The 121,896-nt window shown below is 49.3% G+C and overlaps 12 protein-coding genes and 1 non-coding gene across 19 annotated transcripts; 5 read left to right on the top strand and 8 right to left on the bottom strand.

The window, feature by feature from the left end:
- Positions 1 to 892: 892 nt before the first annotated feature.
- lonrf1 (LON peptidase N-terminal domain and ring finger 1) lies at positions 893 to 12,040 on the top strand. Its single transcript, XM_029258905.1, has 12 exons — positions 893 to 1,687; positions 2,934 to 3,052; positions 3,246 to 3,368; positions 6,665 to 6,799; positions 7,098 to 7,326; positions 8,018 to 8,090; positions 8,211 to 8,325; positions 8,622 to 8,743; positions 9,516 to 9,674; positions 9,775 to 9,937; positions 10,494 to 10,646; positions 10,723 to 12,040. The coding sequence occupies exons 1-12, from the start codon at positions 1,069 to 1,071 to the stop codon at positions 10,879 to 10,881; spliced, it is 2,169 nt and encodes a 722-aa protein (XP_029114738.1). The 5' UTR covers positions 893 to 1,068; the 3' UTR covers positions 10,882 to 12,040.
- A 670-nt stretch (positions 12,041 to 12,710) lies between these two features.
- On the bottom strand, positions 12,711 to 17,792 carry cabp4 (calcium binding protein 4). Its single transcript, XM_018735716.2, has 8 exons — positions 17,747 to 17,792; positions 16,995 to 17,112; positions 16,680 to 16,908; positions 15,659 to 15,689; positions 14,952 to 15,095; positions 14,744 to 14,853; positions 12,851 to 12,998; positions 12,711 to 12,765 (listed from the first exon to the last, which is right to left on the bottom strand). The coding sequence occupies exons 1-8, from the start codon at positions 17,790 to 17,792 to the stop codon at positions 12,737 to 12,739; spliced, it is 855 nt and encodes a 284-aa protein (XP_018591232.1). The 3' UTR covers positions 12,711 to 12,736.
- Positions 17,793 to 20,665: 2,873 nt separating this feature from the next.
- doc2g (double C2-like domains, gamma) lies at positions 20,666 to 31,349 on the top strand. 3 transcript variants are annotated; one of them, XR_001965302.2, is made up of 11 exons: positions 20,666 to 21,149; positions 21,617 to 22,357; positions 23,015 to 23,094; positions 23,292 to 23,366; positions 24,856 to 24,965; positions 25,861 to 25,987; positions 26,825 to 26,881; positions 27,612 to 27,736; positions 28,649 to 28,730; positions 28,915 to 29,030; positions 30,656 to 31,349. XR_001965302.2 is itself a non-coding variant. In XM_018735918.2 (11 exons), exons 2-11 carry the CDS (start codon positions 21,919 to 21,921, stop codon positions 30,784 to 30,786), a joined length of 1,323 nt encoding a protein of 440 aa, XP_018591434.1. In that variant the 5' UTR covers positions 20,675 to 21,149; positions 21,617 to 21,918; the 3' UTR covers positions 30,787 to 31,349. The 3 variants fall into 3 exon arrangements, 2 of the variants coding, with proteins under 2 accessions (XP_018591434.1, XP_018591435.1); XM_018735918.2 differs by having other exon boundaries at positions 20,675 to 21,149; positions 28,934 to 29,030; XM_018735919.2 differs by lacking the exon at positions 20,666 to 21,149 and adding an exon at positions 21,285 to 21,359 and having other exon boundaries at positions 28,934 to 29,030.
- A 1,552-nt stretch (positions 31,350 to 32,901) lies between these two features.
- Positions 32,902 to 39,257, bottom strand: serping1 (serpin peptidase inhibitor, clade G (C1 inhibitor), member 1). Of its 2 annotated transcripts, none has more exons than XM_018735917.2 (10): positions 39,115 to 39,257; positions 37,084 to 37,134; positions 36,583 to 36,865; positions 36,156 to 36,479; positions 35,796 to 36,011; positions 35,297 to 35,440; positions 34,505 to 34,708; positions 34,268 to 34,407; positions 33,660 to 33,882; positions 32,902 to 33,581 (listed from the first exon to the last, which is right to left on the bottom strand). In XM_018735917.2, the coding sequence occupies exons 1-10, from the start codon at positions 39,235 to 39,237 to the stop codon at positions 33,325 to 33,327; spliced, it is 1,965 nt and encodes a 654-aa protein (XP_018591433.1). In that variant the 5' UTR covers positions 39,238 to 39,257; the 3' UTR covers positions 32,902 to 33,324. The 2 variants fall into 2 exon arrangements, with proteins under 2 accessions (XP_018591433.1, XP_018591432.1); XM_018735916.1 differs by lacking the exon at positions 39,115 to 39,257 and adding an exon at positions 37,472 to 37,612.
- Positions 39,198 to 41,976, top strand: tmem134 (transmembrane protein 134). 2 transcript variants are annotated; one of them, XM_018735922.2, is made up of 7 exons: positions 39,198 to 39,406; positions 40,126 to 40,193; positions 40,509 to 40,595; positions 40,825 to 40,901; positions 41,119 to 41,163; positions 41,273 to 41,326; positions 41,684 to 41,976. In XM_018735922.2, the coding sequence occupies exons 1-7, from the start codon at positions 39,218 to 39,220 to the stop codon at positions 41,764 to 41,766; spliced, it is 603 nt and encodes a 200-aa protein (XP_018591438.1). In that variant the 5' UTR covers positions 39,198 to 39,217; the 3' UTR covers positions 41,767 to 41,976. The 2 variants fall into 2 exon arrangements, with proteins under 2 accessions (XP_018591438.1, XP_018591437.1); XM_018735921.2 differs by lacking the exon at positions 41,684 to 41,976 and having other exon boundaries at positions 41,273 to 41,677.
- A 670-nt stretch (positions 41,977 to 42,646) lies between these two features.
- aip (aryl hydrocarbon receptor interacting protein) lies at positions 42,647 to 47,812 on the top strand. The gene is made up of 6 exons (XM_018735930.2): positions 42,647 to 42,785; positions 44,188 to 44,370; positions 44,464 to 44,652; positions 45,520 to 45,696; positions 46,241 to 46,382; positions 46,596 to 47,812. Exons 1-6 carry the CDS (start codon positions 42,687 to 42,689, stop codon positions 46,838 to 46,840), a joined length of 1,035 nt encoding a protein of 344 aa, XP_018591446.1. The 5' UTR covers positions 42,647 to 42,686; the 3' UTR covers positions 46,841 to 47,812.
- Positions 47,813 to 47,878: 66 nt separating this feature from the next.
- Positions 47,879 to 49,838, bottom strand: cdk2ap2 (cyclin dependent kinase 2 associated protein 2). 2 transcript variants are annotated; one of them, XM_018735933.2, is made up of 4 exons: positions 49,682 to 49,838; positions 49,180 to 49,271; positions 48,743 to 48,962; positions 47,879 to 48,130 (listed from the first exon to the last, which is right to left on the bottom strand). In XM_018735933.2, exons 1-3 carry the CDS (start codon positions 49,734 to 49,736, stop codon positions 48,786 to 48,788), a joined length of 324 nt encoding a protein of 107 aa, XP_018591449.1. In that variant the 5' UTR covers positions 49,737 to 49,838; the 3' UTR covers positions 47,879 to 48,130; positions 48,743 to 48,785. The 2 variants fall into 2 exon arrangements, with proteins under 2 accessions (XP_018591449.1, XP_018591448.1); XM_018735932.2 differs by having other exon boundaries at positions 48,842 to 48,962; positions 49,682 to 49,837.
- Positions 49,839 to 52,092: 2,254 nt separating this feature from the next.
- On the bottom strand, positions 52,093 to 52,164 carry trnaw-cca (transfer RNA tryptophan (anticodon CCA)). The gene has a single exon. It is a non-coding gene; the product is annotated as a tRNA-Trp (tRNA).
- A 1,169-nt stretch (positions 52,165 to 53,333) lies between these two features.
- Positions 53,334 to 64,693, bottom strand: LOC108924504 (serine/arginine repetitive matrix protein 1). The gene is made up of 9 exons (XM_018735929.2): positions 64,043 to 64,693; positions 60,563 to 60,669; positions 60,357 to 60,441; positions 58,627 to 58,822; positions 58,246 to 58,314; positions 56,774 to 57,780; positions 55,297 to 56,117; positions 55,006 to 55,206; positions 53,334 to 54,591 (listed from the first exon to the last, which is right to left on the bottom strand). Exons 1-9 carry the CDS (start codon positions 64,132 to 64,134, stop codon positions 54,335 to 54,337), a joined length of 2,835 nt encoding a protein of 944 aa, XP_018591445.1. The 5' UTR covers positions 64,135 to 64,693; the 3' UTR covers positions 53,334 to 54,334.
- A 689-nt stretch (positions 64,694 to 65,382) lies between these two features.
- On the bottom strand, positions 65,383 to 70,230 carry cntf (ciliary neurotrophic factor). Its single transcript, XM_029258804.1, has 3 exons — positions 69,839 to 70,230; positions 66,925 to 67,230; positions 65,383 to 66,485 (listed from the first exon to the last, which is right to left on the bottom strand). The coding sequence occupies exons 1-3, from the start codon at positions 69,998 to 70,000 to the stop codon at positions 66,297 to 66,299; spliced, it is 657 nt and encodes a 218-aa protein (XP_029114637.1). The 5' UTR covers positions 70,001 to 70,230; the 3' UTR covers positions 65,383 to 66,296.
- Positions 70,041 to 75,571, top strand: LOC108924339 (uncharacterized). The gene is made up of 4 exons (XM_018735650.2): positions 70,041 to 70,074; positions 71,180 to 71,214; positions 72,424 to 72,598; positions 73,145 to 75,571. The coding sequence occupies exons 3-4, from the start codon at positions 72,534 to 72,536 to the stop codon at positions 73,776 to 73,778; spliced, it is 699 nt and encodes a 232-aa protein (XP_018591166.2). The 5' UTR covers positions 70,041 to 70,074; positions 71,180 to 71,214; positions 72,424 to 72,533; the 3' UTR covers positions 73,779 to 75,571.
- A 698-nt stretch (positions 75,572 to 76,269) lies between these two features.
- On the bottom strand, positions 76,270 to 84,235 carry LOC108924400 (E3 ubiquitin-protein ligase ZFP91-like). 2 transcript variants are annotated; one of them, XM_029258810.1, is made up of 12 exons: positions 83,187 to 84,235; positions 82,603 to 82,637; positions 82,333 to 82,488; positions 82,218 to 82,254; positions 81,739 to 81,828; positions 81,208 to 81,282; positions 80,954 to 81,118; positions 80,773 to 80,823; positions 79,887 to 79,965; positions 79,675 to 79,789; positions 77,753 to 77,852; positions 76,270 to 77,673 (listed from the first exon to the last, which is right to left on the bottom strand). In XM_029258810.1, exons 1-12 carry the CDS (start codon positions 83,567 to 83,569, stop codon positions 77,043 to 77,045), a joined length of 1,917 nt encoding a protein of 638 aa, XP_029114643.1. In that variant the 5' UTR covers positions 83,570 to 84,235; the 3' UTR covers positions 76,270 to 77,042. The 2 variants fall into 2 exon arrangements, with proteins under 2 accessions (XP_029114643.1, XP_029114644.1); XM_029258811.1 differs by having other exon boundaries at positions 82,348 to 82,488.
- An 11,854-nt stretch (positions 84,236 to 96,089) lies between these two features.
- Positions 96,090 to 102,585, bottom strand: LOC108924347 (mucin-22-like). Its single transcript, XM_029259022.1, has 6 exons — positions 102,521 to 102,585; positions 100,457 to 100,516; positions 98,531 to 99,561; positions 98,245 to 98,306; positions 97,520 to 97,671; positions 96,090 to 97,076 (listed from the first exon to the last, which is right to left on the bottom strand). Exons 2-6 carry the CDS (start codon positions 100,494 to 100,496, stop codon positions 96,991 to 96,993), a joined length of 1,371 nt encoding a protein of 456 aa, XP_029114855.1. The 5' UTR covers positions 100,497 to 100,516; positions 102,521 to 102,585; the 3' UTR covers positions 96,090 to 96,990.
- Positions 102,586 to 121,896: the final 19,311 nt, after the last annotated feature.

Genomic DNA, 121,896 nt, shown 5'->3' with positions numbered 1-121,896 from the left:
GGCTGAGGACAGCAGTGGCGCTAGGAGCGGAGTGGAGCGGAGCGCGAGAGCGAGCTGCGTCTCATCACTGCGCACACTTCAAAGTGCCGCACCGCGTCACCGCTGGAAAATCACACTCAAACACAGTGTCAGTGTGTGTGCTTCGCGCATTACTAGAAATGACATCACTTCATTGGCGACACGTGTGTGACTGTCACACCGAACACACACCCGAGTTACTCTGCTTCTGTGTCGGCTCTTTTTAGCGCGAGGTGAAACTGCGGATGGGAGAGTGGGAGTCGGGGGGGGGTTACTGAGATTTACTGTCCCGAGACACTCCGTAGGCAGCTACCATTCTTATGATGATTAGTAAATTCGTGCAGAAATTATAGCACGTGCTTCCTGACACTTGGGACTGGCCACTGTTTACCGTGTTATGGACCATGGTACTGAAGACTTCTTGTCCAGCTCTGTGTGTGTGTGTGTGTGTGTGTGTGCGCGCGCGAGAGAGAGGGAGAGAGACTCACTGCTGCTGACCGCCCGAACCGAGTCAAGAGTCACACTTACACACCTCTGCTGAAATTGGGGGGGGGGCGCGCGCGCACACACACACACACACACACACACACACAGAAAGGACAGCCCGCCTCGGGCGGTGATGTAACCATTTCGGAGTGTTTAGGTAACCCGCTGTCCGGCGCGCGCCTCACCAAGAAACACACCGCTTCATCGGCGGAGGCAGAATGTTCTCGGGCAGCGAGCCCCTCGGGGGGCAACTTGTCGCCTGCATGGGCCGCTGCGGGTGCGCGTACGGGCCCGCGCTTCGCGCTCCTGTGAGCCAGTTATGAAACTCGCGGACGGCCGTTTTGTAATCGCGCTGCGGCGGCCAATCGGGTGGCGCCGCTGCCGTCACGTGATGCCGTTTTTATATAACAAACTGGCGAGTTCGGAGGAAGCGGCTCAGTGTCGTGTCTTCGCCTCAGTGATGGAATGTGTGTCTTTTCGTGAAATACGTAACGTGAGCGCGTGAGAGCACCGAGGGCGGACAGCGCGCTTTGAGCGTGTGGCAGCGTCTCCGCCGGCACCGGCATGTCAGCGCTTAACTCGGACACGGAGGAGCCCTTCGAGGACCGCGCGCCGTTCTTTGTAGCGCCGGCGCGCGCCGAGCGGGACGAGGGCGCGCTCGCCGAGCACCAGGAGCTCGTGCTGCGCCGCGCGGACGCGCTCGCGGCCCAGAACCGCCTCAAGGAGGCGCTTGACGTGGCGTCGGTGGCGCTGCGCTGCGGCTCCGCGGCGCGAGGCCGCCTGGGCGCGCTCGTGGACTGTCTGCTGCGGAACTTGAGGGAGTCGCGCGGCGAGGCGGAGCGCGAGCGCAGCAGCCGCCGGGCCTGCTGCTGCTCCGCCGTGACCGCCGCGGACCCGTTCAGCTGCCCGGGCTGCCGGGGCTTCCTGGGCGCGCCCGTGACCGCGCCCTGCGGACACTCGTACTGCCGCCGCTGCCTGGAGCGGGAGCGGCTCTCCAGGTGCCGCCTGTGCGGGGACGCGCTGCCGGCGGAGCTGCGCACCGCGGTGCTCCTCGGCGGCCTGCTGCGGAAGTGGTTCCCGGAGGAGGCGGAGCGGGCGCGGCGCGTGGCCGAGCTCGAGCAAGTCTGCGCGAGGAGGGACTTCGAGCAGGCGCTGCGGCTGGCGCACGAGCTCGTGCAGTCCGGTAAGGGTCACTTCCGCTCGTCCCCGTCCCCTTTCTTTCAGCCGCTCCGTTCCACTCCCCTGACCCCGCCCCCCCCCCGCCTTGCATAACGTCGCCGGTCCGCGGGCGCGCGCCCGCGCGCGTTGTGTAAGTCAGGTCTCGACACGACACGCCGTCGACGTTTTGTAACCCGGTGGAGGCGGAGCGGAGGGACACGTTACAGTGTTTTCGGGTCTTTCTGTACTGCGTGCAGGAACCTGCTCGAGCTGCTGAGTAAAAACAAGGTGCGAATCGGCCCGGGGATTGACACATAAGATATGTCGCTTAGAGGAAAAGTGTTCGATCATGTGGTAAATCATGGTAACTCTGCCGGTGCGATGGAGTTACCGGCGACGGGCAGCGTCTCCCACTCACTCATAAACAACAACATCACATCCCTCGTTCTCCTCGCCTGCGGTGACACTGACTGACAGCATCAGTGTTCCTGTGGCGGATTTACTTTGATTTACCATGCCCTGAGGCCCTGGCCTCTCCGCTGTGGCACCGCGCTGCCTGTGCACGTGGTGGCGCTCCGGGGTCCACGAGTGACGGTCGCGACGCTGGTGGTGTGATTGTGAGTGAGTGAGTGAGTGAGTGAGTCAGGGCAGCGAAGATGGAACACTGGCAGCGCAAGTGAGAAACACCAGCATGGTGTGTGTGTGTGTGTGTGTGTGTGTGTGTGTGTGTGTGTGTGTGTCTCAGGAAAGACTCCCACGGCCTTTGCGACCACCACTTCGCTGGGGTCACAGGGCGGCCGATGCTGTGGGCGGAGCTGCCACCTTGCACTGGAAGGACTCGGGTTCAAATCCCGCCTTGCGCTGCGCTACCCTTGAGCAAAGGTTCTTGCCCTGAACTGATACAATTTCAAAATTACCCTGTTGTCAAGACAAAAAGGGTAAATCACTCTAAGTATCGACGTCACATTGCCGTGCTCGTTGGAGAAAAGCGTCAGATGAAGGAATAAGTAAGAATAATAAGACTGACGTAGCAGCTACTTGGGAGAGGTGTCATCGCCGTACCCAGTGTTTCGGAAGGAGGCGCGCGGTCGGCCCGCTTGTCTCGCGTGATGCGCCATCCTCGTTGGGTGTCCGTTACCGTGGCGACGCCGCGGCTCGTACGCCTGGGGATCCCGAGCGTCGGTACGAGTCCCAAGCGCACGTGGAGCCGTGGATTGGTGTGTCGGAGCGGCTTCCGTGTGCTCGGCGCTGAATTCCCCTCCCCCCCGCAGACCCCGGCGATGCCCTGGCGCGAGTGTGCCGGGCCGAAGTGTACGCCGGGCTCAAGCAGTACTCGTCCGCGCTGGCGGACCTGGACGGGTTGTGTCCGAAGTCGACTGGCTGGCCGGAGGTGGGTGACCACAGTTCCCGTGAGTCTCTCGGTCCTTGCAACATGCCGAGTATCTGCTTTACCATGTTTCTTTTCTTTTTTTTTTAAAGAAAACCTTATGACATAGCAGAGTTAGTAAGTAGCGGTTAAGAAAGCTGACGAGCGCTTCGGTCGTTGACGCCCGCGTCACGTGGCCTCGGATGCTTTTTCCCAGGTCTGTTTCCGAAAGGCGAAGGTCCTCCAGGAGATGGGCCAGGTGGACGAGTCCTTGCAGGTGTTTCTTCGGTGTCTCGCCCTGGACGACGACTTTGCTCCTGCCAAGAAGGAGGTGGAAAAGGTAACGTCCGCAGCGCCGTGAGCTGTGCCAGGAGAACCCCGAACTCTGGCGTGTTGTTTTACGCTCTTTCCGCTCCTTTTGTCCCAAACTTAGTTGTACTTTATACAGTTTGACAGAGTCGTCCTGTGGTTGGATCCAGCGAGTCCGTTTTTAAGGTACTTAACTGTGCTTCGATTGTCCGGGATACACACACACACACACATTTTCAGAACCGCTTGTCCCATACGGGGTCGCGGGGAACCGGAGCCTAACCCGGCAACACAGGGCGTAAGGCCTGAGGGGGAAGGGGACACACCCAGGACGGGACGCCAGTCCGTCGCAAGGTACCCCAAGCGGGACTCGAACCCCAGACCCACCGGACAGCAGGACTGCGGTCCAACCCACTGCACCACCGCACCCCCCTCATAAAAAATACATTTTCTCTCAAAGCTGGTAAAAGTGAAGCTCTTACTACAAGCTCAGGGAGGGCAGCACCACCACGTGAGTCTTCACCGCTCATGGAGTGAATGTGATGGATGCGGAACGTGTGTGAAATGTGGGTATTTTACTGGACGTCAACATGTCATCTGTGCCTTATGCTGCTACACTGACTTGGTCGCGTTTCCTTATATACCAGGGGTATGTGAGCGGTTACAAAGCAGGATGTGTGGAGATTGTCATTGCTATTTTGTAAATTAAATTCACTCTACAACTTGAGAATGAAACAGCATTTGACTTTTTTAATGTCAACATAATTTGGATTATGAATAAAAAATGTACAGAGAGAAGCGGTCAGAAGATGTCAGGTTTAAGCCATTTATTGCAATGATCAAGTGCACATTACTGCGCAGTTCACGCATTGCCTCCTTCCCCCTGTGCCGCTGCTGACAACTTCTTATGACTGAGTGACATAAAAGCTAATATACAGCGAATTAATACATCTGTGAAATATGCAGCTGCTGCCCCTCCAAACTTACGCAAACGTATTAAACATGGCCAGGTGCGAGATTACTATGTTTTGTATGCCATTACTTTACCTTGAAAGTACTTGTATGGCTTTAATTGTGTCTCCTTTTGGCTCAGGTCAAATGTAGTGCCGGGGCCGAGTGAAAGCTCACATGGCACTGTGGACGACTTTATCGTACCTTTCTCCGAAGGAAACTCGGATTCCTGACAGCATTTAATTTGATTCTATGTAGCTTGTGGAGCCCAAGGTGCAGAGTTTAGAGTGGCTTGACCACCAACCCCACAGGGTGATGGAGATTAAATTTCTAGTGGTTTACTCAGCCCAGCTCTTCCAAACATGTTGATGGCGCTAAGGACTCCAAGGATCACGATGGCTTCCACTGCAAGGATGATGCTTCCTGGGATACAGACCACCTGTGTCTCTCGTGTCCGGGATACATAATCTGCTTAAATTTTTCATAGTCGGGCAGCTCGAACCTCTCTTATACCTGTCTGATGGACAGGACGGCCAACGAGGTGAAATAGTAAGAAATTTAGTGCTGAATACATCACTCATATTTTAATTTTAAAACTTTGTCTCAGAAGAAATTGACCAAATTCATCAAAAAAAACCACCCGCAATATTTTGGGCGATCACTTTACATTGAAGCCTTTTTCTAAATCTTTTTCATTCAACATGATCACCTGATTGCAACACTTTCACTACAGTTTTCTTTCCAAAACCATTTTTCTCATTAGAAAACCACAGCGCGAGTAGCGCTGCTGTCTCACAGCACTTGGGTGGTGCGAGAGGAAGTGGGTTCGATCCCCACTCGGTCTGTGTGGAGTTTGCATGTTCTCCCTGTGTCAGTGTTGGTGTGCTCTGGTTTCTTCCCATAGTCCAAAGATGTGCTCTTCAGTTTCACCCGTAGTGTTTGTGCTTCCCTGATATATATGGATGAGTGACCCAGTGTAAGTAGTGTATCTAGCAGTGTAAGTCACCGCGGTGAATAAGGTGTGTGGGCTGATAACACTACGTAGAAGTTCACTGGAAGTTGCTTTGGAGAAAAGTGTCTGATAAATAAATGTAAAATAAAAAAATAAATAAAATTGTCAAAAGCTACTTCGTCTTGTAGCGCTTCATTTAAATTCATATTCAGTCATCGAAATTTGTTCTCAGTGAAATTTATTTTTGCATTAAAAAATGTGTTGCAAGGGAATATTTAATTGGTAAACTTATGAAGAGTCAACGCTGTAATTGCCTGTGTGATAAATCGGACAGGTGCAAATTTTGAAAGAACGGGTAAAATGTGACATTTAAAAAAGGGAAAAATCTCAGGCCCTTTTCTGCGGTGACATTTCATGTATGGAAGTCATCAGAATTTGTTTATTTTACTGCGTACCCTTCCCTGTCGCTTGGGTGCCATGAGGACCGAGGGAGAGATTTGTGAATTGCAGCGTCGGCTTTGTGCCGGCAGCACCGCGCGCCGCGCAGGAAGGACCTGACCCCGTTGCCCTTCAGGGGTAGTAGTCTCCACAGATCAACCCTTCAGTCAATCATATCTGACTAGAGCCACAGCGAGGAGGAGGAAACGTGTGGTGTGTGTGTGTGTGTGCGTGTGTGGCATGGTGGTTTGCGGGTTCTTGAAATCGCTCTGCATGCCAGCTCTATTATCGGGTAAATCGGTGTAAACAGTGTAACATTGCACATTGCTTTGGAGAAAGGCGTTCGCAAAATGAGAAAACGGGTGCAGCGGCAATGCGCGGGTTTTTCAAATTCTGCCGCATGCCGTTCGGTTTCGTCGGCGCACCTATCGTCGTATCCCTCAAGGCGAAGCTCTCTGTGTGTCGCATTTGTACCCCCCAAATGTGGAACTGATCAAACACCCGATCAAGTCCTTCAGAGGCTGAAATGAGAGTGTAACTCTGCTCCGGTCCCGCCGTTGACACCAGTGCAGTGTGCGGTGTGGACGCTGTCGATTCCGTCTTTGCTGGAATAGGAGCCGCAGTGAAATTGTGTAAGTGAAAGTCTCTCTCTTGGTTTTGCATTGAGAGAAACTCGCAGGGAAGTGCTGGGTTAGTGTTACAAGACCTGCGCAGTTTTTCCTAGAACGCGCTGCCTTGTTCGTACCTATAAACAGGACTTTTATTTTCTCCAGAGCAACTCACCACGTTTAGCCACGTAGAGTGATTTACCCATTTGTACAGCGTGGTAATTTTAATTGCATCGGTTCAGGGTAAGTACCTAGGTGAAGGGTACCACAGCAGGAGGTGGAATTTGAACCCGGGTTCTTTGAGTCCAAAGGCAGTGGCTCCGACCACGCACTCACACACTCCAGCTTGGCAATATCCTAAATGCTGCTCTGTTACAGATCCTGTGTGACCTGCTGTCACCCGCCAGCGACAGCGTCAAGGTGGGCCTGCGGGAGGCGGCGCTGGGCACCTCTCCTCACCTGCGGGGCAAGACGCAACTAGCCGCCGCCCCAAAACGGCCGGAGCAGCTGAAGGTACAGGTCCGCCGGACGGAGCGCTGCGCAGAACGTCGGTCACGTCTTCACACCCGCACCTTCGCTTGCCTCCTCATTTGCATGATTTAGCCACTGCGTAAAATGAATGTATTCAGGCAGAAGTTATACTGATGTTAATGCTGGCATTTTTCAAAACTTGTCAAGGCCTTCCGTGCGTGAACGTTCAAGTGTCGGGTCTTGATTCCGGTATCTCGTTCGGTTCCTTAACGGCAGCTGCCGGTCCTCTTCCGGGCGTTGCTCAGCACTGTCCTCATTGTTTCCCCGCTCCTCCCCGAAGGACGAGCAGGACGGCGGTCGCTCCGAGAGCCTGGAGCGCTCCAGGCTGAGCCGCACCCAGTCGTTGCGCTCCGGTGGGCCCGGTACCGAGGAGGGGCTGAAGCGGGTTTGCTCGGCCCCGCAGCTCGGTGGCCAGGACAAGGGGACCCTCCTGAAGAGGAAGTTGTCCGCCTCGGAGGTGGGACCCTCGCTTGTTCACAGCGGAGGCAACAAGCACAAGAAGCAAGGAGGTCAGTCCTTCAGCGCTGGTTTCTGAACGAGAACAAAAATACGTCGTTTCCACAAAGTGCCGTTTGGTGCCGGTTGTTGACCGGTTCCTCCCATGAACTCGTTCGGTGTTTCTCGTCTTGTTACTGGTGAGCAGCGCTCAGGAACACCTGACGAGAGCTGTAAACGCTGTGCAAGTGAGTCGAATTAAGGTGGCCCTGCACTTGTGTTTGGATGCTCTTCAGTTCCATCTCTTGCTTCGGTCACATTTGCTCTGCTGCAGACAGAACTTTGGGAACATAGGATTTAAAAGTGAATAAATAAACGGGAAAATGTTGGCATTTTTGAAAATGTGTACGTTGACTGTATGTACACCAGGCCAGTTTACCTCGGATTTAAATCAGGCTCAGTGTCCGTTTTACTTACTGCCCCTCATCGTTTTTTTAATCTTCGAGTCCTGGACCGATTAGGAGACAGTCTGGTCCTGGACAGCAGAGACTGTGACCTGAAAGTCGGTGTGGTTTTTTTTTTCTTTTTTTTTTTTTTTCCCCCCTCTCCCTAGTGAACCTTCTGTGGAATCAAGCAGATTTTTTCTTTACTTTAACCCTGCTAGAAAAGTTAATCTCTAAATGTAGTCAGCATAAAAACAGGAAGTTGTGCTTCCTTCACTTCCTGTGGATGCTGACTTTCTGACCCCCGTCTTTCTCGCCACAGAGGCCGTGGCCTGCAGAACTGTTCCAGCCGACCTGGTGGAGGCGACCGACTTCGAGTGCTCGCTCTGTATGAGGTGAGGGAAGTGCAGAGCAGCTGTCCCACTTGCACCCCAGGGTTCCTGGCATGGGGTTCGACAGTTGTCTGATCTGACTCTCTTGGGTAGGTGATTGTGCCTCTCCTCCCCTTCCCCCAGACTGTTCTTCGAACCGGTGACCACACCTTGCGGACACACATTCTGTAGGAGCTGTCTGGAGCGCTGTCTGGACCACACCCCCCAGTGCCCCCTGTGCAAGAAGAGCTTGAAACAGGTAACGGGTCCTCACCCATCACTTGGTCGCGGTTGACTTCTGTATTCTTTTTCCCATAATCCCACAAGTGTTCCACTTGCATAAATTACCCCAAATGAAATGGAATGATGTCCTTTGGACACCAAAGAGCTCATCCAGAGCAGCGTTTGTAGTTCAGACATTGAAACCGCTTGCGTGTTCCAGTGCTTTGCTCACGGGTGCAACAGCAGGGATACTTCTGAGTTGTGAACCGGCAATCCTTCAAGTGACGGCTGCGCGCAACACCGATGCCCTCCACCCTCTCTCTGTCTCTGCAGTACCTGGCATCCAGGAGATACAAGGTGACGCAGGTTCTGGATGAGGTCATCAAGCGTTACCTGCCCACAGAGCACCTGGAGAGAGAGAGCGCCCACGTGGAGGAGACCAAAGAGCTGTCCGAGTGAGTGATGTCTGACCGCAGCCCCCAAACCGGCGCCGCGCTGGATGCGGTGCCCTTTGCGGGACTGCGAGGCCCTCGTTGTTTGTCGTACTGGTGTTTGGTGCGCTCAGTCATCAAACTGAGGAGCTACTTTAAAGTGCCTGCCAACAGTCTCTATTTCCACAAATGATTCGCTGTTGAAGGGGGTGCGGTGGCGCAGTGGGTTGGACCGGGTCCTACTCTCCGGTGGGTCTGGGGTTCGAGTCCTGCTTGGGGTGCCTTGCGGCGGACTGGCATCCCGTCCTGGGTGCGTCCCCTCCCCCTCCGGCCTTACGCCCTGTGTTGCCGGGTTTGGCTCCGGTTCCCCGCGACCCCAAATGGGACAAGCGGTTCAGAAAATGTGTGTTTGTGTGTGTGTGATTCATTGTTGACCTGTTCATCCCGTAAACGTGTACGACGTTCCTCATCTTGTTACTGATCAGCGACACTGAGGAATGCCGGGCAGGAGCTGGAAACACTGGGGAAGTAAGTTGAATTAAGGTGGTTCCACACTCCTAGTGTGTCCAGGTGCTCTTCACTGCAGTGTGTCGTCGTGGAGGAGAAAACGTATGTTGTGTTTGCTCTGGATACTTCAGGAAACAGGTCAGTGAGCGCAGTGCCGTTAAAAGGAAATAAACAAACCGGAAAAAGACAACTTCGGAGCTGAATGTTTGTGAAGCTGGAGTCGGAGCGCCGCGGGTGGAAAGCGGGTTCAGGGTTTGTCGCCTCACCTCTCCGCTCTGCTCGTCCGCAGCTTGACGAGGAACGTACCCATCTTCGTGTGCACCATGGCGTACCCCACGGTGCCTTGCCCGCTGCACGTGTTCGAGCCACGCTACCGCCTCATGATCCGCCGCTGCATGGAGACCGGGACCCGCCAGTTCGGCATGTGCATCAGCGACTCCCAGAAAGGGTACGTCCACGAGTCGCCGCCGTTCCTGTGCAAGTCACGCTCTGCGTGCGTGCGTGTGCGTGCCAATGCATGTGTCTGAGCTCCTCACCCCGCTCTTCAGCTTCGTGGACTACGGCTGCATGCTGCAAATCCGCAGCGTCCACTTCCTGCCGGACGGACGCTCGGTGGTGGACACGGTGGGCGGCCAGCGGTTCCGGGTGCTCTCGCGAGGCATGAGGGACGGATACTGTATCGCCGACATCGAATACCTGGAGGACGTCAAGGTGAGCGGCGCCCGACGCCCGCGGGTCCGCGCAGCTCGGCTATGGCTCTTCCGCGTACGACCGCGGCGGCGGCAGCAACGCGCGACTACTCGCACGATGACAGTAGCGCACAATTTTTCTGATATGATACCAGTCCTTTTCTACTTAAGGGTTTTAACAGATTTTACAAGATTTTGGAATTTGTACAAATTTAGCAACTCTTAATATGTTGTAATGAATGTTAAACATATATATTTTATTGGTTTGTATTTAATGGCATACTTGCAAATGACTAAAAATATTTGAATGAAAAATTTTTTTTGAACAAATTGTTTCTTTTTGCCCAATAAGATCCATGATCTTGGGGGGGGGGGAGTGCTGATAATATGGCGCTTCCTTCAAATATGTACCAAATAGTATACTTCAGTATGACTGCGACAGGTTGAGAACATTTATTAAAAGTAGTAGCGTGAGGCCATACCCAGTGATGCAGGGCGAGGCGTTTTCGAACGGCGCCCCCTTGCTTCAGGCACCGGGACTGTTGGTCGCCGGCTGACGGAGTGCTGCGTCTCGGCAGGTGAGGGACAGCAGGGAGCTGGCGAGGCTCCAGGAGCTGCACGACCAGGTGTACGATCAGGCCCGAACCTGGTTCCAGAACCTCAAGAGCCGCTTCTGCGGGCAGATCCTTCAGCACTTCGGACCCATGCCGGAGCGCGAGGCGGACATTCAGGTAGGGGGCGGAGAGGGAGCGTCATGCGGCGTCCTAGGTGTCACGACCACGTGTGACGATGCGCTTCGTCCCGCAGGCGACGCCCAACGGACCGGCCTGCTGCTGGTGGCTCCTGGCCGTGCTGCCAGTGGACCCGCGATACCAGCTGTCGGTGCTGTCGCTGCTGTCGCTGCGCGAGCGACTGCTCAAGATCCAGCACATTCTCACCTACTTGCAGAGCGTGCCCAACGACTAGGCGACACTCGAACCCGAGCGCAACCCACAGCCACCGCTGCCGCATGGCCTCTGCACAAGCTCTGCTACGCTCTGCTACGCTCAAGAGTGAGGAAAACGTGTGCGAGGTTTGGAGGGGGAGTGCGTATATACGTGTGTGTGTGTGTGTGCGTGTGTGCGCGTGTGTGTGCGCGCGTGCGCTACCGCCCACACTCACACACCCCACCCTGCAACCCTCCAACACCGCGGCGCTGGTCCAAACCAAACAGTTCTTACTAAATTCATAAGAAGGGGTACAATTTTTTTCATTTCCTGTCATTGAGGAAATGACACGTCAAAGGCAGCAGGTGGCGCAGCGGTTACAGCTGTCACCTTGCAATCTGAAAGCACTCGGTTTGAATCCCATCTCCTGCTGCTGTAGCAGGGAACGAGGTACTTACCCTGACCCAGTGCAGTAAAAGTTACCCTGTTGTGTCGATGGGTAAATCGGTAAAAATCGCTTTGGAGCAAAGAGTGAAATGAATGATGAGGTGGTGACTTTCAGCAGGTGAGAGTGACGCCGTCCTGCACGCAACTCGCACGTCAGTTTGTGCTCATGTTTGAAGGTCCGCTCTGGTCCAAGGTGTGTCTGCCGTCGTGTCTCACAGTAAATTTGCACCCCCCTCCGGGCGTTCTCTGCCGTCGATGTTTCTCTGCAGGTTGGGCTGTGACCGAACTGTTGCCTTACTCCGCTCTTACCCTGTTCGCGCCCGCTGCTGTCCCAACGATGCAGCCGCGTTGGCCCTCTGCGTGTGTACATATGTAATAACGGAGCTCGTTGTATGTAAATCATTTGTACATTTTTTGGGAAGATTCTTGTTGCTCTTTGCTTGAATATTTATCAGTTTTAAATAATAAAATAAAAGCACACCTGTTTGTACCACGCCTGTCTGCGCCCCCCTGTGGACAGTGACTCTGGATTGGGGACGTGCTTCCTTTCTCTGCCTGCAGGTGGCGCTCCTCTACGGAGGGAATGGCTACTCAATGGAAGCAGAAGGCCACACTCCTCAGCGAGACCTCACACTCACTCACTCACTCACTCACTCACTCTCTCTCACTCACTCAAACCTGCCTGCTGTTGGTCATCATGACATGCAAGTTAGGCAGTCATACCCTCCTCAACACTGCCAGCACCGGGTGCGAGTGCAACAATGTGTGAGTGTGGATGCTGCAAGGTGTGTGTGTGCCTGTGGGTCAGAAGGAGGGATGGGAGTGGTGTTTTCGCAGTGTGTGCAAAAGTTGAGCAGAAATAAACAGCTGTGTGTCATGATGAAGAACTGAGTAGAAGGTCACACTTTCATTGAAATACTGAAGATGTCCTTCAACGCACACATTCCTACCTGAGCGCTACATCACAGCATTCAGAAATGGAGATTTCAACACTGAGGGCTCACCTGCGTCACTTTCTCTTAATTGTTGTGTGTCAAAGTAAAAGGGAAACAGGCAACGGATTCCCAAAGATCCCTTTTCCAGATTCCCGTTTTTGTCATATTGCTTCTTTGTTAATCTTTCTTAGGGGTGCCAATAATTTCGGAAGCCACTGCATGTACACTTTGCTCTATGTTCATATTTATTCATTTAGAAGATGCTAAACACATAGATGTTCAAAGCACATGGTGTTGAACTCATTTATGGAGCTGTCAGGAGATCAGGAGACCAAGTGGCTCTCAAAAACATTGGTTCGAGACCCTTTTTGTGTGCTGGCAGGGATTCAGCAGCTGTGAGGGGCAGATGGAGCTCGTTCCACCACATGAAGATGATGTATAGCTATACTTGGGAACATATACTGTGACCTGAAGAAGTGCATGTCTGCAGGATGACTTTGTCCAGGTGCCGCGTTACCGTGACGACAGCATCATGACGAACTCTGGGGACATGAGTATGGGGTGGAAAGCGTCAGTTGCTTGAGGTGTTATGCAAAACTGACCCGCCTGCCCCGCTTCTGTCCTCACCGTTGAAGTCGACAGCGCCATCACCGTTGAGGTCGATGTCCAGCAGAATCTCTTCCACCTCGTCCTCGTGGAGCTTCTCGCCCAGATGAGTCCTGATGGCTTCCTGCAGCTCCGCTCTGGTGATCCGGCCGTCGCCGTCAAGGTCGAACTGCCGAGGGGGCGAGAAGCAGGCGGCCCGGGGAAGAGCGGTGGTAAATGGAAGGGTAAGAGGGACGCTGTCCTCTTAGAACTGCTCTCACTTGCTGAGAACCTCTTTGGGCTGCTGGGCCTGGGCTCACCTTCCGTAGTGAGCGGTCAAGGGTCAAGGGTGACCACAGTGGCATTGGCGACGTGAGCCGAGGGCAGCATCGTTCCCTAGTAACGAGAGCTGTTGTCTTGCGCTCGGAGGACCCGGGTTCGACCCCACCTCCTGCTGCAGGAGCCTGGATCTAAGTACTGTACTTACCTCAAGTGATACAGTAAAAATTACCTTGCTGTACAGGTGCGTCGGTCTTAGTAGGTGAATGTAAGTTCTTTTGGAGAAAAGTGTCACATAAAATAAATGTACAGCTTGTGGATAAAGTGGGAATCGACACAGAAAAGGAGTTTAACTGTGAAGTAACTAAACCACAGTTATAAAGACAGCTGCAGAGGTGACTCATAGTAGGTTTACTGCCAGCTAGCTGTGTGTGTGTGTGTGTGTGTGTGTGTGTGTGTGTGTGTGTGTGTGTGTGTGTGTGTCGCTGACAGCCACCTCTTACAGGATGATGAAAACGCAGAAATCTGTTCAGTGGAATCAAAATGTATAACGTACCCGGACCTCAAGAGCTCTATATATACAGGGGTGGACGAAATAACAGAAACACTAAACGCAGCTGCAGAGATGAGTCATATTAGGTTATTGCCAGTTAGTAGTGTGTGTGTGTGTGTGTGTGTGTGTGTGTGTCGCTATAAAAAAGCTCAACTGACAATTATTGCTTTGATTTGCGAGTTTTCAAAGCAACGTGTGGAAACAGAGTTCCAAGAGGATAAAGAGTCAATGTCCAAATAACAGGTGCGTCAGTCACAAAAACTGCACAATTACCTAATGTGTCACAAGGAACAGTCTCAAAAACAACGGCAGCGTGTGGTAAACGTGGTAACCTGCATCGGCAAAGACGAATAAGGGTCGCGAGGGGAAGCACATCGACAGGGACGGATGGAGGTAAGTTCCTCAATGCCCCAAAATTTCGGCCTCAGAAATTACCACGGTATTACATGAGCGCTTCGGTGACCCGGAGTCAACGAGGACTGCAGCAATTTCCGGCAGGGCTGATTTTCAGAAGCCTCGTAACGTGGTGTAAAACCTGGTAAAAGGAGCACAAACCCTGGAGCCCTGAGCGATGAGAAACGGTAACGGGGTCCGACGAGTCGCCTTCCACCGTTCGCAACATCCGCACCAGTTTAAGTTGGGAGAAAAGCCAAAGATGCCTTCGCCCCGTAGTGTGTGTTTCCAGCTGTGGAACGTGGCGGGGGACCCGTGGTGGCGCGGTCACTGGGTGTGACGACTGCTCTCAATGGTCGTGTCACAGCCAGGGAACGAGGACATTTCAGAGGACCAGGTGCACCCCATGGCGCAAACACCGTTCCCTCGCGATGTTCTCAGATTCCCCGATGATCATGCGCCCACGCACACACGCTGCTAAACGCGTCCAACACGCTCCATGGCCTCCCAGTCCGCAGATCTAAGCATCTAAGAACCTCTAAGGAAAGTTGTGGGTTTGCCTTCTTTTCTGAAGTCCAGTGTTGCCCCTCTTCCTTCTTAGGTCCTTCGTGTTAATGAAGGTGTTTGTTATTTTGTCCGCCCCTAAATGCAGCCACATTCGCGACGTCAGCAACCGCGCGCTGTTGCGGTACGATGGTCGATGCTCTCACCTGTCTGAAGGCGCACCTGAGCTCCCGCAGTCCCAGCATGCCGGCCGTCTCCGCCCTCATCCTGGGTCCCATCAGGTCACAGAAGTCCTCGTAGTCCACCAGCCCCCCCACTGCGACAGGTGGACGGACAGCGGCACGGTCATCGTGCACGCGTCACACAAGCAGTACCGCGAGACGGTCGCCGAGTACTCGCGCGCCTCACACTCACGCCTCATCTTGATCTGCTGGATGATCTCGATGAGCTCCATCTCCGTGGGCATGTAGCCCATGGTCCTCATGCACTGCGCCAGGTCCTTGTAGTGCAGGTAGCCATCCTGGTCGTGGTCAAACTCCCTGAAGGCCTGTTTCAGTTCTGAGGAGGAGCGTGAAACCTGGTGAGCAGCACCCGAACACCGGTCTGGTGAGAAACGTGAACGTTAATGTGCTCGGCAACATCCGAACGCTGCCCTGGTCACCATCATGTGGATCACGGACCTGGTCGTGATCATCTACAAGATTCACCTGCTAGTGATTGTTGAGCGCTGACCTGGTGAGAAACATCTAAACACCGACCTGTTCTCCAGCTTCTAAACGCAACTTTCTCACCAACATGTGACTGCTCTGTCAAACCACCAAACCGACCGCGTTCAGAGGTCCCAGCATCTCCTCCGCTCACGTTCACCTTTCGTCTTGTGTTTGTCTATTTGTCGCACATATTTATCGAGTGTGAATCTTCCTCCATCGTCACGCATTCACATCTAACCGTTCACGCAGCTTTTTCTTACTGCAGCCGCACAGGCTGAGTTCACGTCTCTGCGGTGCGACCGCAGGGTTCCTCACGGGACTGGAACCGCCCTTCCTATCCCAGGTGCGCTTCTCTAGCCGCCACTGTGTGCGGTCGCTGTGCTCGCAAGAAGGGGCCAGAAGACATCTCACCATCCAGCTCCTCCTGAACCAGGTCCCTGTCCTGGGGAGAGAGGAACGTGAGAGAGGAACGTGAGAGAGGAGTTGGAGAACCGCACGCGGTCCTGGGGGGAGGGTTTCGCTGCTCTGACCTCAGCATTTGTAAGCACAACAGTTGTACCTCAGTCTTCCTACCCCACCATTTCTCACCATGTACTTTTGGCCCAGCATGTTCGCCCCAGTCTTCGTAGCCCAGCGTTCCCACCCCGCTGCTCCCGCGGTGGTCTTTCTGGGGGCCGACGGTACAAAGGAAGGAGCACAGCAGCGGGGGAGGAGGGTCTTTGAACTAACGGTCATTTTTTGGCTGATGCCCCGCAGACGCTTCCAAAGGCGTCCGACACACTCCTCACAGGTACTGGTACCGGCGGGAAAGTGTAAACGCGGTAAATCCCAGCATGTTCGCTGAGCTTAACCGGTTTAAATAGCGCAAAATTAGACGGCAAAGAGCGAGCGGAGGAATCCATAGCAATTAGCATGAAAGGCCTTATCAGAGCGCGCGGCGATCATTTCAACGCTGCCATCTAATCGGATTTCCCTCAGAGCCTCACACACCCTCATTAGTACACAACCCAGCTCACAGCAGCGCACGCACGCACACACAGAGAGAGAGAGAGAGAGAGAGAGAGAGAGGAACACACACACTACTGTTCACATAGTTCATTTACATGTATTAGTTTGCAAGACACTTTTCTCCAAAGCGACGCAGGTCTCAGAGAAAATACTATGAGCTCATTACATCCAGGGACATAAAGATTAACACAGTCTAAATTCACACACACACACACACACACACACACACACACGCACACAATGCTTCCACGTGTTTCTGTGTCACACCTCCTCCCCCAGGAGTGTTGAGACTGATGAAGGGAGATGATGAGTCCAGCAGGTTATTAATACATCACTAACACTCCGACTCAGGCCGAACGCTTCACGCTGGACTCGGCGTGTACGGTGTGTGTACGCTGCGTGTAGACCTCGGCCCGGGACTCACGAAGCCGAAGAGGCCGCAGAGGAAGGTGGAGTAGAGCGCGCTGACCGAGCCCTCGCTGGTGCTCTTGCCGGAGCGGGAGGAGTTTGAGGAGAAGCTCCTCTTCAGCCTGTGGTACAGGGACCCGGGGCTGGAAGCGGCGCTGGAGAAAGGGCTGCTGGGTAGGATGCGCTGGAGAGCGGTCCTCAGTGGGGTCAAGTCCCCTGCAGAGCGCAGTGGCGTGGAGGGGCAGCTGGAGGAGCGCAGAGAGAACGCCGTCAGCGTGAGCGTCGTCATCGTCAGCATCGCCGCCATCGCGATCACCTTCTTCACCCTCACCTGCCTGTAGGGGGCACTCTCCTCCCAGAGCCCCTGCCCTTCCCCCGGTGCTCCCTCGTGCCCGAGCCGACCGGAGAGGGCAAACAGCTGGCAGCGTGTCCCGGACCACCGGGGGGCGCTGAGAGCCGAAGAGGCGGATTAGAGAGCGGAAGAAGAGCGGAAGAAGAGCGGAAGAAGAGCAAAAGCGGAGCCTGCAGGAGGCACGCTGTATGGTAAATTACTGACGTTACCGCAGTGCCAGAGCGCGGCTCCTGTATGCATTGCACACGTAACGCAGCCAACACATCGCCACTGCCCCACCTGCCTCTGGACTCAACCGGGGTGAGAAACACAGCGCGTCTGTCGAGTTTCCACCGTGCCGTTATTATTGTGGCTGTTATTATTACTTATCGGAGGTGTTTTAACCCAAAGGCGCTGATCAGAGCATGAAAATCCACCTTCGATGGGTTCTAAGCCCGTTCCTTCGGCCCTTTTCCGACGAGCCTGGATCGCTGCCACCTTGCTCTCAAAGGACACGGGACTGAATCCCACCTCTTGCCGTTGTCCCCTCGATCAGGGTACTTACAGTGAAAGTATATACACCCTGCTGTACAAAGTGTGGTGAATCACTGTAAATAGCTTAACACTGTAAGTGTCCTTGGAGAAAAGTGTGAGATAAATGAAAAAGTGTGAACTCCATTCCACTCAGGTGCGGAAGCAATCAAACACACACACACTCACACACGTGCGGCAGGCTGAGCCGCTCCCCTCACCTGCGAAGCGGCGGCGGCAGCGGGAGGCGACGAGGCCCACGGGCATGGCGGAGCGTGTCCTGTGTGGGACGAGGACAGAGGAGATGTGCAGAGACACGAAGACGAGCCGCTCTCGCGCTCCCGGTGTCACACGCGCCCTCCGCCTGTCAATAAGACCATCAGAGCTGATTATCGCACTGGCTAAATATGTGCAGATTAGGATGTGAATTATGGGCGATGAAGAGGACAGCACCCTGGGGGGTCAGTGTGGGGCTGCGATGGAGCAAACTGTGGACAGGGTGAAGAGGACAGGTTTTGAGGGAGCTGCGGGGTGTTGGGCGTCACACCGCGTGTATGTGTTCGTGCTTCGGCCACACGCCAGTTAAGGTCGGTTTGTGTGCGACGCCACTCCTCCTTCCTGCCGAAGGTCCGCCGTGTCGTTCCGCTCCATCGGAAGCTGCTTATGGTTCCTCTCGCTGCCCATTACCTTTTTAATGAGCGTGAGAAGCCACAGAGAAGACCTTAATTAAAACCGCTGGGATGAAGGAGTCCTTCCGCTGGCGACACTCCCTTTGCGTTACGCTTACATTCTCTCCTCAACGTTTCCTCATTAGGATTCAAAGGCAGTCGACTCACTGCGCTGCTCCACTCCTTACTTTTTACAGGATCTCCATGTACGCATGATAAATATCTCCAAAAGAGCACTGCTAAAGTTAGAGAAAACAGAATAAATACAAACAAGCTATACATTTCAATGTATAACATCCACCTCCAGCCCTCGAAGCAGCTGAATCCCTCTCATACTCAAGAAGGGTCTTGAACCCATCTTATTGAGAGACACTTCTCTCCTGATCTCCTGACGGCTCCATAAATGAGTCCAACATCATCTCCTACAATTATCTATGTATTTGCTATTTGAATGTCACTTCTATTGGAGCTTCTGGAGGGATGTGAACCAACAACACGGTGGTGTCAGATACACAAGCTGTGTGTCCGTAGCCCCGTGTCTGCATCTGAAGCTCTTCGTCTGTTGTTGATGCTCTTCTGTTTACTCTGGATTGTACATTCCTTTGGAGAAAAGTGTGTGACAAATTAATAAATGTAAATCTACACGGACATATTTAACTGATTAACGAGGAATCAGTGAAGTGAAGCTTTTAATTACCCATGATGCTCGCTGCCTCTCTCTCAGTGTGTCTCGTGTCCTGAATGCATGCCGCAGTGTTTATTTCTGGTAAATGCTGATTGGGCCTGGGTTAGAATAACACCTTTGAGAGGGAACACGTCACGTGTGGTTTATTTTGGACCTTCCATTTGTCCCTGAACAGCAAACTTTGATTCATCCATCACAGGGGGCTACAGGACTGCCGCATGGTCTACAGGGGGCAGCAGAACTGGGGCATCAGCGGGCAAAGGAGCTGACTTAGTGCTGAACCACGCCTTAGCGCCGCTCCTAGCCGGTTCCCGCGGGTCCCTAGTCGGCGCCCGCATGCGTCAGAGAGCGGTGCTGTACCAGATTCTGGCACCTTCCCCGCTGGTGCAATGCACCCAGTGCGCTGGAGCCAGAGCCCATGCTGCCTTTCTTTGTTCTCCAACAGCAAGCCCAGGGTCTCCCCCCGTGATCCTCGATTGTCCCCTTTTAGGTGGACGCCTGGAAGGCCACCGGTCTTGACCTGCTTGGCAGGGGGTCCGCAGTCCCTTCTGCCTCCAAGAGATGGGAAACTCCAGCACAGGTGAGCGGGTCAGCAGGTGGTGTTCTCACTTAGCAGAAACCGGCAGGACTGCAGGTTCAAAACCCGAAAGACATTGGCTCTTGCCACTGATTCACACTCACCCCCTGCATCTCCATCTGTTGAGACCTGTAACTGAGCAGAGCTCTAAGTTATGCATGTTGCCCTGGATAAGGACCTGTTCTTCGCAAGTACACAAAGTAAAAAAGTAATGGGCTGGAACCCAGCATTTGTACTCTGAAGGCAGAGCGTTTTGACCCTGAGGTCCAACGTCCGGCTGAGGGGGAGGAGGCTTTTCGCTGCTTGCTGCAGAGGTGTGTTTGACAGGATGCCGGGGTCCTGTTTTTGTGTGTTGTAATCACTGTAATCCGCTTGCGGGGACACTGACGGCCAAATCAGAGGCTTCCAAACATGCCAACGGCTCCGGCACTGCCTGTGCCAAGCCATGGTCGGCTGCTCCTGCGGGCTGACGCAAAAGTGCCGTGGAAGCGTGTCATTTTCGCAGCAAGCACTGAACGCTCGGGCAGCGGAAAGGTCACTCGTCCTGCACAGCGATGTGCGTACATTTTAGCATGACTCTCCTTCATGGACACCTTCTTCTCCGCATCCCCACGCTGGACTCTCGCATTCTAAAACTTATGAACAGGACCCTGCGAGCAGAGGACACCGTGATGGCCAACGGGACTTGCTCCCGTTTCCCAGCACTCCCGGCCGCCTCCCACCACCCTTCCACCCACCGCTGTCCCTACACCCCTGGACCAGAACCCGGACCTAAGGCCTCGACCCTGGAAACTCCTTCGAGGACTCATCCTGACAGCAGTTCCCGAGACGGCGCGCGTGAATCGGTCTCGATGACCTTCGGCTCGAACGCTGCACCGGTGCACATGCCTACTGACTACTGCCCCCATCCCCAACCCCCAGGGGCCACATGACTGAAGCATGACTGAGGCATGTTTGCCAGCAAGGAGCGTTCCACCATGGCAGCATACTTAGAGGCCTCTGGGGATCATTCCCCTTGACACTGATGTAAAGATGAAGCTTGACAGAAGCCAGCGGAGCTAAAGAGAACTGGCTGATATCTTCCATCTGACGTGCTGGATGCGCTTTCTACGTCCCGCTGCTCACATGGCGAGCTGGACCTCGCAGTGCGCAGTGATGGACGGCCAGTCACTTGTGTGCTGACAAGACTCGCCTTTTGGGAGCGATGGTGCTTACAGCAAGCCAACGCTCGGCAAGTCGGCGCTCGGCACTTATTTTAATCTCGCTCAGTGAGCCGTTGCAGGTCCCGCTCGGGTTATTGAGAGAGGGCATCGCTCCGCCTCCTCGATCACACGCAGGAGCGTGTGAATGTGCAGTGTCCTGTGATGCGCTGATGTCATTCCTGTTTCGGCAGAAGACGCGGCTCGGGGCCCCGCTGCCGGCGCTCGGCACTCCGCGCACACGGCTGCTGGAGATGGACCAGGAGAATTCAGAATTTAGCAGGAAACGTCACAAGCAGAGGCAGGGGGAGGGGCAAGAGTGGAGGGGGTAGGGTGGCGGAGGGAGAGAACGAGAGAGAGCGAGCGAGAGAAGGAGAGAGGTGGGGGGTTATATTGACTCAGCTCAGCTTTTGGTCATTCACCAGTGTGTGATCGACACAGAGGACATGCAAGGGGACATGATGGAGCTCAGAAACGGACGAGGACTGTGACTGGGTATGTGTGTGGGTGTGCGTGGGTGTGTGTGTGCACTCGTGCTCACATAAGTGTGCATGTGTCTCAGTGAATTCCCTCTTACCCCTGCCTAGGTGAGATTCCTTTCTGGTAGAAATGTGTCACTGAGATTCGTGTTGCTCTCATCGCGTGGTCGCTCCCCATCTAGGAGGAATGAATGAATGAATGAAACCATGTGATGGACAAACTGTGGTCGGTGTTCGCACACGGCATCCAGTGTGCATGTGTGTGTGTGTGTGTGTGTGTGTGTGTGTGCATGCGTGAGTGAGCGAGCAAGCGTGTCTTTGCGTGCATGTGCTGGTGCACCGTTATGTGAACATATGTGTGCTCCTGTGAGTCATGACTTCTGCACGTCACTTTTATTTTATGACACTTATTATTATTATTATTATTATTATTATTATTATCAGCATGTGCTGTTATTGTAACTCCTGTTTCTTCTCTTCCAGGTCACACACATCTTCACTGTAATGCGGAACACTGGAAAAACAGGACTGTAGGTGCAGTTCACACCTGCGTTGCGCTGAAAACATCTGCGATGTGAGAGAAAGTTATCATTTGACATCTCGAGTGTCTCGATGGACACGACAGTATAGCAGCCCTGCGCTCAGAGGGGCAGCGAGCGCAGCAAAAACGGAGTAGCTGACGAGACGCCGCCGCACTTGGACACGGGAACACTTGAGAGGGAGAGGCGAAGAAAGAGCGCGAGGGTGCGAGGGAGAGCGGGACGCACGCAGGGGGACGGTGGTAGATGACCGTATCCGTGTCCTGCCACCCTGACCCTTGTGCCCCTGTTCTCGGCCTCCTGTCCCCGTGTCTCAGCATGAGCGTGTCGAAGCCCCCCCGGCCTCACTCCCACTTCCTCCCGCACCCGCAGCCCCCCAACCCCTCGGCCCACCTGTCCCTGCCGTCGGGGGGCAGCTCTCTGCCAGCTTCGCCCTCCCCTTCGCCCACCCCCTCGCCCTCGCCCGTCAAGATCTCCATGCAGGAGCACTTTGCCATCAACGTGTGCCCGGGCCCCATCCTGCCCATCCCGCAGATTTCCGACTTCTTCCCGCGCTTCCACGACTTCCCGTGCCCACCGGCGACAGCGCAGCAGCGCGACAAGCAGGCGCAGCGGGACGCTGGGAAGGACCGTCAGCGGGATGCCGAGGACGAGCCGGAGCTCGTGGACTCCGACGATGATGAGAGTAAGCCCTTGATTGGCAGTTCGGTGTGTCTTTGTGTGTCTTTGTCATTGTGGTCTTCGCCGCCCGTGTGTTAAAGACGGTTTCAGATATCGGTCTGTGTGTGTGAGTGTGTGTGTGTGTGTGTGCGTGTGCGTGTGCGTGTGCCCTGGGGGAAATTGCTCCCGCACACTCATGTTTCTGCCAAACGGCTTTAGGGGGTGTTCTTGTGACGGGTTTGGAGGAGCTTCTACTGACATACTGGACTAATGTGAAATACTTTATGTGCATTTGTGTTATTAAGTGACGCACTGCAGCCCTCGCTATAACATGCCAGACGTGTTCGGGTGGCCATTGGGTTGCAGCCCCTACAAGAGTTCAGCTGGTATTGTGCTGGTTAAAGCTGCTGCCTTTGGAGCCAAAGGTTGTGGGATTGAATCCCACCTGGAACTGCAGTACCCTTGAGCAAGGTACTTACCGTAAATTGCTCCAGAAAAATTACCCAGCTGTGTAAATGATCGTAGATACGCTAACAATCTACTGAAAGTACGCAAAACCAGTAACTGTAAATCTCAGGGGTTGTGACCCTGCGATCGCAATGGCCTCGTTCCCCAACGACACACCCAAAGTGCCCGTTCACAATCACCAGCGATAAAGAGAACCTGTGGCGTCATGTTGCAGCCTATCTGGGCACCCTGGAGTTCAGCCTCCTCTTCGACCAGGAGAACAACTGCCTCCACTGCACTGTGCACCGCGCCAAGGTACGTGAGTCACCGAGGACCTGCCGCCACAGCCGCGCACAGTCCACCCGCACCCACGCCATACTGTGACCGTTTACTCGTACAGGAAATCATCTGCTTTTCACATTTACCGCATTACACCTAAAACCTGCGTGCAACACGGCGATGTGACTATGCCCGTCTCACGTGATCTGATTGCATCATTTCCTGTGTCTCAGGGCCTGAAGGCCATGGACTCGAACGGACTGGCCGACCCCTATGTGAAGCTACACCTCCTGCCTGGAGCGAGCAAGGTCAATATGACGCGACGCCTGCTGCATGACCGCGCGGTCGTGTTCACGGTCTCCTCGTCACTTCTGGGCCCCTCGCACCACATTTGGGTTTGGGTGTGAACGGGAGCGCTGTATCTGTGAGATGATCGCCGTTATGGGCTCGCGGGTGAGACAACTGAGCTCAGTGAGAATCGCAAACAGGCGTCAGAATGTGTGGGGGGGGGGGCAGGCAGCGAGCCGACAGACATGCGGAGTTGCGAACACTTGCAGTCAGGTGGAGGTAAATACACACAGACGTACGGAGAGACAGGTAAGGACACAGTAGCTGTAACCCCCTGCCACCCCATTGCCCCCCCACCCCCGTTTGCCCGCCTCCCTTCTCCCCTTCCGTCCCGTCGCTATCGCTCCATTCCTCTTCCACCTGCTTTGACCTTGGTTTGCTTTGGCGGAGGAGAACGGGGGTGTGAGCGAGCAAGGGATGGAAAGAGAGAGTGAGAGAGACCGGCGAAGGCATGACAGCAGCAGGTGGTTGTCATGGAAACAGGGAGGATTGTTACACGGCTCACGTCAATGGCAGAATGAGGATAAGGATGGGGAGAGAGAAGAAGCGTGCACATGGCCAGCGGCCCTCGAACCCGGGCGGGGGTGCCAGACGCAGCGGTCCAGTTACATGGAGGGCAGGCAGAGGGCACCGCGGCCGGGCCTGGGGTCCCGCTCGCGCACCGAAGGTTCTGAAGCCACGGGAGGGAGGAAGGAAGCGTGACGGACCGGGATGGAGATGCGGAGCATGAAATATTCAGGGAAGGGAGCATCGGCGCAGACGAGGCCAGATGACGAAAGCCGCCGGAATTTGCTGACACCATATGTTGTTTTGGGCTAGAACAGACCCAGCGGTGTGGATGGAGACGGGAAGCGGGGTGGGGATGGGGGTGGGGGTGGGGGTGAGCTCGGGTGGCGGGACTCAGGCACACTGAGAGTAAGAGGTGCGACACGTGAGTCACACTCGCAGCCCCGGCTGGATCACACACCCTGATGCGTTTTGTCTAGCCGATGGGCGGAGCCTGTCGACCCTCACCTCCCCATACCCCCTGCAGGTTCCCTCCACACTCACTCCACGCTTGTCCACCGTTACCCTACCGTTCTTATATACTTGCTCTGCCCTTACTCAGTCTTTATTCTGCCTCTTTCCCGGCTCTTGCACCACCCTTGCGCTACCCTTACCCCACCCTTATGCAAGCATAACCCCCGCTGTATTACGGGAGGTCACTCCCTCTAAATGGGCCAATATGCAGCTCCGTGTTCCCAAAATAAAGTCTCTTATTGTAATCATGTTAGCGGCGCGTTCACTGTATTTACTGTCAGCACCCATTTGGGCCGATTCCTCGCGCTTGTTGGCACCGCTCGCACCCGCAGCTGGCTGACCCCCCTCCGTCAAGCAGGTGTATGGAAGTACCAGAGGGGAAGAGATAAATGGGCTTTTCTTTCTTTCTTTCTTCCTTCCTCCCTGCAGGCAAACAAACTGCGCACCAAGACCTTGAAAAACACACTGAACCCCGTGTGGAACGAGACTCTGGTTTACCACGGTATCACCGCAGCCGACATGACCACGAAAACGCTCAGGTACCAACTCGTCTCGCGGTCTCCTGGTCAGCTCCCAGAATGCCCCGCGTGGCGGGTGCTGCAATGGACTCCCCTTCCCCTCTTTGACCGGTGGTGTGCAGACCGCTTATGCTCCGCATGAGTGTGTGTCCCTCGTGCTGCCGGTGCTCTTCTCTCGGACCCTTAGAGCAACACGCAAAAACACGTCTTTTACATGGAAACAAAGGCACACGGAATCCCCTGGGAGCCTCAGCCGACGGCATGAGCATCGAGTGCTCCGTTCCGCAAGTTGGTGTCCGTAGATTGTGTGATGTTGCTGATGACTTTCACATGGGGAGAGACTGGCACATGCCACCCGGCATGAGGACCTGCTGAACTAACCCAGCTAAAGCAACCGCTGCAAACCAGCTAAACCAACTAATCCAGCTCGTAAAAACCAGCTAAACTCCCTCAAGCTGATCTGCTGAGGAAGCTCCTCCGCTTGTGCTTGAACACAGAGGCTCCGTGAAACTTTCCTAGCCATAGGTGTAATGATGGTCACTAGCTGGCTTAGGTGGGCGGAGCCATTGGAAAAGATGGGTGGGGCCATGTTAGATATTGTGGGCGGAGCCATGAACCGCGGCGCTCAAGCAGCGTGGGCTGTCGGATGGAAGGGTCTTGAGCCTGTGTAGCGTGCAACGGAGTTCTCAGAGGCTTCCACCCAAGGCCACGTGCAGCTCCACACACACACACACACACACACACACACACACACACTCGCAGAACCCTGTGATGAAGGAACAGTCTTCGATATGCAGAGTATGAATGAAGGGGAAACGAGCTGCAGCGTGATCTTGTTTTTGACGCTGCTCGTACGCGTGATGATGTCGAGATGGGGATGGGGACGGCGCTCTGAGTCTCTGTGTGTCGCCCGCAGGCTCTGCGTCTGCGACATGGACCGCCTCGGTCGCAACGAGTTCATCGGGGAGGTGAGAGTGGCTCTAAAGAAGCTACACGAGGGGGAGACCAAGAGGTACAACATGGGCCTGGAGAGACAGGCGCAGGTCAGCAGTGTGCGTCCGTGTGTGTTTCAGGGTGATGTGTGTTCGTGTCGTGTGCTGTGTCTCATCTGAGTCTCCTTGTGCACGGGAATTAGTGATGCGTCTCGTGCACGTCTGGATGGTGTGTGTGAAATTCAGTCATTTCTGCAACGACTGACTCGTGTTCGTGAAGTGTTCGCTGGCTCCTGAGTTACATCTTTTTGAGGATAAAAAATTTACAGATCGTTCAAAGATCTGTTTTCTAAAATCCCCTAATTTTAGAATTCTTCTTAGAATTTCTAAAATAAAAGAGTGAGCGTGACCTGCGTTTACCCTCCGAGCCAGTAGGTGTCAGTAAAGAGCAGCAAACGGGAGCGCAGCACCGCCTTCGTTCGACTCACTTTCACGGCGTTCGCAGCTCACGTCTGGGGTTCCTCTTGTGTCCGAGATCAGTGACAAGACAACAAGCGTTTCGTGTGTTTATGGAATGAATTGGCTACCAGCTACTGTCACATAGCACTCTGTAGAAAGAATGTTTTTTTTTTCTGTCATCTTAAGTTTGTTTCAATTTTAGTGAAACTCAGAGTTAGTGCAAAATTCAAGCAAGAAGTCCCACAAGTATTTTTTTTCATAGCTATGTTTGATTTTTACAGAATCAAAGTAACAAAAAAATCCACGGATTTCTGCACTTTACCTTTTAGTGATTGTGACGAAGCCATGAAAGAGACGTTGGAGTTATGAACAAACCGAGTTACGAACACGCCTCTGGTCCCGGCCGTATCTGCAAGGGGCGCGAGGAGCCGCTGGAGGAATAAGTGTGGGTCTGCATACCGTCTTCTTACATGACCCTTTCCTCCTCAGAACAGAGAGGCCCACAATGCCGTGGTGGAACCCGGAACCCTGGTGGCCGAAGAGGAGGCACGTATCACCCCTGCTCATTCCTAGTCTGGCCACACCTATTCGGAGGATTCCCTTCATGTGAAATGCAGCGGAACTGTCCGCGCTGTACTTTCCGCTCTTTGTCACTCTCCTTGGACCATTGTTGTTAGGCCTTTAACGTCCGGCGACGAAGGTAAGAGCGTTACGTTTGCTCCGAATAGCAGCGGGCGCACAGTGAGAACCGTACCATGTGTGCAGCAGTAATCGGTGCCTCGGTAGGTAAACAGAGTTTAGGTAATTACGCGCGCGGTGATTACCCAGCATGCCTCGGGCTGTGACAGACTGCGAACCGGCCGGCTGGTGAGCGCTTCTGTGCCGCTCACTGCGAGATGCCGCCACGTCACCGGGTCTTCGGCGAGAATTTCTCCGACACGTTGGGAACATTGGGTCCCGTCACCGGGGCTGTGACCGCAAGGTCAGTCCTCATCTGACTCCTCCCACCTCGCGTTTGGCTGACTCGGGCAGTTGCTGAGGAACCTGTGGTTCTCAGGTCGAGTTCCCTTGGTCAGGTCCTTGTGCCCTTGTGTAGTTGAGATCCCCTTAGTCCTTGAGATCAGGTCCCTGTGGTCCATGGTTTATGGTTACTTTGGCTTTGCACTTTACTGGGGAGGGACATGCGGCCTCCTCGAGTGGCAATGTGGCGGTACGGGCCGATGAGAGATTCTGATTGGCTGTTTTTCCCCCCATTCCCACCCCACTTGTCCTCCAGAGAGGTCGCATCCTCGTGTCGCTGCTCTACAACCAGGAGAAGAGCTCACTGTTTGTGGGCATCATCCGCTGCGCCCACCTGGCAGCCATGGACTCCAACGGGTACTCGGACCCCTTCGTCAAGATGTGAGTACGGCCCCAGGGACGGGGGGCAAGGTGCCTGCAGCGGGCCAATGTGGACGGGGGACGGAAGTACTCGCAGTATAAAATGGTGTGGCGTCATAGAGGCGTACAGCGAAGGAAGGAAAGTAAACGCTGTACTCTGGAGGCGTGTGTACCGTGGTACCGCGAGCCGGATTCCCCAGCGTGCAGGATGCTGCCGGGTGATGCCGCGGAGGCTCCTTCCGCTGTGTGTGCTCAGCAGCTCGGCAAAGAGAATCGGCTTTAGCTCACAGAGTATCAGCTCTGAGCTGGGGGGGTTGCACTAAGGGGGTGTGTGAGAGAGAGTGTGTGTGTGCCTGTTTGTCTGTGTGTGTCTGTGTGTGTGCGGTCGTGCTAAATGCGTGCGCGTCTGTGTGCGCGCTCTCTCCTGCAGCTCGCTGTGCTCATTCACACTTCCTTCACTCCTCCCCTCCATCTCTTCCTCACTTCTCTCTCTGCGTCTTCAGAGTTCAGGCTGAAGCTGAAGAGAATTTTACTGCTTTCAGCGACATTTCTGTACATATTTCCAGTAACGTGGAGTCAGAACAGCACAGAAATCATACAGACAACTAGTAACAAGTAAACCGACAATGCTCTCCCTTCCCCCTGACTCCGCCTCCCTTTTTGCCCCTCCCTGACTCCGCCCCCAGTCTGCTCCTCCCAGTCCGCTCCTCCCTGGCTCCACCTCCCTTTTGCCACTTCCCTGACTCTGCCTCCCATTCTGCTTTGCCCTGACCCCGCCTCCCTATTTGCCCCCCCGACCCGCCCCTTGTCTGATCCTCCCAGACTCCGCCTCCCAGTCATCTCCTCCCTGACCCCGCCTCCACCTGCCCCGTCCAATCTCTGCCTCCCTGACTCCGCCTCTTTGTCTGAACCTTTTACTTCTTTCCCGTCCAGTGTCCTGCAGCCCGATGTGGGGAAGAAGTCCAAGTACAAGACCTCAGTGAAAAAGAAAACTCTGAACCCGGAGTTCAATGAGGTATGGTACCGCGGTACAGTTGTCCTCCTAAAACACACACACGTCTGATCGCTGTTCCTCAGAGAGATGCAGGGTGGAGGGGCAGTGGGAATGGAGGCGATACGAAGCCTAAAGCATTTAAGTGAGAGCAGTGAGCTGGACGGGCCAGAGGTGGCACTCATGTGACCTTTGACCTGTGACCCAGTGCCCTCCGGTTCCTGCAGGAGTTTGTGTATGAAGTTCCTCATGACCAGCTGGCTAAGAAGACCCTGGAGATCTCGGTGTGGGACTATGACCTGGGGATGAGCAACGATTTCATAGGTGAGCGAGAGAGAGAGGGAGAGAGAGAGAGAGAGAGAGAGAGAGAGAGAGAGAGAGAGAGAGAGTGCGGCAGAGCCGGGCGAGCAAGTGGGGGGGGGTTGGGATGGGGGTGGGGGGCTGTGTGGCTAAGACAGTGACACTCTCCGTTAATCACGCGGTTTTTGTTTATTGAGTCCTGTTCCTGCGATCACTGTCCATCTCTCCGATTCCTCCCATGTGCCATTTTTAGGACCGTTAATCTCCGGTCCAAATATAAAGGGGGTCGTGGGGGGGGGTGGGGGTGTTACCAGAGGTGTCGCGTTTTACTGTCGATGTCTTTGCTGGTTCCTCGCTCTCAAGAAGTCACATGTACTCAGGGGGGCCAGGCCCCTCTCGTGGGGGGGCTAAACCAGTGCTGGAAGTGGGACGGCAAAGCGGGGGGGGGCTGTGGAGACGGTTCGAGAACAGGGCCTCATGGGATAGTTTGAGAAAGCGGCGTGCGGACGTCAACACGGTGAAACATGGTACAGCAGCTAAAACAAACGTACAGTGCGGGACATTTATTACTGGTGCACGGTATTAGTTGGTGTATTATTCAGAATTATTGTGTGTAATATTCAGAATATTAAACAGAAGACTATATAATAATAATAATACTTATTATTATTAATAATTATTATTATTATATTATAATTATTATTATTTGTAGGACACTTTCTGTAAAGTGACTGACACTGTTCAGCATTTTATCATTATTTACCCATTTATACAGCAGGCTAATATTTACTGTATCGGCTGAGAGGCACTAGAGCCGGAGCGACGACTCAAAGCCAGACCTTTGATTTCTTGTAAACAATGAACGTTTAATCATTTAACGAATCAGTCAGTTGTTGTGAGGGTCGACAAGTCGCTGTAGACTCCCGCAGACGTTTCCTCAGCACTCGTGTAAAACCACATGCTGGGCGTCTAGAAGGTGGTCAGCGCAATGTCAACGTCAACGTCAAGTCGTCCGCGCAGTGTCTACGCAGACCCACTTCATCATGACCCACTTGTCTCGTGTCACTAACGGCCGGAAAGTCCAAAGAGACGCGCGTCTATAATGACAGAGGTTCCGGAATTGTCCGCCGCGGTGGTCCCTGAGCCCCGTCCAAGGTGGCCTTCGGAAGTTCCTTTCTCCGCCCAAATCGACTGGACAACGACGCGGTCGAGGGCCTCACGCCTCGTTCCAAAGACAACGAGAAGTAGCTGACATCTGCTCTGTATGCTTTCCGGAAGCTTCCGTGGCCGAGGCAGGAGCTCAGAACTGTCGCTGTGGACGGTGTGGACGGCAGACCCTGGGGTCTCAGGCTCAATAATAATCTTTCAGGCCGTGTCCTACACCGTGTTCCGGTCCGCGGTTTCATCTGTGGGACTTTTTCCATCAGGAATTCAGGTCCTGATCCACTGCTGGGCGGCGGGTTGTGCTCTCCGACCTTACGCCTTGTTCCACCTGTCAGCAACATTACCCATGAGCACCTTTGTATGGTGGGGGGCGGGGGGGTCAGTGACCCTGCACAACAATAACCTAATATCTCTCTCTCTCTCTCTCTCTTTCTCTCTCACACTGATTTGCGCCCCCCCGTGTCCTGTTCCCCGCTGCCGGCCAGGGGGGGTGGAGCTCGGGATCAACGCTAAGGGACAGCGGCTCAAGCACTGGTTCGAGTGCCTGAAATACACGGGGAAAAGGGTGGAGTGCTGGCACACGCTGACGCAGCAGGGGCAGCCCAGCAGTGACTGAAACAAACACACACACACACACACACACACACACACACAGTATCCTAACGCAGGGACCTATGCATGCACATTGACAAAGGCACATCTGTTGATACAGCAAATAAGTAATGTAATAATACCAAAATTAATAATGATACTAATACTACTGCTAATAATAATAATAATAATAATGAATTCATTAATTATCATATCTTTTGTAAACTATTCACTGAACAGTTACTGCAATAATAGGACCAATAACAGGAAAAAGAATCAAGTAATAATAATTGTTGATATTGACTTTTCCGTGTTTATGGATTTACTGAAGATGAGACCTGTAACGTCACCACGGTAACGGTGGAGTTACCCCACACACGTGTCATTTCCTCCTCTGCGTGACCAGAGTTGGTGTGTAACCGTGCTGTGTGTACCCTGGACGCCTGTTTCTCTCTCATCACTCCATCGCCGTGGAGTCACTCCTGCGTCCTCTCTTCTCGTGAGAAAAGCACAAGGCAGCCCCACTCCTGCTGCGGGAGGCCGTGCGTCGTGTTCCGTGTGTGTGTGTGTGTGTGTGTGTGTGTGTGTGTGTGTGTGTGTGTGCGTGTGTGCGCGTGTGCGCGCGCGCGTGTCGCCTGTTGCCCCCAGTTGTCTTTGCGTGTGCGTGGGCCTGTCTCTGTGTCTCTACCTGTTCCCATGTGCATCTGTTCCTGTAACTGTCAGCCGGCCTCCGTCCTCAGGTACAGCAAGGGGGTGGGGGGGGGCGAGAGAAAGGCATGCTGGGAAAGTGGGCTGGGTGCGGTCGGGGCGACACGGCCGTCTGAATGCGGGACCTAGACGGGGCGTGACGGCAGGCGAGGACAACCCCCAAAGAGGCGCGTCTCGGCCGCAGCGCGGAACCGACCTCCAGCAGCAGAGGATGCTGGGATACCTGTGGCGGACTGGTCGGGACGAGGAGTCCCAAGAAGCACACTTAGCGGCGCAGGGAGCGGAGGAAACGAGCGCATTTCCGTGTCTCTCTATGCAGTTTCGCACACGGTGCCCATGTGCAGATGGTGGCGTTTACATCAATAATGTGGTAACGCATCACTCTCCAGCATGAGTGTAACGATGTTGTTACAATGTCCTGTTTTGTAACGTTTTTGTATCTTTAACATCTGTGTGGGAAACCGTGACGTGACCGCCTTCCTGTGGTGAGTCTGTGTAGGTGCAGCCGCAATAAATGGATTATGTGTCCAACCTCTGGAATGCGGTATCTGCGTGGTGGGGTGGGCTCTTCCTTCCTGTCGCCATGGAAACAGATGGATGTGTGTGTGTGTGTGTGTGTCGCATGCTCGCTCTGTTATGCACCCTGTGTGCTGCTGTGACAAGCGGAATTGACGCTCCCACACCGTAACGCTCACATCACTTTCTGACAAACGCATTTCCCTCCGTCCGTCTCTCTCCTCGAAGGAAAATCCACTGCAGCGGAACTGGCGTGAGGCCACAGAACGTGTCGCGACTTCTCTGAAAAGTGGCTCCTCAACTTACAAGCGGCCGAGTTACAACTTTTACAACTTTGGAACATGTTCCAGGTTGTTTATTTTTGTTTTCTAATGTTTCCATTTGAGTGAAAGCGACCAGCGTTTACCTGCCCGCCCAGTAGGTGGCGGTGAAGAGCAGCGAAACAGAGAGAGCAGTAACTTCTGAAGGAGCTCCGTTCAACTCGCCTCCCCGGTGTTTACAGCTCCTGTCTGGTGTCCCCGAGTGCCGGCGATCAATAACAAGATCAACAACGTTGCACACGTTTTTGGGTGAATCGGTCAACGGTGGGCCCTGAACAGGAGATTGTGGACACATGGTTAATTTTTCGGTCATTCTAAATTAATTTTTATCTTAATGTACCTCGCAGTTAGTAAAAATACTACAGTAATTCCTACAAAGCATTTTATTTTATTTTGGAACCTTTATGTGAGGTTTCTACAGAAACTAAAATGCAAATAAATGGAGGAACGCCTTCTTAACACATTATCTACTGTGATTTCGTGGTAAAAGCTAGTAAGGCGAGGAGCCAGTCGACACTTATTTTCCGAGGACGATCACAGTCCGCAACGAGGACATTGTGGCCATTGAAAAAACACCCAGTGAGAGACGGACGTTCTCCAGAGCAAGTTCTGGTTCTTTTATCTTTTACTACATAAAATTAACAGCATTTAATCACAAAATATAGAAGCATTTCAAACATGGGAGTCTCTTGAAAGATAGCAGCTGTTTGCGCCATATAAGCGTCAGTGTGAAAACTCACAACTGCGCTTTTGTTTAAATGAGGAACACTGTATTGTATCGCGAGTTATCACGTCCTTCTATTCTTAAAAAGGGTTCATTTTTCCCTTAAAATGAAACTAGAGGAGTTTTAATTTAGTTTGATTGTTTCCTTCTCTCTTTCCCTCACTGATATGTGTGTAATATTCGGTATCTGCTCGCAAAATTCCCATCGTCAGCAGCTGATGGCTCCCTGTGATTGGTTGCCTGCCTTGCCCCTCCCCCGTGATTGGCTCCCCCTCCTGCACTTTGACTGGCTCCCTCAGGGCTTCATGAACCGCCCCAGGAAGAGCGGGCAGTTCGCCTGGTCGCTCCACAGCATGAACAGGAAGGGGCGGAGCACTGAGAAGGACCGGAAGGAGCGGGATAAGGAGAGCGCGGTGGCGGCACCCGCCTCGACGCCGCTCTCCGTCAGCGACAGGAAGGAGCGGTGCTGGGCGTCCGAGAGCGCCAACGGGAGGTACGTGTCCTCCGCCGACAGGCCGCACAGGTTCGGGGATCCAAAGAGGTCCGACAGACCTGGGAGAAAGAGAGGAGTCCGTGTCAGACACCGGGACGGACACGAGTTGGGACGCGCCTTCACACACCTACTCGTACCCATGTCCTCCAGAAGGCCCATGAGGTCTGTGCTAATGTCCAGCTTCATTATGGGCAGAGTGACCTCCACCGTCTCCGGCGTGACCGACTCCATGCTCTTCACCATCCCCCTGATGTTGCTCTCGTCCATCTTGCTCTCCAGCGCCTCAAGGTCTCTGGAGGACAAGGTGTTGGGGAGCAGCACGAAGAGGCGGGCCTGGCCGGATAGGGGCACTGCCGCCACCTGGTGGCAAGGGGGCAGCATGGCACACCATTCACACACACACAGTATATATGATATATGACATATATTTATATATAAATATTTACACACATAGATATAGAGAGAGAGGATGTGTGAGATATATGACATTTGTTTGTTTAAAGGCACTATTATTTTAATTACAAAGTGATCATTTTAACATGTGCATTGGTGTATGGAGTGTATGAAAATTCGTCACGTTAATTAAACCACTTCATTAAAAACTGAAAATGAATCCGGCTGCGAGCAGACAGGTGACACCAGTGTCCTCGATTCGCTCTGGAGAAGCAACAGGAGTGGAGAGAAAGAGAACAGGTGAAGGAGTGTGTCACACCGACACTTTGCCGGCCGAGATGCGCCGCCACACCTGGGCATCGAGCTCCTTGCTGTAGGACAGCGCCATCTTGTACTTGGAGCTGTAGAGCACAGGGACGGGCACCAGGTCCCCTGAGGACGTGAGAAATTCGGCCAGCTCCTTCCTCTGCTGGAACTTCACCAGCCATTTACCTGCAAAAGTGTCCCTCGGTTGTACATGGATCTCACACACACAAGCGAGTGCAGATCGGTCTCACAAGTGGCGATGACTGAAAGAGGCCTAGCGAACCATTGAAGTAGATGGTGTTGAGGACGACGAGCTGGGCAGAGGATGGCAGGGACTTGACCAGGTGTTTGATCCTCTGGTGCGTCTTGTCGGCCACCCAGGCGTTGATCATGTCCACGTTGCGCTCGCCGTTTTCGCTGAGCCGCTGCGGACGGGAGCCGTACAGCACTTCCGACTGGTTCGCGAACGTCTCCTCCAGCTTGAGCTCTGCGAGGAGTGAAGGAGAGGTGGCACCTCTAACAACATCGACGACACACTGCGAAACGATCCAATCCTCTGAGAAGGATGCCAGCATCCACAGAGACACCGAGACAAACTGCAAAGGGTCTGCTCAGACAGTATCGTGTGTACAGCGTGTCGTTATATTTATTGTCCTCCCTATAAGAATAATAATAACCCCCCATATTGCTGAAATCATCGTTAAAGCAGGGAAACAACAAACAAGCTGAACCAAACGAGTGTCATGTTCAGGCGTTACAAGGTGAGGTTGTTCAATGTTAATGTTCCACTTTGTTTCTACGGTTCACAGTTCAACCGCAACAAAAGCATGTGTAAGACATCTGACCTCTTGGCGCACTCTCTTATCCAAAATACAGCAATCAACAGCCATTTCGTCCCTGAGAAGCTCAGGGTGCGTGTCATGTGGAGCGGGTTTCGACCCAATAACCTTCAGGTCCGTGTCTATAACCACTATGCCACCTGCCATCCCAGGTGACAATGAATAGGTTCAGTATGAGGTGTGAGCAAGAAGGCGCACTGAGACGAACGGGAGCCGTGCAGTACGCCTCGCAGTACCGGCGTGGTAGTAGATCTGCGAGGCGATCTCCACGTTCTCCTTCAGCTCCTGCCGCAGGTTCTTCATCTCGCTGTGGAGGCAGGAGAAGAATGAAGGGAGGTGGAGAGCGCGCTCCAGAGACGTTCTGGTCTGACCCCGGGCCCCTGGTCAAACGAGAGAGAAAGAGGCAGCTGTGATCATACTGTACTGTACCCTGCTGTACCATAGCGCATCAGGTACATGATGACACAGGCATCACGTGCTCCTGAGTCGCAGCCATTCATTTTTGTCCTCTCTAGACGACATACTTCGAGGTGTATCTCAGCTGAGTCCTGATGCACCTTACCTGAAAACCTGTCTTTTGCTCACTCTCGCAGTCAGAAAGATGTTTTACTTTATTTTCGCTTTAAACTACATGCAAATGCGAACATGTGGAGGCCCGGCAAAGGACAGCCAAAGGCCTTTGTCATTCATAGCTGCTTCTCATTCCTTGAAGTCCCGCCCCTCTGGCCTTCATACCCAATAGCAGGTTGGTCAGCACCCCGGCGATGCTGATTGGTGAAAAGAGCAGGTTGGAGGAGGGATTTGATTTGCTGAGCAGAGAGTAGAGGTGCATCGAAAATTCCGTCAGCGACTCGACCAGGATCGCTTTCCCGGATCGGCTGTTTTCGGCCTTGCAGGTTTCCCACGGTGTCGTGTAACCGTGGCAACGGGGAGGAGGCTGCGGGGTGGGTGCTATGACAGCAAGAGGAAAAGTCATTGAAAAACCATGAAAGTAATGAGACAGAAAAACGTCAGTGGCACAAGTGGCCCTGTAATAGAGCAACAACAGCAGCAATGACAGCGACAATAGGAACGAATCATCATCCAGAAACTTGCCTTTCACCACAAGCTCCATGGTGTGATTCTTCAGCACCCCGTGTTCCTGCCAGGAGCAGCGGTACACACCCGAGTCCTCCGCTGTGACGTCGTTTACCTTGATGGCCCATGGTCCCAAGTTGGGAGGAGCCCAGTGTATTCTCCTGCTCCCGTTGGCTCCGCCCTCGCTCTCGAGCCCGAGGTCAAGCTCCTCCTTCCCGCTCTGAACTTCTCTGTGCCAAGTTATCAGGATACTGGAGGATTGCGGGGCGGAGGAGCAGGCAAGCGTAATGCTATCCCCGCGTTCGACGTCCAACAGCTCCTCCTGCTGGAGGTCTGTGCTCTCTGCGGGGAGGTACACCAGGGATGGACACTGAGACATGGCGCCGTAGTGCCAGTAGCACACAAGAGGAGAGCTGGACATGTGCGCGTTGGGCTGAGATCCCACCTGTGATGTGCACAAAGAAAGCAGCCTTGAGCCTCATCTTGCGCTCGTCGCCCCACCTCTGCACCCAGCCCTCGGTCACACACTCATAGAGCCCGGCGTCCTTCGGCCCGATCTTGGAGATGGACAGCGAGCTGCTGTGCAGGGCGGGTGCCAGGGTGTCCTGCAGGGGCACGTGTGTCCACGAGTACCTGGGCTCCCCCACCTCGGTGTAGTTGGGCGGGATACAGTGCAGGACCAGGGTGGAGCCCAGGGTCACGTAGAGGTCAGTGGCGGACAGGGACAGCTGCGGGGGACAGCCAGAGATGGGAAGCATCAAGGGCCGAGTTCCAGAACCAACTCGGTCGAGCGGGTGCGGTCGCTCGGCGCGGACAGCGTGCCCTGCTGATGGTTGTATTTACACGCGCGGTGCTGAGGTCACCCATTAAGGCGACATCGCCGACTGCCCCGGGAACGACCGCATGGCTGCGGCGACCCGATGGGCGATGACACGGTCTCAGTTACCTCAGCAAAGAGCAGCAGGGAGAGAATGCGGAGGGTGGTCGAGGCGCTCATCTGCGGGAGAAACAAACACAGGCGTTTGGTAGAAGGGCGCTCACTTCACACTTACCGCGGTGCTTGTGCACCACAAAGGAGTTGCTTACTGGCGACAATCTGCTCGCTTCCCCTTGATGGGGGCGGACGGGAAGCGCCTCAGACACGTTCGCATTCGTACTCGTGAGTCACTTTCCCGCTGCTGTCGCCTGCAAGGCCGCACGGCGCGAAGGACCGCGGTTGAGGAGCCCCGGCCCACCGTGCTCCTTACTCACGGTCCCTCCATGTGGCTGTTCACGCGCCACAAAATACATGTTCCATCCAGGGCGCCGGAATGATGGGACCCTGCGGTGCTCACCTCGAAGGGTGGCGGTCGCGTGGTGCCTCTTTGCCGTCTGTCCGTCCGTCCGTCAATCCGTTTGTCTGTCTGTCTGTCCGTCCGTCCTCGCCTCGCTCTCCCTGTCCCTCGTCGTGCGACAATCATTAACCTGTTTGCTGTTGACTTTGAACACGTGTTTGTTTACACGCTCCGGCTGCTGGACGCATCCGCGCCGATTTACTGGAAGTGACGCCGTTGCCGTTTGGCAGCCGAACGCTGTTTTTCCCCACCGGTTCCAAAGGTGCCCCAGCGGAGGGAGCGTCGCCCGACATCGACGCTGCTTTTCACAACTTCTTCCTCTCTGTGGCACTTTGTCTCTGCGGCCCAGGCCACCTTCTTGGCCGTAGCTCTGCTCACACATCTCACATATGAAATGATCTCACACAGATACGAGAAAGGGGCAGTTTGCTTCATTACTGAGCGTGGAAAAGAGGCTGACCATGACATGATGATGATGATGATGATGATGATGCTGAGCGGCTTCTTCTATTATATTGCGCCCATGATGATCATGCCATGGCACTTTGATAATAAATAAAACGTGAGAAATTAACCTTGACCTATTCACCACATTAACAAGTTTAGTTTGTCTTGGCAACTTCAGCTAAAAGTAGTTCGCCAGCAGTGCGGCCAAAGCGAAGCTGTACAATTAGTCAGCAACGCTGCTCAACCCCAGAATCGCAAATAGGGAGCGACAAAAAACTATTAAACGAGAGGTAGCGTTTGTTCGATGAGATCGATGGTCGATTGGACTCGTCAACTTCCGGCGACTTTTCGACTTCAGCCCAGACGTGAGCAGTCGCACACCGATCGCAAAACGGAAAGGAAAAGTTTCTAAAAGTTTTCTGAAGGCTTCGCGTTTTAGGCCTTTGGCGACAAAAGACATAAAGGATAAACAAGGACACTCTGAAAATGACAAGAGTCCTATGGTAAACGCGGGTCAGATTTCTCAGGGGCAAGGAAAAGTGAAAGTAAGTATTTAGTAGTAAATTCATTTATGCTCGCTAGCAAATTTGCTAACACAACAACAAGTTGTTCAGCGCCGCCAAACAAGCCACGCCGTGGCACACAAGCAGAATAATAAAAAATATGTAAAGTGATGACCGCGCGTCACAACAAGTGCATTTATTTTATTAGAGTTATATGATTATATGTACACTGACTGAGTATTAAGTTAGATTTAAAAAAAAAAGAGCTAATTCCGAGAACAGAATCATGATGATTCCGCGACTCCGAGTGAGTCCAAAATTATACGCATTTTATTTACAACACACACACCTCGTTTAATGAAATGGAGCGCGTGTTGGAGAAAGGTGTGCGTTTTCGCAGCGCTGACACACACACAGAGACACAGACAGACAGCAGACAGAGGGATGTGTGACGTCACGCGGTCCACACTGAGCTTTACGCGCGAGGACTCAGGAGTCACGGTCTCGTTCGAGGGACACGTTTCTCTTGGATGAAAGTAAAGTCGTCCCTAGTGTCGCCTGCTCTACGACTACGTGACCGTACTGTGAGACTGAAGTACTGTACAATACATTGCTGTGTGTTACTTTACTAGACTAGAGTACAGTGGGCGGCGCGATTGTCCGACCCGTGTGGTGGGTGTGCTCGTCACAAACCAGTGCTGTGAACTGGGTGTTGAATGATGACTGGTCCTGTGCGCTGTTGCAGTGCGTGTCCATCATCACGTCGGCAAGCTCTGACCGGCCATTGCTATAGCCTATGGCGACGGAGTTCAGCATCGACGATGCGTTCGCGCTGGAGGGCGAGGAGGATGAGGTCGGCCAGGAGAAGGAGCGGGAGCCAGGAGACGGCGCCTCCTTGACCTTCGGCCCGCTGTCCTTCTCCAAGCCGCAGGGTCTTCCCTCCGCAGCGGTGGGCTCGTCCGACCACAGCTCCCTCAAGTACCAGGTGGGGCGCTCAAGATACGCAGCTTGTGTTTGTTTGTGCCCGCATGCACGTATGCCTGTGTCTCTCTACACCTGTGGTCACTGACCTCCCTCTTGGTGGCTCACGGATGTGGACTTTTGTTCCGTCCTCCTGGATACAGTCCGGCCTCTTCACCACTTTTTCACAGAAATGTTTAACGCATTTTTAGAGGGCGGCGGCACACTGGCTCTTTGGTTTATGCTTGTGCCTCACAGCTCCTGGACTGCGAGTTTGGATATGGGTTGCAATCCATCTCAGTCTGTGTGAAGTTTGTATGTTCTCCCCATGTCTGTGTGAGTTCATGTCAGGTGCTCTGGTTTCCTCCCACACTTCTAAAACATGTGCTTCAGATGAAGTGGTGGCCCGAAATTGCACTCTGTGTGTGTATGTATTCAAACTGTGGTGGAATGACATGCCATTCTGGGTGTACTCTGCCTCACACCCCATATTTCTGGGATAGGCTTCAGACCACCTCAGCCCTGCTCTGAACAAGCAGCTGTTGACAGTTGCTGAATGAATGGACATATTTTTATAGGCATATAGCTTTTGCACAAGGTTTGAGGCACTTTTTTCTTCATTTGAAGGAAAGCAATGTGCCTATTGCTTTATGCAGTAATGTTCAGATTGACACAAAGCGCTGTGTTTCGCTGATCACCGTTACTTACATGGTGACACTTAGTGCCTCTCTATGTCTCCTGCAGAACCTGGAGAATGAAGAGGCCTTGGGCAACAGTGGAAATTCTTCTTTCAATAATTTCTTCAAGATCAGGTGTGTGTGTATTTTAGGTGAAGAATATGAGTCAGTGTGTTTTTACGATGGCAAATTTTAAAACGGATGCATGTCTGCACTCAGTTACTGTGGTTCCTGCCTGGCGGAGAAATTATTTTGAAATGGAGAAATCTCTATTTCTACAAAAGAGAGAGAAGCCAGTAATAAAAGTTTTATCAGAATATTCTGCATGTCAGCACTGCTCCATTGCTGTGCGTTTTGGCCTTAAAAGTCAGTTGAATTCCTTTGAATGCCGTCTCACACACCTGCCCGAAGGCCCTCACTCTCTTGCCTCCATGTCCCCGTTTCTTTCAGTGACCCTGCGACACTCTCCTACTGCAGCTCCCAGTGGTCCTTCAGCACCCTCAGCTCCGTCACTCAGCTCTCTGCCCACTGCTGCAGGTAACACACGTAGTCACACACTGTGTTGGACATACTGGGGGACCCAGAAGAAGATGCCAGGTTCTTGCAGTGCTACACTTAGGGGTTCTAGTGAAGATCCAGCTGCTCAGATGGGTTTGATGTGCTGTGTACCATTCAGTGGTACAAACTGACAGGAGTACAAGTGCATGCTGGTGAAATAATTGGTGTTCGTCTCCGTTAACACTCGGCCTTGTCATCCGCATCTCAGCTGGACGTCCCACCCCCTTGTAAAGAAGAACAGAAGAGTAGTTCTGGCTTCTTTCCTCCTCTTCATCACTGGACTCGGTGTGTATTTCACTTCTCACGCTGTCTCAGCTGGTCCATTTCCCTGCTGCAAGTGACCTCTTTGTCTCTGAGAACAGCATTAGTGGCACTGTGTTTTGTTGGAGTGGTGTCCAGGTCCTTGCAGCAGTGTAAATAACATCCTGGAGTGTTTAAATGAACATGTGATGAACACCCCGAGTCCTGAGGAATGTGGCTCATCTGGCTCCGTGTCTCTCAGCTTTGATTTTCACAGGTGTCGTAATACAGCTGAATCCGCAGGCAGGTAAGAGGTCAGCGTAACGATGACAGCGGGATGGCGACAGGTACGCAAGTTAGTGGTCATCGCAGTGACCGCAGTGCGCTCACCTCTGGCCTTTGTCCCTTTTCTCAAGGTGTGTCTAGTGCCATTTTTTTTGTGCCTGGATTTCTGCTGTTTATCCCTGGCGGTATGTATTGTGTACCTTTTACACCTGTCTTACACTTCCAGCTTCTCGGACGTCTTTGTGCTTCTCTCCAGGGCCAGGTTGCCAGTAGGCTACATGTTGTAAACACTGAGAAGTGTTACAGGATGATTTTATTTTACCTGAAATAAATTTAATACCCAAACAGTAATGGGGATTGTAGAATCATGAGCTGTATGAATTGTCCAGGGTTTAGTATGTGTAGCAGAATGGCTAGTGAAATGACTTTTGTTGTTGAACTAATTGTAGTAATTGCATAATAGCAATGGATCTGCGCAGCATGTCTTGCATTGTTACGACAGTGGCTGTGTCGTAATGTTCTCTTTCCGCTCTCGTGCTCAGCGTACCATGTGATCTACATCATCTGTGCAGTTCGAGGACACAGAGGATTCAAGTTCTTCTATTTGCCATATTTTGAGAAGTGAAGTTCAGCCTTGTTTGTATCAATTCCAAAGCCAAAAATGTTGGGATTTAGTCAGTTTTGTGTATTTAAATGTTGCCCTTTTTGCATTACTTTGCCACTTTTTTGTAATGACTGACCACTACTAACTCCTGACCACTGGTTTCTATGTTTCTCAGAAGTTTATTGTGCGAGAGAAGGAATTTCTAGTTTTTGTTAAGTGTAATTTACTGTGACACTACAATAAAACTTTAAGTTTAAAACTTGTTGGTTTTCATCACTTCTTTTGAAAAAATCTTTTCTTTCTAGATTTAATTTAGAATTCAGCAGGAAGTGTTATCCCACTTTTGAGTATATGTGAATTGCAGTATATAATCAAACAGCATATCAACACGACGTCCGTGCTAGTATGTTAACGTAAATTATGTTTTCTCGATACTTTGACCCAAAGCAGCTCAGTCACAGCAGTTGACCAGTTTGTGCAACTAGATATTTTACAGGACCAACATTCATACATTTACCAGATGCTTTCTCCAGAGCAACAACAGTACATGGATAACAGACGAAGAGCTGTAGACATGGACACGGGACAGGTGGGATTCCTAAACTTAAGCACAGCTTGCTTGTAGGACACCTTTACAACGTTTTTATTTTTTTTTTCCCCTCAGCCTTCGAAATTGACTATTAACGTGAATATTGACCCGATTTCTGTGAAGATGCTACAGAATTACAGTTCGAGTTCTACAGAAGTGCATAAAAACACACAGTGATGTACAAAATGGGTCGTGGAAACTAGACCTCGGACGCCACAAGGGGGTTCTCCGATTCTGCCCGAGTCAGTCCCGGTCAATGCGACTAAATTCGACGGAATTCGACTAAATTCGGCTGAATTCGCCACGTCCGACTCGCTCCGAGACTCCGCCTCTCACGGCGCCCACAACAAGGATGGAGGAAGTCGCTCGCAAGCTCAGCGCCGAGGGCATCCAGAAACGAGTGCTCAGTGCCGGCAGAGGAGACGCGCCGACCTTTCCAGATGGAACGAAGGTAGGAGGGAGTGCCCTGGCCTGGGTGCTGGAGCCGCGGGCAGGAGTGACGCTAGACGGGCGCACAGGACGGCGACGCCATTTCGCTGCGCGTAGCTCGATTCAGTCTCGAGCTGCCTCAGCCCCACCGCTAGCTAGTCTAGTGGCCGTGTTTTCCGAGACGCCTGTCTGTCCGTCTCAGCGACGCTGTTTGAATTTGAACCGACGCTTGTGAATCGTACCTTCTATTATGACCAACTCCAAATTTAAACGACGGCTTACGAAATTCTGGATGTGTTATTTATTTCATTTTGACCTGTTTATTTAACGCCACTCTTTTGAGCGGGCGGAGCTTCTGCACCGAAGTCGTATTTTTCGCACTGGTGATTGGCGCTGTGCCCCAGGTCGTTTGGCTATTGGCTTACGGCGACGTCACGCAAAAGTTACTCTTCCGTCGTTTCTTTCTGCACGGCTGTTGGTCCAGATAGACGTCAGTCATTATTACTGGGGCTTTGCGATTGGTCGAGCTTCATGACCGATGAGACACCATCAAATCAGAAGACGTCTTATGACAGTACAGCCGTCGTTTCTGCCAACATCCGGTCTCGAATCGCTGCTTGAAAAATAAGGGGAAAAAATGCAATTTAGAATTTATTATTTATAACTCGTTTACCTTTGAGTTATACATTAAAGTTTTCGTGTAGTTCTGTACTTCCCCCCCCATTTTGCTGCTTCCCGACCTCCCTTTTGTCTTGCACGCGTTTGGTAAGTTGAGAGCTAGACGTTTTTAAGCAATAGACGATTCGTGGCCAAATAAGTAGAAAAATGTTAGGGAACCGGAGAGAGAAAGTTATATCTTATTATCTGTCATATATGTTGGTTATTAATGGGCCATACCTGGTAAGGTACACAGAGATTACGACAAGGGCTGTAACAACAGTGTAGCGCCCCACCCTGCAGCTACTGGAGAGGTTCAGGAGAGAGAGAGGATTCCAGGAAAATTCTCTTTGTGGAATACATACCTGTCTTTACAGAGACAATATAAGACTGCATGCTTCACATTAAGGACTTCTCCCAGGTCACTCTGAGACCCTCTGCTCCACACAATGGTTAGGGCGATACCCCTTGAACCCCCCAGAATTCCCCTGTGGCAAACGAAGCATCATCAACATAACAACCAATCAGAGAGGAGCACAGGACTAGTTTCAATCGGGTCAAGGGGCACTAGTCCTTGTCCAAATCGGTTGACATTTTTAATGTAACATTGTAAATCTCTTCGGGATCAATGTCCTTCCTCAATTAATACATAATAATAATAATAATAATAAATGACAAGTAACTGTGACAATGTGCAGCGCTACTGCAGGGCCACCTGTGCAGTTCGAAGCCACAACCACTGTACGTCCATGGGTCCTCTCCCATAGGTGGTGTTCCACTACCGCACGAGCCTGCTGGACGGCACGGTGCTAGATGACTCGCGGACGATGGGAGGTCGCTCCAAGCCTATGGAGCTCATCCTGGGGAAGAAATTCAAGTTGCCCGTATGGGAGCACGTGGTTACCACCATGAGGGAGGGTGAGATCGCCGAGTTCACCTGTGACACCAAGGTAGCATCCCTGGCTCCTCCCCCTCTCCCTGCCTGGTACAATGTAGGCTGTGACCGCTTACCCGGTGACCCCTCCCATCTCTTCCCGACGCAGCACACGGCTCTGTACCCCCTTGTCTCTCAGTCCCTGAGGAACATCAGCGTGGGAAAGGACCCCCTGGAGGGTCAGAGGCACTGCTGTGGTATCGCGCAGATCCATTCGCATCACTCGCTGGGCCATCAGGACCTGGACAGCCTGCAGGCCCACTCTCAGCCGCTGGTCTTCACTCTGGAGCTGCTGCAGGTGATTCGTCTCGTTCGATGTCCTGGACGAGCTGCCGGTGGACGTGGACAGAGCGACGTCTGGCCTTGCTGTCATCCACCAAAGCTGCTTTCGGAAATGTACACAGTGAGGGGTGAAAGCAGGGCGCGGTGACATAGTGGTGTCACAGTACTGGGGGTACTTAGAGCCTTCGCCTTGCACTCAGATGACCTGGGTTAAAAATCCCTCCGTCCTGTTGCAGTTCCCCTGAAACAATACAGTAAGAATTACCCTGCTATGCAAATTGGTGAATGTGTGCTAGCAGCTTAATGCTGTAACTTAGCAGGAAAGCAACAGGAAATTGAATCAATAATAGTAATAGTATTGATTCTGCTTTTTTCAGTTATGATTTTTTGCTTAATTGATTGTAAAAAAAAAAGACTTAATAATAAGCTGTTCACTTGAAAAGCAGGTAAATTATAATTATTGAAAAGACCTGAGCTTTAATTCATTCATTCATTCAATCATTCATTAATTCGTTCAGCTGTTTGCCATAGTTATTCCCCTTTAATAAGTACTCATGTTTTCCTCTGGGAAATGTACAGTGCTGAGGACTTAGTACCGCTCCATTTGTCGTGTAACCAACTGATGGCTCTAGTGTTACCGCAGTATGGAATGACACCTGCCATGTCTGTATTACAGTGGCTTGTAACCATAAGCCATTTTTTCAGCTGCAACTTTTCTGGAAAACCTTGCTGCACTGCGGACGCGGTCCAGTATCTTTTCCTTATTGAACGATATGGGAGGGGCTCCTTGCTCCAGTGATGGTTGGATGGTTGGATGAACTTCGCACTGCCTGTGGACTGACCCCCAGCGGCCTTCTGACTGTCATCTGCGGCTCGTCTCCAGGTGCTGCCTCCCGGCTCCTTCCGGCTGGACACGTGGGCGATGACCGACGAGGAGAAGCTGGAGGCCGTGCCTCAGATGCACGAGGAGGGCAATGTGCTTTACAAAAAAGGTGACATTGCTGCTGCCGCTGAGAAGTACCACAACGCCATTGCCTGTCTGAAGAACATGCAGATGAAGGTGAGCTTGTCTTTGCTGGAGGGGGTGTCTGTACCAAGGGACAGAATTTCACATTTCATTATGTGCTGTGGACCAGTAGGTGGCACAGTGGTTAGAGCTGCTGCCTTCCAATGTAAAGGGTCCAGTTTGCAGCCCCACTCCTGCTGTAGTACCGTTGATCAAGGTTTTTACTCTGAATTGATACCGTAAGAATTACCCTGCTGTATAAATGGGCTTAATCAATGTGGCCTAACAGTGCAACTCCCTTTGGAGAAAAGGAATAATAGATAATATACATTATACATATATAATGTACGGCAGTTTCTTATTGCTGCTGTTTTCATCCAGAAAATGTTCATAACATAACAGTTCCTCCTTAACCACTGTACCAGAGTATTGTTTCCATGTTCAGAGTTCACTTGAAAAGTGTTCATATCTGAGCTTCCATATCCTTGTGGTCCATGTTTTCTCAGGTCAGTCAAGTGTAAATGTGGTAATGAACCACACTGTAGTACAATTGTGTGCATTGAGGGCCCGCCCCTTTTCCACTGCTCTGTCCAATCAGGAGCGACCAGGTGATGAGGGCTGGATCCGTTTGGACCACATGATCACACCGCTGCTCCTCAACTACTGCCAGTGCAAGTTGTTACAGGGCCAGTACTACGAGGTTCTGGACCATTGTTCTTCTATACTCTTCAAATACGAGGGTGAGGCTTCTTTCCGTTTGTTTTTTGTCTGCAGATGAGTTTTGCAACGTGAAATTGAGCTGTTAAACCCGGAGACAGTTAACTGAACAGCTGGGACTTTTATTGTTGAGCTCAATAGTCAATTTGTGGCATCACGTGGTGGTGGAGGATGCTTTGAGCTGTCATCCTGGGGCTCCCTCGGCCGTTCACGCGTGCTCTCCTTCCTCCGTGCAGATAATGTGAAGGCGTACTACAAGCGCGGCAAGGCGCATGCCGCCGTCTGGAACGAGGTGGAAGCGCGAGCCGACTTCACCAAGGTGGCGGAGCTGGATCCGTCGCTGGCGTCCTCGGTGGCGCGGGAGCTGCGTGCCTTGGAGGAGCGCATCCGCGAGAAGCAGAAGGAGGAGAAGAGCCGCTACAAGAACCTGTTTGCCTCGACCCCGACTGCCGCCTCCAGCGTGAGTCCCGCCGCCCGATGACCACGGCACCGGAATGCAGCTGGCCTCCTTTGTGCCTCTTACCACTCTTGTGTATTTTAGCAAGTCCGGTGTGTGTGTGTGTGTGTGTGTCTACAGGCCACATGGACTCCACTGTTGTGTTGCTATGTAGCTTTATTTACCACCGTAACTGTTACTTAGTCTGTATGCATTGGTTTCGCCTGCCTCCTTAGCTGCTCTACCTTCAAGGCGTGCTTTAAAAACAGAGCTGCTGAAACTTGTCTTTCTGTATCTGCAGCTTGAGTGGGTGGTGTAAATGGTGTAAACGTCCGTTGTACTTTCTGCTAACTAGTCTGCGAGGCTTTTAAGCTTCTGCGGCTTCTGTTCGGTCCAGTTCGTGGAGCCGTGTGTCAGGATCATCTTCTGTTTTCTTTCATTCTCCTCTTCTCTCTCAGGGCTGAAAGCAGAGAACTTGTTTCTCATGTGCCAAGAAAAGGGGAGAGGTCTCACACACACACACACACACACACACACCAGAAACACACTACACCTCAGACATAGATGCCCCTTGTCAAGATTTTTACTTTGAAGTTGCTGGCAAGGACACCAAAAAGTTATTAAAAAAAAAAAAAAAGTGCTTTTATAACACCCCCCCCCCCACCACCATTTTCCAGAATATTTATCATATTGTCTTTACACCTGCCCTAGTTATTTATCTTAATTTTTGTATATTCATTGTTATCCTGTATACTCTGTCTTTGTGTTGTTGACTGTATTAATGATGATGCTAGTTTTTGAAAATGTCGGAGACTGGAGAGCTTCACAGCAGAACGAAGATAGAGTGAATTTGGAAGCCTTTTCCTTTCTGTATGTTTCAGTATTAAGGTAAATTTCTGCATAAATGATATCGTATAGCAGCGCCTTTTCTCGTCTGTACCATACCACGTAACCTCTGTGTAGCCCAGCCCTGGTGTGGTGTGACTGTGACACTTCGAATAAAGAGAGCCCATCACCTCACGCAGCCTTCGGTCTCTTACTCTCTGGGGACGGAACACCAACAGACAACATTCTACACAAAAACTTTATTTGGTTCAACTGCAAAAATTACAAATATTCACATCAAAGGGACTCATGTGATGGGTATTGGAAGGACTAAGAAAAGCAGGAATGATTTGTAATGGGGTTCAGAGTTTGTGTCACTGCAGAGGGGGTTGTAATGGGCGGGGCAGCGCGGTGCTGCGTGGGTGTGTGCTTTGGACAGGTTTTATGTGCGAGCACTTCGTTCCGTCTCGGCCAAACACTCTCTGACGAGCGCTCGAGCGTGGATGATGCCTGTTGGGAAATGAAGCAGTTAGCGAATAAGTGTTTGACACAGCATAGCTTCAGACTTGCAGAACTTTTTACACAGTTGGACACAAACAGTAGGAATAAGGGCTACAAAACAAATACTGTACAGGTGGCACTAACTGGAGAGAGAGTCATTCAGCAGGGAGGGCACTGGCTTAAGGGTTTAGACCTGGGCAAAACAACACCTACAAAGTGCAAATTCATTCCTATTTGCAGAAGTGTTTCTAGTGTTTGTCATTTAAGTCTATATGCTTTCTGCTTTATTTACATTTTATAAGCAGTGTGGAACATTTTATGAGTGGGTGGAAAAGACAAAAAATCAGTAGCTGGAGGTCCCTGCTGGGGATGATGTGGTGTGTCAGTGATGAAGGCATTTGACAAAATTAGCTTTACTTCCTGCATTAGGAGGCATTTCCCTTCAGTGGGCTGCAGTGCACTATCTACTGAACTCTACTGCCATTTTTCTTTTGCACAGCACATCCATGTCACTTTTATAGTATTTTTAGTCAGTTCAGAAATATGTTAAAACAGAGCAAACTTAGTACACACTGAGATTTGCTGTCAAAATCACTCTCTTACACACACTCACTCGTTTACCCGTGGGACTGGGCTGCTGAACCATCTGGATCTCCAAAGCAGACTATTTCTGTTTGTGATCAGGGGTGACGCCCCTGCTCTGGCCACAGCGGACAGTACCTCTCTTGAGCCTCTCCATGGCGCTCTTACTGCCGGCGTACGTGGGCCGGATCTCGCGACCCATCTCCTCGATGACAGAGAGCAGCTCACTGTAGGTGGATCCCTGGGACACCTTCACTGGCTAGGAGAGATTCGCACGTCACGACGACGGCCCGGGCAGAGATGCGGGCGAGTGCGCGCACACACGTGGACCTACTGGACTTGTGAATTAAAAAGCCACAAGCTTCGTAGAGACGCCTGCAGTAGTTCAGTAAACACGTGTGATGTGAAAGGGTGTAAGTGGGACACACACTGAGTGACTGACTGAGGCGAAAGCACAGCCCGTCGCCGTGTGTTACCTGCACAAAGCCCATGGACGGGGGGCCAAAGTCACTGAATGCCGGTCGGAAGGTGGAAGAGGACGGTAATGAAGGAGAAGGAACGCTGGACCCTGAGAAAAAGGATAAAATAAAGTTAAATACAGTCAGTGTGTGACCACAGTACACTAGACTAGTTACTACTACTAGTTAGTACTAGGAGCTCTTTTCTTAGGTTAGGCTACTCAACTTAAGTTAAGTCTTAAGACTCAAGTTTAGTTGACCGTTTTCTCCAAAGCAACTTAGAGTGTTACAAGTTACTTACACCAGTAGACAGCTGGGTATTACTGGAACTATTCGGGGTAAATACCTTGCTCAAGCCTTGGCTTGGGTACAGCAGCTGGAGGTATCGGACTTGCAACCTAACTTGAAGTAGCTCATGGTGGTGATGATATGCTACCAGCAGCAGCTGTCCCGCCGGTACTTTTTTTAGCACGGTACGCAGTGTTAGTGGCAGTGAGGGCGCGGGCTCTTCGACACTCACCCGGTGGTGTGTGGTTCGAGCCCGTGGGGGCCGGCGCGATCGGTTTGTAACTCATCCCAGACGGAGCCGCTCCAGCTCCTCCTTCTCCTTCCTCTCCTTTCCTCTCCCTACTCCCGGCCCAGTCCACTTCCTCTTCTTACTTCATTTCCGGTTCCGGTCTGCGGATCCGCACTTCCGCTCAAGAACGTAATACTAGAGAAGACAGCGACAGAGGAGGAGAGTATAAAGATAAACAAGTATAAAAAATGAACCGGGAAAACAGATTACATATAGATGAAAATGTTGAACGGTTTACACACGATTTAGTTTGTTTTTTAGGTGAGTGTTGGATAGTAGTATGGTACCATGTGATTTTATTTGAGAGCACTATTATATATATATATATAACATAGGTCAGGTTTTTAAATTTTTATTATTAGAGAGTTTGCATTCATGGATATGGAATTTGCTTCAGAATAAAATTAAACTGATTAAAAAAACAGTTTGTTGTCCTCCTTGCAGCAACCAAAGAAACTAAAGAGCACATTTTTCCACAACAGTGACACTGGTGTGCGATGATCAATATTTACACTTTTCACCAACGTGTTACACTGTGTGTACTGCACTACAGTTTCAAACTGATCTCCACAGTTTGTGTCCAAGTCTTTTTTTGAATTTCCCAAGATAATGACTTGCTGGGCAAATTCTGTTGATCGTCTTAAATGATACCTCTTTAACCTTATTTATGAGCAGACATTTTTGTGGTAACAACCTCATATAGGAACTGCAGAACGAGATGACGTAGAAGACAGTTATGTCTTCATGAAATAATCCCTGAATGGCTTTGATCTTGTTTTTTGAAGTCAGAGAGAAGTGTCTTACCAGTTGATGACTCTTTTGGGTTGAGTGATGGCAAATCCATGGAGAAATGTCTGGGGAGATCCTTGAGAAGCATATGAGTACAAGAAGAAATAGCATTAATGACAGTCAGGAATTCCCTTGATGATGTGGGAAAGATTAAAATGATCAATGAATTCCTTGAAAAGAAATAAACACCTTTGGAACTCAGCCACCAGCGGAAAATTCTTAACACACCAATTCTTAGAGAACAAAGACTTCTTTTTAAGACAGCTCTATTATTCTATATAAATAACTGTGTGGAGAGAAGTTATGTTTGTAAATTAAAGACCAAGACAGAAGTACCTTTTGTGGAAAGCTGATAATTTAAATAACATTCTGTCAGTGCTGTAATTGCAAAACAAAAGAACGTTAAGGTCACCAAATTGTGTATAATGGAGTATAAAGCATCAGATAGAGGATGGGTATTTTAGGTAATATTTTATCAAGTGAATCTAAATGTATAGTTCCAGGTGGTAAAGAGTATTCTGTTTGGTTTGTTGGCTTGTCAAGATGCAGAGATAGAGTGGCGCATGTCAATGTGGCGAAGCCCTCTGTCTCGAAGGAAGGTCTCTTGGGAGCCAGAGATTTTCCCAGAGTTTCTCCTTTGTCTTCTCAATAATAGGATTAAACCTGAGAGAGCATCTTTTATCTCATCTTTGTGGATTATCATCCCAAAATAAGTGACATTATTTTCCACTGGAATATTGGAAATATTGGAAAATTCACACTTTAACTACCATAAGCTCACATTGTTTTATAAATATATAAAGTAGATCCCTTTGCTCACTCAGTGTGGTGACAGCTGGTAGTGTAGTGGTTAGTGTTACTACCTTTGGGCCCAAAATTTGTAGGGTCAATCCCTACCTCTAGCTGCAATACCCTTGAGCAACATACTTCCCCTAAATTGCTCCACTAAAATTACCCAGCTGTGTCAATAGGTAGATGATTATAAGCATCTCATAATTGTCACCTTAACATTGTAAGTTGCTTTGGAGAAATGTATTGGCTAAGTGAATAAATGTAAATGGTGTCCTCAGCTAAGTGATTGATGATAAAAGTGCTGTTGGATTCCTGTAAGAGCTCTCCTCTTTATGAAGTGTGACAGTGAGGAGAAAGGGGGGAACCTTCTCTGACTCTTCTTTCCACACAAAACTGACAAAAAGTTGTTCCTCTGAGTTCACCTGAACCACTGCTGGCACTGTGTCAGTTTGTGTTCACTGGTGTCAAAGGCTTTATGACAATAGGAAAAATTGCAAATAAAACTCTGTTCTAGGGTGACATCAGAGGCAGGGCCTAGGGGCTCCTCACAGGAAGCTTCTGGCCTCTGTGGAAACACACGAGTGGACTGCTCTTCCTCCCGCTCAAAGTTGCTGCTTTGCTTTGTAACAAACGTGCCACACCGGTTCGTCATCCTTACTTGGCGTCAGTGCTGCGGGCTGCAAAGTAGAGTACTGCACTGTATAAGTACCGTTATGGCTGATTTTAAAATGTACATCTTTTAAAAAAAAAAAAAAAAAAAAAAAAAAAGTCACTGACCCCGACGTGATTTGAACACGCAACCTTCTGATCTGGAGTCAGACGCGCTACCGTTGCGCCACGAGGTCTGAGGCGCCAAGAGCGCCACATCCGTTTTCAGGGGCACTGCACGCGCCACTCGCGTGCCGAATCGAGACGTGAACAGTCCTGAGCGCTTCATTTCCTCTATGTCTGTGTTTCCATCGCTCCCTTCACGCATTCGTTCGTTTGCCCTTTCTTCTGCTTCTTAGTTTGTTCAGCATGATGATCCTCACTCGGGTCCACTCGTTTTTTCTCTGCAAAGTGCAAAAAAGCAATCAGTAGCGCCCTCTTTGTCTGCGTTCCGTGAGCGCGTCTGTCGGTACGTGTGCTACGTCACGCACGTGCAGCTTTCGCGCGCGCCCCACCCCCGACACAAAGCCATTGCAAAATTTTGTGCAGAAACATTACAGGTGAAACGCGTGTGGCAAAAATGCATGTGGTTAACTCTGTGTGTGGGGGGGGGGGCAGCAGCGCTACAGTAACAATATGAATCAGGTGACACAGCAAAAGGGACAGTAAGGATAGTGTGAACACAGTACAAACACAGTATGTTGAAGGGCCCCAGTTCCCATGATTCCTTCACTTTGGTTGTATTCCTATGTCAGACCCTCACGTGACACTTTGCCTTCCCCATTACTATTCACCACTTTCTCCGAGGCATCTTACACTGTTTTACCTATTTATACAGCACTCATTTCCACTGTATCCACTCGGCCCTGCAGAGGGGCTTAGATTCAAACCCGAGTCCTTCAACTACAAGGGAGCAACTCTAATGACTGCAGCAGCTGCTGTCATTTCAACCAGGAGACTAGTTTGTGTGTGTGCGTGCGTACAGGTGAACCCAATCAGGAAAACAACTGCCCCCCCCCCCCCCCCACAAAGACAGCACAGCTGGTTTGGACCAGTTCTCCAGACCTGAGACCAGCTTAATAAATCATTAAGAATTCTGGTTTTAAAAGGGATTTTAAAAATAACAAAAAAACTAGAGGGTTTTACTCAATTTGCACGTGAAGAACTGACAATACAGGACACATACAAGTTCCTATTTCTCTAATTTAAAAGAAAAAGAACTGTAGGTTGCAGCACAAAACTGTACTCAGTGGAATTCTGGAGCTGCACACTATAAAATACAAATCTAACTTTATTAGATATGGTAAAAAAAAAAAAAAAACAATCCTAACACAAAACAAAAGGTATTTTACATAGTTTTTTGGGGCAAATCCTTTTATAGGTTCACAGATTATTTACAGAAAAAATTACAGCATGTCTCCATGGGAATCAAAATATCAGTGAGCAGTACAAGAATGTGAAATATAATATTCTGTACATGAGCAACAGGAACCTTGAGTTTGTGAGTGTCTCCAATGAGAGAAAATGGACATTATTAAATAACTTCAAGTATATGACAACAAAAAGGAAAAGGACAAAACACACAAAGCTGCTTTCTGCCATGACACACAGGGCATTTCCACTAACCGAGTTCTGGAACATTCCCGAGGTTCATTCAGTGTCCTCCAGTAGAACGGTCATATAACAATAATTATTATGATACGTATTAAAACCACTGTCAGTGAAGTGCTGTCATTAAATTCAATTTCCATACACCTGTCACTGTATTGTAAAAATACAACAAAACAGCAACAAATATGCAGGTAGTCAAGTGGCAAAATGATACTGTACATCACTTCATATGTACGTTGCTAATGCTCCGCTCACATTTTTGTTCATAAAAGTAACAAGAATTTTACAGCTGCGGTTCCCAGCAGGAAGATGGAATGAGAAATAGGCTGCATCACACTCGCTTCAGTTCAGTCGGCGAAATCGAGCGTGTGTGTGTGTCCCTTCTCGTCACAACAACAGTAGCCCTGTGTCTGCATAATGGTACGTTTGCAGACAGAGGGAAATAAGTCAAGGTCTGTCCAGGGGATACCAGGGAACACACACACACTCCTCTTCACACCTGGAACATCAGGTGAGCTGAACACCTGTCCAAAGAACAATGCTGAATGAACGACTGAGAACAGAGGTAGAAAAAGAACCAGCGCGGTGCTGGGGGGGGTATCGTCCAACCCCGAACTTCATGTTCTGGATGGGGTGGGTGTAACATCAACTGCTGCAGAGTGCAACCTCTCTGCAGTGTGTGCTTTCACTTCACTACTACATCAAGCTGGTGCAGCCAACAGTTTTGGACACAGAGTGCTAGTTCCCCCCACCCCCTCAGATGGTGCCGGAGCCACCCTGTTCCGCCACCTCCCGCCTGCCCTTTTTCTTCAGCAGCTGGATGCGGTTGTGGCAGTAGAACTTGATGGCACGCCAGTCCCTGCGATTGGCCACCAGTAGGGGGCAGTGTTGAAGGCAGCGCTCGCAGTCTGCCTTGGCAGGAACCCGCAGCTCCATGATGTTCCTCGTCAGGTGGGTCTCCACAGCGGCACGCTCTGCCTCCGACCATGGCCGCTTGAGGACCCCACGCTTCCCTGCAGGGGGCAACACGCCGGTCAAAGGCCCAGTGTGCATTGAGTGCGTGCGAGTGGCAGTCACGGTGCACCGGGATGGCTGTGTATACAGCGTACACACACAAGGCACTCCAGAAACATTTGTTAGTAGGTACACTCACAGCCACGTGAGCATGCAGGTACACACACACACACACACACACACACACACACACACCACCTCCCAGAGTCAAATTCATACAGTTTGTTTACACAAAGGAAAAGACTCCACTAACACACTGTGCTTGTGTGTACAGTATCACCACAGAGGGGTGGGGCCCAACGGACACCCGCAGAGGACACGGCCCACGTGTGTACATAGCTCCTCCAACGACGACATTCCCACACCAACACCACACACAGACAGACAGACACACACACCTAACACACGCCTACCTGGCTTGGGCTGCCCTCCACCCCTCTTGCGAGATACCGGGGTACAGCCGGCCTGGCTGGCTGAGGCAGGGGTGGAGCTGGCTTTGCCTTGGCGGGGCGACTTGGAGGTGGCTGCGTCCTTCTTGGTGGCGCTCTCCTTGCCCGGCGCCCGCTCTCCCTCGGAGTCATCCGAGAAGGAGTCGGCCGAGTTCCCCGACATCACTGTGGGGGCACAAAGCTGTCACTTGCCCATGCCTCACCACAGTGCTTTACACAGAGGACCCAAGGCCCATCCCCCGAACCACGTCTCACCGTCTAGCTCCAGGCAGATGTGGTGCAGGCTCATGCCCCGAAAGAGGACACCGTCCCTCTCGCCGCATAGCACCACACGAGCCACACGTCCCATGAGCCCCGGGTCCTGGGCGATGCCGGAGCAGCTCTGCGTCACATGGTACTCCTTCTGCAGGAAGTTCTCGAGGCGACGGGCAGCAGCACCTCCTTCGCCCCCCTCACCCTCGACCAGCAGCAACAGCTGTGTGAGGATGGCCACCTGCCGGCGCAGCCGTGTTTGGGTGAGTGCACGCGGATTGCGGGTGCCGCTGGCACGTGCCAGGCTGCGCAGTAGGTCGGTGCCCCGCAAGGGCGTGGCTGGCGAGTGGTAAGGCCGTGCAAACACGTAGGGGTTCTGCGGGTCCACGCCCACGCCCGAACGGGTCTGTAGCAGCAGCTCCAGGCAAGGCTCGCTGTGGGGCGGCAAGATGAGGGGCTGCACGCGGCCCCGCTTGCCCTGCACACCCACCCGTGGGAGGTGGGGAAGCACCTGGCGCTCGAAAGGAGAGAGCGAGGCCTCCAACGGGGTGAGGGCGGGTGGGGCCCCGGGGGGTACCGGGGCGGGACACTGCGGACGGACGCGGGCACAGTACTCCTGCAGAGTGAGCTTGGAGGCCTCACACTCACGCCGCCGATTGTAGAGGATGAGCAGTGCCAGGCTCGAGTGACACAGCAGCCGCCAGGCCTCAGCCGACTGTGGCGAGCGCGACAGCGACAGGAAGGCCGAGTGCTGCAGGCGCTGCAAGTATATGACCAGGGACGAGAGCGACGACAGCAGCGGCAACATGTGGGACCGGCCGGCACTGGCGAGGAGACAGGAACAGGACCCATGTTACACTTCGTGCTGCTGGATATTAACGTGTTGCGTTCAAGGCAGACACGCAGTATGTCATGTAAGAACACTGGCATCTTTTAATGTTCACCATCGTATTACCCTCGCTTCAATTTTCCTCTCGCATCCTACTTGCTAGGAAAAGTTGTGGGGACGTGACCTGGTAAGCTGGTAGTGTAGTGGTCAGAGTTACTATCTTTGGATCAACTGTTGCAGGTTTGATCCCCGCCTTGAGCAAGATACTTACCTTGAACTGTTCCAGTAAAATTACCCAGCTGTACAAATGGGTAAATAATGGTAAGTAGCTTAACGCTCTAAGTTAATTTACAGGAAAGCATCAGCTAAAATGAGCAAATATGAAACAATTCTGTTGTTTCGGGGCTCAAGTTTTGACACAGCTGAGTAACAGCAGAGCACCTAGTTGCTTCAGGGACGGATCTCGTGTGACCTGACTTGACCAAAAGCCCTGAGACTTGCTCTCCCTGGCAAACGGCCACAGACGAAGCACAATCACAATGAGAGACAAAGCAACGGTTAATGGCGATGGAACCCAAACAGGAAGTGGAACTGCACAGCACGCAGACTGGGGGCGGGGGGAAATGGATGGAGGAAAATCCCACTCCCTACCTGGTCACAGCCCCTTTCTTGTCCTCTCCTGCACTCTCCTCCTCTCTTCCCGGTGCCCTTTCCTGTTGCTCTTCTCCTTTAGCCTCACTCCGGTAGGTGGTCGGGGGCGGCACCTCCTGCACCTGATTCACTCGCCCCGCACCTGACTCGGCCGGCTCTGCCTCCTCCTCTTTCTCCTTCTTCATCCGACGTCCACCTTTCCTGGGAGGAGTTGAAGGGGCGGGGCTCTTTTTTGGTGCAGCAGCTAAGACGGACCCCTTCCGAGGCGGAGACTGCAGTGCCGGTATGGGACTCTTTCTGGGAGAGGTCGAGAGGGCTGGGCTCTTCCTGGACGCTGTGGGGGCGTGGCTGTGAGCTGATGGAGTCAGGGACAGAGACAGGGACATCGCACCAGGCTGCGCGTCCCTGGTGAAGAGACTGGGTGGAGTGGATGAAGTGGCAGATGAGGACGAAGGTAGGGAGGAGCTTGTGTGGGAGTGGGCGGGGCCTGTGTGAGGGCGGAACTGGCTGAGCTCCATGCTGGACTTGACCTCAGGCTGCTGGGCATGGTGCTTTGCCAGGTGGCGGGCCAGTGAGCGGAAGTGCCTGCCACAGTGCTGGCAGCGTTGCTTCGGTGCAGGACCTCCTGTGGCCCCACCCACACCGCGCCCAATGTTAATGTTAATGTTGTTGTTGATACTGGTGGTGGGGGCTGGGGCAGGGGACTTGAAGAGAGCCCGAGACGCAGCGGTCTGAGGCACAGAGCGGGAGAAGGGGTGTGAGCGGCTGGCGGCCCTCGGAGACGCCTTCTTCTTGGACGCAGCGGGCGTCTTCCGCCTCTTTCGTCGCCGCAACATGCGACCTCGCTGCTCCTCCAGCTCGTCTTCCTCGTCTTCCTCTTCATCCTCGTGATCAGAGTCGCTGGGTTCCGAGTGGGAGAGAGGGGACGATGATGGAGAGAGGGACCAGGAGGGCGTGAGGTAGTCTGAGACAGCAAGCGAGAGAGACACGGGACCCGATTCCTCCTCCTGTGGGCAGGGACAGCTGCATTAATGCAATAGGCAAACTCCGCCCCCCTTCCTGAGCCTCAACCAACATTAGGAGTCAAGGGTCCTCTTTCAATAAGAGTTACAGGTCTGACCAATCGCATCTTATAGAATGACCCAAACCGCTGGCATGAAGCTATAGGTTTGTAGTTATGGACAATACCGTGGTACTGCAGAGTACCACAGTCAGAACTTAAATTAACCAACTTTTGACCTCAAACTCTTTAGAGCACATGGAAGTATTTGCCATTTCTCAGTGTGCTGCCTGCCTCTGCACTAATGTGACCCTGTAATGTTCATAGAACCAAGCATTAGATCCTGAAGACCACGTCCAGGTGCACCTGCCATGAGGTGCATGGTCACTGGCACAGGGGACATTGCAGAACGGAGTCCCACCTTCATTTGAACTCTGATGCACAGACAGATGTGACCAAGGGGTGATGTTACCTTCTTGATGTTGTTCTCGGGATCAGAGCTGCACTCAAACCCACCAGGGGACACGGAGCTGTGGAATCCCTGCAGCGATAAGAACGAGGAGAGAAGGAAGATCAACAAATCATATGGGAAGCAGGAAGAGTCACTTTGGTACTTTTTCATACAAAGACCATAAAAGCCACATAAATATAAAAAAAAAATAAAGAGCGCCTGTGCCATCATTGTCATCGAGATGCTGTAACAGTCAAAGGCGTATATGCAAACCTTTAAGTGTAAGCTATTCTGGATTTTGCTGTGAGAAGCGTTACTTCACACATTACTTTAAATGTATAAGTGAATGAGAAGCGCAGCGACTCGGTTCATTCCACAAACAGCACAGCTATGTCGTCTCACCATGGCATTTTCTCCCCATTCCGTCAGACTATAGTTTACGGTAATCTCCTCGCCCTTGGAGATGTCTCGGATCGCTATGACGACGAGCCGCACTTGACTCCCACAATGCACCTCTCGGATGCGGCAGTTGGGAGGCGGTGGGTACAGTACGCTCCCCCTGGCCCCGCTTCCGCCCTCATCGCCGAGGTCCGACACACTATGAGAGAGAGAGAGAGGTACGTGAACACAGCTGAGAGAGAAGAGCCATCTATCCAAGCATTAACTGCAAATGTAAACATCTTCAGACGTCAAACCCAACCTGAAATGATTTTAATAGCTACGCTAATCGTTCGTATCCAACACAGAACCTATAGGGTGTCTCCTTGAGTTATGCATTTTTCAAGATAAACATTTTCAGTTTATTTTTAAATTACATTTTCTTCACTTATTTTCTTAAAATTTGTGCCTGCAGCAGAGCACACACTAGGCGTTTTCCCAAAGCCAACAGAAGGCAGTCGAGAGCAAGAAGGCGCACGAGACCCTGCTTTAATTCAACCTGCTTCCAGTGTTTAGAGCTCCTGTCTGGTGCTCCTCAGTGTTGGTGATCAATGACAAGGTGGAAGGGCTGCACATGTTTATGGCATGAATCAGTTCACAATCAGCATTAGATAGAACTAGTCTTCCTGAACTATTTCCAGGCATTTCGGATTACTTTTAAACTTAAGATTGGTGAAAATGTTAAAATAACTCTCAGTATTTTTAACTTTATTATAGGTGCATTTGAGTTTTTTTTTTTTTTTTTTTTAAAACAGAGCTTCACCCATAAACAAATCAAGAAATTGTATTATCTGTATTGTCAAGCTTTTACTGTCGCTTTGTAGCAGCAGTAAAATTGACTCCAGAGTCACAAACAAATCAAACTGGTAAAGAAAGGAGTTGCAAACACACTTCCAGCCCCAACAGTGTGTGTAAGTTGAAGAGCCGGTGCACTTCAGTCCCCAACACACCATTTGCAGCTGCGTTTGTGACCCAACAACCAACTTTGACCGACTGTTGAAAACTGTGAAATGGAGACACTCGTTCAATTTGTTTTCTACATGTTTGACCACAACGTTTTGATGAAAAGCAGTCAAGTATCGACTACACAGATGGTACCACTAGAACACGGCAAGGAATCTTACTGCTGCACAACTGCTGTGTTCTGACGGTTCAGTGGTGGAATTCTCGTCTGCTACGCAGGAGATGTGAGTATGATTCCTGGCCCCTGCGAGACTACCGAAGTCCAGTTATCCCAACTATAGGCGTAAGACATATCTGAGATGTTCCATCTAGCTGCTTCACAGAAGCCCACATCCTACTACTCACATGTCTGCCTTCTGATCAGAGCTGCTGCCTTTGGTTCAAATCTCACCTCCAGGTATAGTATACCCTTGAGCGCAGTACTTACCCTAAACTGGTCCAGTAAAATTACCCAGCTGTATAAAGGGGTAAATAACTATAGGTAGTTTAACAGTGTAAGTTGCCTTGGAGAGAACCGGCCGATAAATGAATGTACGTCATGAAGAAAAACACACAGTTTATAGTTACGCACTGCATGCAAGCAGAAACACACAGAATCCAACATGCCAGTCATTATGAACACACAGGTGATCGTTACGAAGGCGACACCTCCGTGTACCTTCAGCAGGAGCTCCAGGTGAGGTTCAGAGCCACACACTACACTCAAAGGCAACACAAAACACACATCTCACCAAATCGGGGAGGGGTCTGCCAGGTAATACGAGCTGTCAGGTGGAGGCAGTCTGTCCTCCTCGCCCTCCTGGTACTGCCCGTCACCTGGGAGGAGAATGGGCGGAGCCACAGCATCACGTGTGTGTGTGTGTGTGTGTGTGTGTGTGTGTGTGTAAAGGGACAAAGTGCACACCCACACTGGATGCTTATTGAACAGGACAGTTACCTGGGCAAAAGCTGTGCTCCGACAAACTCTCCTCCTCATCCTCGGTGACAAAAACCCTGTCACACACCTTCACCGGGGTCCCCTTCCTCTTCCGGCCACACACACGCCTGTAGGACACATAGCCTCATCAATAACGCACATACATTACACACCAATCAATGAAGCAACCAACCAACTTTATAGACGCGCACGTACTCAGTGGCCTGCAATGCCCCCTGATCCCACTTCAGGGCCACAGCCCGCACACCAAGGGGTAGTTAGATACAAACGCGTTCACGGTCGGCCTTTGAACCCATGCCAGTATGGTCTGAGGGCCTGGAGCAGTACACACGTTCAAATTAGCACGTTTATTGTTGAAGGCACGTTCCACAACCGTCGTCGACACACCCATCAGCTATGGAGTCGCTCACAAGAAGATGAGCTTCGGCCATTGATACTGCATTCCTTTGTAACCGTGACAACGTCATCAAAGATGTTTGCTTGCTACAGGTTGTGGTCACGTTCCACAGCTGACCAGAGGACTTTGTTCTTGACCACACAGAGGTCTGCTCCCATACCTCAATTGTTTGTAGTATTATTCCAGTTTATTCAATCCATCATTTTCCCCATGGCAACTTACACTGTCAGGATTGTACATTGAGCTGCTTTCATTGATGTACCTCTTCATACCACAGGGAAATTTTTACTGCATCACTTCACAATAAGTACCTTCATCAAGGGTACTACAGCAGGAGGTGGGATTCCAATCCCTCTCTAACCACTACGCCACCTGCCTATGCCCGAGTAAACAGCAATCCCTTTGAAGAGGGACTCGAACCTCAGTCTATCTGGCCTGGGAACGGTAGGAGTTCCTGAGTCTTGCCATCAGCTGCAGATGTTTGGTTCACCAATCAGTTTACTGTGGTGAAAAGGCCCCACAAAACAGACAAACAGCTGTGTTTTGTGCATTTGTGTGTGCGCGTGTGTGTGCTCATCCTCAAGGTTACAAGATGACCACGAAGGCTCTCCTCGAACCCAAGGTCACATTTCACACAACTCACTTCATCTGTATACCAGTGTTATTTGAAAGCCCTCTCCTCACTTTAACTCTACACAAAGGTATGCGTGAGCACGAACGAACGCACACACACACAGCAGGACACATACATGCGCACACAGCCAAAAATAACCAAAGGCACACACTGATGCCCCTTCTCACACACAATCCTGCCCCCACCCCAAAAAGCATAGTCTCACACAACTTGTACCCCTCTGAGGGTGACATACCCACACATACACACACAAAGGAGATTTCCCTTATTTTATTCATTGCTCTCATTTGCTCATATATACACATGTAGACACACACACACACACGTGTCGCGCACACACACTCCCACTTCATTGGACATTCTCTCTCTGTCTCAGTAATCAAACACACACCCGCTCTCTCTCCCTCCTTCTCCACAGCACACGCACGCATGCATGCGCGCGCACGCACGCACGCACACACACACACACAGAAATACACTCTGCCCTCCCCCTCTCACATATAACATACCCGCCCACACAGAGACACACACTTTCCTTTCCTCTCTTTCATAAACAAAGTAGATGCACAAACACTCCCTCCCTTTTCACTGTCTCCCACACACACACACCATACTCTTTTCCAAACATACACACCACACACACTACTTACTCTCCATCAACCAAGCATGCACACACTATTGCCTGCGTTGTGTCTCACACACATACACTCCCTGACCCCCACCCCCTCCAGTCTGCCTCAGACATACATGAACACACTCCCCTCATCAACAGTCTCTAACACACTCTCCACCTAACATTTCTGTACTATTCTTTAGTACGCACACTTCCTTTATACACACACACACTCCTGTCCATTCCAGAAAATTTTCCTCCTCTTACACACACTTTTCTGTATTCCACAATCATCTCATCTATTTCTCATGAACGCACACATGTTCTTGTCTGTCACACACACACACACACACACACACACACACACACTCTCTCTCTCTCTCTCACACCCCTCCCCTCTCTCATGCACACATTCACCCACTCTACCCCTCCTCTGTGTCACATACTCATCAATAAACACACACACAACCTTCCTATCCTCTGTCACTCAAACACACACATCCAACAGCGTTACATATCTGCCACCCTCCATACACACACACACACTCTGCCCAGGAAAACAGAAACACACCTTTCCTCACACAAGCTCTCCCCATCCTTTCTGTTCAATTCCTTTCACACACCTTTCTCTGTCCCTCACACAGCCCCTCCCATTCTCCCTCTCTCTCTCACACACACACACACACACACACACACACACACACACACACTCCCTTCCATTCTTTCTCACACACACTCTTTCCCTCACATTCTCGCTCACACACTCCCCTCCCCTCTAGCTCTTTCTCTCTCGCACACGCAAACACACACCCCGCCCGTCTCCCTCCTCACACACACTCTTTCTCTCTCTCTCACACACACACACACACACACCTCCTCTCATACACTCAGAACCCTTTGCCTTTCTCTCTCTTGCACACACACGCACACTACCCCTCCCTTCTTGCCTTGCACACACACTCCCCCCTCCACTGACACACACACACACAGTCACATTCTGTCTCACACACACCGACTACCCTTCTCTCTAGCTTGCTTGCACACACACATTCCCCCTCCCCCTTGGTTCCCCTCTCTCCCTCTCTCTCACAGGAGCGTGCGCGCGCGCACACACACACACACACACACACACACCTTCTCTGGTACACACACTCCCCCTCCCTTTCTCTCCAGCTCAAACACACACACACACACACACACACTGCTGCTTGCTCTTTGTCACACACAGCCTCTACCAGGGCACTGCACTCCCCCTCCCCACACACGCAAACATCTACCCGGTTCTCTCTCTCTCTGTCACGCATACACCCCTGTTCCCTCCCCCCCTCGCACTCAGCAACACACACGCAGTGCTCTACTGTGAGTAAACCTAATCTGACCGATGAAATATATATTACAGGTGGTAAATTTTACTGCTGTAGCATCTGCCTCAAAAAACAGTTACACACACACACTCGTTTTGATCCCACAGCTCTTGGATCATACATGATGATGACACAAAGACATACACACTGTACTTTTGACGCGAACATCCTCTGTCTCTCTCTCACACACACACACACACACACACACCCTCCCGTACACACAGTGACACTCCTATCATGGCAACAGGCGCTGTAGCGCGCACGCACGCGCGCGCGCGCACACACACACACACACACACACGACAGAGCACGCGGAACCGCAACACACACACAGCACACACCGCTGTAACACAGACTGTAAAGTGTCGCGTTGTAACACTGTATCTCCGCACTGGGGTCGCACTGTCACTGTGTCAAGCACACTTACTGTCTCCGAGTGTGTGTGTGCGCGCGCTCGCGCCCTATCTCTTACCCCCGGGGGGGCGCCGGTTTGCTCCCCTCCCCGTCGCTGTCCAGGGTCGGAGGCTCGCGGTAGTCAAAGAGCGAGCGCACGGGCTCCGCCATGTTCCGCTGGACTCGCGCTCGGGCTCCTGAGGGATGGGCTCGCGCTCTCCGTCGTCCGTCCTCGCGTCCTGCTCCGTCTCGCGCTGCGCTCGCTCGCCCGCTCGCTCCCTCAGCCCGTCCGCGCGGAGGTCGACGCGGGCGCGTCCACGGCGGCGCGCGAGGGGAGGGAGGGACTCGGAGAGCCAGGCCCGCGAAAAGGGCGCCCGTCGAACCTTAGAGGGTGACACGCGACGGCGGCCCGGTACAGACGCTGTCGGCAAACAAGCGAGCGCGGAGGGTCAGCAGAGAGACCGCGCCACAGGGCCGCCCGACGGCCCGGTTCAGCGGACGGACCCCCCCGAACTGCACGCGCCGTCTCCGAATGGTTCCGTCCGCCGAAAAACACAACATTCGCTGCTTTAGAGCGCGGACGAGTGTCGGGGACGGTGCTTTCGCGACGCTCGTACCAGCATTTACCTCACTTTTCGCGTCTACGTGCGAATGTAGCGAGAATGAAGCGAGTTAGAGCCGAGTTTTCCCTTCCCTCTTGACCACACGATACTGCGGGAGGGAGCGCGCGCCAGCGGGCGGGGAAACAGCGCCCTCTGCTGCGCCTCGCGTGCTATTTCCGCTCATCCCCTCCCGCTGCAGGTGCGGCGAGCGGCCGCAGGGGGGCGCAGCACCGTTGCTGTAATTAAGCACCGAGGCCTCGCGGTTCGCACAACAAGGTCCGTCGCTCCATTAACTGAACGGCTCCCGCGGGACCGCAGCGCCTCCGCCGCGCGCCACAGTTCGCTCTATTATGGCTGGTGCGCGTGGGGGTAAACAAACACACTGAATTGGACGGCGCGCGTTACTGTAGAAATAAACTGCAAACATCTACATACGTGGCGCATCATCAGTAAAGGCAAGTGTGTGTGCAGCATTCTCCCTGCCACACACACATAATCTCTCGTGTGTCTCTCTCTCTCTCTCTCTCTCTCTCTCTCTCTCACTCACACACACACACACACACACTTTTCCTCCCTCCCCCTCTCACAGGCAGGCACGCACGGGTGCGCGCGCGCGCGCACACACACACACACACACACACACACCCTCCCCCCTTCCCTCACACATGTAGTCCTGCCTTCTCTCTTCCACACTCACTCTCTCATACACACACACACACACACACACACACGAGTCAACCATTTTCTTCCAACATCCATTTAGCATTTTACATCAAAAATACACACAGGCCGCACTGTGTCTCTGTAAATAGGCACTTTATTGTACAGTAGTCTAGTGTTACAGCGCTGAAAAGACAAGCAGAAAAAATCTGAATTATATTATTAGTTTTCAGTCCCAGTGAAAATGTACAACCTCAAACATAAATAGTGTTTCCAAAGATAAATCAGTGAACGCAACAAAGGTTTCTGCTGCTTTTTGTTCATATTCCAGCAACAGACATGTTTGTTCACTTTCTATCCACGGCAGCTTTCCAGCCAAAGTCCACGAGCTTCTGGGCTCTACCTGCAGTGTAGCTGGCATGTTAAAAATAAAATCAGATCAAATCAAATAAGACTAAACAAAAACTAGTCTTTGTCATTTGCCCTAATGCTGAAACACGTTACACTACAGTAATATTGAGGTTAAAGTTAATTCCTCAACTGACCTGTAGGGGGCAGCGGTGTCTCCCTCTGCTGGACCCAGGAAAGAGCTTCAACAATCAGTGTTACTGTGTTACTGTTTACTGTGTTACAGTGTTGCTGTGTTACTGCGCTCCTCATGTACATCATTCTGTGAATTCAGCCAGAGAGCAGCACGGTTTGGTGAGAACTGGTCACTCGCAGTCTTTCTCATTATATTTCTAAATGAAATATTAGTTGATTGAGTCCAACGCCCCTGGAACCGCTTCCCCTTTCCATTCTCTTCACTCTCCGTTTGTCTGCTTTTTGGTGACCTTCTACAGTGCCTCCCTCCAACTTTCACACATCCCTCACTCCTTCTAGACATCTCTTCATCTTTTTTTTCCATCCTCCACTTCCTCTTCCTTCCACTAGAAGTACAGATATAATGTAATCTGTTCCCACATGCTCTTTTTCCTCTCTTTCCCCACCCCTCCTCGCCTTGTGCTCCTGTCTCCCCGCCCTCGTCTCGGCTCCGTGCCCCATCCTTCCTTCCTTCTCCCCCTGCTCATCTCACTTCCGCATCCTGCCCTTCCCTCTCCTCCCTCTCCTGGCTGCCTTTGGCGCCTCCTTCTCCCTTTGCGACTGCAGGCTGTGGAGGGTCTGGGATGCTGACAGCGTCCAGTGGATCAACTCCTGCAGAACTCTGTAGGTCCAGAGCTTTAGGCCAAAGCTGCTTCCTTTCTCCAAGCCATCTGTCACCTCCAGGGTGGGGTGGGGTGGGGTGGGGTGGGGTGGGGGTCAAGGAAGGCAAATACAGGAAAGGGAGGGAAGGTAAAAAGCACATCATGAACCTAAGTGGCTTTAGTTTCCTGAGATTGTCATCTGCAAAAGCTCAGCTGTGACACTCAGACTGGCAGTGGGCGGAAATGTGGAATAAAGGTCCCGGTCGAATGGGGTCAGAGTTCACAGAGTAACCGGGGGTTATGCAGTGTGTGTCCGGGTGGCGTTTCTCCGAGATGTTCTCGGAGGACTTTTCTGTGATCATCGCCTTGTTTATTGCACCTGTCCTAGAGTTCTTCAGCACCTGCTGCTGGCAGGGTTACCCACGCAGCCAACGTTCAGTGCTGAACGATGCTGAAAGTGCGAAGCGAGGATAAGGATACGATCTCAATCGGCATCGATCGCGTTTTTCCTCTACCTCTGGGGCAGGAGTGAGCGTTGCAGTTGCGTCTCCGGCCACTAGGAGGAGCTTGGTGCTCCCCAGCAGGTGTCCCAGTCTGTCTTTCACCGTGTTCTGCATTCTTCCATACTCGCTGCTCCCATCAGTCCCAAACTCCTCCTTCTCCCTGCGAATGACGTCCTCCAGAAGGCCGAGACACTGCTGCAGGGCCGAGTGCAGGTGCCGGAGTTGCTCGTCGGCCGGGAGGCGGCCCAGCGACGCAGACGGTGCCACGATCCGCTCCTTGCTCATGGTCACTTCGCACAGGAACGTCTCTCTCTCTTTCTGAGAGCAGGAGACAACGCGATAAAAGATGTGATGAAGACAAGGTTTAAAAAAAAAAAAAAAAAAATCACTGAAACGAGGGATGTGGCTTTCAGTATTGACCCTGTGATGTCTACAAGAAGGCGTCAGGCTCGACATTAATTTTTTGTGTGTCATCGCCGACAGAACAGGCACATTTTACATTTCACCTGCTCCGTCAAATTTACATTCACATTTATTCATCTCTGTGGGCGGACATGGTCACACAATGGGGAGCACTGCTGTCTCGTAGCACCTGGACAGTACAAGAGGACATGAGTTCCATCCAGAATCAGTCGGTGTGGAGTTTGCGTGTTCTCCCCATGTTCGCATGGGTTTCCTCCGCATGCTCTGGTTTCCCCCCCACAGTCCACCACATGCATTTGGCACCATAGCAGCAGCAACCAGAGCGAGTTTCTTCTCATGGCTTAATAAGCTGTTGTCATTAGCTGATGCTTTTCTCTAAATTGACTTACAGTGTTAAGCTAAATGCGAGATGGAGCAGGTGAGGAGCTCCTCATCAGTTCCACATGTGGTTACCGGTGTAATGCACATGGGTAAAAGCAGTAGTATTTGAGTAAGTGACTTTTTAGAGAATTGTGAGTCTGTATCTGTGTCCCTCTGTTGGTGAAATACCCCTTCGTTTACTCTATAGCCCAATTACCTGAAGAGCTCAGGATCCACAAAGCACATAAAAAGAAAAAAAAAAAAAAAACATCCACCCAGTTTCACTAATTGTTTGTCCTAATCAGGGTCATGGTGAACCAGGCCCTATCCCAGAAGCATTGTGTGCAAGGGTGGGGGGTTACACCCTGGACGGGACACCAGTCCATCGCAGGGTAGCCACACACACTCATCTATTGACACACTAATAGTAATTTAGAGACACCGATACACCTGAACTGTGTGTGTGGAATGTGGGGGAAACCAGAGCACCTGGAAGAAACCCACGGAAACACTAGGAAAATGTACCGACTCCACACAGGCCGAGCGAGAATCGAATCCACATTCTCTCACAACACCCATGCGCTGTGAGGTGGCACCACTACGCGCTGCACCATCGTGCCACCATAAACATGCATGTAGAAGAGAAAAACATCCAGAAACTTTTATCTTGCTAATCATATTCTGTTGCTTTCTCTTAGAGGTTGCAGGTTCAAATCTCAGCTCCAGCTATAGTACCCTAGAGCAAGGTACTTGCCCTAAAACTGCTCCAGTAAAAAATGATCCAGCTGTGTAAATGGGTAATAATTGTAAGTAACTTAACAGTGTAATTTGCTTAGGCAAAAAGTGTCAGATAAATGTAAATGAGCACAACCGGCACTGTCATCCTCTCTTTTCATGACGTCAGGAGTCAGTCAGTTTCAAGATAATCTGCTCCAGCAACCTGGATTAACCTTTCATCTCTGACCTCATACCTCAAGACAATATCATCATTTAGTTATTTTTAATGTTACTGTAACTCAGGACAAAATTTCTTGAATACACTGTTATCATCATACTTGTACCCAACAAGTTTAGGGGATGTGACAATGCATCATATCTCATCGTTCAATAAATGGAATGATTTGTGTGTGTGAGAAATGGTGACAATTTAGCTGCCAGGAGAGCAATGACCATCCAACCTGGTCAAGGTAGTAACCAAATATGTTGAGAAACCAAGATGTTCTGGACCAAGGGCACATTTGGTTGCAGCATGCAGCAGAAAGAGTGTGAAGTCACCTATCATCAGGACCCCTTCGAAAGCCAGCAGGTCCTGACACTGTACCCTAGAGAGGAGTCGTCAACTCCAAGAGCGTTAATACGCACTTCCAGCCAGATAAGATGGGCAAGACGGATCTGTGGAACTCGTTGGGTATCAGATAAACAAATAAATTATGTAATAATGGTGCCTGTTGCACCATCTTGGCTGCAAAGAAAGCAGCGATGGAGTGAAACCGGCACTTGGATTTCAAAGAGCCCACTGAGGTGCAGTCCAGCCCAGTCAGGATCAGCTGGCCTGGCTACAACTCACATACCATTCACACAAACTTTGTGTGTAACAGAAGGTCCCTATTACTACCGGGCATGACAAAAAGCTCACCTTCATTATTCAGTGTTAATTTTACAGCGTGGTGCCTCAGAACTGCTGGGTCCCCGTTTGTCTCCGCGTCCGTCACCTTAAAGAGTCCTGCTATGTTTCTTGGTTTACTTCGCTTTGTATGAGATCCCCGCCAAGAGTTTCGGGAAGAGAGGAGCTCAGGCTCTCATTACGCCCCGATATGGGCGCGCAGACAAGACTAGAGAAGGTGTGCGCGCGTGGGAGAAGATCCTGAGCAAAGTGCCGGAAAACTCCGTCCCTCCCGGTGCCTCCCTTCCCCGTCCGGCGCAGCCGCCCCCGACTCGCACACCCCGCCCATGTACACACACTTTCAATTTACCGACACACACACACATATCTAAATATAAAATCTGTAATTTCTGGTTCCCTCGCTCTGCTTTGATGCTGAACTCCAAATAAGTGGTCTCTCACAGCGGTCTCGCCCTGGTGGTGGCGGTCAGTGATGATGAAGACGATGAGGATGAGCATGACGCAGAAGAGGATACTCACATAGAGCTCCAGCAGCCGACTGCAGTCCCGGTGCAGCAGGCGCGCGAGAGCAGCGGCTCTACCGGCGCCGGACCCCCCCGAGTCCCGGCGCCCACCTGCCCTCGCGCTCGCGCTCGCTCCCGTTCCCGTCCCCGTCCCCGTCCCCGTCCCCGTCCCCGCCATGGAGTTGCCTGAAGAGAGGCCCAAGGCTTTGGATGTCGGGAAGATCACCTCTTTCGCTGTTTACCCCAGGCCAGGTGGGTCTCCGACGTTCTCGCTTGCGGGGATCCAACGATCCACTCGCGAATTTCGCTCGTCCCCGCAGCGAAGTCGGAACTTGCGGAGTTTTAACTTTCACGCCGTTTCCACCTCTCGGTGTCTGGTTACAGAGTTATATTTCAGGCGTCACCCCACCCCCACGTGGCCTTTAAAGAGACGGGGGGGGGGACGGGGATATTTAATTCAGTGTATCAGTGTGTGTGACAATTTAACAGTTCTTTTCTAATTCATTGTGTGCGACGCAATATAACTGCTCTTTTTCAATTCAGTGTATCAGTGTGTGACACTGTAAGTCTTGTAAATGTAAATAATGCCTTAAAAAATATTTTCTCTGTACAAAACTAAAACACACCAGGCTGTGGGCTTGAGGGAAGAACCAATGGAATCTCTAGTGGAACACCTGTACCTGTACATACATACAATGTCTAGTGACTATTTTTGTATATTGGGTACTTTATATTTTTCTATATTTTTTATCCTTCATTCACATATTCTATCTCCTCATCTGTCTTGTCACTGTCATGCTGTCTGTGCTGTAGAAGTTTCTGTCACCAAGTCAAATTCCTTGTATTTGTGAACATACTTGGCAATAAAGCTCGTTCTGATTCTGATTCTGAATCTCGTTTTGCAGAAAAAACATTGTGTTTCTTTCCTGGAAGCTGTTGCTGTGCGATGCCATGTGGGACTTGTCTGAATTTCCCGCATCACTGCTTCTGCTGTTCTGCTAGCTGCTAAAATGCCTTTTGTACAGCAGTGTAATCCCCTTTTCAGTACCCGGGTATTTTTCCAGTAATCCTTTTTCGCTATCTAGCTATTTATTTTAAAGGATGAGGCAATGCCCCAGTTTGCCCTTCCCAGCTTAGCTTACTGTGTTTCATGCAGCATGTTCTGCATGTAGTTTTACACTCGAGATGTGTCCATTTCTGTTTAAAATACCAGCAGCTGAAATACACTGCATTATTTCATTGATTGCTAAAATAGTTGTAACACGTAACATTAAAAGATTGTTAATTACATACTGTACTGGTACAAATAAGAAAGATTGCTGATTCGGATGCTGAATATCATCTACTTTCTTTTCAGTAAATCTGTAAACATCAGTGGAAAGTGCCTGCCAGGTAAGCCTCCACTTTTTACTGTGGTTAAGATGGAACCACTAAGACGCACAAGACACCAGAAAAGATGGCTGAGAGAAAAACACGGTACTTTCTGACAAATTGTCCTACATATGCTCTGCATGCTGGCATTGTACAACATGTTTGTACTAGTTAGTGATGATGTAAGACACAAAGTGCAACCTTTTCCCACATATTTTCCACAAATAACACTTCACAGTGAGCCTGCAGGGCTCCTTTAGAAAAGGGAGTGGTAAACTATCTGAAAGCCATGTGAATGAGTGCAGGTAAATTCATCTGCAGGTACCTTTCCGCCTATTCACCCTCCCTCAGGAACTATATTCATATTTTCATGCATGGCTCCATGGAGAAAACGCTGCTCGGGTAAAGCATTGTTAGCACATGCTGTCCTGTGAGCACACCCCATGCAGAGTCCTTATTTTCAAATCCTGTCTAATTTTACTTCAATGGTATTTTTTTTGCAGTGTGCAAGTCATCTACAGTAGGCCTAGGTGCCCATTAATTTTATCGTCAGACAGGTTATGTAACAAAATGAGCTTTATTATGTTATGATTTTTTCCACAACTATAAATGCCTGATTATTAAATAAACATAACTGACTTAAAATGTTACATCGGCCGGGTACACTGTAACTGTGTGTGGTAAACACATTCAAAGAACTGTAAAATGATATAGTTCCTCGGTCAAATGACACTGGACAAAAACAGCAGCTGTTATTTCCTGTATCTATTTTGCAAAATCAATGAGGTTACAGGCAATCGGTCAATAGACGGTGCATTATTTATGATATAATCTCGGTTACAGCTCGAATTGGTTGAATCCTGGCAACCGTTGCTCATTACGTGCACTGACGCGTGACGTCACAATACGTAACGCTGTAGGCGCTAACGAGCGGAAGTAGCGATGCGTTATTCCCAGCGCAGAAAGCACAACGCTGTCGTTGAACTTGTCTTTCCAACAAGCCTTCTGCTTAACATCCTGCAGCTTTCAGTGGGAGATTTTTGTTTGCGAAATTACAGTTGTTTGTCAGCGAACCCCGCGTGTGCTGGTGTGAAGCAGCTAACGGCAACAGGATCTTAAGTCTTTTCTAGAAGTGCAGCGGTTACGGTTTCTGGTGACTTAGCCTTAGGTCGTTTCGCGGGACCGCACTTCTTCTTGGTATCAATCAATGCGCTCCGTTCTCCGTCCTAGTGACCGCATTACGTCTACGGAGAGCTAAACTCGGCTTCCTCTGGGCACTACTTGGCGTTAGTGTCCTGCCCGCGCACGGGTGGAGCGGAAAGCCCCGGGACGGGTCCTCCATGGACGGCCTGGTGGGCTACGGCACGTCCTCCGAGTCGGAGGAAGAGGAGCCACGCGGGGGCCAGTAAGTAGCGCGCGCGGCGTTTCAACGCTCTTCGTTAGAGAGAGAGGCTGTACACAGCGGAAGCTCAACTTACGAACACGTTCGTAACTCGAAAATTTGTGCAGAACCGAGTGACTTAAGCGCTACACACACACACGCACAGAGCCCCAGTTTGTCGGGACAGTGTTACCTAACGATCTCAGCTTCCTGCTTTAACAAATTTAAAATTTCTTGTGGTAATTTTAAATTTCTTGTCCTTTGACGTTTGAGCTACATTAAAATTAAAGCTAAAATTACTAAAAACAAAAAAAAAGGTCTCTACAAATGCCTCTTTAGTGCGCATTGCCGACCAGTTTATCTTAAATGTGTATGTACATGTTCCACACCTTGTTCTTCCCTGCTAGTGCTCAGGAACAGCATTTCGTGAGCTGTAAACACTGTAGAAGTGAGTTAAACTAATAGTATTTGACACACTGTTCCTCTGCTATGGTCCCTTCGGAAAAGAGACAAGTGAAGAGAATGCAGTTTAGAAAAAAAAAAGGTAAATGGAAAATGTTTCTGTTGAAGGTCTGATCAAGGTGAGAACACTGGAAGAGGTGGATGTGGACCAGGTGTTCAGAAGATCAGGAATTTCTTGCTGGAATCGCGATCGGGGTCAAGCGAGTCGGACTCTGAGCCAGACCCCGAGCCGCAGGCTGCCCCAGATGTTCCGGAAAAGTCCGTGGCTAACCCATCTAGTTTGCCGGCCCAGTCCCTTGGCCGCAGACTGCCCCCACCTCCCTCCGCCGTGCTCTCAGGAAGCAGTGTGTTCGCCAACCCGTTCAGGGAGCAGACGGCGGAGCGTCTCAGCATCCTGGAGAAACACGTGCCTCTGACCCCGGACGCCCGGCCCTCGCAGATCGGGGGCCGTAAAATGTGCATCTCGTACCGGCGCGATGGCCGATGCCGTTTCGGCAGCAGCTGCAAGTTCGCCCATGACAGCGACCTGCAGAGGCCCGTGCCTCTCCAGGGCGGTGCCGTCAACGGTCCCCACGGTAACCCCTCCAACTCCATCCCGACTACAGAGCGGGACTGGGAGGGGCCACAGGGAGAGTCGAGGAAGAAGAGGAGGGTTGGACTGAGTGACACCCTCCTTCCCCCAAAGAGGGCCCTCAAACAGTATGACTCGCAGAGGAAAGAAGGGTTTTCACCTTTCCTCTGAGGGAAGGGCTGTGAGAGACATAACCGGAGCGGGCCTTAAACGGTGTACAGCGCATTTATTTACGTGTATTTATTTATTGGATGCGTTCGGACCATTGTCTCTCGTGTTGGAATGTGAACATAGTGGTGCGTCCAACCCGAGAGCGCTTGAGGTGTTCTGCAGAGAGGAATGGGAGAAGATCCCCAAATCCAGGTGTGCTGAGCTTGTAGTGTCATGCCCTAGACGACCTGGAGCAACCTTGGCAGTGATTACAGTCTCGATACAGTAAAGGGTTGGTACATGTGGTATTTCACTTTATTTTTATTATGTCTACGAAATTTGTGTGTAGACCTGTTTTCGCTTTTCAGTTTACGTTTACATTTATTCATTTAGCAGACGCTTTTCTCCAAAGCGACATCTCCGAGGAAATACAATGCAAAAATACAGCTGTGGTGTGTGTGTAGAGTTAAAAAATTGTTTAATCCATGTCAGAATACGGCTGAAGAAGGAAAAGGGGCGTGAACACTTTGAATGCACTGTACATGTAAAAATTAAGAAGTTCCTGTGTAGTAAATGTATTGTACAAATAACTTAATGGGTCCTTGTACACTCAAGTGTCATGAGTTGCACTTGAATGAGTAAATGTTATACCGCTGCTTTTTAATGTCATGTCTCAGTCAACGAATTGTGATTCCACTGTTATTTAAAACAACATTATGGTCATATGTTTATACACACATATGCCCAGTGCAGTGATTCTAATTCTCTCCTGTAAACCAACCAAATACTGTACTGAAAAACATAACTAATGGGGAAAAATTCCAATTTGTTCCAAGCCCAATCCAGCTTCACCGCCATGCATAACCATCAAGAATAATGCCTAATCTCCTAAGGAAAAAGCAGTGACAGTAAAAGGTTGATGCAGTTTAGTTTTTTTCCCCCAGAAAAGAATACAAGAAAATGTCATTTTTATTCCATCATCTCTATTTATCTTCTATAACTTGTGCTCATGGTTACAGTAGCCAACAAGTTTCTTCACCATTCTATCACATTTGGAATTGAGTTAATATTTTTTCCCCATTGCTTTATTTTTCTATTTTGTGAATATAGAAATTAAAGATCTGTTACTTTATTTTTTAAAGTTTATTGGGTTTATAGGGTAACTGCTAGCTATTTGCAGGAATGTCATTCATGTAGGATGTAGTGTACAAACAGATTTTATATAGTACACTTACCATGATAGTGTACAAGGACTGGCTTGAGGAAAACAAAAGCTATATGTCACATTTAAATAAATGATTGGAAAATTAAAGCACAACAGGAATCAGGATACATACACAAACAGGGCAGTATGCAGGTGAGACTGGAGACGCAGAACACAACTGAGAGTGTGGGTACACTGTTCCCACAATGCACTGCATTTTACAGTGCTTCTCACTGCAGCTTGGGGCACTTTTCAAATGCCTTCTCACTTTGGGACGGTGCAGCACAACGGATAAGTGAAAATTCAGACCAATTGATTAATGCAATATTAATATCGGACGAGAAAACTGGATAGCGGGACACTGAATAACGGATGAGAACTCATGTGAACTGGAATCTGTCAACTTCACAGGCTGTAGGAAATAATGAGCCACAATATTACATCAGTCCTCTTAGAGACAAATACATATACATTGATCTGCTAAAATTAAGAAAGAAGTGTATTTCTGGGTTTTATGTTACTTCAAAGCGACTTTCAGTGAACACTAGTGATACTAGTCCAGTCCTTATTCACCACGGTGGCTCACATTGCTAGATGCACTACTTACAGTGGATCACTCACCCATACATCAGTGGAACACACTCTCTCTGTCACTCACACACCATGCGTGACTTAAAGTCACCAGTCCACCTGAACAGCATGTGAAACCAGAGCACCAAGAGGAAACCCATGTAGACACAGGGAGAGCATGCCAACGTCACACAGACTAAGCAGGGATTGAACCCACACTCTCTTGTACCACCCAGGTGTTGTGAGACAGCAGCTCTGCTTGCTGTGCCAGTGTGCTACCTGGCATTTTATTAAGTAAAATATTTCGAAAAAGGAAAGGCTCACTAGTGTACAGGGAAGAGGTGCCTGTGGTCTCTAATGTCCAAACAGCCCATTAACAGCAATGACCAATAATAATGTTTAGAAGACACACAGATTTGTAGTTAAACCTGGTAAAGTATTTTCTTGTCTCAAAACTATTGAGATTTGATTGACTCAGGTCTTCCTCTTGCTGTTCCTTAATTTAAAATTGGAGGCATATATCAGAAGTACCATACAAGACAGGGCAAAAGTTGGATGCCGTCTTTAATGTGAGAAGTGGGGTATGGCGGTGCAGCGGGTTTGGCCAGGGCCTGCTCTCTGGTGGGTCTGGGGTTCAAGTCCCACTTGGGGTGTGTTGCAGCAGACTGGTGTCCTGTTCTGGGGGTGTCCCCTCCCTCTCTAGCCTTGTGGCGTATGTTGCTGGGTTAGGCTGTGGTTCACTGCGACCCCCCCCCCCACTTAGGAGAAGGGGTTTCAGACAGTATGTGTGTGTTTAACATGACAACTATAGCTCAAGTTAAAGTTCTCAAATGTGTATGCCACAAAGAACGGCTTTACTTCTCTTTAATATATTCTTTATTACTCCTCAGGATGTTTTATACGTTGATTGCTGCTCACACTGCCACTCTCCCGTCAGCACTGCGTGGTATCGGAATCCCCAGTGAAAGAGGGACAACCATCAAATCTCCGTCATCCAGCGGGGACCTCAGCTCAACCATCCGAGAGCTTCTGTCGGATGGCAAATGTCTTGTGGGAAACGTGTCAATACCAGCAGCAGACAGAGGGGGGCGGTGTAGGCACGGTGTCAAGGTGCCGGAGGGCTGCGGTCAGGGAACGGTTGCCTACTGACAAACGCAACTAAACCGAACAACCACGGTGGCCAAAAAAAGACATAGTGCACTTAACTTCGTAACTCACAATTACCAGTCTCTTCGCAGCACCAACTGCTACTGTGACTTCTTGTAAAAGGTTTGTCAAAAAAATACTTGACACATACTAAAGGACATACTTCTAACAAATGGTAAAACATGGTCAAAATAATACGGCACATGAACTACTCCGAAATCAGAAAAACATGAGGGCGTTGGGTGTAGAAGGGTGTCACGCATGGCTCGAACCCAGCCCTCCCCCCGACAAGTGCTTGCAGGGAACTAAGGGATCCGCATCCCGCAGACAGCCCCCCCTAGTGGCAGCTCCGCTCCATCAGCCGCTTACAACAGCGTGTGGTGGTTTTGCGGTAGGCTGCGCTCTTCAGGCCCCTCCAGGAGAACGTGGTCGTGCCCCTCCCTGTCCCACATCATGCCCCCTTCTCCCGTGGGGGCTGTCTGTGGTTCGAGGGAGGTGTTGCCAGTGGGAGTGGGGAGAGGAGGGGCGGAGGAGGAAGGTACGTTCGAGATGGGGCAGTCCAACTCCAGGAGGTCCTGTGTGTGCCGGGGGACGGGGGGGGTCGCTGTGGGCAGGAGCTCAAGTTGGGGCTGCGGGGGGCCGGGGGGCAAGGTCAGGGTGAGTGACATGGGCACCTGAAGCGTGTGGAGGCTTGTCCCCTGGCTGAGGACCACCACATGCTCCACCTGCTCTGCCTCGGGTGGCTGCGGCACCCCCCCGTCGCCAGGCAGCAGGGGCGCGGGTGTGGTGATGAGGGCACCCGCGTTGGCTGCCAGCGCCTCTGCGATCAACACCTCAGGGTGGCTCTTGGCCTTGTGGGCCACCACACTGTCCTTCTTCTCGAACTTCTTGCCGCAGATGCTGCAGGAGAACTGATAGAAGGTGTCGGCATCGTGCTTCTTCATGTGCCAGTTGAGGGAGGCTTTCTGTCGGCACGTGAAGCCGCAGATCTCGCACCTGCCGTGGGAAAATGGGTTACGGCTGCTGTTGGCGACAGCGGCGGGTCGGTGCGGCGCGGTGCGGCGCGTGAACTCACTGCAGGGGCTTCTCGCCCGTGTGGATCATGCGATGCACCGCCAGGTTGTGGGAGCTCTTGAAGGCACGAGCGCAGTACTCACAGATATAGTCCCTCTGATCTGTAAGAGAGCGAGCGCTGCTCAGTGGGTGGTCTCGCTCGCAGGGGTCACACACCTCTTTGTTCCAGCACATCAGGGCCAAAACTGAGAACGGACAGGCTCTGGATCCTTAGAGCCCTTCTGATTTAAAGAGTGACAGTTACATTTGTGTCACTCACTTTCACATGGACTGAAAGGAACACAGTTTGAACCTTACCTCCTACCACAGTACCCACCACCAATGTACTTTCCATCAATTGACAGTAAAAATTACCCTGCTGCGTAAATAGGTAAGTCACTGTAATAGCTCAACATTAATATTTTAATTCACCTTGGAGAAAAGTGTCACAGAACTGAATAAAAAAAAACATAAATAAATGATAGCATTGACTCTGCCTTTTTGAGTACCATTTGTAGTTACCGTAACCCATGGCTGTGATTGGTTGAGACTGACCATGTGACAGGAAGTAAGCGGTTTGTAGTTGCTTTTCGAATGAAATAAGCGTGACTGTCACTGTTTCCACGGTGATGTAGAGGTTTGTATGCCGGACTTAGCTAGAAACAGCCAGACTGACACTGACCTTTTGTGTTTGTCACGCTAAGAGTGTATCGCCACTCCAAGATATCAGACACAAGCCACTGCACATAATGAAACACCCCTTGTGGAAGTAAAATGACCTGCTGATGTACGGAATATAAAGCCTGCTGTGGGGAAAAAGGGATATATTTTCATGAGCTGGATTTTATTCTGGAGTGTTTTTTAACTTTATGGAATTTAATGAAGTTTTGAAAAAAGTCAGAAGCCATGCAGTTCTTTGTCATTGTTTTGGATGACTTTATGAGGCTGAGTATACATAAATAACCACAGCAGACGGTGTTGGACTCATCGGTGTAACTCTGAGGTGGTTAGAAGAGAAGTGGCTCTCCAAGGGATGTTTGACACCCTCCTTGAATGCTGGGATTCAGCAGTTCTGAGGGATGAAGGGGGGTTTACCTCCATAACAGGTATTTTATTCCGTACAATGGCTTAAACTGAGACAAACATTTAGCGAGTCAAACACAAGGTGTTTTTGTACCTTCCTTCAGTCAGCTTTACACTATGAATTCATAATCAAGGTCAGCACTGCAGGAGGTGGGATTCAAACTGGATTCCCAAGTTCTCATAGAAATGAACTACACAAACAAACCTAGTAACACTATTAATTAAATCACATAAATAATTTTTAAACCACAAATACCCGTATAACAGTGTAAAGGATGGTGATCACAAGGCGTCAAAGATCTATTAGTGACGCAGCACCTCAAACGGCATAGTGTCCACACACTTTGACACAGGCAGTGATCTCAGCAACTTCATTTCCTCATGTCATAAACATCTGCGAACCGAATGACCAAAATATCTCCTTCCAGGGCGTACCCTGTCTCGCGGCCCACGCTTCCACGATGGACTCCAGACTTCCATGACCCTGTGCTGGACAAGTGGTAACTGATTATGAATGGATGAATGAAAATATTAGAAGTCTAGCTAAAAATAATATTATAAAATATTTTGGTATTCACCATATTAGTGCACAAATACATTTTTTATTTGTGATATCTGAATTAATTTCAGGTGACATTTTTCATCCAGGAAGCAATTTTTTTAATATAAAAAATAATGGTACTCTGACATCCTCACAATGGGAATATGAACCAGCAACACACCAGTGTCAGAAAAAGAAGCTGCGCATTGACAATCACGCGTTCGCACCTGAAGCTCTTTGTAGTGAAATTCGGATACGGATGTCCCTGAATGGAGATTTGTCACCAACCTCTCAAGCTCAACTGCATGGCAGTAACTCACCTGTGTGGTGTTTGGCGTGACGGAGTAGCTGCTTCTGCAGGCGGAACAGTCTTCCGCACGAAGGGTGAGGACACACATACTTCTTCTTCAGCAGGTGCTGGTACTTAATGTGGTGCTGGAAAGGCGAGCAGGAGAAGAACCCGCGGGTTAGTGCGCAACTGTGTATACTCTCCAACCCTGTTATCACGGTTATTGCGCTCTCTATAGCCAACCTGCAGGTAACGCGGGTGAGCCAGGACCGTGCCGCAGCCTTCCATCTCACAGCGCACGTACTGCACCGGGGGCTTCTTCCTGTACAGAGGCAAGAAACGCTTTGACATTTCAGTCTTGGTGGGGCCCTACTGCTGTTATCTCACACACACACACACACACACACACACACACACACACACACAAGCTGAAGCTGCTTGTCCTGAGCAGGGTCGCGGTGAGCTGGAGCCAAACCCGGCAACACAGGGTGTAGGGCTGGAGGGAGACAGATCACACCCAGGATGGGATGCCAGTCCATCACAAGGCACCCTAAGCGGGACTCGAACCCCAAACCAACCAGAGAGCAGGATCCGGTCAAACCCGCTGTGCCACCGTGCCCCACTGCTATTATTACTACTACTACTACTGCTACTAATAATAATAACATTATTATTGCTGTTGTTGTTTAGCTGACACTTTTTTCCAATGCAAGAGGCAGGAATTTTCCGAAGACCTTTGACTCACTTAATATTTAATAGTACAACAATGTTACTTTTGCATTTTCTCCATGCATCTTCTTGCCAAACACCTGCTGTGCGGGTAGGACCAGCAGGTGGCGCACTGGCCAAAGGCATCACCGTGCAATCAAAGGACATGCTCCCGCTTCAGTGCACCTGATAAAGGTACTCACCCTGAACTGACACAGTGCAAATCCCCCTGCTGCACAAATGGCTAAATCAGTCTATGTAGCTTAGGGTACAAATGTCACTCTGTACCTCAGAGAGAGAAGTGTCGGATAAATGAGTAAATACTACCACCACTAACAATAAAAAGCCACAGAGGACCATGTGTGTCCGTCCTTGAAGAGCGAGTATCGGCACTGTGACATCTCAAAATGTAACATGTTACCTTCTCTTTGGGAGACGGGGACTCTTATCGTCTTTACGCCGTCTGCCTCTTCTGAACGAGAGAGAGAGAGATAAGATGCAGGGGAAACATGCATAAAAAACAGTTATGAATTTGCTGTTTATGTTGATGCTTGACTAAGCCCTCGTCCTTCCCTCCCTCCCTCCCTCGCTCGCTCGCTCACTTCCTGGGTGCCTCGGCAGAGTCCCTGAAATCACTCTCCAGCTTCACGTTGACCTGCTCCTCTCCCTCCATCTTTATGTCCCTCTCCTCCTCCTTCTCTCTGTCACCCTCCTTTTCTTTCTTCTCCTTCAGTCTCGGGACTCGGCGCCTTGGCTTCATGGTGGCCCTGTGGGAATCCAGCCAATGGAGGAGGGAGTCTGAGTAAAACATAGTCATGAGACGCACATGCGCGCACACACACACATAAACAGGTACCTCTTTGCCTGCGGTTCGTAGCTCTGGTCATTAAGGTCGTCCCTGAAAGGATAATCTTCCTCACTGGCTTCCTCACTGAAAAAGCCATTTTAAACACTTTTGTAACGACTGTCTCATTTTTTCATCTGTTTGAATACCACAAAAAAAAAAATTGACATTCATTCATTTTCTGACACTTTTTATCTGCTAAGCTGCCTACAACTACATGTTCATTTATACAGCCAGGTAACTGTTACTAGAGCAATTCAGGTACTATAATTGTAGATGGGATTTGAACCCACAACCTTCAGATCCAAAGGCAGTAGCTCTATCCACTATAATATCATTTGTTGCTGGTGTTTTTTTTTTTTACTGGAAAGAAATAACCACTGAAAGCATGCCGATTGGTGAGAAGACCATGCTCATCCCTCTTTTGGTCCTTCCTCTACCCTCTCTTGTTTCCAAATCTTTGGTTTCCTCTAGATGTTCTCCACCCTGACACAGGGCAGTACCAGTTCCCACACCTTCCTCCCGCCTCCACCCTAATTATACCTGTCAAGGTCAGGTAGGTAGTTCTGATCAGCCAGATCATCCACAAACGGAGCATCCTCCTCACCCGTCTGCATGGCATCGTCTTCATCGCTAGGACACACACCAAAATCATTTGCCGTAAGCAACATACAGCAGGAACCAGTCAGTCTAAGACAATGGCTGTAACTATTATTAAGTGGTAAATACAGCTGATACCTTTGCCTTTGTGAATAACAACATCGGATAGAATGCAGCAAACAGCTACAGTCATTCACCATTTATACGGCGCACTTAGCACACGCTCACACACGCACTAAGGGCAACTGATAGGCACTAATCCAGCTGAAACACATCTTTTTGGACTATGGGAAGAAACTGGAGCTCCTGGATGAAACCCACCCACTGTGCACCAGTGCAGTTCATTATGAGCTCATATCTGCCCCGAGAGCTCCGAAGACCAGATACCTCCAAGACCACAGCCTGGGAGGCCCTGCACTCACCTGAACTCTGCCCTGTCCCCTCGCTCCTTGTCAGCCTCTGAAATACAGAGGGAAAGTCACAGTATCAAGCAGCCTGGTTAAAAACGGATCATGCTGCTCAAGGCTGGCTGCGTACCTGGCCGTGACCCACCATCCTCGCAGGGGGGCTCTACATCTGGCTCGCTCTTGCACACTGGCGATGAAGCGAGCCGGGAATTTCGAGTTGAGGGACCCCGGGGCTGTGGCAGTGCCTTGGGTCGGCAGGTCCTCCAAGGCCTTGATGCTGGAGAGGCTGCACGGGGGGTAATGCTTATGAGACAGTAAATGAGACTGGACACATGTGGACAGTGGACTGACAGTTACATGTTCTTGGCATCAATTTACAGTCCAACAATGTAAGAGGTACCTTTAACACTGGACACGTCCTTTTTATTCTCCGAACTGAATGGAAATGAAACAAGAGGGGACACGTGTAAGAAGGGCAGGAATTCAATGAAGACACTTTTGCTGGAGGATCTGGATTTTTCCCCCGGAGTTCAAAGACCGATCATCCCTGTGCAGCACCAGCGCAACACGTTACCAACACACGTTTAATCTTGTTGGAAAGATACAGAGCGATATGCAGAGCGCACCGCAATAACTGCTCATATTTGCGGTAACTTCGAAAGCGCTTCGTTCAAATTACATGTAAATTTCACCTGCCCTTTTCTACCTTCACTTTACGCAGGTGATGAAGCCCCGCCCACATCAGCAGCGCTCCCAATTCTGCGCATGCGCGTCCGCGCACGGCATCGATGCTCGCCGCTCGCTCAAGTTTTGAGGCATTTTTGACGGGTCGCTCGCGAAGGCTGTGTGTTTGTTAAAGTTGCGGACAGTAGTGATGGCAAGAGATGCAGACTTGAAAAACTGACCTACAACATCCACCCATATATGTGTGTCGCTTTTCACAAACAAGATAAACAACCACTTCTCATTACTAGTTACGCTTACTCCACTAGGCCGCTCTCATCCCCGACTTCTCCTGGACTGTCAAAACGGGGTACGGCGTTCCTGCTTCTGCGCCGCGAACACGCAGCTGTTCTCCCGCTGTTGCCACTGCTGCTTTCCTCTACGCTCTTTCCAGCCGCAGTTCCCCGAGTCACCCGATTCCGCAGAACCCTGCCCGGGCATGCTGTGCTCGATGGTGGGACTCCTGGGCCTCGTGAAGACTTGACGATTCGGCCCGCCCCGCGGCCTCTCGGCACTCGGCGCGAGTTGACCACCGCAGCGGGGACCGGCGCTGGCGCTGTTGAATTCTGACCCTCCAGCTGATCGTCTCCACCCTGCCCAGCCGCGTCGTTCGCTTCGGCCCGGCTACTGCTGTCCGAGTCCATCCCGGCCCTTCCCCACTCCCGGGTTTAGCAGCTCGGGGAGCCGCAGCTAGCTGGCTAGTTGGACTGCAATTTATTTCTACTATTTAAAAAAAGCCCCTTTCCTCTGCGAAGCCGCCCTTGTCTGTACCCTTGTAAACTCGTTAGCTGTATTGATTTTTTTCACGCACTGGTTGCAACAGAAGTTATTTTAGTTTGAATAAATTCTAAAGACAGCCATTTTTTTCAGTTTTAAAGCTACAGCAAACGACGACTTCCTCCACCACAAATGTACACGGACCCAGTGCGCCTTTGTCGCGTCTCCTTTAAGTCGAAGAAACAAAAATAAACCCCTCGCATGTGACTATTGGCGAACTAAATGACTTGTGGGATTTGAAGTACCATAAGTGAGAGTCAGCGTTGAAAACAGGAGGGGTTTCTGGGACTGGTAGTTTATCAGGCAATAGACTTAACATCTTTAATGAAATGATGTATGTGTGTGTGTGTGTGTGTGTGAACATGCATTGATCCGGGTTTTAATACGTTTAGTTTTAAGGAGAGAAATTAAAAATGAAAAATTCAAAAGTAACAAATAGAAATACAGCAAGTTAATTTTTCCTTTTCTTTACAAAACGTACTAAGTGAATCCACAATGTCAAAAAACTACTCTGCTGGTTTGACTAAGTACAGATGGGGTAAATAAATTATGTGTTGCTATGCACCTTTGTGTGTAACTTAGCTATTTATTTAGAACGAGCTTTATTGCCAGGTATGTTCACACATACAAGGAATTTGTCTTGGTGACAGGAGCTTCCACAGCACAGACAGAATGACAGTGACAAGACAGGTGAGAAGATAGAGTATGTAAATGAGGGATAAAAAAATATATAAAAATATAAAATACCCAATATACAAAAATAGTCACTAGACATTGTATGTATGTACATATGTACGTGTACAGGTATGTTCTATACAATGCAAGGGAGGGTGAGTAAGAGATATGATAAATAGGTATAAATATAAATAGTGTTGTGTATTGCACTGGTTTACTCTCTGGGGGGGATTTAGCTGTTGACGAGGTAGATGACCTGAGGAAAGAAACTTTTCTTGTGCCTGGCTCTCCTGGTGCTCAGTGCTCTGTAGCGCTGGCCGGATGGCAAAGGTTCGAAGAGGAAGTGGCCTGGATGTGAGGGGTCTAGAATGATTTTGCTAGCCCTTTTACTGACTCTGGACGAGTACAGTTTTTGGAGAGCTGGGGGGATTTGCCGATGATTCTTCCAGCAGTCCAAACTATCTGCTGTAATCTTCTGATGTCTGATTTCGTAGCTGAGCCAAACCAGACAGTTATAGAGGTGCAGAGGACAGACTCGATGACTGCGGAGTAGAATTGCATCAGTAGCACCTGTGGCAGGTTGAACTTCCTCAGCTGACGAAGGAAGTACAACCTCTGCTGGGCCTTCTTCACAATGGAGTCTATGTGGGGCTCCCACTTCAGGTCCTGTGAGATGGTGGTGCCCAGGAACCTGAATGACTCCACTGTTGCCACAGTGCTGTTCATGATGGTGAGTGAGGATAATGCTGAGGTGTTTCTCCTAAAGTCTACAATCATCTCCACCGTTTTGAGCGTGTTCAGCTCCAGGTTGTTATGACTGCACCAGACAGCCAGCTCTTGGACCTCCTGTCTGTAAGCAGACTCGTCACCATCCCGGATGAGGCCAATGAGTGTGGTGTCGTCTGCAAACTTCAGGAGTTTGACAGAGGGGTCTTTAGCGGTGCAGCCATCGGTGTACAGGGAGAAGAGCAGTGGGGAGAGCACACACATTTAGCTAATGAATGAGAACCCACTGCTAATGCTGACCCTGAAGATCTGGTTGGAAAGTGAGTAGAACTTTGTCACTTAATTGGTTAATAATTGAGAATCTAGAGAGAGAAGAAGAGCAACAGGCAGCTTGGTGTAATATCATTTTGAGTGGATCTGGAGTTCATGTAACTTGAACCAAAGGTGTTATGTATATTTTAGGGTGGATGTGTAGACAATATACCTGGAACAGAGATATTGATGAGCCACAGAACTAAACTAGTTGTCTTTACTGCGAAGTCAGGAAAATGTATTCAAAATATTCTGATTACACTTAACATTAAATTACCATAAGTAGCACACATCCATCCATCCATCCATCTTCCTCCGCTTTTATCCGGGGCCGGGTCGCGGGGGCAGCAGTCCGAGCAGAGTACTCCAGACCTCCCTCTCCCCGCACACCTCCTCCAGTTCCTCTGGGGGAACCCCAAGGCGTTCCCAGGCCAGCCGGGAGACATAGTCTCTCCAACATGTCCTGGGTCTGCCCCGAGGCCTCCTCCCAGTGGGACAAGCCCGGAGCACCTCCCCAGGGAGGCGTCCAGGAGGCATCCGGAACAGATGCCCGAGCCACCTCAACTGGCTCCTCTCGATGCGGAGGAGCAGCGGCTCTACTCCGAGCTCCTCCCGGGTGACTGAGCTCCTCACCCTATCCCTAAGGGTGCGCCCAGCCACTCTGCGGAGGAAACTCATTTCTGCCGCTTGTATCCGCGATCTCATTCTTTCGGTCATGATCCAGAGTTCATGACCATAGGTGAGGGTAGGAACGTAGATCGACCGGTAAATTGAGAGCTTCGCCTTACGACTCAGCTCCCTCTTCACCACAACAGACCGGTACAATGACCGCATTACTGCAGACGCCGCACCGATCCGTCTGTCGACCTGCCGCTCCATTTTTCCCTCACTCGTGAACAAGACCCCAAGATACTTAAACTCCTCCACTTGAGGGAGCAACTCCCCCCTAACCCGGAGGGAGCAATCCACCTTTTTCCGACTGAGAACCATGGCCTCGGATTTGGAGGTGCTGATTCTCATCCCCGCCGCTTCGCACTCGGCTGCAAACCTCCCCAGTGCACGCTGCAAGTCTTGACTTGATGAAGCCAACAGGACCACATCGTCCGCAAAAAGCAGAGACGAGATCTCGCGGCCACCAAAACAGACACCCTCCGTTCCCTGACTGCGCCTAGAAATTCTGTCCATAAAAATAATGAACAGAATCGGTGACAAAGGGCAGCCCTGGCGGAGTCCAACATGCACCGGGAACAGGTCTGACTTACTGCCGGCAATGCGAACCAAGCTCCTGCTCCGGTCATACAGGGAACGAACAGCCCGTAGCAACGAGCCCCGAACCCCATAATCCCGAAGCACCCCCCACAGGATGCCACGAGGGACACGGTCGAATGCCTTCTCCAGGTCCACAAAACACATATGGACTGGTTGGGCAAACTCCCACGAACCCTCCAACACCCTAGTGAGGGTATAGAGCTGGTCCAGTGTTCCACGGCCAGGGCGAAAACCGCATTGCTCCTCCTGAATCCGAGGTTCGACTATCGGTCGGATTCTCCTTTCCAGTACCCTGGCATAGACTTTCCCAGGGAGGCTAAGGAGTGTGATCCCCCTGTAGTTGGAACACAATCTCCGGTCCCCCTTCTTAAAAAGAGGGACCACCACCCCGGTCTGCCAGTCCAGAGGCACCGTTCCCGAACTCCACGCGATGCTGCAGAGGCGTGTCAGCCAAGACAGCCCCACAACATCCAGAGACTTGAGAAACTCGGGGCGGATCTCATCCACCCCCGGAGCCTTGCCACCGAGGAGTTTTTTGACTACCTCAGCAACTTCAGCCAGGGTAATGGACGAGTCCCCCTCCGAGTCCCCAGCCTCAGCTTCCTCTACGGAAGGCGTGTCGGAGGGATTGAGGAGATCCTCAAAGTACTCCTTCCACCGCCCGAGAACATCCTCAGCTGAGGTCAGCAGCGCACCACTTCCACTGTAAACAGTGTTCGTGGAACACCGCTTCCCCCCTCTGAGTCGCCGGACGGTTTGCCAGAATCTCTTTGAGGCCGACCGAAAGTCTTCCTCCATGGCCTCACCGAACTCCTCCCAAGCCCGAGTTTTTGCCGCGGCGACTGCCAGAGCCGCGCTCCGTTTGGCCCGTCGGTACCTGTCAGCTGCTTCAGGAGTCCCATGAGCCAGCCAGGCCCGATAGAACTCCTTCTTCAGCTTGACGGCGTCCCTTACTTCCGGTGTCCACCACCGTGTTCGGGGATTGCCGCCGCGACAGGCACCGGAGACCTTATGGCCGCAGCTCCGGACAGCCGCACCGACAATGGAGGAGCGGAACATAGTCCATTCAGACTCAATGTCCCCCACCTCCCTCGGGACCTGGTTGAAGCTCTGTCGGAGGTGGGAGTTGAAGACCTCTCTGACAGGGGCCTCCGCCAAACGTTCCCAACAGACCCTCACTATGCGTTTGGGCCTGCCAGGTCTGTCCAGCTTTTTCCCCCGCCATCGAATCCAACTCACCACCAGGTGGTGATCAGTTGACAGCTCAGCCCCTCTCTTCACCCGAGTGTCCAAGACATATGGCCGAAGGTCAGAAGAAACGACTACAAAGTCGATCATCGACCTCCGACCTAGGGTGTCCTGGTGCCAAGTGCACTGGTGGACACCCTTATGCATGAACATGGTGTTCGTTATGGATAAACCGCGACTAGCACAGAAATCCAATAACAACTCACCGCTCGGGTTCAGATCAGGGAGGCCGTTCCTCCCAATCACGCCCCTCCAGGTATCACTGTCGCTGCCCACGTGGGCGTTAAAGTCCCCCAGTAGAACGACAGAGTCCCCAGTGGGAGCGCTTTCCAGCACGCCCCCCAAGGACTCTAAAAAGGCCGGGTACTCTACACTGCCGCTAGGCGCATAAGCACAAACGACAGTGAGAGACCGTTCCCTGACCCGAAGGCGTAGGGAGATGACCCTCTCATTCACCGGGGTAGACTCCAACACATGGCGGCTGAACTGCGGGGCTATTAATAAGCCCACACCAGCCCGCCGCCTCTCACCTTGGGCAACGCCAGAATAGTGGAGAGTCCACCCTCGATCGAGTAGAGTGGTTCCAGAACCCAAGCTGTGAGTGGAAGTGAGCCCGACTATATCTAGACGGTATCTCTCAACTTCCCGCACCAGCTCAGGCTCCTTCCCCGCCAGTGAGGTGACATTCCAAGTCCCAAAAACCAGAGTTGGCGCCCGAGGTTTGGGTCGGCCGGGCACTCGGCCCCGACCACCGCCCAAATCACAACGCACCGGCCCCTTATGGTTTCTCCGGCAGGTGGTGAGCCCACCGAAGAGCGGCTCCACGTTGTGGCTTCGGGCTGAGCCCGGCCAGGCCCCGTGGGCATAGACCTGGCCACCAGGCGCTCGCATGCGAGCCCCCCCCCCAGGCCTGGCTCCAGGGTGGGGCCCCGGTGACCCCATACCGGGCGGGGTAAACGGACGCCTTGATTTTTTTGTCATAAGGGGTTTTTGAACCGCGCTTTGTCTCGTCTGTCATCCAGGACCTGTCTGCCATGGGAGACCCTACCAGGGGCATGTAGCCCCAGACAACATAGCTCCTGGACTCATTCAGGCACTCAAACCCCTCCACCACGATAAGGTGGCGGTTCACGGAGGAGAAGTAGCACACACATTTACAGAATCAATACTGTAGCACTCTGGGTTCAGATGGGGCACAGGAGGATGCACGGACACTTTTTTTATGAATAAACTCCTCAGACCCCTTTTCCTCAAGGACCTGCACCTCAAGCCAGCCTTTCTCAGCCCTCTAAGCCTGCTTAGCACCTCACTTTCACATTCACTGTGCACCAGGCACTCACCCCATCATAACCCCCTCAGTGGTTGAACAACTAATTCACATTTTGCCTACAATTCTTGGATTATTTACAATGAACATCTTTTCCTACTCACATGACACCTCTCAGGTGGGTTGTTACAGTAATCAAATATTTTTTACCACTTTATCATGCTGCAGATTTGTCCAAATATCAACTTGACCACAGAATTTTTAGTAAAGAGGAAACAGATGAACGTTAACCCCAAAAAAATTACAATGTCTCTGTACTGCCGTTGTTGACCATCACAGTTTCTTCTTTAGAAAGCATGCACAGTTAAAATTTTACTCCAAATATTAAACAACACATTTAAGAATTTTCTGGATCTCAGTTTTATTATTAGAAAATCCTTGAAAGTCTCCAGTAGCAGTCAGAAGCAAACTAAAACACTTGGGAGCAGTGATCTTAATGTATATAAACAGTTGGTGAGCATTCCGAGGGGCAGGAAGAGGCTTAGATAGCTGTTAATGTGCACAAATCAGTGCTCTTTTTTTGTACGTTTGGAACAACAGTGACAGGTGCTGGGGAAGTGGGTCATTGCAGAGCAAACAGCAAATTTATATTTGTCTGACGCTTTTCTCCAAATCACCTTATACTGTTAATGTACCTTCACTTATTAATCTGTTTATACAGCTGGGCAGTTTTAATGGAACAGTTTAGGGTAGATACTTTGCTCTAGGGTACTACAGTTGGAAGTGGAATTCAAACCTGCAGCTGTTGGGTCCAAAGGCAGTGTCATGCTGAATGGAGGAGGCTGGACCCAAGTGCAGGATCGCATATTCTTGACAGTACTCCCCCTCCCCCCCCATTATGGGCAGCTTGTGCTGTCCTGTGATCCCTGAGATGGGGAACTGGCTGATCCGGACTGTGTCTGCGGAAGTTGGTGATGAGGGACGGCTTGAGGATGTCTCATGCCCGCACCCAGCTGCGTTCCTCTGGGCCATACCCTTCCCAGTCCACTAGGTAGTATATGCCCCTCATCGACGCTTGAAGTCCAGAAGGGTGCGGACAGCATAGGCCGGTGCCCCATCCACCTCAACAGGAGGGGCTTTGAGTCCCTTCGGGATGCCTGGAGAAGCGAGGTCCTGTAGGGTCTGAGCAGGGAGACATGGAAAGTGGGGCATATATGTAAGTGTGAGGCAACTGTAACTGCTAGGTGATGGGGTGATGTGTCGAATGATCTTATAGGGTCCGATATAGTGGAAATTGAGTTTCCTAGAGGGAAGCTTGAGGTGGATGTCCTGGGTTGACAACCACTCCCTCTGCCCTGGCTGGAAGATCAGGGTGCAGCGATGTTTGTCAGCCTGCTGTTTGTAGAGGTGTACGCTCTCTTGCAGGTGCTCCTGAACTGCACGCCATATTTCTCACTGCCCCTGAGCCTGGAGTCAATGGCAGGGACATCAGAATAGCTAGGGTGCCATGAGAACAGGGGAGATTGATACCCAAGGAGACACTGGAATGGGGAGAGACCTGTGGAGGAGTGTGAAAGAGTTATGCGCATACTCAGCCCAGGGCAGGAATCACGCCTCCTGGTCTTGGCTGCAGTAGCTCCGGAGGAAGCGGCCAAGGTCCTGATTCAGCTGTTCCACCTGCCTGTTGGCCCTGGGGGTGGTACCAGGAGGTGAGGCTGACGGAGACACCAAGTTTCTGCCAGAATGCCGTCCACACCCTGGTAATGAATTGTGGCCCTCGGACACAATGTCTTCTGGCAATCCAAAGATGCATAAGGTGCTGGAACAGCTGTTCGGCTGTGGCTAGATTAATGGGAAGTTGGGGCAATGGGAGTAGATGGCGGGGCAATGAGAGTAGATGGCAGGCCATGGAGACCTGGTCTGATACCACCAGGATCACGGTGTTGCCAGCGGAGGAATGCAAATCCGTAAGGAAATCTGCTGCTACATGGGACCAGGACTGGGATGGCACTGGGAGCGGTTCCAGCAATCTTGTGGGCTTTTGGTTCGGGGTCTTGGCCTGGGCACATTTGTTGCATGCCTCCTCAAATTCCTGTAGATCCTCACAAAGGGACGGCCACCGGTACCTCTTCTCCAGTAAGGACAGAGTCCGTTGGTTCCTTGGGTGGCCAGCTGCAGGGGCATCGTGTACCCAGTGGAGCAGCTGTGACCGCATCCTCACTGGGGGCGTACTCCTTGTCCTCAGGAGCGTCCGCTGGTCCTGGGTCCTCTTCTTGGGCCCTCTCGAGATCCCCGTGCAAACTGCCACCACACAGGAGCTACAAAGCACAACCTCGGCAGGATGGTCTCTTGACAGGGGCAAGGTCCTTGTTCTATAGCCTGGATAGGGCATAGGCCTTGGTGTTTTTTGAACCTGCGCGATACAAGATGGTAAACCAGAACCTGGTGAAAAAGAGGGCCCAATGGGCTTGTTGCAGGTTTAGACGACAAGCTGTTCTTTGGTATTCCAGATTCCGGTGGTCAGTAAGGACCAAGAACAGGTGAACGGCCCCCTCCAACCAGTGCCTCCATTCCTCTAGCATCAGCTTAATGGCCAGTAGCTCCCTATTTTCAATGTCATAATTGCACTTGGTGGGCAACAACTTACGGGAGAAGTACACACAAGAATGGAGTTTTGCTGGGGTCCCCTGTCTCTGCGAGAGACATGCCCCTACACCCAGGGTTGAGGCATCCGCCTTGGCAACGAATGGCAATGAGGGATCGGGGTGCCTGAGTATTGGCAGTTGTGAACCATTGTTTGAGCTCTTGGAATGCCTCCAGAGTCTCTGGCTGCCTCACAAGCCAGGATCCCTTCCCCTTGAGCAGGGAAGTAAGGGAAGGAGCGATACTACTGCAGCCACAGATGGATCGGTGATAGAAATTCGCAAACCCCAAGAATCTCTGTAGAGCCTTTATGCAAGTCGGATGGGGCTAATCAAGCGCTGCTTGAACTTTAGCTGGGTCCACTGCCACCCCATCTGGGCCCAGAATGAAGCCCAGGACGGCCACATGTTCCTGGTGGAAGAGGCATTTTTCACCCTTTACAAAAAGGCTTTTTTTTTTTTTTTAACAGATAGTAAAGAACCTGATGTACGTGCTCCACATGCTCAGCCATGGATCAGGAGAACACCAATATGTCGTCCAGGTACACAAGGATGCATTTGTTCACCAAGTTCCCCAACACATGGTTCATAAAAGCCTATAAAACAGAGGGAGCATTTGCTAGTCTGAACGGCATCACCAAATACTCATAATGCTCCAGGGTGGTGCTAAAACACAGTCTTCCACTTGTTCCCATCTCTAATGTGAATCAGGTTATGCGTGCTTTGTAGGTCTAACTTGGTGAAAACCTGTGTTCCGTGAACCTGTTCCAATGTCACCGTGATCAAAGGTAAGGGATGGAGTATTTCACCGTTATCCACAATAGTTATACAAGGCTGCAACCCACTGTTCTTACCTACAAATACAGAAGCCTGCAGAGGCCAGCGAGGTGGATGGTCTGATAATGCCTGAGGCCAAAGCCTCAGTCACATATGCCTCCATGGCCCTCTGCATTGGTAGTGACAACGGGTATTCATGGCCTCTTGGGGGGGAGGTCTCTAGTAGGAGATCAGTGGTACAGTCCCATGGCCAGTGTGGAGGCAGGGCTGCCTGCTGCTCGGGCCTTACTGAAGATCTCCACGAGGTCCTTGTACTCCGCCAGCACAGCCAGAGGCTGTGCGGACCCAGGGTTCTTGATGGAGGTGGCTCTACAGGGTAGGAACAAACAGGAGGAGGCACATGTTCTTGCCAAGAAACCAGCTCTCCTGTGCTCCAGGAGAACAGAGGGTCTTGTTGAGCCAGCCAGTTGTACCCTAGGATAATTGGGTTGTCAGGGGATGCAATACGAAAAAAAAACGAGGGCCTCCTTGTGGCAAGCTTCCACCTGAAGCTCTAGTGACTCGGTTCGGAATTCCACTACACCCTTACCCAACAGTTTCCCGTTGAGTGCTCTAATCCGTAATGCTACGTCACAGTCTCGTGTGGGAATGCCACGCAAGCAAAAGAGATGCCCATGAAGCAACTAGCTGCTCGGAGTCTACAAAGGCGTGCGCAGTTATCTGGTTGGCCCCCTCTCCACAAGACAAGACTATCAAAACGGGAAGCTGTGAGGCTGGAAGGAAGGGGTCACTCACCGAGGGTTGGCTGCAGGGGGCTCCTGTGGAGGCAACTGTCAGCAGTCTTACCGGCAGTTGGGTGGTTGAAGATGGCCTTTAATTGACTCTTAAACTGTTCATATGAGGCAGGTGTGCAGTGCCTCCAAACTGCCGTTGCCCAGTCAAGGGTGGGGCCCGTCAGAAGTGACACCAGATAGATTATTCGGCTAGAATCGGTGTGGTAGACTTGCTGCCGACTTGAGAAAACCAGCTCGCGTTGCAGCAAGAACCCTTTGTACTTCTCTCGATTGCCATCAATAGGCTTAGCAAGTCCGGAGTTGGTCACTGGAACAGCACCTGCCGAAGACACAGGTACAGGAGCGGGCGTCATCTTGGTCTCTGGATCTCTCTTCTGTCAGAGCAATATTAAGACCTCCTGGATGGAGTCTGACAGGTGTTGCATCGTCTGCTGATGGGATTCGAGGACTGCTCCTTGAGTGGAGATAACTTGCTGTAGCTGTTCGATTTCTGCTGGGTCCATGTTATAGGTGGAATCTTCTGTCACACTAAACAGAGGAGGCTGGACCCAAGCGCAGGATCGTGTATTCAGTACCAAGGGGCTAGACTTGTTTTCATGGTTAGGGATGGGCGAAAGGTCGGTCAGTCAGCGAATGGAGCAGAGGCAAGGATCTGAAGTCATGGTCGGGGACAAAGCGGGCGCTCGTTGCCAAAGAGATGTGGAGCAGGGCAGGGGAACAGGACCTTGGATGAATACATGAGGAAGGGTTTGAGAGCACAGCCAGGACAGTTGTTCTAATGGGATTCCGCAAGTGGGAGGTGATTGCGTGGTGTTTTTATAGTTAAGTGCTTCGATTAAAGCCAGGTGCTTAAGCAGGGCCAGGTGCTGTTGGTTGAGATGTGGGTGTGGTTGTGACAGGCAGTATTTCTAACCACTACCCTACCAGCTACCCCTACAATGAGCTACTATATTGAACTTCGGCCTCTTTCTTTTAAAGTTCTTCTCAAACATTTTAATATGGCATTATCTTGTTTCACATATGCACAGCGCTGTTTTTCAGCATAAGCCATAAATTAAAAAATGTACAAAATGTCAGAAAAAACTAAAGTCTTGTTTTAGTGAAAATGCACAATAAACGCTCCAATTTGAATTTGATGAGTAACACTTATGCTGCTTCCGGCAGCCCAACTCAGTCTAGATCTTGGACTCCAGCAGTGGTCCAGTCGGTGACTTGCACTCCAGCTTGGTGTTTCACATCGCTAACACCTGATCGCCACACTGTCACTGCAGCAGGTGCTAAGTCTGGTAAACTTTAATCATTTGTTTTTGTTGTACTACTGTGGGGGGTGTGGTGGCGCAGTGGGTTGGACCACAGTCCTGCTCTTCGATGGGTCTGGGGTTCGAGTCCCGCTGGCGGTGCCTTGCGATGGACTGGCGTCCCGTCCTGGGTGTGTCCCCTCCCCCTCCGGCCTTACGCCCTGTGTTACCGGGTTAGGCTCCGGTTCCCCGTATGGGACAAGTGGTTCTGAAAATGTGTGTGTGTGTGTGTGTGTGTGTGTGTGTGTGTGTGTGTGTGTGTGTGTGTGTGTGTGTGTGTGTGTGTGTGTGTGTGTGTATTGCTAATTTATAGATGCAATAATCCTTTAACTAGATTAAGGCTGTAAAGAAACACTTTACATTTAAACATTTACATACAAGAAACATTTAAATGTAGCAGATTGCAGTAAAATACACATATTCAATTATAATGATATTTTGTAAAGCCTAAAGTTTTTTGACGTAGAACTACGTCTTTCTCCTCACTGCGTAGGGGGGGGAGCCTCAACCATCGACTTCTCGCGCACCCGAGATCGCTGTGCAGCATGAGCCCACGTACGTGGATGCAGCGAGCGACCGGAGATGGAAATTTTTGTTTCAAATACATTTGTCATTCCGAGGGGGCGTGGTGGCGTGACAGGTTTGGACAGGTCCCTCTCTTTGGCAGGTCTGGGGTTCGAGTCCTGCTTGGGGTGCCTTGCGACGAACTGGCGTCCCGCCCTGGATGTTTCCTCTCCCTCCTCCAGCCTTGCGCCCTGTGTTGCCGAGTTAGGCTGCGGTTCACCTTGACCCCGCTCGGGACAACAGCTTCAGAGTGTGTGTGTGGTATTGTCATTCTGTGCCTGCATTCAGGCTCTGAACAATGGAAAGACACATGAAGGTGCCACTTTCACTGAGTAGCATTCATTGCCGGAGCCTGCTGATGGAGTATAAGTGTAGTATAGGTGGCATGTAAGCAGTTTGGCAGTGGTAGCAGTGGCCTCATGGTACAAAGACAAGGGAGTCTACCTGCAGAAGTCCACCACCTGGTTGGGGGAGCATGAATAAGAGTGTGTGTTGGACAAGTGTTTCAGAGCATGGAAAAGCTGGTGCAGTGGAGCTCAAGGACACACCACCCTTGGCTGATGAGTTATTGTTTCTTTGCAAAATCTTACGAGCTACGTAACTTAGTAAAACCTGTGCCAGGTCATATGTGTAACATAAGAGCACAACACGTCGGGTAATTTTTTGCAAATGTTTATTCTTATTTAATCTATATAAAAAAATTAGTGCAGCACAGTGGTACTCATGTTTATTACAGTCTGAGTGAAATATTTTGCTCTGTAGTTACTTTTTTCACCAATAAAGTTTATCACGTTGGCTGTCGGTCAGGCCACATATTTTTTTTTTTTATTTGGAAGAACTGCCAATAATGAGAGTTTGTGTTGAATCATGCTGTGAGATGTAATATAACTTCTGAACCTCATACTTTACTTGAATGTGGATAAAGATACAACTAAGGTCAACAAGCACGAGTGGTGATTATTAAACAAAGACAAACAATACAGGAGTCGAAGTGTGAAGCATATCTGAGAATTCAAGTCTTACAAGGTAGTGTGAACCAACATGCATGATTTCTCACAATTAGCAAATACCAGACATGATGTAAAAATGCCGGTTATAATAAACATAAAATATAATAACATAAAGTGTACATGAAACCACTGCTGCAGAGAAAAACAAGACAAAAATGAACCCTAAAAACCATAAAAGCAACCTTAATATGTTGACAATCAATCATGGATTTTTGCTATTGCCAGTGTCTGCATATTTCCTTTGAGCCAATTAGGTTTTATTACTTATTACTGGCGTGTTTATCAGCAGTCGGAGGAGTTCAGGTGCTGTATTCTCCTGCCTGCCAGTTTCCAGAGTAAAGCGGAGTTTTTCTTCAGACAGGGTCTTCTTCTGAACCCAGTCCTCACGCATGCTGCTCCGTCTCTTGGGCATTTAGCAATGGTCCAAAATGAAAGGTTCATAATTTGAAAATGTCAAGATTAAAGACCCACAGCCTCCAGGTGCTGAATGGGAATTCATTTGTAAAAATGATTACAGGTTAAAGGTTACAGGTTACTGTGATGTAGGAATGTACCCATATACATATGTGTGAACTGGCCTTTGTATTTAAATCAGTTACACAAATTACGGAAAAAAAGAAGATTGCAAACATAGTGTATATTAGCGTGCCTCTGTGTGTGTGTGTGTGTGTGTGTGTGTGTGCATGTGTGCTTGCGCATCTGTTTACTAGTACTGCTGTACTCTAGTGAGTAGGAGTGAACCCAGAGACAGTCCAAAAAAGCTGAACACAGACACGAGTGCTGGGGAGTCACCTGTACAGAACACAAAGGAAACAAGAGAAACACAGAGAAAATATTATTACACCGTTATAACTTGTCATGGAAAAAAGCTCAAGTGAAAGACGGCAGAAAAAGCATTCAGCATATTTGGCTGCCTTATTCACTCCAGAAGCACACACACACATTTTCAGAACTGTTTGCCCCTTACGGGGTCATGGGGAACTGGAGCCTACCCGGCAACACAGGGCGTAAGGCCAGAGGGGGAGGGGACACACCCTGGACGGGACGCCAGTCCACCACAAGGCACCCCAAGCAGGACTCGAACCCCAGACCCACCGGAGAGCAGGACTGTGATCCAACCCACTGCACCACCACACCCCTTACTCCAGAAGTATTGATTTTATAACTCAGTCCTGTAGTTGAACTCAGTAATACAATTACTGATAACAAAGAGCTCGATGGGAAGCAATACTGACCAGTAACTGTGATGCTGGAAACAGTGATGGGGAGGTTCACTGAACCATTTTGAACTGCGGTTTGCAAGGTTGTGAGCACCTCAGTTGCACTTGGAACATTTGAACTAGATTTGTTGAACTCCAAGCTGCCCTTTGTCACAATAGATCCCGGGCTATAAAAAGACGAGAAGGAAAAAATAACTTAATTGTGAAATTGTTGTAAACAAGGGATGCACATACACTATTGCTATTATTATTACTGAAACAGCTGATACTCTGCATCTTGAGCAAGTGTACTGCTGCAGCAGTGGTGTTCAGACCTTTACACTTCAAGGAAACTGCGTTGATTCCCACTGATTCAAAGTACTGATCAGTCGTGTGCTGCCTTGTAGGAGTTACTATCTTAAGTGAAGCCAGGGATATGCTTAATAGCAATATGTTACAGAGAAACAACAAACTTTTGAGCCATTCATACATCTTGGTATTGGTATTTTCCTGGATTATTTCAGGGTAGGTAAATTGCTCCATGGTACTGTAGCACTGTGTTTTAAACCTGCAACCTGTAGGTTGCAAATGACGGTCCGTAACCACTGTTCCACCTGCGTTTCACATATGTTCGGAAATTAATATGGACAACAAGAACGTCACACAGTCTAGCTCTCATTTGCTCTAGTGATCAATTCAAACCCTTCAAATGCTGTTTGAGAAGTATGATGAAATTGTGAAGTATGATAATATTCACTTACGTAAAACCAAATATATTGTAATGCAGAAATGAGGCGAATTTCCTACTGTACACTGGTTCGATCTGGAAAAAGAGCCGAGAAAGAACGGACACAAATGAAATTTCTTTGTAAGTTGCCCATAGTTCAGTCAGCCATTATTTCTGTGACTTAAGCATTTTTCCACACAGTACTAGATTATGAAAATGTTTATCAGACATTTTTTCCCAGAGTAGCTTGCGTAACCTCAAAGTTAATTTTGTAGCCGGAAAATGTTCTGATGAATATCATTGAATCAATTTAATCTTACCTGTTTCTTTGTGTTGTTGGCTCTTGCTTGATAGGCCTGAGAAGTTTGGTTTGCAAGATCTGTAGTATAAGTCTCATTGGAGGTAAACACCAACTGAAAGGTAGTCACTGTATTTGGAGCAAGTGTAGTCGTCACTGTAGCTAATGTTGTAATAGTAGAAGTAGTTGTGGTTGTGATGTTTGCAGTTGTATTGGTTGTAGTAGGATTTGTAGGTGCTGTAGTAGTGTTAGATGCAGCTGTCTTTGTGATATTAGATCCCATTGCTGTTGAATTAGTGGATGGGACTGAGGTTGTGGAACCAGATGTAGGCGCGATTGCGGCCGCTCTTGTAGTTGTGGAGCCAGCTGCGCCCGCTGTTGTAGTTGTGGAGCCAGCTGCGCCCGCTGTTGTAGTTGTGGAGCCAGCTGCGCCCGCTGTTGTAGTTGTGGAGCCACTTGTGGCCGCTGTTGTAGTTGTGGAGCCAGCTGCGCCCGCTGTTGTAGTTGTGGAGCCAGCTGCGGCCGCTGTTGTAGTTGTGGAGCCAGCTGCGGCCGCTGTTGTAGTTGTGGAGCCAGCTGCACCCGCTGTTGTAGTTGTGGAGCCAGCTGCGGCCACTGTTGTAGTTGTGGAGCCAGCTGCACCCGCTGTTGTAGTTGTGGAGCCAGCTGCGGCCGCTGTTGTAGTTGTGGAGCCAGCTGCGGCCGCTGTTGTAGTTGTGGAGCCAGCTGCGCCCGCTGTTGTAGTTGTGGAGCCAGCTGCGGCCGCTGTTGTAGTTGTGGAGCCAGCTGCGGCCGCTGTTGTAGTTGTGGAGCCAGCTGCGCCCGCTGTTGTAGTTGTGGAGCCAGCTGCGCCCGCTGTTGTAGTTGTGGAGCCAGCTGCGGCCACTGTTGTAGTTGTGGAGCCAGCTGCGGCCACTGTTGTAGTTGTGGAGCCAGCTGCACCCGCTGTTGTAGTTGTGGAGCCAGCTGCGGCCGCTGTTGTAGTTGTGGAGCCAGCTGCGGCCGCTGTTGTAGTTGTGTTTTGAGCAACTGTAGTTCTAGACACAGCTGCAGCTGTAATAGCAGAATGAGACTCAGTTATACAAGCAGAATGAGTTCTAGCTGTAGTAGAATCAGCTGTAGAGTTTGTAAAACTGAAAGAGCTGAAAAAGCACACAATAAATCACAGTGGGTCCTCTACTTATTAAATTGGGGCTGAAAGTCTGAAAGAAGTGGGCTACAGGGTTCTCAGTTCTGTAGTTCTATTCTGTTAGACTGTTATAATTCTATATAGAGCTACTGATGTGATATTGTCTTGCAAAATTGGTTGTACTGGACTAATTTACCGTAGTTCATAAATTGAGTCTCTGCCTCTCTATCTTTGTTGTTGAAATGCGCTTTTTCTTTTCTCAGTTGTATGTTGCTTTGTAGAAAAGTGTCTGACAGATGAATAAATGTAATGTAAATGTAAGGAGCATAACAGCTCCATGAGATGGAAGGCAGCTGAGTGTTATTTTGTACGGGAATTCTCTCTCTCTTTCTCTCTCTCTCTCTCTCTCTCTCTCTCATAGGCTGAGAAACCAGTCTTGCAGACAGCCCCTACCTCTGTGGAGCCAGGATGCCTCGTGCACGTGCCTGCGCATTCTGAGTGCCCTCACTGGGTATTTGGTACCCGTTGTAAATAAGAAAATAACTGAGGCCGAACCTACAGCGGGCTATTGACAAATTTAAGGCAGTGCTTCTTATTTGTGATTACGATCTGTCGACGAATTGGGTGAAGCTTTGCCGTGCAATTTGACTGGTTATGAAAGAATGAATACAAAATCCTTGTCAAAAAGTTTGTGAAGATCAAAAGTTTGTTACTCAAAAGTTCATTAGTCGGGGACCCACTGTTTTACAATGAAAGGACGACTACATGCACCACTGACGAATGATCTGAATGTGCTGTTGCTCTATGAATACATCTTACCAAGCAGACATATCATGGACAGAGCGGTCTTCCAGTCCATACTTGCCAATGTATTAGCACCTGAAAAGGAAACGTGTTGTGAGACGTATGGAAATGACCATGCGGATGTGCACTCACTCTTGATGATAAAAATAGACAAGAATAGTTAACATTACAGAGCTTCAGCTATATTTTATATATTTTGATACTTGTTAGTGTACAGCGGCTCCTCAGCTTACAAACAGTTGGGACCACACGTTTGTTTGTAACCCCACCGTCACTTTTACCACTGATGAACAAGTAATAAAAGCCTAATAATCCAGATTTCCCTCCATTTATTCATTGGTCAGGTTCTATAAAAATTTCAGACATAACCAGAAGAAACTAGAAGTCACGATATCCCATTGTCTCCGTCCCTGTGTTTACAGTGACATCTCTCACTATTTAATCGAGCTGTTCAAAACCCACTGATTGTATTAATTGCCTTTGCTATTGCTAAAAACGTTATTTCACTGAGTTGGAAACTACACACACAGTGTGTTACACAGCGCTACAGTCGTTTTACAGAGTACTTTTCAGTGAGAAAAAGTCAGAATCTGCTGAAAACGAAGGTATACGCTTTGAAGAAAGATGGGACCCATTCATTGCCAGAGATAAATGAGGCCTGACATACAGTATATTGTGTATTACAAATGCATGTTAGATTATATCCTTCATATCTTTTTGCAGGAGCCGCTATGACTCATTCCTCATTATCTTTACTTGCAACGGTTACTACTGTAAATATAAACATCTTAAATGTATAAACAGTGAGAGAATTACACAGTTTTACCGTAAGATATCTCTCTTAAACTATTACATATATTTTGCCCAGTTATTTTCTTCTTGTGATATTCTTTTGCTTCTATCTCTCCCATGTTACTTTCTGTTCTTTTCAGTTAAGTTTTTGTGTATACTTTTCTATATTGTTTTCTTTCATGCAAATTAAAAAATCTCCAGTACCAAGAACACGAGACACAAGCTGAGAACACTGCGGAAGTGAATTTAGTTAACGCTCTCCTGTTCTGTTTAGGCACTGGTATCTATCCGCACAGCAGGTCAACAGTTGTTGTTTGTTCCATCTCAGAGAGAAAACCTTGAAAATGTTCCTGTCTTTCAAGATCAATAGCCACTATCATAAGGAGCCACTGTGTCATCTTCGCTGTGGTTGCGCTGTACCCAGGAAAGGCATGAATTATCATCATAAATACAGTAGAAAAACCAGGGAAATCCTGAAGAGCCCCATGTACAGTAAAACAACATCTGGGCATTCAAAGTGCTCGTGACCAAGATTCGGAATAGGGAACGGATTTCAGAAATTACACTGTCCATACAAAATAAATTACTAAATGTCATTCCGAAAACTTCATATCTACAAGAGTAGCAGAGAACTTCTCTGCAAGCTATTGTTCTGTCTTACTCCATTTGTTAAGTGACATTGCAAGACATCCATGACTACATTATTAAAACCCCCAGTTCTTGGTCTTTCTAAAAATATTGTGGCAAAATAACCACGCGCTGAGACTCAATGTCACCCCGAGATGAAAGTTTTTTTTGTCCAGAGACCTGAGATGGACTCATCTGCAAATTCTGCAGGAGCTGCTGCAAGAATGACGACAATGATGCTCTAAAGACACATCCACTGATGTCCCCTTGGTTTGCTCCTGAGAAGTAGCACTTTTCGAGCGTTAAGCACCGAGAAGGACCCCCACCTGACCAAGCGCGACAGACGAGGCACATCACGGGACGCCATCAACGCCCAAAACAAGTGTGACATCAACCACTGCCACTGGCTCTTAACGTAGGGTTACTCAAAAGTTTGTCAATAAGGTGACAATGAGGCAGACACGTCATACTAGGTAATTTTCTACATTCACACGAACTGAAGCCTAAATGCAAATTTAAAACAAGCTAACCGTTATGGAGAATTTGAGAAGTTTTGAGAAAACTTGAGGAAAGTAGTTGAAGAGTTAGTGAAAACAGCGAAGATTCCTCAGTCACCCACTGGCCGTCTGGAAGCAAGTGTAACAAAGTAAAAAAGTTTACTTAGTTCTCCAGAGATGTGTCTGTGCTGAGTGGTGCTGGCAGTGATGGGAAGGTCCTCTACACGTCCTCAACTGCCTTAGGGATGAAAGAGGACAATATTTATAACAAAGTGCCCACAAATGCTTCCACCCCTTCACCCAACTGCCAATAGCAAGCGGACAGTGCATTTTTTAGGCTCTGCGGAACTTGTAGAGCAAGTCGTCTCCTCCACCCACACGTCCACACTGATGCCACGCTGAGCTGGAAACGAGATGCCAGGAACAGGCGGGAATGTAGAACAGGACCGTTCTTCTTTTCCGTTCCCATCTCGTGTGTCTCACAATGCGGCGAAGAGCTCGATAGCTGTAAACGAGGTAAATGTTCAGCGTGAGCAAGCTCTGTTCAGCACACCTTCGTCAGACATGTGCATTAAAGAAAAGTCTAGAAAAGAGTAGGAAAACAGCTTTCCCCACCTTCTAACCGTAGGATGCGTGGAACGAATTTTTAAAATGAATTATCCATCAGTCGCGCAAACGGGGTCCTGTTTTTTGGTTTTTCATTGTAAATGTGCCGTGGTCACCAAAGGTACAAGAATTTTGTTGTATGTGCTTGAGGCTAAACCACATACCTTTGCATGGAATCTTATTTGTTCACTCTGGCAAATCTCAGGTGACCTCGGTTGTTTGCTCTGAATTTTTAGTGCTGTGTACTTTGTGTATTGAGATGTGAGGAAACAGTTTTTTACTTTATTTTCTGTAAAGCCACAGGAAGGAGACAACAGGTAGCCCTATTTAAAAGGTACAAGGGTAGGGTTCTCTCCGGGGGCAACGAATCTGAGAATTGGGTTGATCCTCTCTGAATGAGCTACTCTTGTGAGACTTTCATAAAAATGAGCACTGGTAAATATTTTGAAGGTTTCTTTTAATAAAAACTGCAGCATCTTCCACGTGAGGAAAAAAGTAAATATTTCACCAGGTGAAACTACCTGTTCCTCATGCATGTTAAGGTAAAACAGTCTTCAAGACTCGGAGAAAAGGGAGTGTGTGTGTGTGTGTGTGTGTGTGTGTGTGTGTGTGTAGGAGGGCTGGGTGTTTCATTCCCTGGATTTTCTTTTTGAGAATTAATTTTCTCTTTCACAGAAGTGCTCTCTTACTTGCAGATTTTATAAAATAAAAATTAAATAAAGTCATAGACAAACAGTATATACTGGTAATCATATACTGGAGGTATGTATGTATATATACAGTACATATATGCATAAACATTTAAATGTAAAACATAAATTAACATATATATACAGATAGACTCATGTGAAAATGAATGAAGAGGACAGTGAAGATGATTAGACAGACTGTGACTGGTTCTGACAGTCAGTTGGACTCTGGTGTCCATTACATGACAGAGCGCTGGCTTCTCAGTCAAAGTGGTTGTCTGAGTGAAACGTTACAGAGCACATGAACTACAAAATGGAATATAGAACAAGAAATGCACTGTATATGACATAACACAAAATTATCCAGGGAAGTGTAGATGGGAAAACAAAAAATAAAAACAATTAAACGGAATAAAAAGTAAAATTAGTCGAGAACCTCAGTGACACATTCAGGATGTGTCAAAAACATAACAAAGAAACATACTGGACGGCGGAACGTTTATTACAGAGGCGCCTTCATTGATCCCCTAAGGGATACTGTATTTAAAGTAGTTATATACATTTACTTATTTATCACATGCTGGGTCTGGGGTTCGAGTCCTGCTTGGAGTGCCTTGCGACAGACTGGCGTCCCGTCCCGGGTGTGTCCCCTCCCCCTCCGGCCCTGTGCCCTGTGTTGCCGGGTGGGCTCCGGTTCCCCGCGACCCCGTATGGGACAAGTGAGTCAGAAAGTGTGTGTGTGCGTCTGTCTGTCTGTCTGTGTGTGTCTTTCCAATATACCTCAGTATCAAAAAGGGCCTGGTATGCTTATGATAACATCTAAAAAGAAAGATCTAATTCACTAAACATAAAGCTTAATGCGTGGAACCCTATTGTTCAAATAAGAAAGAAACGAGCGTAGTTCTGCCTCTGATCTGGCCCAATGGGTTCTCCAGTGGCGCTCAGACATGCCAACCTTTTCACGGATGGATATTTATCCTAAAATGAAGACCTGTCTGTTTGTTGTCACATAGGGTAATTTTAGAGACCTTATTTGTGTTGGTTGCAATGCCATGGTGACAAGGGACACCTGGGCACACCCCCATTGTGATCACCTCCGCAAAGTGACAGGCAGGATCAACTGCCTCGCCACGAATGTGACGTCTCTCCTACTATGTCCTCGAAACTTATTACGTTACATGTATCTTATATTACACCGGTGTCCAAAGAATCATCAGACCTAATTGTAGTTTGTTCAGTCATCTTCATTGTTCTATTTAATCATTGCCGCTCGACCCTATCAGTTTCTTATCTATTTGTTTGTTCTACCAGTGATTTTACACGCTACGGAAGGTCCGTGGCTGACACGCATTTGTGTTACTTTAGTGTTTACATGTAAAAAAAAAAGGAATATATATATATGGAAGAGAGAGGAGCTAGAAAAGATGTGGAAGGTGAAGGCAACAGTGGTCCCCGTGGTAATCGGAACACTTGGGGCCGTGACCCCTAAGCTGGGAGAGTGGCGCCGGCAGATCCCGGGAACAACATCCGAGATCTCTGTCCAGAAGAGCGCGGTCCTAGGAACAGCTGAGATACTGCGCAGAACCCTCAAGCTCCCAGGCCTCTGGTAGAGGACCCGAGCTTGAAGGAGTAAGATCGCCCGCAAAAAAGGGGGGCGAGTGGGGAATTTTTAATTTTTTATATATATATATATGCATACATACATACATACATACATACCTTCACATATGTGTATGTGTGTATATATATATATATATTCTTTATTTTGTATTTTGTATTTATGTATGTATAGAATACATATATTCTTTTTTACACATATATACTATATATAGTAGTGTGCAAAAGTTTTTGGCACTTGGGGAAAAAAAGCTGTAAAGTGAAAAAGCTTCCAAATATAATGCGCTTAACTAATAAACTTCTTACAAAGCTTAGTGATCATCCATCGTCAACAATCACTTGTCCCGAGTGGCATTGTGGTGCGTCTGGGGTTCGAGTCCCAAAGGGGGTACTTTGTGATGGACTGGTGTCCTGTCCTGGGTGTGTCCCTTCCCTCTCCAGCCTTGCACCCTGTGTTGCTGGGTTAAGCCCCGGTTTGCCGCAACCCTGCTCAGGTCAAATGGTCTCATACTGTGTGCGTGTATATACTTTCTTTCTTCAACGATATGCAAAACCCTTACTGTAACACTTCACCTTTTTGCAAAAGGAATGCTCAGAAATCTAAAAAATGCACTTTCTCATCGACACTGACGCAGAAGACATTAAATAACCGTCTAAAACGGACAAATATTGTTGTGAAACATCTAAGTGCCTAAGACTTATGCACTGTCCTGTATATACAGTATGTGCTATATGCACATCCAAAAGCTGTGTGGGCCCAGTGCAAACTGCACACACTCGTAACACACGTTCACTCTCCTGATCGCTTCTGTACCCTCAGCCGCCAGTGATGAAGTACAGTGCAAGACAGTGCTCACCTGCCTGAACTTTACTACACTGTATGAGGAAAGTGAAGAGTACTCTTATTCTAACACGGGTGAAATTGAAAAAGAAATCAAATTATAACGGGATGTTAATGACCTGTGACTCTCCTGCATTGAATGTTGAATGTTTTCTCTGAAAAATTAATCTGCGGGACCTGCTGTGGTGGAAATAAAAGTTTCCTGAGCTGTAAAGGTCCACAGAACTTACAGAAGATTTCAATACACGGGACCATCTGAATTAGCTAGAGAAGCGGTTGCAGTAGCAGGTGGAGCTGCAGTTGTAATATTCACTGAAGATGTGTGTGAGGTGACTGTAGGAAAGATAAGAGTAAAAGAGAATAAATGAGCCAGTAGGGAAAAGAGGTCATCACACAGTTGTACCATAACTGAGAGGCGTCAACTACCCCCCATCCCTCCTACACACATACACATCCACAACGCCAACAACATCAGAGACCACAGACTACCTCCGCATACCTTGCACACACAAATACACATCCCCTTTCAGCTGGAAATAGACCCAATCTACCGCTGCAGGACTTTGCACATGTACGACTTCCATGTTTACATTGAGCACTGCACGCTTTATATACGTATATAACTTCGTATCTTGGATTTTTGCACTAATAGGCATTTCTGGAAGTTTGTGATTTACGCCTTGTGTTTTTATTTCCTTATGTCCTTAGAATTTATGTCATAGGCTGCTGAGAGGATTCACAGAGTAAGAATCTCGTTGTATGGTGTAACGAACTGTTTACTGTACACGACAATAAACTCTTGAATCTTGAATCTTGAACTAATGGCAATCAAAGAAGGCAGACAATATGAGGGCCACATCTGGCTGCAGCGTTTATTCCAGACATACTGCATATACAGCCACGGCCCATATGAATGAATGAAAAACACATTATTCCTTATAACACTGTCAAGAAGAGGGAATGGAATGAGTAGGAAGAATCATGAATGGTGACAGTGATGGAGTTAAGAACAATGGAAATGTTCAGTGTGTTGTTTTCAGCTGCAGTTTTCAAGACTGTTGCTTCTAAGACCTACGAACTGTGTTCTGGAACATGTGTTCCGTTGAAGTCCAGACACCATTGGTCACAACGGACCCATTTCTATAAAACAACAGCAAACAATTGGATCGTCATGTAACATTCGCAGACAGCGAACGTACATAAGCACTTGATACACTTTTAAGACACATTTACATTCTTCATCAGCTGTGACTCCTGAGGTACATGATGTTTCGCCTAGCTGAATGAAAAAATGATGTCTGACAAGACAAGGATGGAGAAGCCTATTTGTTCGCAGGTTCAGTCTGCCTGGGCCCATACTGAATTTAATCTTGTTTTGTCTGAAAAACGTCAATTTTTCACGTATTCAGGTTACAAATAAAATAGTTCTCGAAAGAGTAAAAACCACAGAACTTAAAAATGACTTCTGTGGTGGATTTCTCATTTCAAAACACACTTGAGTAACTAAACCTTTTCACACACCATGCTAGAATACATATATAATCTTTGCAGAAACTTTTGATACTTAGCACCTGACGCAGTTATTTTCTGTAGTCAGTAGCTGTAAAAAGGGTCTGAAATCTCACCTTTTCCAGACTCACTTCACCCATGATCACTTAAGTTCATGCAAGGTGTAAATGCTCATGCACCATAACTTTGCGATCACGTCCAGATAAGCCTTTTCACAGCTACTCCTGTAATGTAACGTAAATGTTTATATGTATCTCAAAAAAAAAAAAAAATTTAATTACTTGGAAGGCATTCAGTTGTCATGTTGAGTATGGAGGATTAGGAGAGCAGACTCAGTTGCTGATGTTTACTCAACACTTTGTATCACACGGAATTGCACCCAATACACAAAGCAGAACAGTCAGCCTCGGAAGATAAGTGAGGAGAACATCTCTCAGTTGAAAGTTCCGTGGCCAAGTGCGTCGGAAATGGTGCTTTATACTGTAACGACCTGCATTACTGTGTTTAGGCGGGAAGATGTGTTTCGTGTAAATAGTTGCATTGTGGGTAACTTGTAAATAACTTGTGCAACCAGTGGGGGCACTTCTGGGAGAAATGATGGGGTAACTGTGTCTGCCAGCACATTGGGAGAGAGTCTGAGAGCAGTAAGTAGGTGGGGAAGGCTAGCTTGAGGTGCAGGTTCTGGAAGAACTGAGGTCCTCCTACCAAGAGCATTATTTCCCTGGTGCCACTGTGTCCTTTGGCCGTGCCTGGTATACCTCCGAAGGGAGGCGCCCAGGGGGCATCCTTGTCGGATGCCTGAACCACCTTAGTGGTGGTGAGAAGTTCAGATATCTGGGAGGAGCTCAGAGTAGAGCCGCTACTCCTCCGCATTGAAGGAGCCAGCTGAGGTGGTTTGGGCATTGTAAACTAGTTTGGAAAAAATTGTCTCCAAAATAAATAAATGTACATTTCAGCATGTCACGCTGCTCAGCTATCAGGAGGCGTGCAAAATCCACTTTCTGTCCTCGAAAACGCAAAGAATCATAATCCAAAGTATGGGTATTAAATGAAACTTCTCATGACATCAGAAACTCCTTTCCTTCATTATAATTTATTTGCAGGTTTTATTCTGTTGTTTTATTGTGCTCCAGGGCTGAGGGTTCAACTGTGTGTTTAAATCCAGTCTGTATTATATCAGTTTGTATTAAAAGCCTCAGATAACTGAGTAAATGTAATGACTGTACTTGCTTGTTACCCTTTCTGATGTTTCATTTACATTAAATGAACAGTAAATGAAATCACACCATGACATTTCTAATGATGCTGCCTTTTAAGAGAATTCCATGTGTTTAGCACTGATTTTAAACTGAATGGGAAAGCTTTACCTTTTCACTATTTCAGTATCTTTTATACTTAAATTTTTCCAAATGTTTCCACCCTTGCACCTAACTGCTGATAGAAAGTGGCTGGCACAATGTTTGGGATCTGTGGAACTTGAAGAGCAAGTTGTCTCCTTCACCCACACATCCACAGTGATGCCGAGGACCGTTCTTCTTTTCCATTCCCATCTCGTGTGTCTCACAATGTGGCGAAGAGCTCGATAGCTGTGCGCCTCGAAATGATGTTTACCCTCTGAAAGTGATCTCGCCGAGAGCAGCTTGTCTTCCGTTCCGTCCTTATGGAGCACATGCAAACACAAGCTTCAACACAAGTGCATAAACCATGTGACAAAGTAAACGAGGTAAATGTTCAGCGTGAGCGAGCTCTGTTCAGCACACCTTCGTCAGACATGTGCATTAAAGAAAAGTTTAGAAAAGAGTACGAAAACAGCTCTTCCCACTTTCTAACCGTAGGATGCATGGAATGGAGTTTAACTTTCAGATGAATTATCACAAATGTATTTTTTTCTTTTGTCATTATTTGTAAAGGTGTTGGGGTCACAAAGGGTACGAAAACATTGGCGTATGAATCTGAGACAAAACTGCATACTTCTACATAACGTCTAATTTGCATTGTGTGCAGTGTACTTTCTGTGCAAAAACAATTCTTTGTTTACTGCTCAAACAAAGGCGACAGGTGGGAAGCAACAGCTAAGTCTATTTGAAAGGTACAATGGCAGGACTCCATCGGAGGAGATTCAGCTTGACTGTCAGGCTCATCCAGTCAGACCAACATTACTTTCTGAGCTTGTCACATGTCATGCAACTGGTATGAAACGCAGACATTTCTTTCTATAAAAACCTCCAGTGTCCTCCCAGCTAACAATTAAAAGCAATATGTCAAGTGAAGCGACCTCTTCCTCATACCTGTGAATATAAAACAGTCTTTAAGACTGCTATAGGGCTGCGTGTGTGTGTGTGTGTGGTGCAGAGCCAGGCATGTGATTCGTGCCACTTTCGTTTCGTGTTTTTTCTTATTTTCTTCCTTCCACAGTGATAGGAATGTTGCAGGACATTTCCCCATAACTAACCTCTTTTATCTCCAAGATAATCAACTCTTCACTCTCCTCTGGTTGCATCCCATCTGCCTTCAAAACTGTCTCATCTCAGTGCTGATAAAGAAACCTTCCTTCATGGGTATCAGTCTAGATTCAAAGGTGGACATTTCATCGAGACAGCGATCCTTGCAGTTTCAGATGCTCTCCAGTTGGCTAGAGCAGCCTCCCTCTCCTCAGTCCTCATTCTGCTCGACCTGCCTGTAGCATTCGACACTGTCAACAAATGACTTCTCCTATCTTGGACAACTTGGCATCAAAGAAACTGCACTGAAATGGTTTGAGTCCTACATTGCAGGCAGATCTAGCCAAGTGGTCTGGAAAGGCTCTTGGTCATCCCCTTAGCATCTTTCAACTGGAATCCCACAGGGCTCAGTACTGGACCCCCTGCTCTTCTCAATCTACACCTCTTTCCCTAGTCCTCTCATTGTGTCTCACAGACGCACACACTGCACCACTGCTACAGTGATGATATCCAGCCCTTCCTTTCTTTTCCTCTGGAGTAAAGGGGGTGTGGTGGCGCAGTGGGTTGGACCACAGTCCTGCTCTCTGGTGGGTCTGGGGTTCGAGTCCTGCTTGGGGTGCCTTGTGATGGACTGGTGTCCTGTCCTGGGTGTGTCCCCTCCCCCTCCGGCCTTACGCCCTCTGTTGCCGGGTAGGCTCCGGTTCCCTGCGACCCTGTATGGGACAAGTGGTTCTGAAAGTGTGTGTGTGTGTGTGTGTGGCGAAAGTTGTTTCCTTAGAAATCCCCACATGCCTCTTGGGCATCTTTGCCTGGTTGTCTCATCACCACCTAAAACTCCACTGCTCCAAAAAAGAAATCCTTCTCCTCCCAGCTGATCTGGCCTCCTGTTGAGAACTCTCTATCAAAGTAGAAAATTTGCTCATTTCAGAGCCTGAGAGTAACATCTGACTCAAGTCTGTCCTTCTCCCAATACATTTCAGAACCACTTGTCCCTTACGGGGTCACGGGGAACCGGAGCCTACCCGGCAACACAGGGCGTAAGGCCAGAGGGGGAAGGGGACACACCCAGGACGGGACGCCAGTCCGTCGCAAGGCACCCCAAGCGGGACTTGAACCCCAGACCCACCGGAGAGCAGGACTGCGGTCCAACCCACTGCGCCACCGCACCCCCTCTCCCAATACGTTTGTGGCATAATCTGGTCCTGCAAATACATCCAGCATAACATTGATGGAGATCCACCCTTATTAAACTCTATGCAATTCCTTGTTAAGGCCATGGTGATATCCTGTCTTGCCTCTGCCATTAAACCTCTCCTTCTGATACAGAATACTGCAGTACAAGTTTGGTTTGACCTGCTAAAGCATACCCAAGTATGCCCACTTTGCCTCTCTTCATTGGCTTCCTGTAGCTGCCTATATAATTTTCAAGAGTTTAGTTAGGGCCTACAAGACCATCAATGGATTTTGCTGCCTGATACCTTCAAGACCTGATCGCTCATGACACTCCACTCAGACTGCTATGCTCTTCCACCTCTGCCTGCTTGGTGGTCCCATGCAGAAGAGGTTTTGCTTTTATGTGGTGGAATGAGCTCCCTGTCTCACTCAGAACCGCCGAACTTCTCTCAACATTCAAGAAGAGTCTCAAAACACATTTCTTTCTCCCCTGATCTGCTATCTGCTATAACCCACTGTTGCACTGTCTTCTGAGATGTATGCTGTTTTGGAGAAAAGAGTCTGCTAAATGAATAGCTATACATGTAACAGTGATTCACAGACCACCATGAACATAATGCTGTAATTATCATTCCTCTGGCCAAAGGTGTGCTATCAGCCCTAGGGAGTGGCTTGTCTTCATACATGTCATACCAAAAGGTTGCCAATGCAGACCTTGTGCTAACAAGATACATGTCGATACTTTTACACTCACACCCACATTTAATATGCGGAGCAACAGGAACAAAAATCAGAATGTACTTAAAAGCAAGCAGGCCAAATCAAAAGGGCAGACCCTTCCCACCTGGACTATCACATGTTCCAAGCCCTTATTTCTGGGAAGTGATACAGGGAAATATGAAATGAAACAACAAGACCCCAAAAAACAATGTTTCAACCTTTGAAATGCACATTATGATCCATATCCACACTCTATAGCAGTGGTTGCACAGACTAGTCGATTTGTCGACTTTACTGCTCTGCGATGATGCTTTAAGCTTGATGTCGACTAGTCGCCGAGCCTGTTATTATGACACTAATATTGTGACACTTTGATTCGAAATTGAAAATCAAAATGCAAATTACAATGCCCACACACACACTGTCTGAAAGCGCTTGTCCCAAGCGGGGTCGCGGCAAACCGGAGCCTAACCCGGCAACGCAGAACGCAAGACTGGAGGGGTGAGGGGACACATCCTGGATGGGACGCCAGCCCATCACAAGGAACCCCAAGCAAGACTCGAACCCCAGACCCACCAGAGAGCAAGACCCAGCAAACTCCACTACCCCACTGCGCAAACCCGACAAAACGAAATAACTCAAAGTCAAAAAATAAGATGGCAAAAAACTATAAAAGAGGTATATTTTAAATATTTAGCATTTTGAGCAAAAAAATGGTTTTTAAACATAGTTAATTAATAATTTGTATTTCATTTTTAAAACAAAAAACAAACAAACAAAAAAATGGCATTTTTCTGAACCCGGCTACAATGTTTTATGTTTTCTGTTTGTTAAGGACGTCATCAGCGATTAGTCAACGTCGACTTGACTTTCATCACATAACAGTCGCCTTTAAAAAATCTGAAGTCGTGCAACATCTGCTCTATAGACATTACGATTTTACACTTGCCATTTACTGCCGATATAAACTAAGTGAATGTAACTGGTGTTTCACTGGCAGCACAGTATACATCCTACAGCCACATACATTTACTTCTGTTCATTTATTCATTTAGCTGACACTTTTCTCCAAAGCAACTTAAAATGTGAAGGTCACAATTATTTACCCATTTATACAGCGGGGCAAATTTTGGGGGAGCAATTTAGGGTACATAGGTTGCTCAAGGGTACAACAGCTGGAGATCAAACCTGCAACCTTTGGATCCAAAGGCAGTAGCACTAACCACTACACTCCCAGCTCTCCCCCATTGTTTACCCTTTTTTTTCATTGTGAGGCACAGCAGAGTAAACAAAGTGCATTTCACCAACAGACATTGCATTAAAGATGCAGTGCAGAAATGTTCAAAGTGCAGCCAATGTCTCCTATACCACAGTTTTTGTCATCTTCCCTCAGAGCCAAGAACCTTCTGACTGGTAAGTGGATGTATCTACAGACACTTCCACTTCTCTGCCCACATTGCCTAGCTATTCCCATTTACACACCCGAAGTAATTGTAATACTCGTATAGTATCTATTGTATGTTCTTTGAACTTCTAACTTTACACTTACTGTGCTATTTTAACATTGTGTTGTGTCTATAATGTGCACTGTTTGTTTGTCTTAAAATATGAATGAATGAACTATCAGCACGTCGTATTCTTTGTTCAGGCAAATATACTTGGCCAAGAAAGTGTTATTTTATCTTTTGACCCCAAACCCAAAATCTGCCTTTGAGGTGGCATAACTCTCACACAAATACAGGCTTCTTGGAAATGTGGATCTATGAGCAAAACCCACTTGTCTGCTCTTTATTGATAATAAAGGTACAGAAGCACCGTAGTACTTTGATCTGCTCTTAATCAGCTTTTCAAAATGATGGTGAAATGGGCCGGGGGGGAGAGATGAACACTTTCAGATTTATTTCATTGTATTTTACATCAGAACAATGTTGGCGAAAAAAGAAGAGAAGTAAAAGCCCCTCAAGGTAGGGAGAATCCTGTTGAGTCAGATTTGACTCATGGTTCCGACTCTTCTTCACAGTCAGGGAGAGGTCACTGCAAACATTTAACTTTCTCCAAAGCAACTTATATTGATTTAGCAGTTCATAAAACTCTATTTTTTAGAGTTTCAATTCAGGGTCGATACCTTGATCAAGCGGACTACAGCAGGAAGCGGTTTTGAACCCGGGTCCTGCCAGTGCAAGGCAGCACCTGCTGTCCCTGTGGAGAACATGTAACCTTCACACATGAAGCTGGACTTGAACCCCGTCTCAATTGTTATGAGGAGCCAGGGTTTTCCCAGCATTAACAAAGATGATAACAACAGCAATGAAAAGAATGCTGCTGAACAGTCTCCCGGAGCAGAAAGAAGCCACATTGTGACTCAGACTACCTTATGTGGGCATAATTTCCTTGACTGGAAAGAATCAGGTGCACAGCAACTAGCAGGACGTGAGGAACGGAAAAACCGGAATGGCTCGTTTCAACACTGAGCAATGCATCTGCATCTTACTTCTCATTGTACTTCGTCCTGTCTGTTCTGTTTCCCAGCCTCACTACACACACACACACACACACACACACACACACACACACACACACACACACTCTCAATGTAAGAAAAACCCACTTCAGCAAGGTTAATTACCTAAACCATACTAATTGCTGATGTTAGTTTTCCAAGAAGGATCTTCTAGCTGAAGCTATGCATTTATCATCATGACGTTGCTTCTGCCCAAAGTGATTTACAGTACGGCCCATTTCGAGAGGCACCTGGGATTTAATCCAGCAACCATCAGATGTGCAGATAAGAGTTTCTGCTCAAAGACTTCTGACTGCTTTTCTCTATCATTTCATCACAAAGAAGCCACATTTATCTGGGTGGACAGCTGTTACAGTGGCAAAGTCATAATACTGTCTTTTTAAAGCTCTTCCTGCCGTCTTTAATGGTGAAGAAGTCTGAATTTATAATGATTCCATCATTATAAATGAATATAATAAAAAAACATTAAAATCATTAATTAGTACATTTATTAATGATGAAATCTTAAAAATCTCAAAATATTTGTAATTTTCTATACTAACAGAAGAATGATACCTGGTACTGTTCCATACAGCTTTACTTCCTAGGTGGTGTTCTGTTGCAAAAAAACACACTCTGTATGTCAGCCTGCTGTCATTTGCCATGGGAACTGCCAAATAAAGGATGATCCGTTCCCAATTAAATTCATTTTCTCCCAGCACAGTTGTGAAACTTTTGAAGCTGTGAAACATTTCACAAAACTCATTTCAACAATAAGGGAAAGCTTTCGCTCTGGTGGAAACTGAGATCCTTTTTCTCATCATAATTTACTTAGTTTCAGTGAAACATTAAAAAATACCCACAGCTTGTGGCAACCATCCATATGGCTAACTGCATAAATAATGATGAAATATGGGATATTATAAAATATTTGCGAGCGTGATACACTATGGTAGGAGATGTGATGGTGTGGCTGGTTCAGCTGGTGCCCCCTCTGCGGGGGGGTCTGGGGATCGAGCCCTGCTTGGGGTGCCCTGCAACGGACTGGCGTCTCATCCTGGCTGTGTCCCCTCCCCCTTCGGCCTTTCGCCCTGTGTTGCTGTGTTAGGGTCAGGCTTGCCGTGACCCCGCTCCGGACAAGTGATGCATGGATGGTACAACATGCTTCGGAATTTAAGGTTTAATGATCCAGCGGTAATTCAAATTGCCAAGAGCTGACGAGAAAGGAATCTGCAGTGTTAGAAGCATTCTGGCTGTAAACATCAAGTGCAACGTCAAACTTTCCGTAATGGGTGAGATGCATGCATGTGCTGCGTGCTGTTTGTGCCAAGCAAAATTCGAGGAATGCGAGTCTCGTGTTGTCTTTACGACACACACTGCGACGAATTCCCGAAAGCTGTACATTCCTCTCTGAAGCTGTGGGCCCTTGATCGCCAACTAGTTCCAGCTAGAAATGGGGTTCACAGGACCCGCACAACTACCGTGTGTCTTCGTCAATAATCAGTCAGTGCTTTCTAGCCAAATGGTCATCTCCTGAATTTTCCAGTAAAAAGGCGAGAAGTTCTTCTTCCACATTTTCTGGAGGTCCCTGTGTTTAAGTACATATTTGTGATGCCATAAACAACAATGACAGAAACTGGAGATGGGGTGGCTGCCCAAAATGACATAATTCATCTCCTCTTCCAAATTCTACTGGCAAGAATGTGGATACTGAATGGCCGCAATCTCATTGGGTCTTCTTTTAACTGGCAGGAATTCTACACTCTTTTTCAATCAAGTGTATTTTTAAAAACATCCTCAACTTCTATTACGCAAAAAGCACAAGAGCTGCACTCACCTCTAGGTTCTCTGTCACTTCCATGAACTGATCAAATGATTGTACTCAAGAGAAGAGGACACTTGTTCATTTGTTGATGAACAAATTATCAGGAAGAATTTTGTGAGGACCTCCCTATCCCACCCCATCCCATCCCACCCCACCCCACCCCACCCCACCCAGGAGCCTTATGCCCAATGCTTCCGGTTTAGGGGCTGGCTCACCGGGATCCTTCTCAGGACAAAGGAATTATTCTAAATGGATGAATGGTTGAATGCATTTTTGAAAAGGAACCCTGATGTGCAATAAGCAAGGTTGACAGGACTAATCTGTATGAAGATCTTGCCGGAATTGTGAACTGCACAGCGAAAGACACTAGTAAATACTGAAGAAAGCTCACAAATGCCAAAAGTATGAATTCTGTGCCAGATTTAATGCGTCATGTGACTGTAATACACACAGTAGCTTAACTGGGGAAGTCAGAAGTACTTGTCAAATTTGCACAAAAAGTTATATCAAAAAAATTTTTTTTTCAAAGAATATTCAGTTCACCTTCTGTAGTAGTTCATGGAGTTGTGGATCGGTTGTGTTTCTGGAAAGATCTGAAACAGAAACGTGTCACTGAGGGACCTCCACATGGAGCTGGGTGTCGCAGGTTATGAAATACGGTACACATGAGTGTTATTTCGTTAAAACTAATTTCGAATTTGTGTGTGAACAAAAACCAACCAAAACCACTTCAGGTGCAGCAAGGGAGGAAATATAAAAATAACTAGTCACACCAGTTCGGTCATCTGCTTAACGGAAAACAGTCAGCGGCAGGAAAGACCACAAAAACGTAGAAAGTCCACATTACAGTAGAATAACGCCAAACGTTTAAATTCCTTAAGTTTCATCACTGTCCATTTCCATCGACAGAATCCTGTTTCTTCCACAAAGAGTAATGTCACACACCATATCCACTGTAACGCGCAGGGGTGTCCGGTACGGGACTGACCAGATGTGGACTCCCATAGGGTAGAATTAGGCAATTTTTCATTATTTTTTGCAAATAAACAAAGACAAAATGTTCAGACACAAAGTACTTAAAGATCTTTAAAGACCATCAACTGAGTGGAAACAGCTTTTCCATCCCAACACAGAAAACAGAAAACAATAAAAGGCAACAGAAAGCACACTCCAATCTTTTCCAACTGAAATTCTCATCAGCTGTCTTCTCCAGTTGTACAGTCTTTAACAGAGATTTATTGGCCGCACCTGGTGCTCATTCTTTATAGGTCATCAGTCTGGGAACTGGGGGTGTGACTGCACCTCCAGCCCACCACAGTCATATAAAGTCCATCAAAGATATTTACCCTATATTTGGTCAAATGTATGTTTACTCATTTAGCAGACACTTTTCTCCAAAGCGACTTCCAATGAACTCTGCGTAGTGTTATCAGCTCACACACCTTATTCACCACGGTGACTTACGCTGCTAGATACGCTACTCACACTGCGTCACTCATCCATACATCCGTGGAACACACACACTCTCTCTGTGTCTCTCACACACTATGGGGGAACGTGAGCAGCATGTCTTTGGATTGTGCGAGGAAACCGGAGCACCCAGGGGAAACCCACGCAGACACGGGGAGAACACGCAGACTCCACAACTTCCCATGTTTTGCCATCAGTCCCTTCTAGAGGAGTCAGAATGTGGTTCTTTGTCCTACTGGCAGTAACAAACCATGCACCACATCAAGGTCTCCATGAAAAGAGCTGTGTCAATATGCGATGGGGCAGTGTGTGTTCTCCTCATAGCAATATGAACCCTCTGATTCTCTCCTCTTCTGCAAACTGCTCTAGTCACAACACCGAAGTTTCAGTATCTGCACTACCGTTTATCTTTATTTACACCGGCAGGAGGAGACACTTGGATGCAGGCATGTGATTCTTTTGTACGCTCAGGTCAAGAGATCTCATTCCACCACATTGGCGCTAGAAGCAAAAACCTTTGGATTTCCGGCTTTGGACCTCTTGAGCGTGAAACCGTCAAGTCGGCACAGGTGGAAGAGCGTAGCAGTCTAGTTGGGGCGTAGTGAGGGATCGGGTCAGGTTGACCTCAAACACAATGCAGGAAAAGCCAAGGAAATGGTTGCGCGTGATCATTAAGAACAAATGTTGTACGTGAGTCCGTACTATAGTGCAGAGTGTTACCTGCCTTCGGGCAACACGTCAGGTTAATGTTTTTGTGTGAATACAGCTCCCTCTACAGATAATCAGGTTGTCGTGTCTGTTATTTGCAGTGACTTCCTAAAGTTTAATTTGAGGAATTTGAGATAAACACACACACACACACACACACATTTTCAGAACCGCTTGTCCCATACAGGGTCACGGGGAACCGGAGCCTACCCGGCAACACAGGGCGTAAGGCCAGAGGGGGAGGGGACACACCCAGGACGGGACGCCAGTCCGTCACAAGGCACCCCAAGCGGGACTCGAACCCCAGACCCACCGGAGAGCAGGACTGCGGTCCAACCCACTGCGCCACCGCACCCCCTTGAGATAAACAACAAGTTGAATATTTCTGGAAGCTAAGGAAAATATGGCAAAACTATTGCAATTTTTAAAAATTTTAGTTGCGCTGTGAAATACCTCACTACATTAAGCACAATATTAATGAAAATATTGTATGCGCTAAGTCCGTAAGGGTGTAATCACCTCCAAACAGTTCTAATTTACCCCAACAATGAACTTATTAAACTTATAAAAGAACTTATTGAACAAAGCGTGGAGGCCGTGGAGATGGAGAGGAGAACCGTCGATAAGAGTATTGTCATTAACATTTATTTACTGTAAGTCGTCTTTAATATGTAATGTCCACAACCTCCCGTTCACTGGCTTGTGTTCTGCTTTATAGCTGTGAGACAGTGCTGTACTCCTCCTGCACACGAAACAGTGGAGTATTAAAGTGTTTCACCTGAAATACCGGCTGTCTGTATCAACATCATGAACATCTGCAGTGGTGCTTGACAGTTTGTGAACCTTTGGAATTTGCTCTGTTTAGGTAAAAGTACGACATGAAGCACGGTCCAATTTTCGTGCAAGTTCTGAAACTAGATCAAGAGAACCCAGTTAAATAAATGAGACAAAAACATGACGCTTGTTCATTCATTTATTGAGGGAAATGAGCCGATGCTCCCCCCCTTGACACAGTGAGTTTGTACTGAGTGCGTTTTGCTGACATCTAATGGTGGTGCAAACCCTTTTCACTCCACAACGTTGACGGTTTAGAAAACACAAGGGAGGAGAAGATGTTATTTAAAAACTGAAAACTGACAAATGTCTGCATGCGTCTAACACCGATGGACATAACACAAGTTACTAGTGTGTTTGTGACGGAGTTCACAGTATGTTTTGTATGTCCGTTATTTGGCTAGATCTATTATTGACTGTAGAATGCAAAAATACAAGAGTGTGTCAAAAATGTACCATGGTACATAATATCAGTTTATAGCAGTAAAGAGCTCCAAATCCATCATTTCCACAGCATTTTTTTTTTTAGAATTTTTATATTCTGATGAGGCAGAACTGACTTTAAAAAAAAGAAAAATGCTATTATGAGGTCTTATGAAAGACACTACTCAGAAACAACGAGGGGTTCGGGTGTGGATTTGAGTCCAGCTCACTCTGTGTGGAGTTTGCACGTTCCTCTCGTGACTCCCTGGGTTTCCTCCAAAGACCTTTACCTTTCAAATGTATTTTCCTTAGTGTGTGCCAGTGATTATAAGTGTGGTTACCCTGCGATGGACTGGCGTGCCGTCCGTGCTGTCGTCCTCCTAGCCAAGTGCCCACTGATTTTTGGGATAGGCACTGAACCGCCATGACCCTGATAAAGACAAGCCATTAATGAAAGTGTGTGGGTAGAATTTAAGCTGAACGCTTGTATAACCTAAAAGATATAATGACTATACATTCACCTAGACTTTGCACACATTGTCATGTTGTGTACCAACAGATGCCAGTGTCCAGGAATACCAGACCCACTCTGAAGAACCACGTTCCTGTAGGTTGCTTTTGACGAAAGGATGAGCTAAACAATGGTGAAGACTAATACCTTGTAGACCGTAGTCTTTTATTTGCTATTTGTTTATTTGATTTCTCTCATTGGCAATAACTCATTTTATTTGTGCAGCACATTCCATTTACTTAGAATACTCAATACTTGAGGTTTTTTCCACCTGATACTTGTGTGTGTGTGGATGTGTGGCTACCCTGCGATGGACTGGCGTGCTATCCAGGGTGTACACTCCTTCTGCCCTATGTGTAGAGAGTCTAGCATAGGCTCCAGAAACCATGAAAGGTGTGGTGTAACTGTACAGCTGAACCTACTTATTTCTTGAATATGAAAGTGTTGATTCAATAACAAAAATGTATCAATAGATGACGATGGGGCGGTGGCGTCGTGGGTTTGGCCGAGTCCCACTCTCTGGTGGGTCTGGGGTTCAAGCCCTGCTTGGGGTGCCTTGTGATGGACTGGAGTCCCATCCTGGGTGTGTCCCCTCCAGTGTTATGCCCTGTGTTGCTGGGTTAGACTCTGGTGTGCCTTGACCCTGCTTGGGCTAAGCGGTTTCAGACAATGTGTGTGTGTGTGTGTGTGTATCAACTGACGATGCCACTAACATTTTCCTCTCTGCCCTATCCTACGCCCTTGACTCTCTCTCTCTTCCATCTTCTCAACCAGAGCTGTCTGATACGTTACGTGCTAACAAGACCAAACTGTGGGCTGCAGAGCAAAGATGGCGTAAATCCGAAACTCCATCGGACCTGGTTGCCTACCAGTCACTCTCAGCTGCTTTTCAATCTGCCGTCTCTTCAGCTAAAACCTCCTTCTTCCACAACAAAATACAGTCTGCATCCAAAAACCACAGAGACTCTTTGCCACCTTCTCATCCTTTCTGTGTCCTCCACCACCTCCTCCTCCCTCTTCTCTCATTGCTGACGACTTTGCTCTGTTTTTCAGAGACAAAGTTAATTCAGTCACTGACAAGTTCTCAGCATCACCCTGTCCTGTCTGTGCTACACCTTCCTGTTAAGTCATGCTCTCCAAATTCAAGCTGCTCTCCGAATCTGAAATCTCCTCTCCAAAATAGATATTCTTCACCTCCCAGCTGGCCTGTCATCCTGTCACGACCTGTCGATCAAGCTGGACAACTCACTCATTTCGCCTAGCTCTTTCGCTAAGAGTCTGGGAGTAGCGACTGATGCGAGTCTGTCATTCTCTCAAGATATCGAAGCCACAACCCAGTCCTGCAGATACCTCCTGTAGTTCGCAGGCGACACCACACTCATCGGCCTCATCCAGGATGGCAACGAGTCTGCTTACAGACAGGAGGTCCAAGAGCTGGCTGTCTGGTGCAGTCATAACAACCTGGAGCTGAACACGCTCAAAACGGTGGAGATGATCGTAGACTTCAGGAGAAACACCTCAGCATTATCCTCACTCACCATCATGAACAGCACTGTGGCAACAGTGGAGTCATTCAGGTTCCTGGGCACTACCATCTCACAGGACCTGAAGTGGGAGTTCCACATAGACTCCATTGTGAAGAAGGCCCAGCAGAGGTTGTACTTCCTTCGCC

Source organism: Scleropages formosus, chromosome 16 (assembly GCF_900964775.1).
Source record: "Scleropages formosus chromosome 16, fSclFor1.1, whole genome shotgun sequence".
NCBI classification, from domain to species: domain Eukaryota; kingdom Metazoa; phylum Chordata; class Actinopteri; order Osteoglossiformes; family Osteoglossidae; genus Scleropages; species Scleropages formosus.
Note: the sequence above shows the minus strand (reverse complement) of the source record. Positions and strands in the feature narration are given on the sequence as shown.

Coding starts and splice junctions, on each gene's coding strand:
- LOC108924339 (XM_018735650.2), top strand. CDS start 72,534: ATGGACGGCCTGGTGGGCTACGGCACGTCCTCCGAGTCGGAGGAAGAG. Junction 72,599..73,144: donor GAGGAGCCACGCGGGGGCCA/GTAAGTAGCGCG, acceptor TTTCTGTTGAAG/GTCTGATCAAGGTGAGAACA.
- LOC108924400 (XM_029258810.1), bottom strand. CDS start 83,569: ATGGACTCGGACAGCAGTAGCCGGGCCGAAGCGAACGACGCGGCTGGG. Junction 82,489..82,602: donor GGACGTGTCCAGTGTTAAAG/GTACCTCTTACA, acceptor CCCCCCGTGCAG/CCTCTCCAGCATCAAGGCCT. Junction 80,824..80,953: donor TCTGCCGAGGCACCCAGGAA/GTGAGCGAGCGA, acceptor TCTCTCGTTCAG/AAGAGGCAGACGGCGTAAAG.
- lonrf1 (XM_029258905.1), top strand. CDS start 1,069: ATGTCAGCGCTTAACTCGGACACGGAGGAGCCCTTCGAGGACCGCGCG. Junction 8,326..8,621: donor GCAAGAAGAGCTTGAAACAG/GTAACGGGTCCT, acceptor CTGTCTCTGCAG/TACCTGGCATCCAGGAGATA. Junction 9,675..9,774: donor ATCAGCGACTCCCAGAAAGG/GTACGTCCACGA, acceptor CCCGCTCTTCAG/CTTCGTGGACTACGGCTGCA.
- doc2g (XM_018735918.2), top strand. CDS start 21,919: ATGACCGTATCCGTGTCCTGCCACCCTGACCCTTGTGCCCCTGTTCTC. Junction 22,358..23,014: donor GGACTCCGACGATGATGAGA/GTAAGCCCTTGA, acceptor GTCATGTTGCAG/CCTATCTGGGCACCCTGGAG. Junction 23,095..23,291: donor GCACTGTGCACCGCGCCAAG/GTACGTGAGTCA, acceptor CCTGTGTCTCAG/GGCCTGAAGGCCATGGACTC.
- LOC108924347 (XM_029259022.1), bottom strand. CDS start 100,496: ATGGACTGGAAGACCGCTCTGTCCATGATATGTCTGCTTG. Junction 97,672..98,244: donor TACAATATATTTGGTTTTAC/GTAAGTGAATAT, acceptor GTCTTTTTATAG/CCCGGGATCTATTGTGACAA. Junction 97,077..97,519: donor TTCCAGCATCACAGTTACTG/GTCAGTATTGCT, acceptor TGTTCTGTACAG/GTGACTCCCCAGCACTCGTG.
- cntf (XM_029258804.1), bottom strand. CDS start 70,000: ATGGCGGGGACGGGGACGGGGACGGGGACGGGGACGGGAACGGGAGCG. Junction 67,231..69,838: donor GTCGGCTGCTGGAGCTCTAT/GTGAGTATCCTC, acceptor TCCTGCTCTCAG/AAAGAGAGAGAGACGTTCCT. Junction 66,486..66,924: donor CGCTCACTCCTGCCCCAGAG/GTAGAGGAAAAA, acceptor CCCACCCTGGAG/GTGACAGATGGCTTGGAGAA.
- cabp4 (XM_018735716.2), bottom strand. CDS start 17,792: ATGCCCGTGGGCCTCGTCGCCTCCCGCTGCCGCCGCCGCTTCGCAG. Junction 15,690..16,679: donor TCTGCGGCCTCTTCGGCTTC/GTGAGTCCCGGG, acceptor CTCTCTCCCCAG/GACAGGGACCTGGTTCAGGA. Junction 12,766..12,850: donor TGGCGCTGTCGACTTCAACG/GTGAGGACAGAA, acceptor TCATGTCCCCAG/AGTTCGTCATGATGCTGTCG.
- cdk2ap2 (XM_018735932.2), bottom strand. CDS start 49,736: ATGAGTTACAAACCGATCGCGCCGGCCCCCACGGGCTCGAACCACACA. Junction 49,272..49,681: donor CTCGAACCACACACCACCGG/GTGAGTGTCGAA, acceptor CCTTTTTCTCAG/GGTCCAGCGTTCCTTCTCCT. Junction 48,131..48,841: donor CATGGAGAGGCTCAAGAGAG/GTACTGTCCGCT, acceptor ATTTCCCAACAG/GCATCATCCACGCTCGAGCG.
- aip (XM_018735930.2), top strand. CDS start 42,687: ATGGAGGAAGTCGCTCGCAAGCTCAGCGCCGAGGGCATCCAGAAACGA. Junction 44,653..45,519: donor TCACTCTGGAGCTGCTGCAG/GTGATTCGTCTC, acceptor GCTCGTCTCCAG/GTGCTGCCTCCCGGCTCCTT. Junction 45,697..46,240: donor TGAAGAACATGCAGATGAAG/GTGAGCTTGTCT, acceptor CTGTCCAATCAG/GAGCGACCAGGTGATGAGGG.
- tmem134 (XM_018735921.2), top strand. CDS start 39,218: ATGGCGACGGAGTTCAGCATCGACGATGCGTTCGCGCTGGAGGGCGAG. Junction 40,596..40,824: donor CTCTCTGCCCACTGCTGCAG/GTAACACACGTA, acceptor TCCGCATCTCAG/CTGGACGTCCCACCCCCTTG. Junction 40,902..41,118: donor CCTCTTCATCACTGGACTCG/GTGTGTATTTCA, acceptor CGTGTCTCTCAG/CTTTGATTTTCACAGGTGTC.
- LOC108924504 (XM_018735929.2), bottom strand. CDS start 64,134: ATGGCGGAGCCCGTGCGCTCGCTCTTTGACTACCGCGAGCCTCCGACC. Junction 58,315..58,626: donor AATGGGGAGAAAATGCCATG/GTGAGACGACAT, acceptor TTATCGCTGCAG/GGATTCCACAGCTCCGTGTC. Junction 56,118..56,773: donor AAGAAAGGGGCTGTGACCAG/GTAGGGAGTGGG, acceptor TCTCCTCGCCAG/TGCCGGCCGGTCCCACATGT.
- serping1 (XM_018735916.1), bottom strand. CDS start 37,597: ATGATTGTCGCACGACGAGGGACAGGGAGAGCGAGGCGAGGACGGACG. Junction 36,866..37,083: donor CCCTGCTGCTCTTTGCTGAG/GTAACTGAGACC, acceptor TGTCCCCCGCAG/CTGTCCCTGTCCGCCACTGA. Junction 33,883..34,267: donor GCAAGGAGCTCGATGCCCAG/GTGTGGCGGCGC, acceptor CCTTGCCACCAG/GTGGCGGCAGTGCCCCTATC.